At 50.8% G+C, this 141,622-nt stretch overlaps 1 protein-coding gene across 3 annotated transcripts; it reads left to right on the top strand.

Moving 5' to 3' along the window:
• Positions 1-11,340: 11,340 nt before the first annotated feature.
• On the top strand, positions 11,341-119,609 carry RAI14 (retinoic acid induced 14). Of its 3 annotated transcripts, XM_045571294.1 has the most exons (18): positions 11,341-11,470; positions 28,281-28,363; positions 78,131-78,261; positions 90,413-90,501; positions 94,432-94,496; positions 98,549-98,606; positions 99,282-99,352; positions 101,568-101,674; positions 102,546-102,724; positions 102,947-102,975; positions 104,259-104,345; positions 105,674-105,760; positions 108,674-108,731; positions 109,771-109,889; positions 110,817-112,328; positions 113,573-113,722; positions 116,704-116,769; positions 117,787-119,609. In XM_045571294.1, exons 2-18 carry the CDS (start codon positions 28,328-28,330, stop codon positions 117,862-117,864), a joined length of 2,922 nt encoding a protein of 973 aa, XP_045427250.1. In that variant the 5' UTR covers positions 11,341-11,470; positions 28,281-28,327; the 3' UTR covers positions 117,865-119,609. The 3 variants fall into 3 exon arrangements, with proteins under 3 accessions (XP_045427250.1, XP_036265225.1, XP_045427251.1); XM_036409332.2 differs by lacking the exons at positions 11,341-11,470; positions 28,281-28,363 and adding an exon at positions 77,872-77,999 and having other exon boundaries at positions 108,677-108,731; XM_045571295.1 differs by lacking the exons at positions 11,341-11,470; positions 28,281-28,363; positions 104,259-104,345 and adding an exon at positions 77,873-77,999 and having other exon boundaries at positions 108,677-108,731.
• The last annotated feature ends 22,013 nt before the right edge of the window (positions 119,610-141,622 follow it).

The following is a 141,622-nucleotide window of genomic DNA, read 5'->3' on the forward strand; positions in this document are numbered from 1 at the left end:
TGTGAGTGTGTGTGAGTGTGTGTGTGTGAGTGTGTGTATGTGTGTGTGAGTGTGAGTGTGTGTGAGTGTGTGTGTGTGTGTGAGTGTGTGTGTGTGTGAGTGTGTGTGTGTGTGTGAGTGTGTGTGAGTGTGTGTGTGAGTGTGTGTGTGAGTGTGTGTGTGAGTGTGTGTGTGAGTGTGTGTATGTGTGTGTGAGTGTGTGTGTGTGAGTGTGTGTGTGAGTGTGTGTATGTGTGTGTGTGTGAGTGTGTGTGTGTGAGTGTGTGTGTGTGAGTGTGTGTGTGAGTGTGTGAGTGTGTGTGTGTGTGTGTGAGTGTGTGTGTGTGTGTGTGTGAGTGTGTGTGTGTGTGTGAGTGTGTGTGTGAGTGTGTGTGTGAGTGTGTGTATGTATGTATGTGTGCATGTGTGTGTATTGGGAGAAGGGGGTGATGAACACATCCCACATGGAGAGATCACCTTACTCGTGCGTAACCTGGAAATTCCAGACTAGTTGACTAAGATTATGTTTCTGGGAGATGCTGAAACTAGGATTAGGTCAGATATTAAATTTAGGTTTGGGATCATGGGTTTTTAGCGTAAGTGGTGCCACTTGGGGACTGTCATTTTCTGTTTAACAACATCATCTGAGCTCCTCGCTCTTCGCAAAACACCTGCAGAACTGTTCCCTGTGGCACCAGGGGAGCCGCTCTGAGCATTTCTGAGTGTGGCCGCAGTGAGCGCATTACTGATGGGAAGGGAAACGAAGAGGAGACTGTTAGGTGGCCAAAGGAGGAACGCAGGAGGTCAGAATGGTGAGGAATTACCAATACACTTTGCATATTAGCCATATATATATATATATATATATATATATATATATATATATATAAATTCTATTGTTTTAAGTCACTAAGTTGTGTGACTGTTTGTTTTACAGTAACAGATAAAACTAATATCAATTCTCCCTTTTTCCCCATTAGCAAAATCCCAATTTTATTTGGTGTGCAATGTACCCAACTAAAAATCTATACATCCTTCCCTTCCTTTCATCTGGAAGTGACCAGCTGACACATTTTGGGCCAATAAGTTAAGAGATTGGGTGGGGCTTTCAGAACCACCACCCCCCCCCCCCCCCCCCCCGCAAGAGGGCAGGCAGCACAGGCCTATCCACTGACCCATTCTTCCTGCCTGGGGCACAGTGAGGTGCTGTAGCTGAGTAAGCGTCTTCTCCCAATGAGGGAACATTGTAGAGGATCTCAAACACCTCAGACCTGACATCCTTAAGCCACTGATCCAAAGCAAGCCACTTTTCAAAAATCCGAAGGAAACAGCCTCTTTGTTACAGCCATTGTGAACAGCACTGTTATCACTGTCCCAGGCAGCTGACCCCAACTCCCAAGAAGCTTCAATGGCGACATTATTTCCTGGCTCGGGAGGTGCCTGGTGTCGCCGTGCGTAACCCCGGCTGCACATGTGAATAGGCCTCTCTGCGGGCGCGGAGGGATTCACTTGTAGTTAGGTTCCCACGGCACACAGATTCCCGCAGAAAGTATGCCTCTCATTTTCAAGAGCAAAGCACGCCCTGCAGTACGGCTTTGCAAAGCTGCAGAACAGTGCGGAAGAACTGGAAAGCAACGTGGGGTCATTCGCCGGGTCCTTTGGGGGACTCTTGGTTCGTGTGTGTCTCTACCATCTCCCCAAAGAGTTTGGAAGCACCTTGCAGGTTGAGAATGTCTTATTTCCTAGGTCTATCTGTGGAAAGTGCTGTACCTTACATGTTAGTTGGTAAGTGTCCATATAATACTTAGCCAATAGTATCCTAGAAATGTTTATGACGTTTTAAACATATTTTTATAGATTTTTAGAGAGGAAGCAGGAGAGAGAAACATTGATATGAGAGCAAAACATCGATTGGTTGCCTCTTGCCCACCCCTTCCTGGGGATTGAGCCTGCAACCTGGGCATCGAACTAGCTGGGATCAAACTGGCAACCAGTTTCCGTGCACTGGATGATGCCCAACCACCTAAGCCTAGGGCACCTGCGACATTTTTAATGACAGTTGAATTGATTTCACTATATAGCACTGTTTCTCCCCAGATTCTATGAATCTCTTATGCTTCTCCATATTAGTAACAATCACCAGTGTTACATATTTACCTCTTATTTTGTGCCAGGCACTATTATTGTACAAGCTTCATGTGTAGTGATTATTTAATCTCCAAAATAACCCAAGAGTCAGGTACTAATATTTGTCCTGTTTTACAGCTGAAGAAACAGAGGCCAAGAGAGATTACCCGGAATTCCAGTAAGGGGAGAAGTCAAACACACTACCTGACTAAGTCCTGTCTTCTGTCTTTCTTTCATTTTTCCGTTCTTTCTTTCATTTCTCACGGTTAATCCGTGTTCAATAGGAAGCGAAAATAAAGAAAATAAAGGAGAGTTCACCATGAGGGCTGCCCAGTAGCCAACAATTGCTTTGGGTAGAGAAGCCCACTGGTTAGGCCATGCTGGGAGGACTTGGGCCCGGATACTAGCTTTTCTGATCCTCGGCAGAGCTGGCCTTACACATGCTGTTCTACACTTTCTCCAAAATGCCCATCCAGGGACTGGTGTTGCTCAATGGATAGAGCGTCGGCTTGGGGACTGAAGAGTCCCGGGTTCGATTCCGGTCAAGGGCATGTACCTTGGTTGCAGGCAGATCCCCAGAGGGGGGTGTGCAAGAGGCAGCTGATCGATGACTCTCTCTCACCGATGTTTCTAACTCTCTATCTCTCTCCCTTCCTCTCTGAACAAAATCAATAAAATATATTTTTAAAAAATTAAAAAAAAAAAAAAGACACTCAAAATGTCTGTTCAACCTCGATAACTTCCCACGCCTCTGAACGGAGCATGCAAGTGACATTGCCCAGACCTGGAGCAGAAGGCCACGTGGTCAGGGAGCGAGGATCAGCATGAGAAAGAACACACTGGATGTTCTCATCGTTTATATTTCTTAATAGGAGTGTGTTCTGATGGATGCGAATGGAGAGTCCTCTTAAGGCACACAGTTTAAATTAAAATGTTTTCAAAGACTTCCCAGAAGTCCACAGAGCAAATATGAGACCCACTCAGACCTCCATTCCCCTCCCTTGGCCCCTGGCCCCTGGGTCTCTCGGTGGCACATCTCCCAGATCAAATCAGTGCTAACCGAGCCTTCTGGCTCCTCAGAGGGCCTCCCAGTGCCCTCCCTGTCACATAATTCCACAGCCCAGCTCCCCTCTGGTTGGCCCACAGTGACCTCGATACACTGAACCCCAGCACCCGCCCCTCCCTTTTGTCTGTCTGTTCCTGCGAAGCCAATCCATCTTCTTGGCCTTTGTGTTCTAAGGGTTCCAGGAATCACGAGAGGAAGTCGCCCCTCTTCCTGCTCCTGCAGCCTCTGGGGCCTCCTGGTCCACGCAGCTCTGCGGAAGGTCTGTGTCCACAGTGATCGTTCTGGCTCCTCAGACTCTGTCCTCTTCAGCCATGTGACCACACTGTCCATCTCTCGTGCTGGAACTCAGGGAGTCACAACAGTCACTGCCAGGACTGTCCCTGAGAGCGAAGGCCGCAGAGGAACCACAGCTTTACCTCAGAAGAGCCCGTCCTGAGTGTGGGAAACCTGCTCCGGGCGCGTCCTCGGAGAGTGAGGAATGTGTGTGCAGGCAGAGCCAACAGAGGGCCCGTGGAATCCGGTGAAATGTCTGCCCAGCACAGTCACAGGCCCAGGCACCGGCAGGCTGCAGTGCAAAGTGTCTCTTAGAAATGTGTTTGCGCGCAGTCCAAAGACCAGGTCTAAAAAGAGCAAGCAATCCACTTCACATGGCCGCTGTTGACTTTTATTATTATTATTATTATTTTTATTTTATTGATTTTTTTAGAGAGGAAGAGAGAGGGATAGAGAGTTAGAAACATTGATGAGAGAGAAACATCAACCAGCTGCCTCCTGCACACCCCCTACGGGGATGTGCCCGCAACCAAGGTCCATGCCCTTGACCAGAGTCGAACTGGACCTTTCAGTCCACAGGCCAATGCTCTATTCACTGAGCCAAAGTGGTTTCGGCGATGACTTTGTTTTATTTGTTTTTTAAATATATATTTTTTTTCAGAGAGGAAAGGGAGAGAGAGATAGAAACATCAATGATGGGAGAGAATCATGGATCAGCTGCTTCTGTATGTATGCCCCACACAGGGATTGAGCCCACAGCCCAGGCATGTGCCCTGATGGGGAATCAAACTGTGACCTGCTGGCTCATAGGTCAACTCTCAACTACTGAGCCACGCCGGCTGGGCCAGGACCTCCTTTAAGAATGTGAGTTATTCTCTAGCTCACATGTGTCAAACACAAGGCCCGCGGGCCAAATCCGTCCCGCCAGGCCTTGCAATGTGGCCCGCACCGCGCTGTCATCACTGCACTCCGCTGCGTTTCCCTCACAATGACAGTTTATGACTGTTCAGTAAACCATTCGGCCCGCGATTTAGGCTGGATTTTAGATTTTGGCCCCTTCTCTGATTGAGTTGGACACCCCTACTCTAGCTCTTAATCAGGATAATTCAGACCTGATTGACCTGTGTTAACTTAAAAAAAAACAAACAAACCATTGAAACCTGTAAAGAATTTCTGCGAGTTTATTTGAGCCAAACTGTCAACATCTGCCGGGAAGCAGAACCCCAAGGAACTGAGACGATGCTCCCCTGCTGATGACTTTAAAAAGAGTGACAAAAGTGGAAAAGCGATCCTGAATGACAGACGCTAACGGGCTACAAGCCTTTGAAAGACATAGACAAGAAGCCATGACAGATGCAAACTAACACCCGGGCAGCAGGAGCACACGGTTCATCATGCGTGCACTGCTTGGGCAGGGGAAACACCACTGAGAATATGGCCCAGGCAGAGGAAGATCCCAGGCAGGAAGACAAAACACTCAGAGCTCAGGTTTAACGCCTGAACAGAAAACAAGTGCCCAGGCCAGCACAAGCAGCAGCTCGCTTTACAATCGCTCTAGCAGTAGACCATGCTGAAGCAATGACTTTTGCAAGCACCCTACGCTCGTCACCTAACCTCACTTTGCTAAATCAAGCAGAGGCTCCCGGCATGGTAGGGGCAGACAACAAAGCGAGGCCCCACACCATCGAGAAAGAGAGGAGAGAGAGAGAGAACATGTTGAAAAACACCAGGCCATTTTAAGCAGTATACTATGGGATGGGGCCAAGGCAAGTGGTGGTTTAAAAAACAACAACCACCCGTGTTTTTATTTGTTTCAGAGAGGAAGGGAGAGGGGGAGAGAGAGAAATAGAAACGTCAATCATGAGAGAATCACCCTCTCCTGGGGATCAAGCCTGCAAGTCTGGCATGTTCCCTGGCTGAGAATTGAACCAGTGACCTCTTGGTTCATGGGTCAGTGCTCAACCACTGAGCTACACCGGCCGGGCTAATTGGTGATTTTTAAAAGGTGATTTTAATGGGTGGCCAAGACCATGACCCACGGCAGAGGATGACAGCAGAGCTGTGCCTGGCACACTCATGGATTTCCGTGCCAAGTTACAGTTTCTGGGTGAGGAGCTTTGCAGAAACCCCATCTCTTAGCCTTCTGATACAACTACCTCCCTCCAGACGTTCATGAGGCCTCCTGGTACGCTCCTGCCCCGCTGCCATGGGGAATATTTTCTGGAGTTTCTGGCATACAGAGCACAACCACCACCCTAGAGCACAGTGGCCCTTCAGATGATGTGAGAACGTTCCTTTTGCAGTGGAGTGGCCACCACGATGGAGCTGTCCGTGTCTGCAGCCTGTCCTGTGGTAACCACACCTGAGTCCGACTCCTCTCTGACCCAGTCCTCAGCCAGAGGGGGAGGAGCGCAATGCGGGCAACAGGAGAGCGTTTGGAAACAGAGGTGGGCCCGGCCCGTGGCTTAGTGGATTGAGCGTCAGCCTGTGGACTGAAGGGTCCTGGGTTCGGTTGCGGGCTCCATCCCCAGTAGGGGGTGTGCAGGAGGCAGCTGATCAATGATTCTCTCTCATCATTGATATTTCTATCTCTCCCTTTTCCTTCCTCTCTGTAATCAATAAAAATATATCTTGCCGAAACCAGTAGAGCATCATCGTTTTGCGGACTGAAAGGTTCCAGGTTCGATTCCGGATAAGGACATGTGTGTTGGTTGCGGGCACATCCCCGGTGGGGGGTGTGCAGGTGGCCGCTGGTGGATGTTTCTCTCTCATCAACGTTTCTAGCTCTCTATCTTTCTCCCTTCCTCTCGGTAAAAAAATCAATAAAATATAATAACAATAAAAATAAAAATATATCTTAAAAAAAAAAAAAAAAAGAAAGAGCCGAAACTGGTTTGGCTCACTGGTAGAGCGGCGGTCTGCGGACTGAAAGGTCCCAGGTTTGATTCCGGTCAGGGGCATGTACGTGGCTGTGGGCACATCCCCGGTACGGGGTGTGCAAGAGGCAGCTGGTCAATGTTTCTCTCTCATCGATGTTTCTAGCTCTCTATCTTTCTCCCTTCCTCTCGGTAAAGAGGAATAAAATATAATATATATTAAAAATAAAAATAAAAATATATCTTAAAAAAAAGAAAGAAAGAAAGAAAGGAAGAAAGAAAGAAAGAAGAAACAGAGGTGGCCTGAAGAAGCACAGGGTGGTGGGTAAGAAGATCCCTCTGAGCTGGGCACCCCAAGCTTTGGTTCCTGGCCTCACTCTTTCTGGTTCTATGATTTATTTTTTTTTGGGGGGGGCTATTTGAAACTCAGTGTCAGCACCTGTGAAAACAATAAGAGAGATTACACCTACTAAATCCTCAATCCTTATTAGCTCTTAAGGAGGCAGGGTGGCAGTTAGGAGTGAAGGCTGAAGAGCCAGATGGCCCTAGTGTGAATCCCAACACTTCCGTAGCTGTGTGACTTGGGCAAGTTACTTCATCCTCAGTGCCCAGTTCCCTCGTGTGTGAAAAGGGGGTGATAATATAGGGTTGGATAAGGATTCAGGGACCTGGCATTAGGGTGGCCTCACATCGCAGTTTGCTCGGAACAGGTCTAGTTGATGCCTCCGGTCTAGAATCTTGGCTGGTTTAGAATCTGCCTGCCCCGTTGCACTATCAAAAGTGTCAACAGTGCTCCAGGTCGGGTAATTAAATATATGGCCATGGCAGTTCATGTATATATAGACTCCTGGTATGGAGTCGATGCTGAATGTGTGTCAGATGCTAATGTTAGCCCCTAGAACAGTGCTATCCAATAGGAATAGAATGCAAGCCAGATACTACTTTTTAATTTTCTAGTTAACCAGAATTTGAAAAGTATAAAGAATCAGCTGAAATCAGTGTCAATAATATATTTAACAGAGTATGTTCAAAATATTAACATTTACGTATGTAAACACTATAAAAATTAGTGAGAGCCTGGCCGGCCTGGCTCAGTGGTTGAACATCTATTACCTAGGAACTAGGTGGTCTCAGATGGATTCCCGGTCAGGGCACATCTTCAGTGGGGGGTGTGCAGGAGGCAGCCGATCAAGGTCTCTCTCATCGTTGATGTTTCTTTCTCCCTCCCCCTTCCTCTCTGAAATCAATAAAAATATATTTTTTAAAAATTAGTGAGACATTTTCCTTTCCCCCCACCATCCCAAGTCTTGGAAAACTGTGTGTATTTTGCTCTTATTGCACATCTCACGCTGGACTCATGGCATCTCAAGTGCCAGAGGCCCAGTAGACTCGTGACATTTCCGGTGCTGACATGCGGCTGGTGGCTACCCCCCGGGCAGCACCGGCCTGCAGACTTCGCATCCCCCTGTGGGGTGACGGGCCAGTCTTGAGAAACTCTCCTCTGTCATGCCAAGGTGGAGATGCTCAGCATCTCTGCCACACTCCTCCCGCAGGGCGCTGGGGCAGAGCTGTGGGTAGCATTGCTGCCAAGCATCTTAGTCTCCCCTCCTGAGCCCATGTCCAAGGTCACTGAGGACAGGGTAGTAACCCACCCTTAAAAAAAATCTCTGCTGGCTTCCCGGCAAAGGGAAAACCATGGGCCAATCAGAGTTTGCAGACTGCTTTATTACTAAGATCTTATTAAACAATGAAAAGCAGGGCTAAAGTTACTTTGTTAACTTCTCCCAGGTCACAGCTTCCTCCTATTTGAAACATTCCCAAGAAAATACAAAAAAGAAGATACAAGGTTTTTCTATCAATATTTGGGCTTTATCTTTTCTCTGTAGGTTATCTCCCTCCAACCTCCCACTGCGTGTTTGCTCCTCCCTCTGGCCTGGGCCCAACGTGGCCACACTCCTCTCCATCACGCTGCCTCCACGCAGACCGGGAAGAGCAGTCAGAACCTGACCGGACACTCAGTGTAGTGGGGGGTTCCTTTTTGGCTCTGTGTGCTACCTATCTCTACTTCCTCCTCAGGGACAGTTTCCTGTGACCCCCAACGAGTCTTAGCTTTGGTAACCCCGACTTAGCAAGCTCGTCATCTGGCAGATGGATGAGACATGGAGAGAGAAAGAAGGGACGTACTATTTAACTTGGACAACGAAAACATGGCCCCACCAATCAATGAGTTTCATGTACAGATCCCCTAAGTCCTGATGGCCACACCCGTAGGAGTTGAGGGTGTTATTGGATTGCCAGAGCAGCCTGCTGGGCCGCCTGGAGAGCAGCCTGTGAGGGCCCTTTAAGCTATCAGCACGGGCTCAGAACGCGGGAGCTGGAAAAATTCCGAGGCCGTGTAATTCGATGTTCTTGTTTACCGACTAGGAGAGCGGGACCAGGAAACTCAAACACTTGGTGAAGTTCAAGTGGCAAGTCCGTCAAACGTGCTCTGATTGCTCCTAGCACTATGTATCACACCTCGGCTATTACCCTGGATTTCAGGGCAATCCCTCTATGGACAAAAAGTGCACCAACTTCATGCAGGTTCCTTTATCTTTGCTTTCTTCTCTCACACACTTTACCTGGGCCAGATCTCCATCTAAGGGCGGTGCTGGATGCATTCTAAATCCGATTAGCGCTTCTCAAAGACCTGGGCAAAACCAAAACAACAACTATGGGGAGACTGTTCCATCTCATTCTTAGCTACCGGTCCCCTGGCAGGCGGCTGAGCTGGGAGCTGAGGTCTGTGCTCCAGGAGAAGGGGGTCTGGGGAAGGGTCTTGGCACATGGGCCTACCTCCGAGTCCTTTCCTCCTCAGCACTCCCTCAGGCAGAGCTGCTGGTGTTAGGGGGTGGGATTCTGAACTGAGTGGAAGAAATACACAAGCCGCCTCCAGATCCCAGGCTGACAGGACGGGTGGGCTCCAGGCAGGTGGCTGGGGCAGGAGGAGGAGGAGGAGGGAAAGAAGGAGAAGGAAGAAGAGGAGGAGGGGGAGGAGGAGAAGCAGGAGGAGGAGGAGGAGAAGGATGAGGAGGAGGAGGAGGAGGAGGAGGAGGAGGAGGAGAAGGAGGAGGAGAAGGAAGAGGAGAAAGAGGAGGAAGAGGAGGAAGAGGAGGAGGAGGAGGAAGAGGAGGAAGAGGAGGAGGAGGAGGAGGAGGAGGAGGAGGAGAAGAAGGAAGAGGAGAAGGAGGAGCAAGAGGAGGAGGAGGAGGAGGAGGAGGAGAAGGAAGAGGAGGAGGAGGAGGTTATTGGGGGGAGGAGACAGGCCTTCTATGGATAAAAGGCTGATGACCTAGCCTTGTACAATGATTGTTTCATGTTTGATGTTTTAACTCCTTCAACTATAGACCATGCTCCTGGTGATTTTCCAAGGCAGCAGGATACATGCCCTCTTCCACACTTCAAATCCCACCCTCCCAGCTGCCCACTGACAGGCTAAAAGCAGAACCGAAAAGTCACAAGTGGCAGTGCCATTCCCCCAGATCCCCCCGGCACGCCATTAACGCGAACCACAGCGGAAACCGTCCTGTGGAAATCACTGGCATTCAACCAAAACAAGCCTCCGCCAGGTCACACTTCCTTTGGAGGCGGTTTTTATCCGAAAGGGAGGCAGACGGGAGGGGGGGGTCCACATCTTGTTCTGAGCCCATCACTTCTCCCAGGAGCCTCTGGGTACCAGTGAGCAGCCCCTGTGATGGTTGCACAGCTCCTGCTCCCTGTCTCTGAGCCGCTGTTACCGCTGGGACAGGCTGCTTCCTTAGCTGCCAGGGAGGGGGGAGGAGGGGGAAGGAGGGGTACAGATGGAGCAGGACCTGTCCACGCCCAGATCTAGCCAAGACGTGATCAACTGAACCCCGTTAGGGCGAATTCCACCTTTGATCGTTTATTTATTGACTCACAGTGGCTCCCACCCAAAAGGACGCACTCCACCTCTTGAACCCAGAAAGCTTCCCGCCCCGGCCAAGGACTCGCAGCTCAGGCCACAGCTGTCTGATGACTAGAATGAATGGGAAAGCAGACCCCGTTAAAGCGATGGATGCAGGGCTTTGAGATCCGTGGAGATGGAGGGGTCCCCCAGGACGCACAGGCCGGTGGTCTCAGCCTGCTGGGGAAGGGGGAGCCCAGGGGTCCTGGGGAGGGCGCCTTCCCCCAGGCTCCCCAGGCCCTGCTTGGGGGCGCTCCGGGGTCGCCTTTCCAGCTCAGGCGGGGGCTTCTGCGGGGGCAGCCATGGGAGGGGGGCTCCTCTCCAGGGTCCCCTGAGGAGTGTGCACAGCTCCTGCAGCCCGCCCGTCCGGCCCAGAGGCCACAGGCTCCTCCTGGCCTTCCTGTCCACGTGGGGACACCCGAGCCACGCGCGTCTGCTGCGAAGGCGCCGGACTCCCACTTCCCCCCTCTCCCCCCCAGTTCCCCCCTCTCCCCCCGTTCCCCCCTCCCCCCCCACTTTCCCCCTCCCCCCCCCACTTCCCCCCTCTCCCCCCCACTTTCCCCCTCTCCCCCCCACTTCCCCCCTCTCCCCCCCACTTTCCCCCTCTCCCCTCCACTTCCCCCCTCTCCCCCCCACTTCCCCCTCTCCCCCCCACTTCCCCCTCTCCCCCCCACTTCCCCCCTCTCCCCCCCCACTTTCCCCCTCTCCCCCCACTTCCCCCCTCTCCCCCCTACTTTCCCCCTCTCCCCCCCACTTCCCCCCTCTCCCCCCCACTTCCCCCCTCTCCCCCCCACTTTCCCCGGGGCCACGCGCCTCTGGGAGCTGAGCGCTCCCGCGAACTCCTCCGCCGGAGCCGGTCCGGCACCGCCTCCCCACGGACTCGGGGTGCAGAGGTCACCTGACCCGCGGGATTTGGGGCCGCGGGCGGAGGGGCGGGACGGGCGCCGTCTCCCGCTCCCGCCGGGCGGCCACGTGGTGGAGCTGCGGCCCCCGCCTCACCCGGCCCGGCCCGGAGCGGCGCCCTGACCGGCGGGAGCGGGAGGAGGAGGAGGAGGAGGGGGAGGAGGAGGGGCGGGAGGAGGGATCCCGGCGCAGGAAGCCGGGCAGGAAGGAGCCCGGCGGCGCGCTTTCCTGGGGAAGCGGCGGCGGGTGGAGCAGCCGCGGCCGGAGCTGCCGCCTGGATGGGTGAGTGCGGGCGCCGATCGGAGCTCCGGCGGGTCCCCGCGCCGCTTTGTGTCCGGGCGGCGGGCGGAGCGGCCCCGCGGGGTCCCCAGCGTCCCGCCGCCGCAGAGGGGGTGCGGGGACCAGAGAGGAGAGGAGAGGGGTACCGGGGAGGAGCGGGGGGACCGGGGAGAAGCGGGGGGACCGGGGAGGAGCGGGGGGACCGGGGAGGAGCGGGGGGACCGGAGGGGAGAGGGGGGACCGGGGAGGAGCGGGGGGACCGGGGAGGAGCGGGGGGACCGGGGAGAAGCGGGGGGACCGGGGAGGAGCGGGGGGACCCGGGAGGAGCGGGGGGACCGGAGGGGAGAGGGGGGACCGGGGAGGAGCAGGGGGGTCGGGGAGGAGAGGTGGGACCGCGGAGGAGCGGGGTCCGGGGAGGAGAGGAGAGGGGGGACCAGAGGGGAGAGGGGGGACCGGAGGGGAGCAGGGACCGGAGGGGAGAGGGGGGACGGGGAGGAGAGGGGGGACCGGAGGGGAGAGGGGGGACCGGAGGGGAGGGAAGGGACCGGGGAGAAGCGGGGGGACCGGGGAGGAGCTGGGGGACCGGGGAGGAGAGGAGGGACCAGAGGGGAGAGGGGGGGACCGAAGGGAAGGGAAGGGACCGGGGAGAAGTGAAGGGACCGGGGAGAAGCGGGGGGACCGGGGAGAAGCGGGGGGACCGGAGGGGAGAGGGGGGGCCGGAGGGGAGAGGGGGGACCGGAGGGGAGAGGGGGGACCGGGGAGGAGCGGGGGGGGGGACCGGGGAGGAGCGGGGGGGGGGACCGGGGAGGAGCGGGGGGACCGGAGGGGAGAGGGGGGACCGGGGAGGAGAGGGGGGACCGGGGAGGAGAGGGGGGACCGGAGGGGAGCGGGGGGACCGGAGGGGAGCGGGGGGACCGGGGGGGAGAGGGGGGACCGGAGGGGAGAGGGGGGACCGGAGGGGAGAGGGGGAGAGGAGAGGGGGGACCCCGCCAAGTTGGGAGGGGACCCGCCTGGCGCCCCGCGGGCCGGCGGGCGGGGCGCGGAGCGGGCGGCGATGAATGGGCGGCCGGGGGGACACTCGGGGCGCCCTGGCCACTGCCCCTGCCCACCTGCCGGGCGGCCACGGCCGCTGCCCGGTCCCCCGGGGGCTTGGGGAGGAGGCGGAGGGGAGGCTGGATGGCCTGCGAGCGGGTCCGCTATTGTTCCATCCCGCTCCGGAGCCCGCGGCCGGCGCCGGGGTGCAGACGAGGTCCCCCCGCACCCCTCCGCCTGACCCCCCCGCGCCCGGGTCCCCGTCCCCGTCCCCGTCCCCGTCCCCGCGCCCCGGGCCGGGCGGCTCGGCAGCGGGACTTTGAGAGGATGTGGAGCCGGAAAAGGGCGCTCTGCACCCCAGCCTCTGCCAGGGTGGGGGCCCTCCCGGCCCACTCCCCGGCTGCCTGCGCCGGGTTTCGTTCCTGCACTTTGCAGGCTCCGGCCAGCCGGGCTCACACCGCCTGGGCGCTCGGACCTCCTGAGCCCCTTTGTGCGGGGGGGGGGGGTGGGACCCGGGGGGGGGGTGGGACCCCAGAACCCCGAGCGGCAGCCCGGGCGGAGGGAGCCGGTGTAAATGGGGTCCGGACCCCCGGGCCGGGCTGTGGGGCCGGGCTTGGCACCTCCTGGCAGCCAGGTCGGCGCAACTTTCTTCCCCGGACAGAGGGTCGGGGCGGACCGGGCCAGGCCGCTGGGGACCAGGGCTGTGCTGGGCCTGGGCCCGCAGGTGATGGATGGGGGGACCCTCCCGCGTTTTCCCTCCTGGGAGGAGGGTCCCAGAGGCCTGGGATGGGGGACATCGCAGGGCCCCGGGATGGGAACTCCGGGCTGCGGGCCTGGCAGAGCCCGGGAGCAGCTGCGTGGGCTGGAAGGGGTGGGAGAAGGCAGGGTGCGCTGGGAGCTGGGTCTCCAGGGCTCGGTCTGGCCGCGGGCCCCTGCCTATGGTGGGGCTGGGAGTGTTGTTCCCTATGCCTGTAGGCTGGCCATCTTTCTTTTCTTTTCCTTTTTAAATATATTTTATTGATTTTGTTTTTTGTTACAGAGAGGAAGGTAGAGGGAAAGAGAGGTAGAAACATCCATCAGCTGCCTCAAGGCACATGCCCTTGCCCGGAATCAAACCTGGGACCCCTGAGTCTGCAGGCGGACGCTCTGTCCACTGAGCCACACCGGTCAGGGCATGGCCACCGTTTCTTAAGGATGCCTAACCGGTGGCATATTTTGGCTAGTGGGCTTGTAAGGTAGATTCCACGTGAGGAAATCTATCCAGTCCCCAGTCCTTACCATTTGTAACCAGTGCTTGCGTCACATGGACTGGGAGAGGTGTCCCGCGCTGGGCTGGGGTGAGGGTGGGGGGGGTTCTTTGCACTCATTGAGATGCTTCAGTAAGATTGCTTGTGTCATTTACGTTCCTTGGATTTGTTTTGATGGCTTTTTGCGGATAGGCGTGGTGGTCACAACCTGTGAAAAGTCTTATTACTATTATCTGTGAAACTGATAGAAAGAAGGAGTGCCAGGCCCTGGGGGAGGGGGGGGGTGGCACAGTGTCCCTGCGCATCCACAGAGCCCCTGGCCATGCAGCTGACTGCCGCTTCTCAGAGCAGCCTAGAGCAGGCACCCTCACTCCCGCTCACGTTTAAAGGGGAAGAAACGCAGGTTTGGAGGTTCAAGAGACCAGGCCTTGGAATCCAGGGATTGTCCCGCTCTCCTCCTTCCTTTCAGAATAATAACAAAGAAAAGTAGGACAGATTTCCAGTGTTTCCAGTGGCAAAAGAGAATGTACGTAAAGCTTCCATCTCCCGCCACTACCGACGTTGAGGAGTTGCTAATCTTTCCATGTTTGCTTTCCGTCTCCCTCGTAAAAATAAAGTACAGCCTGCTAATGTGCAGTGCACACATGAAGTCTTCAGACATGCCTGGCACTTCTGGATGTTACCTGTTCACAAACTGTCTGCGCGCTTGTGTGTTTCCCTTTTTGTACACATGGTATCATCCTCTCTACAGATGACTTGCATTTTTTCACGTGTCCTTATGTTTCTGAGGGACACGTAGAACTTCCTTCGCTGCCACAGAGAGTTCCAGTGAGTGAATAAGCTGGCCGATGCCCCCCCTCGTCAAAGAACATGAGTGTTTCCACTTTCCCCTGTGGACACCTTTTCTGCTGAGGACTTCTGCCCGGTTTCCACTGTTTTTACTGTGGTAAATGGTGCCACGGTACACATCGGAGGCGTGTTTCCCTAGGCACAGCTGCTCTGATGATGCACACATCCGCCGTGAATAGCTGGGCAGTGGGGTCCAGGGAATGCTACATTTGTTATTTCACTTCCCGCAAGCATTTAGGGTGGTTATATAGGGCCCTCTTGGTTACTTGTTGAATGAAAAAGTAAAATTGATCAACCTTTAGCTCTAAGAAGGTTATATTAGTTGACTGGACTCCTTTGCTGTTTTGTTAATTTTTTTTTTTTTTTTAAATAAGAAAAATACCTCTTAGATCCAGAGTTGGAGCAGGAGATGGGGGGTGCTTGTGGGGAAGCTTTCCTCGGCCAGTCCCTGTGGAGTCACCTCGGGTGACTCACCCCGCCTTCTCTCATTTCTCGGGGAGATTAAGGGGTTTGAGTCCGCACTGACAGAGGCACATTCTTGCTCCAAGAGGGTGTGAAATGTGGCCCCGCTCATGACCTGTGGCCCCTCATTGTAATCCCTTACTTAACCTGGCAGCAGTGGGAGGCATTGAAATGCTTCGGCTTCCTCCTTATTCCTTCTAATCGCCAGGCACATTCTTGCCTCAGAGCCACCGCAGCCGCTGTTCCCTCTGTCTGGAACGCTCCTCTCCTAAATAGCTGCCTGCCTGTGCCCTTGGACCCCTCAGATCCTGACTCATACATCACCTTCCCCTGCCACCCTCTCCCGTCCCCCGCGCCTCTTCTCTGCTTTATTTCCGTCCACGGTCCCTCCTGCCTTCTGACCTGCCATGCGCTGTAATTTGTATAAGCGGGCGGTCTAGACTAGAAGCTCCAACGAAGCAGGGTTTTGTCTCTTGTGCACTGCTCACGGCTCAGTCCCTCGTGTCTAGAACACTGTTGACATAGTAGGTATTGGAATGTTTGTTGAATGAATACAGTGCTTTCTGTTGTGTTTCTCCGCGTAGACTCTCTCTTTTAGCACACCCTGGGCGTGCTGAAGGCCACCATTGAGTGCCCCAAGTGTCCCAGTTACAGGATCCGTCTGGATAAGCAACAGCATCTTCTGAAGAAAGCACTCACTCTACTTACATCCACATGATTTCTCCCTCAAAACACGCGTCTAAAGATGTTTTTCTGCCACCCTTTGCCTGAGCCTGGGTTCCGAGGAAAACCTAAGGAACTGGATGCTCAGCGGGGCACCCACCGCCTTCCCTTTTCCCGGTAACGTAGCTTTCCAGCATCCCACTCAGGGACGGAGCAGGAAGGACCCCGATTCTCCGTGCAGACCGCGTCTGTGCAGACCAGCGCTCGGGGATTCAGGCCCAGAGCGTGCATGTCTGAATTGCTGGGGGAGGAGAGAGTCACAATGGTTGCCCTGACTCCGCATTCACCCCGAGGCTTTCTTTTAGAGCGCGGTGGAGATGGTGACCTTATTCTAAAGACCCAGGAGCAGCCAGGATGGAGGAGGGTGCCCAGAAGCACTCTGAGAACGGCTGCATCCTACAACCTGTCGCTCGCGGTACTGAAAACATTCGCTGTCGGAGTGCGGTGCGTCTCTTCGCTGGGAGCTAAATGGGTTTTCTGGACCTTCCATGGTGAATAACAGGCATTGACAAAACAAGCTAAACATATGACTGGCCTCCTGGGTGCATTTTATTTTTATTTATTTTTAAAAAATATATTTTATTGATTTTGTACAGAGAGGAAGGGAGAGGGATAGAGAGTTGGAAACATCGATGAGAGTCATTGATCAGCTGCCTCTTGCACACCCCCTACCGGGGATGTGCCCACAACCAAGGTACATGCCCCTGACCAGAATCTAACCCGGGATCCTTCAGTCCCCAAGCCGACGCTCTATCCACTGAGCCAAACTGGTTTCGGCTCCTGGGTGCATTTGAAAAGGGCGATAGGGGAAAGGAGTCTCTTGGGGACTCCCGGGTGAGGCAGGAGGCATTGAGCAGGGACATGAAGATCAGGGAAGGATCTGGAACCCGGGCCTTGGCATCTGCTGAGTGAGAACCACATCAGCACATCTGCTTATCACGGCTTGTCAGTGAGCTCAGATTCTGGGCCGAGGCTTCGAGTTGGACAGGAAGGCTCGTGGAGTGGAACATGGCCTATGAAAGGTGGCATACTCCTGACTGGTCACTCTTCAGAGGAGAAAGGGAGCCCTGACTTGCGGCGGGCGGATAGGACCCAGGCATCCCGCTGCCAGGAGAAGCTGCCCATGCCACCCCGGAGATGCGGGAACTTGTGAGCCAGTACGCTCACGGGCAGCAGCGGGTAGCTTTGTCTCTTTCTCTTTCTTTTTTATATGTCTTCATTGGCTTTAAGGAGAGGGGGGTGGGGGGGGGAGATGGGAGAGGGAGGGAGAAACACTGAGGCAAGAGAGAAACATGGATCAGTTGCCTCACCCCGCATCCCCAACTGTGGATCGGTCCTGCAGCCTGGGCGTGTGCCCTGACTGGGAATTGAACCCGCAGTCTTTCGGTAGGTACCCAGGAGGATGCTCAACCAACTGAACCACACCAGCCAGGCCCGTGGTTGCCTGTTTTTTCCCTTTGTCATTGAGGGCAGAGGAAAATACAAGCTGTGGCCCAGCCACAACAGAGCTGGTGCTGGGCTCTGCCCTGAGCCATGTCCGGGTGCTCCCCCTGGGCTGGGGTGAGGAGCCTGCCATTCCCTCTGAGCCAGTCTTCTTCCAGACTCCGTCCACCTTCCCACGCCTGAAAGCTGGTTCAGATACTCTCAGGACCTTCTTGGATCTTAAAAAAAAAAAAAAAAAAAATATATATATATATATATATATATATATATATATATATTATTATTATTATTATTATTGATTTCAGAGAGGAAGGGAGAGACATAGAAACATAAGTGATGAGAGAGAATCATTGATCCGCTGCCTCCTGCATATCTCACACTGGGGATGGAGCCTGCAACCTGGGCGTGTGCCCTGACTGGGAATCGAACCATGACCTCCTGGCTCATAGGTTGACACTAAACCACTGAGCCACACTGGCTGGGCAGAATCTTCTTGGATCTTTGTTAAAAACACACACACACACACACAAACCACTTTAGATATTTTTTTGAGAGGAGGCACCAAATCATTTTTCTCTTTTGAGGGGAAAATGTTTCACATTCCTTTCCTAGAAGTCTTTTTAAAATTGGTAGAAACTATTCAAAATATAGGCATAGAAACTATTTCCCAATATCTGTAAGTCACCCAGGGTTTCCTAGGAGGTTTTCGTTTGTTTGTTTGTTGTTTGTTTATTTTTAAGGGAAAGCTCATTGCTGCTGCTCACAGTGTGTGTGTCCAGCCAGCAATCGTGACCGACTCCTCGTTAGATTTGTTCTGTGCCGTTCAGCTTCGCACCACCTTGGGTGTGCTCAGTGTCCACTTCTGTCGCTTTTCCTCTGGCGTCTGAAAGCCAGACAGGTTTCCTCCCAGTGCCTGCCGGCCCTGCCGACACCAGGCCAGGCTGCGGACGGCTGTCACCGCTGGTGCCTTGTTTGACAACGGCTCGCTTTCTTCCTCTCCTTTGAAACAGCCCCTGATTATTTGAGGTGCATACCCCTTGGAACAAAGCGCGTTGGCTTCTCGTTACATTGCAGGCGGTGCTTCTGTCCACGGTGGCAAAGGAAACAGAAGGAGCAGGCGCCCTGTCCTGCTGATAGCGGCGGCAGCGCGGGTGGCAGCCTGCCGGCGGGCAGTTCTGTGTGTGTGTGGCTTCCAGGCCCCCTGCCCAGGCCTGCCTCCCCGGGGCTGGGTCTTGGGATGCCACTTCGTCATAATCTCGGTACTTTAAAAAAATATGTATTGTTATTGATTTCAGAGAGGAAGGGAGAGGGAGAGAAAGAATGACACGTCAGTGATGAGAGAATCATTTATCAGTTGCCTCCCGCACACCCCCGCTGGGGATCCAGCCCACATGTGCCCTGCCCGGGAATCGCACTGTGACCTCCTGTTTCAGAGGTGGGTGCTGAACCACCGAACCACCCATAATCCCCGTGCTTTTAATCGTCCTGACGAGCTGTGGTACATGTATGTCATTCTGATGGCTCGGACGGAGTCGTCGTATGGGGTATCGGAATACTTGCTGAAGGCACAGAGAAGTTCTGATGAGAGGGAAGTTTTGCCTTTCCGGAGCCTCACCATATCAATCTGTCGCTCACTTGCCAGCTCTGCCGAGTGTACAAACAGCTGCCTCCCTTGTCTGTAGTTATCTTTAAGTTTCCTTATAAGTTGGTGAATAATTTGAAAAAAAATAGAAATATTCAACAAAAGCTCTGTGGAAGAGGAGTATTTGACTTGTGAGTTCTGTGACTTCGTTCGCTGAGCACGTGCTGTCCCTATGAAAACAATGACCGGGAAGTAGGACGCGGCCCTCCCCCGGAATGAGGCGGGCTGTGAGTGCGGGCACCTGCCCCAGAGACATGCCTCTTTCACATTGGCTCATCCACCTGTCCTAGAGGGAGCCGGTGTGTGCCAGCAGCCGGCAGAGCAAGGACTGCCCGTCGTCAATCAGTGCAGCTGGACTGTGTTGAGTGGTAAACATGTTGGTGTACTGGTCAAATCTTTAAAAATTGTTAGTGGTGATGCTTCCTCGGCAGCCCAGGGGTGTGTTTTGGGCTCAGGAGCCAAACCTGAATTTAAGCCTGGCCTCCTCCACTTAGAAACGTGCCACTGGGCCAGATAAACGCCCTCCGCTGCTATTTTCCAATCTGGCCACTGGGGGTAACAACAGGGTCTAATCCAAAGTGGGGTGAGTGTTAAGTGATAGGATACTCATTTAAAACAAAGTAGTAGGAAAAAATGAAAAATTGCAAAATGACATAAAAATTAAGTAAGTGATTGCTGTGGTGACTGTTGCTATATTGCGAATGTTACCATGTTCTATATCCACTTACCTCGCAAGAACTGCTGCTGTATTGGCCAACGTGAGTATACCTGCCATTATAACCTATGGCAATAGCAATCGTGAGGGATGCCCCATAGGCCAGTCCCTGCAACGCATCTGTGCAGTTCACAGCTGTTTTCCCTGTGTTGTCAGTCCTCCATTTGGTTCTGTTATCACGCCATTAGGCAGTGCCCAGACGTGTTTCCTTTAGCAGTGACCAATCCTATTCGCAACTGCATTGGCACGTTCCTCAGTTTCACCAGACAACTCATTTCCGTCATAATCTAGGCATGGAGCAATACAGCCACGTTCAAAATGACGCTGGCGAAAACAAGCAAGCCAACAAAAACAACAAAACAAAACAAAGTGAAATGGTTGTTCTTAGGATAAGTGCGAGGGAGTTACATTTCCTCCTGGATCCTTTGGGAAGGTGTCCATTTGTTGATAGACAAAAAATACACACATGCTTTCTGAACTGTATGTAACAGAGCAGTAGTTGACTTTGCCTATAAGTGTGCCGGTCTTAAGGGAAATAACATTGGAACCCCAGTACCTCCTGAAGCCCAGCACGCCCTCAATAAATGCATATTTGATGAAGTTTCCCTGTGCCTTGACCCAGGTAGGAGGGACTTTGCTCACAGCTTTAAGCATTTCCTCAGAGAAACACAATAACTCCATCACACACTGATTACATAGCGTAATGGACATTTGTGGTTTTGGCTTTCAGATTCGTATCTCTGCTTTTGTACATATAATCTGCATGGACTTTTCTTTCTTTAACAGTGAAACTGGTTTTCGTAGTCAGGGGCTGTGTGTGGGCCACATGTCTGTGTGTCTCGTAGCTACTGTTCAGAGCATATGAGTAATTAAAACGGGGTAGATGTCTTACTTTCCCCTTCGGTGGCCAGTTCTTGAGCAGCGGTGCTATTTTTACTCTGCGAACCCTCTTGGCACCAGCGTCAGGTCTGTGTGTGTGTGCGTGGGGAATGGAGGAGCACAGTAAATCTCTATTACTGTTCGTGAAGCAGCCCGGTCCTTCATGCTGCTGTGCTGTGTGTCTGATCCCTACACAGAGAACGGGGTCCGGGGCATCAGCTCGCAGGGTTTGTCTTCCGTAGGGCCCCGTGGAGCCCAGACCGGGACAGCCCGGGCCTTCCAGTGGGAAAAGATCTGACGGGCTCTCCATGGGCACTGCCAGGGCGACAGCGTGGCAGATGCAGGCTGGCACAGCCCCCTGGGAGCGATGCCTTGCTGTTGGGGCCAGTGTGTGCGGCTCCTCTCCCTGGGGTCTCGTTTGGAATGGATTAGGCGGGTTTGCATATCACATCCTCAGAGCCGTTCCAGGATTCACTGTCCAGAGGATTATCCTTGGGCCTGGAGCCTCCTGGTCCAGCTGAGCCCCAGCCCCTACCCGACCCGCTCTGTGTTCCCTCCTATCCTGAGGGTTTCCCTTTCTCGTCCCTAGCCTTGGCTCCTCCCGCAGCTCTGTGGAGCCAAGGCCCCCGGGCGCAGCGTTGGGACGGTCCACCCCCACTCGCTGTGGGCCCAGCCGTCCCTGGGCTGTTTCCCTCGGGAGAGGTTGACAGTAGCCTTACCCTCTGCATCTGGAGAATTGATTGTGGGCTGGTTGGTGTAGGAGCGGGAAGGGAGCAGCATGGCTTTTCGGAGAGCAAATGGCCCAGAAGGCCCCAGGGGTGGCAACCAGGGCTTCTGCACCGAGAGAGGTGAACCGTGAATGGAGCACGTTGGAGGTGGTGGCGACCCAGGCGTGAGGTCTGGGGCGGAATAGATCAGGAGCAGCGAGGAGTCAAACAGATGAATGAATGGTATGCCCTGCCTGCCCTGCAGACTCAGAGGGCAGATCATCCTGCTCCGTCCATCCCAGGGGGGCCCCATCCATCCCACGTGGGCTCGGTCCATCCCAGGTGGGCCCGGTCCATCCCAGGTGGGCCCCATAATGTGTCCTCCATCCACTCCCTCCTGTTCCCGGGGCATCAGAGTTCAGAGGCTGTTTCAGTGGCTTCTCTCTCACTCGGACAAGTACCTGAGACCCTGGGTGATGGGGGAGAGCTTCCACAGGCCAGGCAGAACCACGGTGATCGTGGCATGTGCAGCATTCCAGAAGGTGGGGAGTCCTAGTGCCCCCAGGAGGCAGCTGTTTGGCAACCCCGTCTGTCATCGTCATGGGGCCTGTCACCTCGCTCCAAGGATGCCACGTCACCTTACACCTGGCTGTGACCTCCTCTTCCCCTTCTGTGTTTTTTTACACAGAGAGGAATTGAGAGGGACAGAGAGTTAGAAACGTCAATGAAAGAGAAACATCGACCAGCTGCCTCTTGCACACCCCCTACTGGGGATGTGCCTGCAACCAAGGTACATGCCCTTGACCGGAATCGAACCCGGGACCTTTCAGTCCGCAGGCCGACGCTCTATCCACTGAGCCAAACCGGTCCCGGCTGTGTTTGGCCTTTTAAAAACAGCCTCCTTGAGGCATGATTTACATCCCAGAAAGTCACCGATTTTCGTATTCAGTTTAATAATGTTTAGGAAATCTACAGAGTTGTGTGATCACCTCCACAATCTAGTGTGTGTGTGTGTGTGTGTGTGTGTGTGTGTGTGTTTAGGGCTAAACATATACATACATATACATACAAATGTTGAAATTTTTATTGTTGTAAGTGTTAGAGATGTTGCCCTTTTTCCCGATTGACCCCTTCTGGACCACCCTCACCCCTGCCCCCAGTCTGGTTTTAATGCAAACACTTGTCTTACCCCCCAAATTCCCTCATGCCCATCTGCAATCTCTCTGCTACCATTCCCAGCCCTGGACTCCCCCTACCCTATTCCTGTCTTTGTACCGTTGTCTGGTCTGGATGTGTCCCCCACACGGAATCTTACAGTCCGTGGTCCTCTGTGTCTGACCTTCACGTGGCACAGTGGTTTGCGCTCCGTGCAGGCGCCTGGCCATGTGGGGCGGTGCTGTTGACATAGACATCAGAGATGTGGGAGCAGAAGGAACCTTTTAGAGCTCACCTTTACAATAGCCTCAGAGCGGTGATCACGTGGCATTCCTCAGGCCTGGGATGACTTTTCTCTCCCAGCGGTAGCTGGTTGTGGGTAAGCCCGGCCTTGTGACATGGGATGGATGTAGGGCAGGAGGTAACCTTAGGGCTCTGCTCTGGGAGCCTGTGAGCAGCGCGTTTGACAGATCAGATAGCGACGCTGCCAGCCCCTGGGCTGATTTCTTCATAGCGATTCCTGGCTCTGACGGCTTCACGGGCCAGACCGGTCCTGGAGGATGGCAGGTCGGATTCTTTAAAGAATCAGTTGGTTGGTCACCATACCATGCACTGAAAGGTCGTATTAGTGTCTCGAGAGAAATGTCACCCCCTGGCTAATGGCAGATCTGAATATGGAGAGGGAGACTGATGCTCTCGGAATTTTGCTACATGGCTATGACGATGCACTATCTGAATGACATTTGCTACATGGTTATGATGATGCAATATCTGAATGACACTTGCTACATGGCTATGATGATGCAATATCTGAATGACATTTGCGGCTTAAAAAGAATGTGGTCATTTCTTTGCCAAAAAAAAAAAAAAAAAAGAAAGAAAGAAAGAAAGAAAGAAAAGAAAAAATGTTGGAATATTTTAGAAAGGATTCACTGCCAAAATGAAGCTACTGCTTTTATCTCCCTGCCCCCCTCCCCCCTTTACTTTTCTATATTACCTGGGAGATCTTTAACACGCCTGCTCTGTAGTTAGTGCGTAAAAAAGATGTCATCTGTGAAAGCTCCCATCCCATCATAATGCCCAGCAGAGTTTACTTGTGTGTTTATTCACCTACACATCCATTTATTCGTGTGTATCTGGTTTGCCTAGTGAGTAGCCTGAGAGGTAACCATTGAGCAGCTCTGCCTTAATGTCCCACTAGCTCTTTAAAATTTATTAAGTGAGTTCTTCACCTCTGGGCAAAAGCTGTGACTTTCCTGATTAGTCTTTAGTACAAAACAAAGTTCTATAGTCAATTTCAGTTGCTAAATACTTTTTAGAAATTGAGATAAAATCTTACCTAATGATAGACAAACATGTAAATCGACTGTATCTCCATTGCATCCACAGTCAATCGGGAGTAAGAATGCAAATAACTCGACAACTATGGTGGATTAATTTGCATATGTAGCCATGGAGCGGTGGGTGGGTGTGGGGAAGAGAAGAGTGGAGGGAGCTACAGGAGCGGTGCTCTGGCTGGGAGCAAGGGCTTGCAGGCTCCCAGGCAGCCAGAAGGGAAGCCAGGGGAGGAAGGCCTATTCCTGCAGGAATCTTCGTGCACCGGGCCTCCAGTTGATATATAATATGCTATTGATATATCATGTATCTAGTTTCAGGTGCACTGCATAATGATTTGATATTTGCATTTATTGCAAAATGACCACCACAATGAGTCTAGGTGACATCCCTCACCTCACATAATTACAGAATGCTTTTCCTGTGGTGAGAGCTTTTAAGGTCTGCCTGCCCGGTATTACGCTAAGTGAAAGAAGCCTGTCAGAGAAAGACAAGTATCACGTGTTCTCACTCATATGTGGAATCTAATGATCAACATAGATCCAGAGACACAGAAGCATGGAACAGACTGTCAAATCTCAGAGGGAAGGCAGGGAGTGGGTGGGCAGGAGGTGGTCAACCAGAGAACTTATGTGCATCTATGCATAACCCCTGGCCACATAGGGTGGTGGAGCCTTGGGGTGGGGGGTGGGGGCGGGCTGGAAGTGGTCAATGGGAGAAAAAGAGGGACATGTAATGCTTCCAACCATATAGATGAAAAAAGAAGATCTCTCTTAGTCACTCTCAGACATGCAGGCAGTATTGCTAACTGCGGCTGCCAAGCTGCACATGGCTTCCCCGTGGCTTGTTTTATAGCTGGGGGTTTGCACCTTCTGACCCCTGGGGTTTCTGCTTGATGGTCCTTGCTCTCTGTAGCTTTCACATTCCATTATTCAAAATGGCCCGCTCCCTTGGCTCAGCTCAGTGTAGGGGGAGGTGATGACTCATGAGGAGCCACCCAGTGAGGTGTGGGGGGGAGGGCTGTTGGGGGAGAGGCAGTGAGGAGGGGGCTGGCTAGAGGGAAAGGAGGAGCAACCTGGTAAGACTTCATAGGCCCTAGGAGTTGGGCTTTTATATACTTGTCTCTAACTCCTCTAGTGCTCTTGTATATGTGGTAAAACCTCATCATCATGTAACATTTACTTAGATCTAGTGTGGCTAACCCACTGCACTTGAACTTGGCAGAGACAGTCTTGCTGAGGTCAAAGGTGAAGTCTAAAGGCGATCCAGGGTCCCAACCCAATCTTTGTCTCCCACGTTAATGCATGAGACATATATCGATCGAACGCCAATGGCCAGCACCCCAGAGGAATGAAAGCCAAGTGAAAATCCCAGCCTGGAGACCCACTATTTCAGAGTTTGCAAACAGGGCGCACGTTTTCACGTTTGCTGAGTGGGGCTCTTGACGTCACTCACACGCAGGGTCTAAAAAGGGGTCGGAGTGTGTGCAGGTCGGGGGCTGATCTTTCTTTGGAGAGAACCATGCAGGGATGCCCACCACCTCTATGCAGCCTCCCGAGAGAAACTTCTAGGACAGCTTAAAAAGACTAGACAGGTGTCTGGCCCTTGCCTGGAAAGTCTGAGATGGTTAAGTCCCCTCTTGATTAAGTGACATTTCCAAGGACTGCTAGTAGCTTGCGAAATTAATGGATGACATGATAGCCGGTACCCCAGTTTTCGTTTTGGGAGTTTGGACTTGGGAATCAGAGCTGTGAGATTCCAGCTGACCTGAGAAAGGCAAGGAAGTCCTTGCTTTACTTGTAGGCCCTGTTGGGGAGGAGATGCTGAGGCAGAGGGAGCCAGCATCTTTTCAGGGGCAAGTTACTTCCCTCTAGTCCTGCTTCCACGTGGTAAAGTCCTTTCTACAAACCAGGGAAACAGCGATCCATTCCTCGCTTTAATTACCCCCAGCTGCCATCCTGGGTTTTGAAGTTACTCTCCTGTAGGTTTCCCTTGACCCCTATCTCCATCAACCTGAAGTTATGCCCATGGACCACCCGGCTGTCTCACACCCAGAGCCGTGATTCCAGGAAGATAACCATTTCACAAAGCATCCCTTCCCCTGGGAATTTTGGGAATTATTTGCTTTGTTTATTTGATTTTCTTCAAATAAAGGGGTTTGCATACTTCTCACTGGCATGCTTTAATAAGAAAGCCCCAAAGACAAGCACACACATACAAAACTAGTATAACACCTATGCGAGCCCACCAGGCCCTCACACGGAAGTCTTCCCCACCAAGACTGAAGGAATGCTTTGGGTGGTCCTGCCGTGGTGGGCTACACAGCTGGTGGGTTATCCAAGCCTTGGCCTCTCCTCTCCCTTTCCTGTTGCATGGATTTGGCCTCTTCCTTTGGTTATTAGCTCTTCGCTAAGGACTTGAAATCCAAGGATGATTTCCATTTTGTAGCTGCAATTGGTGGAGGACCATGATTACTTGCACCTGCATTCATCAGAAGGTGGTTTGTTTGGGCAGGAAAAGGGGCTGTTTATGAATTAGTGTATTCCATTTCCTGTTTATCTACCTCAATCCTCGGTTCTCACACGTCAGTGTGCAAAGGATGGGACCAAATACATTTCTGGGCCCTGCTCCCTCAGATTCAGTTCCCGTGGGACGTGAATTAGGGTTTTGCATTCAGCAAGTTGTGCCCAGGTCCTTCTGATCCAGATTAATTAGGGGCCAACCTCGAGAAACACAATCCCCGAATTTGCACTTTGCTGTTCACATACCAGCCCCACCTGCTTGTGGTCACATACTTGGCAGTTACCAAGGTGCAGTTACAGCGTGTACAGTTTCCAAGGCAACATGCATTTTGTCACTTCTCCCTTCCAGGCTGGGTGGATGGAAAAGGGACGGCAGGGAGGCCGGGTAGCCTGTGACCTCCAGAGGAGTGTCCCTGAAGTGCCTTGTGGTGACTGGGCTCATACCGTCCATCTGCGGACCCTGCTGAGCAGCCGCAGCAGCAAAGAGAGTGAACACATTGGAAGCCATGAGGTGGACTTGAGGAGGGACGAGTACAGCCATCCAGCTGCTTGCATTCCCCGCTCTGTGTCCGCAGAACAGTCTGGTCCCGCATGGTCAGGACGGTGGAGGAACGAGACAACCTTGAGAAGCTTTAGAGAGACAGTGGCCAGCCGTATCGACATTTGCCCACCTTTTCTTTTAAAAATATATCTTGTTGATTTTTTTTTTTTCAGAGAGGAAGAGAGAGGGATAGAGAGAGTTAGAAACATTGATGAGAGAGAATCATCGATCAGCTGCCTCTTGCACACCTCCTACTGGGATGTGCTCACAACCAAGGTACATGCCCTTGGCCAGAATCAAACCTGGGACCTTTTAGTCCGCAGGCCGATGCTCTATCCACTGAGCTGAACCCGTTTTGGCTGGCCACCTTTTCTGAGTTCTCCAGTGGACAGTGCTGGGAGGTTTGCCGGCCTCCCTGTGGACTGGAGGCTTGAAGTGGCATTCGTAGAGCGCTCACGCCCGCAGGGCTGGGGACTGGCACACAGATTTCCTTGCCTTTTTTACCTGAACGCAGAGGTTCCGCACGCTGTGCATTTTCCACGTTTAATAAAGCCCAGGCCATATGTTAGCCAGGGTTCTGCTTCTCGGTTTTAGTTTTAAAGTGAGAGGTGGTGGGAAAAGCGTCCGGCGAGCAGACCGTGGGGCTTGGGTCTGAGTTCCAGCACAAGCGGGCTCGGAGTTTCCTGACTTCTCCGAGGCTCTGCTCTGGAGAACGAGGGTCTTGGACCCCATCCATTGTCCTAACTTTTGGGGTGACAACCCCCTGCAGAGCCTCGAAGGAACACTGTTTTCTTCCCTGAAAAAAGTATGTACGTACTTAAGAAAATGAAATCACTTTCCAGGGCCACAGAGCCTCTGAAATAAGGGGACTTTTCAGGCTGTTTCAGCTCCCAGTGGGAATGGCTGGGCCCCCCGAGGCCCGGGAGAGAGTCTTTCTCGTTGTTTCTGTGGCCTCCTGAGAGGCGAGGTATGTGTTGAGGGAGGTTTTGTTGATCCTGGCATTTTCCACTGACTGCCCTGTGAGGGGGGAACCACTCGGAGGAAAATAAGCAGGGAATGCGTGGCATCCGGGGTATGAACCACTGCGTCCTTATCGGTCTGCGCTGTGGTGGCCCCTCTACAGGCTGTGGACGGTGCAGTGGTTACACGGAGGGTGCGGAGGGATCGGTCCAGCCTAAGATACTGTGTTTCGTACAATGACAGCTGAGCAGTTAGAGTTGTTCTCCTCTTAACGTTTGGGAAGTTGGGTAACATGTCAGGATTTGGGTGCACTTGAAAATGTCGGAAGGTTCCAGGGAGTAGTCTGTCATGGGTGGAAACATGTTCTTTCCCACGTCTTAGCTCTGACTGCCTCCCTAACTCAGCCCCAAGCTCCTGCGCATGGTGCAAAGTTGTAGTCCCCACAAGAGGGAGTATCCCCTCCAGAGGGAGTATCCCCTCAGGAGGGAGTATCTCCTCAGGTGGGAGTATCCCATCAGGAGGGAGTATCCCCTCAGGAGGGAGTGCCCGTGGGTTATTTGGAAACCTCGATCCTTGACCTCTTTCTTTCCCTCTCTCCTAGGTGTTGAGCAGTCTCCCTTAGAGCTTTAGAAGCTGAATGGACTGAACATGAAGAGCTTGAAAGCCAAGTTCAGGAAGAGCGACGTAAGTACATGGGGAGGCACACACGCTCTGGAGGGGCCGGGAGGTCAGAAACAGCCTCCACTCCTGCTGAGGTGCGGGGCCGGGCAGCCACAGCCAGTGTCCCCGGCCCAGCTCCGGTGGCTTTCGGGAATGGCCAGCTCTAGGTTCCTTGCTGTGTGTGTGTACAGCGTTCCAAAAGGACATTTTAATCCCTGGGGGCTGGGCCTAGGAAGGAAAGGAACGGATTGCACATCTTGAGGAAAGAAATCAGTAACAACCTCGGCATTTGTAAAGTCCCCCAAATCCGATTTGTAGAGGAAGCTGGTCTTAGGAGGTGGTTGAAGAATTAGATCTGAGCACGGTTCGCGGTGAGCCTTCTGGACTTCCTGTCAGGGCTTTTATGGTAAAAACAATATCTGGTGCTGCTTTACCTTCACTCCCCCTGAATTCCTGGGCTTCTTACTCATTTGTTATTCATCATAAGCGCCTCTGGATAGGAGGAGGTCGCTGTGATGTCAGCGTTGTGAAACAGCTCCCGGAGGAGAAAATGGAGAGATAGAGCATAGCAGCGGCATATGCACAATGCTGTCTCAACAGAAGGTTGCCTCACAAACCCTGCTGAAACCCCAGCTTTGCGTGAGCTGCATTCCAGATGCTGCCAGCGGAATTGTTGTGTGGGAGGAATTCATGGGAGGGTTTTGCTGGAATTCTACCTACGTTATTTTCGTGATGGGCTTTCGTGGCTATCCTTTCACGTCAGGTAATTAAAGGTGAACCTGGCTTTTTGCCGTGAATGCTGACAGCTCGGCCCAGCCAGACACTTTTTTTGTGATTAGGAGAGGCTGTGACTTTTATGGCTAACACACACACACACACACACACACACACACTCACACACCTCTTGGCTGAAGCTTATCTCCTGAGCTTGCATCATGACAGTAACTTACTGCCCTGATAAGGCCTAAACCGGAGGAGATGCTTGTGGGATGATTGCGGAACCTTATCTTGCTTGAAGGAGGTCAGGCCTAGAAAGGTTTTTCAGGGAGAAGCTGGCCTCCTCCTCCCCTTCTTCCTTGGCTAACCGGCTCTCAGAATGTGAAGCATCTGGGGCAGTCATCCAGCCAGCCTTTGGCCAGGGACAGCCTCGGTCATTGACTTCCTTATCCCCCCCACCCCGCCCCGAAACTCCCGCAGCCCCCGCCTCTGCTGGCCACACAACCCTGGAGCCTGTAGATCGCCTATAGATTATCTGGGCTTCTGCTCCGAAGGAAGAGGCACTTCAATGGAAAATGCTGCCCAGTTGAGCGGAAATGGATTTGAAAAACGTGTGGCCAGGTTAGCACATGTCTTCCCATTCCGGGAGAGTCACACCGGCTGAGGGTGCTTGAGCAAGCTGGATCGATCTGGAGTTCCATGTGCCTGCACAGGGGCAGGGGGGAGTGACACACACACTTTGCGTTGAGACAATTAAGACCTGTGGCCGGAGGGAGGGTGTCGCTGGACTCTAGTTCTTAACTGAGAACGGAACTCTTGCCATGATAACACGAGATCACGGTAATGAGACTGTGAAGCGCTCCCGGGGTTTGGCGGCAGAAGGCTCGAGCACTTGGCAGGGCACGCTGAGGGGAAACGTGAGTGGAGCGAGCTCCGGGGAGGGAGAGAGGAAACTGGTATGATGGGGCCAGAAGGTAGCCAGGGGCTCCCCAAATGCACCCCAGATTGCATCCCAGAGTCACGCTATGATGCAGCCAGAGGCAGGGATGCAAACCAGAGGGAAAGCCCTTCCAGACCCCGGTTTGCCCCTGAGCCACGTGGCCATGGCCACGAAGCATCAGAGTGGCTGTACAGCGGGGGCTCTGCTGGCTCTTAGGGGAACTCATCTAACCTCGCTGTGACCTCTCGTGGTGGGTGTTCTCGTTGGGCTCACTCTGCAGATGAAGCAGCGGAGGCCCGGGGAGGCCCAGGAACGGGTCTGGCTTCTTGGAGTTTTACGTTAGACACATGACCAGTGGCGGCTTTTGTGACCAAGTAGCCAGGTTTCCAGAGCCCAGGTTCCCAGGAAGAACAAATCTGGCTGGAGAATGGATTTTACGAAACAGGATAATCCAGGCCAGGGGTCAGCAAACTGCAGCTCGTGAGCCACCTGTGGCTCTTTGGCCCCTTGAGTGTGGCTCTTCCACAAAATACCACGGCCTGGGTGAGTCTATGTTGAAGAAGTGGCATTAGAAGAAGTTTAAGTTTAAAAAATGTGGCTCTCCAAAGTAATGTCAATCGTTGTATTGACATTTGGCTTTGTGGAAGAATGCGTTTGCCGACCACTGAGCTAGGTGGTCTGGGAAAGCAACTTGGGACCTGGATGTGTGGCCTTGGGCAAGTCTCTTGCCTTTGCTGAATCTCAAGTTCCTCCTCTGAAAAGTAGAGAAAATATTAGCTTTAAAAAGTTGTTTGAGGACAACTTTTAAAGACTAATATTTTCTCTCTCTAAAAAAAGAAGAGGTGGTTGTGAAGGGTGAATGTCCTCATGTATGTAAAACACACACCTTAGGACCTGGCGGTCAGAAGCTGCTTGGCGAATATTTATCCTTTTCTCTTAGTCAGAAACCCGTGATAAAAAGGGGGATCGGGAAAGCATCTAAGGTCTGGGGGTGGGGGTTGGGGTCGAATCATCTGGTACCCGTTGCTGCCCCTGAAGATCCGGGAAGCTGAGAGCTGAGGGTGGGTCAGGGAGGGAGGCTTGCTTTTCCGTGGGCGCCTTTCAGTCTTTCTGTATGTGCACATATGTGTGATCACTGGTTACAGGGAAAGGAAACGTCCAGCAGTTCACGTGCAGTACGTGAGCCCAGTGGTAATCTTCTTTACCCGGAGCGAGTGGTCTCTCCCACAAGTGAACCCGAGCCGTCAGCCGTCAGACTGTCCGCTTGCCTCTGTGCGCGCTGAGCTGGGGCTGGAGAAAGGGCTTCTCGTGTTGCGGGGGGGGGGGGAGGGCAGTAGTAAGAAGGGACGGCAGCTCCTGCTCATGCTTTCAGAAAGAGGCAGGTGACCCTGTGATTGTGTGACCCTGTGATTGTGTGACCCTGTGATTGCGTGACCCTGAGATCGCGTTCCAGCCCGCCTGTGCCTGGGCTCGCAGCCTGGCTGGCTCTGGCGCCCAGAGCAAAGCCCAGGAGGGAGGGAGGACACACGGCCCAGAGGAGCCCATGCCGAGTGTGTGTGTGTGTGTGTGTGTGTGTGTGTGAGTGAGTGAGGAGGGGGGGGTTCCGGTCCCTCGGCTGCTCCAGGCCCGTCGTGCGGAGAAAAGTCACCGCAGGGTGCTTTCTGGAGCAGCTGCCTCGGACCACCTCCCCCCGAGGAGCAGGCTGACGCAGTGTGACAGGGGAATGACCCCGATGCTGTGGACCGTGGGTACAATGTCACGGTCTGGTTGCTTTAACCCCTGAGCATACTGGGGAGCCTGCAGATAACGCCCCGAAGAGCGGTACGAGGCACACACGGGCCCTTCTCCCGGCACGGCCTTTCCCAGGCCCTCTATGACTTCATCTCGGGCAGCCGTGGCCGTGGGTGAGACATGGAGAGGATGCGGGAGGAGTGAGAAGATGAGAAGCATGGCTCTTGCCTTGCCTCGCTCACCAAGGGCGGCGGGAGGGGGAGAAGCACGTGGAGGAGTGACTCAGGCAGCATTCGCACGGTGTGGAGTGCAGGTGTTAAAGGGAGAGGCCAGCTGTTCAGTTGTGGGGCCTCCGTGGTCAGTGCTGCGGGCTTTCAGGGAAGGGACGTGTGCCTGGGCGCGGGAGGGCCGGGGAGCTTTCGGAGGGTGAGTGGGGGGAGGAGAGGAGAGGGGAGGGCCCGGAGCCAGCCATGTAGCTCCGTGGTGATGCCGTAGAATTCGGCCCTTGACGTGGTCATACTTCAGGGGCCCCGGAGCGTGCCCAGGCCTGGCTCCGAGTCTTCTGACAAGAACGCTAGGACTGTTTCACCCTCGTTTTAAGAAGGGGCGCACTTGACTTTGGTGCTTATACAATGAGCACAGAGTCCTAAATCACTGGCATTTATGTCTTTTATGGCCCCAGTTGGAAAGTGAGCGCTTCGCCTCTTTCAGTGTCTGCAGCAGCCTGTCTGTGGCTCCATGGAAAAACGAGCCGTCAGCATGGGCAGCGGGGCCAAGCAGGCCGGCTTTCCCGTCGCTAATAAAACGCCCGGCTCCTGGAATTTCTCTGTACACGCCAGCTTTCGGTGCCGTGAGGGAAACGGGCGGGGGTTGAAGTGGGGGAAACGGGGTGGAAAGATCTTCGTCACAAATCTTGAGACGGGCCTGTCAGACACGACCAAGGCTTTCGGAGTTGACTTTGTGGGCGTGCGCGTTTCATTGGAGAAAGATTCGTTCCCAATTACGTTTTCCGTTGTAATAGGGAAGCACCGGGCATTCCTTAAAAAAAAAATAATAATAATAATAATAAAAATAAAATAAAAGCAGCCAGTTAAAAATGGCTGGCTCCATGAGAGATGGAATTGATGGTGATTTTTTTTTTTTTTTTTTACAGAGAGGAAGGGAGAGGGATAGAGACTTAGAAACATCGAAGAGACAGAAACATCGACCAGCTGCCTCCTGCGCACACCCTATTGGGTATGTGTCCACAACCAAGGTGCATGCCCTGGACCGGAACCGAACCTGGGACCCTTCAGTCTGCAGGCGGATGTTCTATCCATTGAGCCAAACCAGTCAGGGCTGATGGTGTTCTTGTTGCAGCAGCCATTAAGGGGTGCAGCCTTCTGCCGAGACATGCACATGCCCCGTGGACCCCGAGGAACCAGACGCATCCTGCTCGGTCAGGTGCTTGAACTCCCTGCCTGCTGAGTGACCAGCTCTCATGAAGGCCAATAATCGACATCTCTGCCAACGTATTTCTTTTTCCTAGAAGATTTAGTCCTTTCTAATAAGTTCTTTTAAAAAAGATATATTTTATTGATTTTTTACAGAGAGGAAGAGAGAGGGATAGAGAGTTAGAAACATCGATGAAAGAGAATCATTGATCAGCTGCCTCCTACACACTCCCTCCTGGGGATGTGCCTGCAACCAGGGTATATATGCCTTTGACCAGAATCGAACCCGGGACCTTTCAGTCCACAGGCTGACGCTCTATCCACTGAGCCAAACTGGTTTTGGCTCTAATAAGTTCTTACATGTGGCCAAGCCTCCCTCCCTTCCCCTACCTCTCTTCCCACCCCCCACTCCCACGCGCATGCACACACACACACACACACACACACAGACACACACAGACACACACACACACACACTGGAACACGGGAGTGTTGGAAACCCAAGTGTGCCTGTTGACAGCGGGGCCTGGGCCTGGCCTATTGTGATGCTCAGCCCCGTTGTCTGAGGCTGATGTCAGGCTGCATCGGGGGGACCCTCTGGGGAGAGGCAGGAGCCTCAGTCCGGGGAGGCACCGGCAGGTCTGTCACGCCTCATGCTTTCCGGGCCTCGTCAGCCTCCTTCCAGGGGCATGTGTGTGCTGCTGGCCTCGCCTTGCTAACTCTCAGGCCGCCGGGATGTGGACCTGGCTGCTCCGACAACAGGAGCCTGTTGTCTCGCGGCTCTGGCGGCTGGAAGTTGGGGACCGAGGTGTTGGCGGGGTTGGTTCTTGGCACGGCTGTGAGGGCGGACCTGCCCCGGCCTCCCCCAGCTGCTGCTGCTGCTTGGCTTGTAGGGGCGTCAGCCCAATCTCTGCCTTCATCTCCGCACGGTGCCGTCTTCCAGGCTCCCTTTTCCAAAGGGCACCAGCCCGACTGGATGAGGGCCCCCTCTGCCGACCTCCTTTTAGCTCCACTGCCTCCGTAGAGACCCCGTCTCCACATCAGGTCGTGTGCTGAGGATGGAAGGCTTCAAGTTTTGTCTGGGCCAGGGGCGCAATCAGCCCCAGACCCCCTGCCTTCCTCCCAGAGCAGGTTCCCCAAGCCCTGGCTTCCCCCACCGAGCACGCTCACCATGGGCTTCAGCTCCCGGGGGCTGGCCTCAGTGTCCGATGGAGGAGACCAGAACACCACAGAGTTTCAGCGGGTGACCCTGAAGTAGCAGGAGCGAGCACGCACTGCCCGCTGGCCTGCGACCCCAGAAGTGAGAAGGGCTCTCACGGACTAAATGCTTACCCTGTGCCGGGCACTGCACCTGCCTCAGTGTGCCCTCTGTCATGGGACGTTGGCAAACGCGACCCAGGAAAGAGTTCTGTTATCATAGCGGTTCCAGAGGAAGACATTCAAGGCTGAGGGAAGGAAAGTCACTTGGCCAGTCACACACGTGATAAATGGCAAACCGGAACCCGGGGCTTGCCACCAGCCTCCCCTTGTTAACCGAGGCACACTCTTGCTGCCACAGGGCATCCACATTCCTGAATCCAAAAGCTCCAAACGGAATTAAGTCAGTTCTGCCCTCTGGTCCTCAGTGCGGAGAGCCAGGCAATGGTTTCATGTCATGGGGAGTGCTGTCCGAGTGGCCACGCTCACCAGTATCGCTGTCCTTCCCCGGGGCAGGGGCAGGCTGGGGAACCCTGGAAACTAAATGCACTTCAGACTTAAGTAAGAGCCAATGCGACTGCTGCTCTTCCACCAGAGCTACCAAAACCTCTGCTCCTGCATGGAGCTCACTGGGTCCCAGCTTCTTTCTAGCTCCCCTCCACCCTGATTCCAGGAATTCTTGGTCAAACCTGATTCCATCCAGCTGCGGGGGAGGCCCATGTGAAACTCGGCATCTGGCATCTACACGTGGGAAATCTCTGCAGGCAGTGAATCATCTAGGTTATTACCTCTTATCTTTCTCCCCCCTGAATTAATTACCTCCTACTAATCATTTCAAACTGTTGCTGGCCTTGGCATTTTCTGTTTTTGAAAAATCTTGTATGTAACGTCTCCCAGGGAGCTAAGTAGAAATCGCTTCTGAGTTTGTTCTGGGGAGGTTTTCTGCTGGGTTTCGACTCCGAGGTCTTTGCTACAGAAAGGCAGTTCTTTCCGTCGATGTGACTACAGGTGTCAGCATCCGCCCAAGGCCAGCTGTGTCTGTGAAGACGACATTAGTGACTAGCTTTGACTTTCCCGGTGTTTGCATCCCTGCCTCCTTTTAAACAAGGGAAGTCAGCCTACGTTGATCAGCTTGATTGCCCAGTTATTGGTTTTATCGCATTAATGAAGTCATTTTCACTTTTTGGGAAGCACTGCCTGGAGAGATTTTATTTTTCCTTTTCTCCCGAGGGCAGATGATTGGATGGTCTTGGATCCCTTTTTCCTCCTGGGCTGTCCAGCGGGCTCGCTGGTCGGGGAGTATAGAAATTGAAAATGTGGGAAGAGAAGAAAAGAAAAAGGCCGAGGGTCCACATCTCCTTGGCTGGGTGTGTCCGTGGGTGCATTGCCCAGAGCTGAGGCTGTTTCTGTGGCAGTGATTCCAACTTGGCCACATTTGTGTGTGTGTGTGTGGGGGGGGAGTTCATGGGAGTCCGTGTGACCTCATGGAGCCATCCATACTTGGAAGGGGTGTGTCATGACTGAGCAGCTGCACGCTCCTCCTGTGAGGTCCCAGTGGGCATGTTTATGGAGATACAGGATAAGCTATTATAACAAAACACCTGAAGTCAAATAAGGTAGAAGTTGTTTTCTTCTCGAGAAAAAGTTTCAAGCACGTGAGGGCCAGCGGGACAGCATTGCTCCGTAGATTCAGCCAAGACCCAGGTCCCTCTGTGATGTCCTCTACCTCCCTCCAGAGCTGCACCGGGCGTTGCTGTGACCAGTCACCCCACGTGGCCTTGAAGAATTGAAATGTGGCGAGTCCAAAGGGAGATGTTCTGTAAGAATAAAACACATACCAGTTTTCAAAGATTTAACATACCCCTCCAAAGAGTAAGACATCTTAATGATTTTTTTATAATTACACATTGCAGTATTCATATTCTGGACATGTTGGGTTATATAACTATATATGTTAAAGTTAACTTCACCTGTTCCTTTTAATTTTTCTAATTAAAACTTCAAAATAACTTAAGCCTCGCATTAAAATTCTTTTGGACAGTGTTGGTCTGGGGTGTTGTTCATGGAACTGACTAGAACTTGGGCACATGGTCCTACTTAGCTGCAAGGGAGTCAGGGAAACATTTTCTCTCCCTGGCACCCATGAAACCAGGTAACCCTCCAGGGGAAGGAGGGATGGATACTGAAGATGAGCTCAGTGGTAGGGGTTGAATTGCCACCCTCCCCTCAGAAGATATATTGAAGTCCTACCTCCTTGTACTTTTGAAAGTGACCTTATTTAGAAGTAGGGTCTTTACAGAGGAAATCAAATTAAAATGAGGTCATTAAGGGGGACTCTAATCCAGTATGACCGGTGTCCTTAGGAAAGGTGAACATTTGGACACAGGCCAACAGGCTTGGAGGGGAAACTACGTGAGGAGTCAGGGAGAATGTAGCAGGAGGTGCAGGCAGAGATCTGGGTGATGTAGCTGTATGCCGAGGAACTCCCAGGAGGGCCAGCAAACCACCAGCAGCTGGGAAAAGGGCCTGGAGCAGTCCCTTCCACACAGCCCTCAGAAGGAACCAACCCTTGGGCACCTTGATCTTGGACTCCCAGCTTCCAGTGCGGCGAGACAGGCATTTCTGTTGTTTGACCCACCCAGTTGGTGGTGCTTGATTGGGACAGCCTTAGGAAACGAATACGTGTAGCTGCTGGCAGTTTCCACAATGAGTCTCATCCGAGCGTGGGAGGACCGAGAAGTGCCAGATGCTGTTGGCTTCATTAGTTGTATCCCAGAAGGGAATATTGGCCCACTGTCCCGTGGGTGGATGCCCATTGCAGCGTGCTGATGAGGGGGAAGTTAAATGCCTTTTCCGCGTTCGAGATGGAAACCGCTCCTGAGTGTTACCCGCTGGTGACATTAGGTTATCCTGAGCCTTTTCCTTTTCGTCCAGGAATACGTCAGAGGGCCTGGTTGGATAGGATGTGGGTTAACTCCATTCTCAGTCATCATTTTGGGATTGCTCACGCGGATAGGAATTGGGATGATTTAGTCCTACAGCTTCATACCAAGGCTTGGGACTGATACCAGCCTCGGAAGGGAACACGACAGGCTTAGTAATAGGTTACCTTGGGGGAGTGTATTCAGTCAACGCGCAACCTACAACATTGTGAAATATGAAGATTCTTAATTGTATCAACTTTATTGGAAGATCTATGCTAGTTTGACTCTAAAATTGTGGGGCTTAGGATTCTCAGCAAAACATTAGATTTGTTGCAAAAAACAAACATCAAAAAACAAACAAACCTCACCAAAACCCACACCTTAAAATAGTGGCATTGCACTTCCCAGACATAGAGCTTTATTACTGGGACCTACGATGGCACTACTTCTTTCTTTAGCCGCATTGCCTCCCGATTCACGCTGGGTTTGTTGTCAGTTCTTTTCTACCACTGACGCCAGCCAGGCCCTGTCTCTCTCTGCGTGCTTGTGCTGTTGGGTATTTGAACCCAAATGCAGGCACTGTCTTGGCTAAGTTTTATTTTGTTAGTTAAACGTGTTAACTGTAATTTTGTTCGGTAAATATATTGCTCTGGTTTTTGCATCCTTTTAAATTCTGACTCTTACATTGAGTTATTCACAAACCTGGTAGGCATCCCTGATTAATCCCACTCATTGGTGAGTGTATCGAACAGCTTCGCCTTCAGATAGAAATTTTGACACAGACCAACAACTTTACAGTAAAGTTATTACATATGTAGTATGTGTGTGACATTGTCACATATTTTATACATATATATATGCCATCTATTATAATTATTTGTGTCCTTCCAAATGGACAGTGCTTCAATCCTCATTCCTTGGGGTCTGGTTCTAGCTCAGCAGTTACACTGTTCCTCACCTTGTTTTCTCTCTTGTCCCAGTTCTGTCTCTTCTTACCTTTGTGCTGTTGGGCAAGTCCCATAATCGCTCTCATTCTTGGTTTCCTTATCTGTAAGCCAGTGAGACGCCGTGATTAACATGCATGAAGCAGTTAAAGCAACACAAGGCTTGTGCCATCCCAAACCAAGCCCGGAGTCCAGGCCACAAACACCACGGGGGTTTAAAGAGGGCCTCCGAGAAGGGTGTCAGTTGGGGCGGGCATTCTGATGGAGCAGGTTGGGGTTAGCAGAGGAAACCAGTGCTGGTGAGGGAGGTCAGGGGTAGAGGGGAGGGGAGGACGTGCAGTGACAAGGGAGGTGCCCATGAGAAAGTAGCGGGACATGAAGCCAGAGGGAGGGTGCACTCCTCTGCCCCGCATGGAAGGGTGGGGCAGGGGACCTGCGAGGGCGCTCTGGAGAGTGTGCTGTGGGCAGTAGGTGGATTGGGGTTTTGAGAGGGAGCGCAGAGAACAGGGCTAGGACCCGGGTGCTGCTCGGGGAGGGGAAGGATGTGGCGCTTGGCGTGGGCGTGGGATGAGGAGCAGGGAGGAAATCAGATTCCTGCTGATACGCAGAGGCCACGGCCTTCATCTCCTGAGAGAGCGGGCGTGGGCTTCTGATTGTGCTTGCCGCTCCACAAGCAACTCGGTGGGAGGAGACATTAGGAAACGAGAGAGAGAGAGAGAGAGAGAGAGAGAGAGAGAGAGAGAGAGAGAGAGAGAGAGAGAGAAGTGCATGTGAATGCTAAATAAATATTCTCCAAACCTTCCCTTCTTTCTTAAACAGAAAGAGAGAAAGAGAGAGAGGAAGTGAGTATCTGTTTGATTAAGAAAGAAGGGAAGGTTTGGAGAATATTTATTTAGCACTCACATGCACTTCTGTGTGTGCCAGGCATTATTTTAACAAAGCTAACCCATTGGAACGCATTTATTCCTATTAGGGAAGTGCCATTCTTACCCCATTTCACAGATGAGAAGACTGTGACAGAGTAACTGGCTGTTCTGGAGGAGGGGAGCCCCGGACCAAGCTGTCACGGCTCTGAGCGGGGAGGGCGGCTGTCCCCCGCCCCGCCCCTCTCTCCGGTGCTTTGCCGGAAATCTTCGGGGTTCTTTGGCTTAAAGATGCATCACCAGGTCTCTGTCTGCATCTTCCCCTGGCATTCTCCTGTGTGGGCCTCTCTGTCCAGAGTTCCCCTCTTCACAAGGACACTGGTCATATTGCTATTGAGGGATCACACGGGTGAGACTCCCCGCTCACTGGTGGGAGTGGGTTCTTGGGGCGCCACTGCAGTGAGCACTCCGGGCGCTCCCGCAGAAGGACGGGATGCGGGGAAAGGCCTTGCTTCCGTGGAGCTGTGTGCCTCGGGTTGTGAAGTCCCGTTGTCCTGAAACCCATCCTGGAATATGTACAGCTGGGGCTTCCGGGAGCGTCAGGCTGCACGCAGCCCATCATCCACTGTGCGGTCCCACAGGGCCGTGAGCACGTAGGTGAAGGCAGGCATGGGAGCCCCCACCAGTCAGGAGCTAAATGGGAGCAGAGAGAGAGAGAGGGAGAGAGGGAGAGAGAGAGAAAGAGAGAGGGCACTTCTTTGTCCAGGAGTTCAGTATGTCAGATTTTGAGCCCTTGCCATGGCCGGGCCTATTTTGGCCGCTGACTGGCTCCCAGGTGTGAGGACAGGTAAGCATTTCCCCGTGTCACCCGCACCTCCTGGCAGGCGCCCACTGTCCTGTCCTTCCCCCAGCTGTGGGGGTGGATGGAGATGATGCCCACTGAACACCCTCCAGCGCTGTGTGAACACATGCCCATAGCATCTCGTCTCACCTTTGCTCCTTCCTGCTAATAATAATAATAACCAGGCTCTTCACGCTATCAGGCCTTTCTCCAGAATAACTTGATCTTCACTAATTACAGCGCCCCTATCTCTAAATAACGTCACCTTCTGAGAGGCTGGAGGGTACGGCCTGGAATAGAGGAATCACGGGCGGACAGCCGGACTTGTGCTGGGGACTCTGGCTCCTGGAGCCAGGCCTTCACCACAGGGACGGCTGCTGGTGGGCACCGGCGTTTGCAGGTGCATGCTGGGGGAGACACTCCAGGTTCCCGCCCAGCACCCAGAGGCCAGGACCCGGCTTTCCAACCCTCCCACGTTCCCAGGGGCCGCTGAGCGAGGACTTTGACCGCAGCATGCTTCGGCACAGCCCAGGCTCGCAGGGATCCCTGGGAGCCGCTGGTGCCCAGATGGGGGTGAGGGGGTGAGGGAGGGATCTGGAAAGCAAAGCGGTTAGACCTGTTTGGGGAGAGGAGGACCTGGAATGCAAATCGGGACCTGACACTTCAGGAATGTTTGCAGGGCTCTCTGTGTTTGCAATATCAGAAGGGCAGGGCTCAGCCAGGCTGGCTGTGCTTCTGAAGGTTCCGGGCACAGCCGTCCCCTGGGTGGTGGCTTTGGCCCTGGGACAGGCCTGAGGGCGCTGGCTGTGCCCTGGGAATAGCTGGGGGCGGGGCACGGGGTAAGCTCCGCGGTGTGTTCAGCAGGCGGGCGTGTCCCGCGGGTCTGGGAGTCTGCTCCTGTGGGTCCTGCCCTTCCCAGTGTACTTGGAAAGCCGCCCTCCCCCCACCAGGAGCGTGGATCGAGGTGGCAGGTGGCAGTGTGGGTCCTGGGGGGCAGGATGAGATCATCACCCCTGCTCTGTCTGCGGCATCCAGGTGGAATGAATCAATGACTGAGGGCAGCAGGCACTGTGTGGAATGAATGAAGGACTGAGGGCAGCAGGCACTGTGTGGAATGAATGAATGAAAGACTGAGAGCAGCGTGCAGAGCTGACAGGCACCAGGCACTGTGTGGAATGAATGAATGAGGGCACCAGGCACTGTGTGGAATGAATGAAGGACTCAGGGCAGCAGACACTGTGTGGAATAAATGAATGAGCGCACCAGGCACTGTGTGGAATGAATGAATGAATGCATGAAGGACTGAGGGCACCAGGCACTGTGTGGAATGAATGAATGAATGCATGAAGGACTGAGGGCACCAGGCACTGTGTGGAATGATGAATGAAGGACTGAGGGCACCAGGCACTGTGTGGAATGATGAATGAAGGACTGAGGGCACCAGGCACTGTGTGGAATGAATGAATGAATGCATGAAGGACTGAGGGCACCAAGCACTGTGTGGAATGATGAATGAAGGACTGAGGGCACCAGGCACTGTGTGGAATGATGAATGAAGGACTGAGGGCACCAGGCACTGTGTGGAATGATGAATGAAGGACTGAGGGCACCAGGCACTGTGTGGAATGATGAATGAAGGACTGAGGGCAGCAGGCACTGTGTGGAATGAATGAATGAAGGACTGAGGGCACCAGGCACTGTGTGGAATGAATGAATGAAGGACTGAGGGCACCAGGCACTGTGTGGAATGATGAATGAAGGACTGAGGGCACCAGGCACTGTGTGGAATGAATGAATGAAGGACTGAGGGCACCAGGCACTGTGTGGAATGAATGAATGAAGGACTGAGGGCAGCGTGCAGAGCTGACAGTCCTCTCCCTCCGCCCCTGCCCCTGCTCAGTGTTCACTGCTTTCCAGGGAGCCTCCCAGGTGGTCTTCTTGAGGGTGGTCTGACGGATGCCCTCCCGCCACTCGCGTTGTGTCACGGCGCGGGACTGGCACTGTGGGGCCTGGCTGTGGGGCCCCCCGGTGTCTCTGCTCCCATCCAGGCGGGAGATGGCTTTGTGTCAGTAGCTCGTTAGCTTACGTGGTCGGAGAGCCACACTAGCAGGGCCAGTCCTGAACGTGGACCTGGGCCGGCTGCTTAGCTGGCCCGTGTTCCATGGGCACACTGGCCTAAATTTAGAACCAGCTTACCGACTGGCATCTGCATCTCTCCGTGGCCATAAAAGGGCCCGAAGGCTATGGATCAGGAACACAGAGCTGCCCTGTCCCGGAACCCTAGCCGCGCCTGGGCCCTGGTGTGGGGCCGGCTGACTCGGCTCATTAGGAGGCGAGAGGCCATCGCCACCCAGGTTTTCACCGTGTGTGTCAGTCAGCCCCAGATCGTCAGAGATTCTGGGCAACTTGCTCTTACCTGGGGAAGAATTCTCCAGAACGGTCACGTGAGCCTTCAGAACCCACAGGGAAAGAACCTTAGTTCATGACCTTCGTTTGTGGCCTGAGGTCACGACCTTAGCTCAGAATCTTCGCGAATGCTCTCGGCTCAGATAACCTTGCAGCCCGTTGCGAGCCCTGCTCACATATTCCGTTTCTTTACCACAAACCTGTGTTCCACAAACAGTACGACTGGGTTACCACCGCTCTCATTGTTGGCCCACTTAAGGGAAGCTTCATGAAGAAAATAATCGTAAAGATGGGGCTTTTGTATCACCGTGTATGTTATTGGAAAATGAAGAGTAACCCATATTTTGGAGGAGTAGGCAAATGAATGATGTTCCATCCACAGTGAAGACAGTTCTAGAGTCATTAAAAATTCCTCATCGGGGCACATGCCTGGGTTGTGGGCTCAATCCCTAGTAGGGGTGTGCAGGAGGCAGCTGATGAGTGATTCTCTCTCATCATTGATGTTTCTCTCTCTCTCTCTCCCTCCCCTCTCTCTTCCGAATTCCCTCTCCGAAATCAATAAAAATGTATTTTTTAAAATGTTAAGGTTAAAAATTATGCAGCAGTTGGGAAAGTGCATATAATGAATTAAGTGTCGAGTGGTTCAAGTTGCAAAGTTATAATGCATTATAATTGCAAAAAGTGAAAAACAAACGCATATGCCACATATCAATGCTTCTACTTAACGGAGGACTGAGGAAATAGGATGGGCAAAAATGTTTAACCTTCAGGCTCTTCTCTATGGCGACACTTTTAAATACATGAAAACCGGAAACCACTTAAGTACATAGTAAAAATACTGGCTGAGTATATTTTTGGGGTACATATCACAAAGCCATAAAAACAGATATCTATTCAAGAAAGCTGTTTCGTTTAGTAGTATTCAATAATAAGAGCAAGTTCTAAACATATTTGTGATGATTAGAGTTTCTTAATGTCTTTCTCTTCCTAGAAGAGATTCCGGAATATAAACAGGAGCAAGAGGCCTCCCAGGGCTGTGGGCTGAGGGTTATGCAGAAAAAGACGGGAATCCTTCTCTTGCTAACACCACAAGATTTGACCTCACAAATTTTACCAAAAAGATACATGTGAGCACGTGGGAGGCTCTGGAGGGACCCAGACGAGTGGAGGGGCCCCCAGGAGTAAGCCTCAGGGGTGCAGCAGCCTCTGGCACCCGGGCCCGTAGTTTTGTTCCTTCTGATCCCACAGAAGGAGAAGGCGGCAGCCTGCGGCATCCGGCACCTGTCCAGCTCCAGTGACCCAGCGGCCTCCACCGAGGTCACTACATTGCCCCATGGACCGGTTCTTTGGAGAACTTGTAGCAGTTCCCTCCTTCAGGCATTTTCCAGGTGCGATGCCTGGACCCTCAGCATCCTGGGTTCTCCCCCCCCCCCAAATATACTTTATTGAGAGGGATAGAGAGCTAGAAACATTTATGAGAAAGAATCATCCACCAGCTGCCTCCCGCACACCTCCTACTGGGGATGTGCCCGCAACCAAGGTACATGCCCTTGACCGGAACCGAACCTGGGACCCTTCAGTCCGACGCTCTATCCACTGAGCCAAACCGGTTTCAGCCTGGGTTCTTATTAGAAATGCAATTCCTGAGCTCCCCCAGATCCACCTGACCGGAAGTTTGGGAGTGGGGCCCAGCACAGCCCCCTGCTCCAGCGGTTCTGGTGCAGCCACAGTGTGAGGTTTCCTCTGCTCTGTGAGCCTCACTGCACATGGCAATCGCCTGGCAGGCTTTTCTGACCGCTCCTGAGGGAGCCACCCCAGAGAGTGGGTCCTATTGTCTCCGGGCTTAGCAGCTGGGGTGTCAGGAGGCGTGGTTGGCTCGAGGTGGCGTATATATTACTTGCAGCAAGTGGAGGAGACGGGTTCACATTAGAAGCTCTGTCTCTCCCGGTGAGGCGTAGCCAGTGCTGTGTCCATAGCTGGTCAGCTGCTGACTTCTTTATGGCTGACCCTACTTACCAGTTTGGTTCCTGTCCAGCTCACCCTGTTTGCGGCTGGTCTGCAAATGCTGTGCTCCATGCTCCCATGTAGCAAGAAGAGTGGTCCGTAAGGGCGGCCCGGCCCCGGGGACTCATGTCCTGCCTGACGCAGTGACAAAGAACATACGTCGCCGCTTCCAGTGAAGCATGTGCAGATGGCACTTGCAGTCACCGTGGGGAGCCGGGCACGAGCACGCTCATCCGTGTGCTCTTCCCTGCCTTCCTAAGCTCTGCGAGGGACCGGGCAGCATGCTCACCATTGGCTGGGCAGCGTGCTGTGCACAGAAGCCAGAAGCTACCCCCAAGAGTTCAGTCCATGCATTCGCTCAGCTCAGATTCTACGTGCTCCACCTACGTCTCTGAGTCTCTCCTCCCTCCTCAGAGGAAGGGGAATTGCAGGGAAGCCCCTCCCTCCCAGGGTGTTGTGAGGACTGGATAAGGGAGGATGTGAGAAATGCTCAGGGTGCTCCCTTCCCCTTTCCAAACACTTCCTTACGCTACCTCCAGCTGCAGACCTCATCCGTCAGCATTTCTTCCACGTTTCATTCCGTCGGCTGGTTTTTTTTGTAAGTCTTTTAGATAAGGAAGGATGACTTCAGCCCCCTGTGGACTGACTTCAGGTCTGTTCACCGCCTGGTTCATACTCCGGGGAAGTTAGAAACAGAGACGCCTCCTCTGTGAGGTGGGCACGGATGTGTCAGGCTCACGCCATCTCCTGTCGCATCACATCAAGCCAAGCGCCTGTGAAGCACTTGGAACGTGGCTACAGCAACCAGGAGCTGAATTTTTAGGTTTCATTTATTTTAATACATTTAAATGTAGCCCTGGCTGGTGTTTCTCAGTGGTTAGAGCATCAGCCTGTGCCATGAGGTGCCATGGGTGTGAATGCCTGTCAGGGCATGTACCTGGGTTGCATGTTCCACCCCTGGCCATGGTTGGGGCACCTGCAGAAGGCAACCCATCCATGTTCCTCTCTCATACGGATTTTTTTTTTTTCTTCCTCTCTCTTCCTCTCCCCCTTCCTCTTGCCCTTCCACGCTCTCTAAAAATCAGTGGGAAAAAATATCCTTGGGTGAGGCTTAACAAAAAAACAAATTAAAATTTTTAAGTAGAGACTCTATTCAAATATTGGAAAAGTTGAACACAACTTGAATATGTGAATTTCTTTTTTCCAAGTGTAAATTTCATGAAATCTAAATACACGCCTATATTTGCAATAATAATGTAGGGTCGGAATTGAGATGTGATGTACGTACACGGGGTTTTGAACCCTTGGTATGAAACAAGAATGTAAAACATCCTCCTGGTAGTTTTCATGTTGATTCCATCCTGAGATACTAATATTTGGTTGGGTTATATAAAATACCATAAATAATTTCACCTGCTTTTTACTTTTTCAAAAAGTGGCTATCAAAAAAAAAAAAAAAAAAAAAAAAAAAAAAAAAAAAAAAAGAAAAAAAGTTGGCTATCAAAACACATAAACGGGCTTGCGTTGCATTTCTCTTGGGTGGTGCTGTTAGACCCTGTCATGGAAACAAAAAAATGGAAAAAGGAAATCTCACGCCTGTGAGACTGTCAAGTCACCTCCGCCATTCCTACAATTGGGCCTGCGTGTTCGCACGTGGGGGCTGTCAGCCACGGAGGTCCTCCTTTGTGGGACCCTCCTGCAGCCACTTTCCCTGTCCCCTTTGAGCGGCGCAGAGGGCTCAGTTTGATAAGTGACATCTTGCTGCATTTTTCACTTTGCCTGCCCCCTGAACTGAAGGGGAATTTGAGCCGCAGCCGCCGGTTGAGTGGCGCTGACCTCAGTAAGCCCGTGTCTGTAACGCTGCGATCTGGGCTGTGGTATGTGTTGTCCGAGCGTGCCCTCGCCGCACAGGAATGCAGTTGTTTTTCCCTGTCCATACAAGGGAGCTGCCATTCCTGGAACTCGGCTTTATAACCACTTCCTTATTTTTGCAATGCCTCCTATCATTCTTTTCAAAGAGGGCCGTGACCCCCACATAATTCATACTTCTCCTTGAAATGCTAGATCGCTCATTCCGCAGCTGCGGCTCCATCTGACCCCGGGAATGTGTTTATCTTCCCATGTTCACAGTTACTCATTCAGCGAGCACAGTGAAGACTTCTTAGACGGTAAACGTACATGTCATGTCACTTTCCGCCTTCACATGGTTCTTCTTGTACTTGGTGGCCCTCACCCCCACAGTGTCTCAGGCTGAGTAATGGACTCGAGTCTGATGTCTGGACACGGATGTGGACAATTTGAAGATAATACTTAAGCCTGGCCGGTGTGGCTCACGGTTAAGCATCGGCCCAGAGGGAGACAGTTTGATTCTCGGTCAGGGCACATGCCTGGGATCTGGGCTCAATCCCGGTAGAGGGTGTGCAGGAGGCAGCCAATCCATGATTCTCTCATCATCGATGTTCCTGTCTCTCTCTTTCTCTCCCTTCTATGAAATCAATAAAGACATTAAAAAAAAAAAAAAAAAAAAAAGATAAAGCTTGAGCCGTGGGATTCCAGAAGCAGTTTTCACTTCAGGAGGACACTGCCCGGTGTGGGCCCCTGGTGCTGTCATGCTCTGCTGCCCGCTGCAGGTTTTCCCCTGATCTGGCCGCTCCGCTCCTGGTTCTGTTACCGCAGGCACGCATTTCTCTGCCGGGAGGCCAGCCAGGTTACCCGGCCATCGGATGGGCACAGAGGTAGTGCATGGGCCCCTCTGCACACGTGGTTCTTCGACCTTGAACATGGGAGTGAGATTGCATTTCTTGAGAAATAACCTCTCTCCACTCCAGAAAAGCAGTAACTCAATCAAGACCTCCAACTCTCTGCACCCGGCCCCTGTCCATTAGAGCCCATTAAGGAATGATAAGTGTGTAAAACAGGAGGCAGAGAGGCAGAGAGGCTGAGTCAGCGTCATGCCGTTTCTTCGGGCGGTGCCAAGAGCTGGCAGGAGACTGTATCCAGAACCACGGGCTGCGTGCGCTGATCTTAGTCCCGAGACTCCCCCCGTCAGTGCCCCTCCCCGGGCTCCACGTGGGTAAGTAAGATGCTCTGACACTCAGGAAGCTTTAAAGGTGGTATTTCTTGTTCGGGTCTCCTCCCAGCCCGTGCTCCCATCCTGCTCTGGGCCACTGGTGATGGCTTCTGAAGACTCAGAGAGCCGCACATGTGTTTCCCTGCGAAGTCCCCCGGGCGGGTGGGAGAGAATGTGATCGCAATAGAGGTGGAAGCCCCCTCAGGACCCAGTCCGAACGCCTCCTCTCCTGCCTGTTGCCCATGAGGAAGGTGCCGTGTTCTCTGTCCTAATGAAGAATGAATAGGGAGGAAGAGTGTGGTCCTGCGTGGACAGGGATTGGAATGACCTTCCCGTGGAATACGCAGCCGTTCTGCCTGTTTCCCTCAGCACAAAGCGGAGCTGTAGACAGGAAACTCCATGGCTCTGTCCTCTCCGAGAGGAAATCAAAGCTCTGAGACACGGGGAAAGGAGACAGACATTGAGATGGGACGGGAGAGAGCAAGAGGGAGAGGAGGAGGAGGAAGAAAGGGCCCTTTATATCCTGAGCGGCTGCCGAGTTAGGAATTTGTCTTTGTTTCTGAAGTGACTTAAGGAAAAGTTATCTTGTCAAAAATAAAAAATAAATTTAAAAAAATGAGGCAGTGTCAAGGCCAAGCTGCTCTGAGTTTTATCTGCATATAATTGAAGATAAAATTCAATATACTCCTTAGAACCACACTGAAGTAACACAACAGCTATGTAGGGAGAAAGAAATGTTCTTAAGAAGTTGGCAAAGTGCTGACTGCACTCATTTCAGTTGTTAAACAAGTAATTACCTTGCTAATTATAAAAAAGAACAACAAAACACAACACAAACTTTCCTTAAGTTTATTTAGAACATATTTCACTGGCGAGAAGTATCTTTGGATTTAGATACTTGGATGTTTTTGCCGAGTTGCAATGGTGGAACTATCAGTAGTTGTTTTGTTTTTGTTTTTGTTTTTTTGTACCTGCGATAAAATTTCACTTTCTAGTAGAACGATGGAGGCCGGGACTGACTGTAAAAGACGATTATGCCATAGATAAAACTGATACATGAGCGGTGGCCTAGAGCTGTTGGCATTGGGGGGAATTAGACCAATGGAGTCAGGCAGGACCTGGGGGTTCAGCAACCTGGGGACTTGGGTTTTGGCTGCGAAAAAATTCAGAGCCAAGACTCAAACTGTAGAGAAAGTTTACTTAGGAATCATAGAGGGAGAAAGAGTGAGCTGTAGAAGAAATGTGTTCAGAAACATGTTACACAGGCAAAAGAAGGGCCTTTGGGGTTTAGGAGAAAGAATGGGTGAAGGTCATGTCCCTTGAGGGGAGGTGTAGGAGAGGGGGAAGGGAAGGTATGGGAGTGCTCCTGGGAGGGAAAGCAAGCTGGGTCCTCCATTCTAAGGGCTTTTCCATGCAGTGTAGGGATTTTAGGGGAGGTGAGGGAGGGGGGAGGATCTCAATAGAATATTCATCAGCTTTTCAGGTGTGTTCTCTCAGGGGAGGGTGACAGGGCAGGAGGCCCTGATATCAGCCATGGCATGGCTTGTCTAGTTTTGCTGCTTTTCTGGGCCTGGAGCTAAAATCCAGCTGAAGCCTAGATGCTATCTCCAGGGGTTACTGCTTGAGGGAGTGGTTGTACAAGGGCCCATGGTGTCCCATGAGGCCATTCTCTGGCCCCTTGTTCCGCCTCCAAGAGGGTCCGAACTGCATGACTAGCAATGTGCTAGGGGAGGAAAGGTCCCTGGAGCGAGGTCCCACCCCACCCTGCAATTGTCCCTTGTTCGTCACCTGGGGCTTTCCACCCTGGTGACCTTCAGTATCCTGGCCATCGCCCTTGCTCTGCTCCGGTCTGTCTCACTGCCTACCACGGAATGACAACACCACACGAAAAAGAGCTTCCCTTTCATATGCTTACGCATTATTTTATTCATTGTATTCTGAGGGTTTAATTCTTCAGTAGTAAAGAAACAACAGGTTAAATATAAGTCACAATCGTTTTCCCCTGTGGAGAGGTCATGCCAGCTATAAGCAGTTTCTGGTATAATTAAGCCCCCCCACCCGTCCACCTCACCAGGTTTTCTCAGTGTGAGCCTGGCGAAATAGCAAATGAAATCAGAATCCTACATCAGTCCTTGAGTTCATTTATTCATCACCTTTGTCCTTAGACTGTCCTTGGTTCTAGAACTGCTAGGGTGGTAGCACAGTCCCCAGTACATTTGTTTGGAGGAAAGAAATGTTGCGACGGACAGGATACACGAGTGCAAAATAGGTGACTTCTCAGTGTCTCCCAGGACAGTCCACCTTCCCTTCTGTAGCTGTACATGAACTCTCAGGAAAAACCCTCCGCTCACAGGCTAATTCCTTCAGGCAACCTCTGTGCCCCTCAGGTGCTGCGGAGCAAGGAGACTCCAACACATGTCAAACTTCTGTCCTAGTTGGTAGAGCAAGATGGAAAAACGAGAGAACAGTCATTTGAGAGCTTTCTGTATGGATGTGGGCTGGTTTTTATCTGATCATCCTTGTTGATGTGTTGGAACTGGCTGGTTAAAGCACGTGGTTGTTCGATTCATAATTATTTTTACAATTCCTTTATGGTGAAGGTCCCCTTGGTTTCTTCCCATGGGGTAGGCTCTCTGACAGAAGCAGGGTCGGGATGAGAGAGAACGTCGGTGTCTCCTGCTGCTTAAGGATGGACTGACCGCCTCCAAGGCCCCAGGCTCTGAGCTGAGACTGCCAGGCTGGGGGGAAGGTTAGATGTCAGTGTTTCCCAGGCTTGCCTGTGGATAAGAATCGCCTAGGGCGCTTGTTAAAAACAGTTCCCCAGGTCCTCTCCCTGGAGATTCTGGGTCAGAGGGCTGGGCGGAGCCTGGGAATCTGTATTTCAATGAGGATCTCCCTGCTGTGCCTCCACCCCTCACCCCATGCAGGTGATTGTCTTCATGAGTGAGCTTAAGAAACCCTGGACCAAATGACTTCACGCCAGCATTCTGATCTTCTTTGCTGGTACTAGAACTCCTTATTTAGAATTTGGGATGCAGTGTAGTCACAAAGACCACATTTCCCAGCCTCCTCTGAGCTGGCTTCAGGTATCGCAATAGGTACTTACATGTCGTATTTCTACCTTTGCAGCAAAGATGGTATTATCCTCCTTTTACAGAAGAAACTGAGACGTAGAGAAATTAAACCTTTTCCCACGATCACACAGCTAGTAGGTGGCCGAGCTGGGCTTGGGTTCTAGCCATAATCTCTGTGTCCCGTCGGCAAAGCATAATCGTTTATCTGCGAAAGAGGCCCAGGAGCTGTCTCCCGTTGGCCTGACTGCTCCCACCTGCTCCAGGCAGCAAGCATGTCTTGTCAGCCCTGGTCTGCCTGCTTCCACTGTTATCCCGGCACCTGGAGTGATCCTGTTTGTCACTCCCCTGCTCAGGGTCCCCTGGTGGCTCCCCATCCCCGTCAGCAAAAGCCACGTCCTTACCAGGTGGGCTCCACGCCCCTCTCTGACCTCAGAGTCTGGTTTGCTCGCTAGCGGTTCCTGGGCCCCTCAGCCCACCTCAGCCTCGGGGCTTCACTGGCCATTCCCAGCCTGGCATGCTCCTCCCCAGGCACCTGCAGGGCCCCCTCCTTCAGGTCCTCTGCTCTGGTGCCACGCTGCAAGGTCTTCCCTTGTGCAGATGGGTAACTGCCTCTCCCTCTGCAGAAAATCACACACTCCTGTCACTTTCTGGTTCTGTCCTCATTTCCGCTTTTAAAATACTCCTCTTCCTTGACACCCTACCTTTTATTTATATTTTTATGATCTGTTTCTTCCCCCTATGGCAGCAGCCCAGTGAGGTCATAGGCTCTGGCTAGTTCACTGCCGAGTCCCCAGCCTGGCGCCTGAGAGGTGTTCAGTCAATCTTGATTGAATGCATGAGTAAGTGGATGAATGAATCAGTTCCTTCAGTTATAAATTAAAGATGTGTTATCGTCAGTTTTCCCAGAATTCTTACAAGGCCAGACACTGTAAAGGAAATGGGAATTTACCAAAAAGGGATTTCCTGGCAGGGATTTATGTATGCAGTATTTGGGTAGTTGCGGTCCCAAACAACCATATTTCCTGTCCTCCAGGAATCTGAGATCTCTAAAGAACTCTGGCCTTGGAAGATGCTGATAACTCACATCTGGAGTTGTTTGTAGCAATAGACCACTATTCTGTGTTACGGGAAAGGCATTGTTTTAAGGATGAGCGTTAGTGGGTTCACTTGCCCCCTCTTTTGAGATAAGAGAAGATTTGGACCTTTTAATTGAGATGGGGCCGAGGCTCTCTGGCTGGGACCAGCTCCGGGGGGGGCCATCCCCCTGTACCTCCTGGGTCAGCAGTCCTGCCCCCAGTGAGAAAATACCCTGGGGAAAGTCAGGATGGTCAGCATCTTTTGCCACGTGGCTAGCGAAGCTATGAATTGTGGGTGGATTGCTTTAAGTTATCTCTTCCCAAGTCTTTTGTCCTTCCACTTCCTCCTCCTGCTTTCTGGCTCTGTTGTCTGTAAAAGTGTTAAAGAACAAAATGTAACTGATGAAATTTGGAGATCTAATTGTCTCTATTAATAATTAGATCTCCAAATTTAATCAGTTACATTTTGTTCTTTAACATCTTTACAATTCTATTAATTGTTCTATTCAGCAATTCATGAATTGGGCAATATCCTATCTAGCAATTAGTAAGGCTCTCTGAGGCATTGTACAGGATGGAAGGTGTTTATCAGGAGAAGGATGGGGCAAGGGAGCTATAGGAGGAAGAAAAAATATTGTTTTACAAGGACATCTTTTTTTCGGGGGGGGGGGGTAATGGCAAGGTGTTTTATTTGTCTTTCTTTTTATCATGACAATTGTCTCTTCTTTCTGTTGAGTGGAGAGGAAGGATAGAGAGTGCTCACGTGACAGATTGGCTCATTGCTGTTGACCAGAAAATTCCAGACTGGTTGATTAAGGTTATTTTTCTGGCATTGGTTACAACAGCCATTGGGTCAGATAATAAATCTAGATTTAGTATCATGGGCTCTAGCACAAGTGACACCATTTTGGGCCTGTGGTTTCCTCTTTAACGAAAGTACAAGGAGAATGCCCGGGTAGACCAGATGTCTCTCCAGGAGGGGGTTCTCTTCTGCCTTCCCAGAGGCTGAGAGCGTGGGAAGGATCATGGGGAGAATCGGGATCTTCCAGGTCAAAGCTTGTAAAGCTTCCAGGTCAAAGCTTCCTCTTGTAATCAACCATCTACTTTTTGTAATGGATGAAATGCTGCCTCTCTGTAATTGGTGGAAACGTTCTCTAATACTGGTGGCCAACGTGTGAATCCTAAGGTTGTCCGTTGTGTGTGTGTGTGTGTGTGTGTGTGTGTGTGAGAGAGAGAGAGAGAGAGAGAGAGAGAGAGAGAGAGAGAGAGAAATGGATTCTTTTTGTGCACTTAATAAGATGAAAAACATGCATTTTTTCATTTATTAATTAAACAGTAGCTAATTTGTGGTTCATTTTAAAACCACGTTTATTTTAGAGTATCTTTAAATGCCCTAAAGTTGATGTTAATAAGACTCAAGATTCTTAAAAGCACATTTCTTTAATTTTTCTTCTTTCCCCATTTCCCAGAGCTGAATAGCTCACAAGTAGAAGCCATGGCTGTCCAGGCACATAGTTGAAAACCACCCAGGTACAATTTTAATAAATAATGGTTTTATGGATAGGAAGTTTGTAGTTGTTTTGACACGAACCAACTTCATTAGCGATTGTAATCTCCCTCTTCATCTTCCCCTTTGAGAAAGAAACATGCTGTGGATGCAGTGGTTTCAGAAGCCAGGAGCCTGGGGCCTTCCCAGGGTGGCATCCGACCCCCCCCAGCCAGGCCTTTTGCAGGCGGTGAAGCAGGGTGACTGGGTAGGACGGAGCACGGCCTGGCAGAGGGGGTATCCCAGCAGCACCCCTGGTGTGTGCCCCTCTGTCAGGGCCGGGGTGGCCTGTGCATTTGACTCAGCATCCGGATGACTGTGAGAGCACAGGATCCTGGCGGAGTTGTCCGTGCTGTGGAAAGAAGGCTTTCTAAGGCCCAACTCCTCAGGTGGCTGCCATTTCTCAGGGAGGCTGTGACCTTGCTCTTCCTTCCGGGTGGGTAATGAATTGTTCCCAAATCTCTCCGCACCTCCTCCTCCCCCCTCTGAGGTGAATGGAGTGCTGGCTTGGGAGAATATTGAAGGATGAAGGCAGGGCCGGGAGAGGACAGAGGAAGGCTCAGTCCCTGCCTCTGCCACTGTCATGTGTGTGGGAAGTGGAAAGGCGTGTAGTTCACCCCGAGGTAAACTCAGAAGCGGCCCGCGGCTCAGTGGGAAGAACAACTAGTAAATGAATGAATTGCAGCTGAGGGGCCGCTCCCCTCAAAGCCACTATTTAAGAGTGGTCCCTTGGCAAGCGCCATTATTAACCAAACGCAGATGGAATGAATGTTGGTCATCGCAACTCTCCTGTTCCCCTGTGCTGACACAGTTGTCCAGCTTACCACGGAGGAATGCTCATTACATAACAAGGGGGCATGTAGATGGTGGTTCCCAATGTTTTAGGTATGAACATCCTGTTCTCATATGGAAAGTTCATGGACCTTTAACCTTTAGTAGCTGTTTTATTATCAGCTGTTGGTTGAGAAGACACATAATCAATACCAAGATTATAATCCAAACCAAGATCATTAATGAGTGCAATGTATATGAGTTGTAATTATAATGGAATTTACTACACTTAAAAACTCCATGTGTGTGTGTGTGTGGGGGGGGGGGGGTTTACAAACAATGACTAGTGTTCATGGATTCATTGAGTTTTCTCATTCCACACCTTTCAAACCTCCCCACCTCCCAACTTCCCAGTCCAGGGCCAAAGCCCCCAGGCTGGGCTCTATTGGGAGAATTAAAAAAGTATGATTGTGGAGTCAGGCAGATATGGGGATCAAGTTTCATGGTAATGGGTTAGTCTTGATAAACCCATCAGGAGCTGGAAATGCATTTAATACACCTAAGCTATCTGGCATCAGCGCTTAGCTTAGCTTACCTTACATGTGCTCCGAACACTTACACTACCCACAGTTGGGCACAATCACCTCGCTCAGTGAATTCCTGTAGGTGGGGTGTTGGCTGTGTCCCCAGTGGTCGCGTGGCCCCCTGGCAGCCGGCTGCAGCTGGCTGTCGCTGCCCAGCATCACGAGAGCATCATACTACCGATTGCTAGCCCCGGAGAGATCAAACTCAAAGCCCGAAGTTCAGTTTCTACTGAATGTTGATCGCATGAATGCCGTCATAAAGTGGTCAACTGAGTCATCATAAGTTGGGGACCGTGCTCAGTTCATTCCTTCTGCCCTTGGTGTTAACTTGAACTGCAGTATATGTTCTCGTTACTAAATCTAGTGGCATACACGCGTTTATTAAGCTCACAGGTTCTCTGGTCAGGGTCCCAGGGGGACAGCCTGTGTCTGATCCTTGATGTGGGGACCTCAGCTGGGGGACTCCAAGGCCGGGGCTGGGTCACCGGGCAGCTCATCCACCACCTGGCGCTTGAAGCTTGCGCTCCCCTAAGACCTTAGCGGAGGCTTTTGGCCAAAAGGCTTCTGTCCCCACGTGGCCTGGGCTCTCTCCTGTGTGGTAGCTGGGGCCCCAGCATCCTGATAGCCCCATGGGAACGGCACCCTCTGTGGCCTCGTGTGGCAGACCCATGGTGTCCCTTGGGCCACCGTCCCACAGAGAAGCCGTCACGAAGGCCTGGCCAAACTCGAGGGGAGGGAAATGGACGCCGCCCCTCCCTGCAGGGCCAGGCTCTGGAAGAGCATGGGGGACCAGAAGTCTGGATGTGCCATTTTGGAAAATACAGTCTGCCTGAGTCGCTGAGCAGTTTATAAGTGCATAGGCAGAGGAGCTCCCAGAATGTTCTGGTACTGGGGTTACTGCAGTAGCATGCCAGAGCCTGCCAGCCCTTACCAAAAGCCAAGACCTTAACACAAGGGCCCCTGGAGGACAGGACTTTGAACTCTGTCCCAGGACATGGATCGCCTTCCAGCTTTGAACCTGAGCCTGGGTTTTCGTCCGAAAGCCACTGAAGCGGCCGGTTGTCCCCGGCCTGCTGGTAACTGAGCTCCGAGGTGTCAGGCCCCCACGGGGAGCCAAGGAGCGCCCCGTTCCTTCTCCTGCGCCATCACCTTGTTTTCTTTTGTGAAAAGAGCCGTGTTACCTACACCCCACTTTGCCCCATTAATAAAAGTTCATCAATTACATTCCACCCCCCTCGGATTTATTTTTAACTCACTTAGATTGTTCTAGAACAGTTTTCTATCACTTTTTTCGCAGAGCTTTTTAGCAAGTGAGGTATCCTTAAAGTTGAACAAACTGAACTCTTAGGCTAAAGAGAACGTTTGTAGGCAAGTCATGAGCACAGAATTTTAAAAATAGACGCGTAGAACGTGTGCTTTGATTATGTACAAACCAGAAAGTTTGAGGGAGGGGTAGTGAAGTGAAAAGTAATTGTGGTTTATCATTTCTACGGAGTAGAGTTACTCTGTAAAATGTCCAGTTGCTCCCGGACTCTGTGTCACTTTAATGCCTTTGTCTCAGATTGTTTTTTTTCTGCCAAATAAAAATAACAGTCCCTCCATAGGTCTCTCCAGGCTGTTTGGGATACACCAGGGGGAACAGGTGAGAAGGCTCGGAAATGTACGCGTGCTCTGCACGTGTGAGGTTCTGGCATGTTTTATCAGGCAGCGGTGGGACTCTTGGGTGGTGCAATGCCACTGAGAGAGGAGGGGCAGAAACAGCCCTCCTGAGGGCTGTACTTGTATATGCACAACCTCACCTGATCCTTCCAGCGGACCTTTTAATGCAGGAGTGAGTTGAGCACATTCAATCGTGATGAATTCATTAACCTTACATTTCTGTCGATGGAACAAACACTAAGTGTGCTATAGACTGGGGACTGGTAGCTACACGTGCTTCAAAGTTTCGACACTTCTTGCTCGCTGGGTCTGTACTTGTTCGCCTCGGTGTCTCAGTAAAAACCAATGAGACCAGTCCGCTAGTTCTACTCGGAACTTTGCTTATCATCCTCCTTCGCTACCGTGGGAATTCCACTCACAAAAGCCTAGGACTGTGGTTGAGGTAATAGTTGAGCTTGCTTTTCTTCTGCTCCTCCTGCTCCTGCCCATTCAGCTGGCCATCCATTCCACTGAAGCTGCCCTCTCCAGACCACAGGCTCTGGGAGGATGGAGAGGGGGTCTCCCAGGTAACCGGGCTCCTGCAGCACCACTGCCCTCCTGTGAAAAGGCCCTGCGCCTGTTTGAGATGTGTTGGTAACTGTTAAAGAAGAACCCACTAAGCCCCTCCACCACCACCCTCATTGTGATTTAAATGAATTCCCACTTTTCATTCTTGAGTAGAACTAAATTAACACCCTAATTGTTTAGAGAGCTTTCAACCCAGTCACAACCGCCCTTTCTCTAGAAGGGACTGGAATTTTTTCTTTGGGAGCAATTGGGAATGCACTTACGGGCAGTCTGCAAAAGGATTTAAATCACTTCAAAATACACCACTATTACAGAATACACTCTTTTCTTTCAATATCTGTGACTTAGAGGTCATGGAAATAAATTCTGTGGTTTTATACAACCCAAATAGCTTTCTAAGTATGTAAGACCTGAATGTAATGAACAACATAGATTTCTGAGAAAAGCCTATTGAAAAATACAATTGAATATTCATTGTATTTGAAGGAAGGCAGGCATTCTGAGCTGGGAAGCAGTAGAAGGAATCAGGAGGTGCACTGGAATGAGGAAGCTTAGTTCACTGGGGAGTACCAAGACGGAAGGTACACTGCCTCGTCCACGCCACCTCCCATCCGTGGACAAGTTCCAGACAGAGAACATTCTTGTAGCAAAAACGGCCATTGCTCTTGATCACATGTGTCAAACACAAGGCCCGCGGGCCAAATCCATCCCGCCAGGCCTTGCAATGTGGCCCACACCGCGCTGTCATCACTGCACTCCGCTGCGTTTCCATCACAATGACAGTTTATGACTGTTCAGTAAACCATTCGGCCCGCGATTTAGGCTGGATTTTAGATTTTGGCCCCTTCTCTGGTTGAGTTCAACACCCCTACTCTTGATTATTGCCAGCCCACCAGCTCAGTGAAAAACAAAACAAATGCAGACCCCAGGAGATCATTCACCATCAGAAGCTGAACACAGCAGAATATTCTGACCAGTAACCAAACGCTGCAACTTAAAATCAAATACCAGAATTATCTCCTCATACAGTCAACAATGAGATGTGAGTGCTGAGCAGCTAGGGAATTGAAGGTGTTAGGGAATTATTTAAAAAGGTGTAGGTGTTATAATTTTAACACCTTTTAGAGAAAGAGAGAGACACTGAAGTCTTGAGAGATGAGATTATATGGTGTCTGGAACATGGTTCAAAGTTGCCTAGGTTGGGGAGAGAGGGTGAGTGAGTGAGTGAGGGAGGGAGGGCAGATACAGTGAAATGAGAGAGAGGGACGTGAGGGAGTTGACATTTATCAAGGCTGCATGATGGGTGGAGGTGGCCTCATTTTGTTCTTTTCTCTCCTGCTTGATTTTTTAAATAATAAACCATTGGGAATTTTTTATAATGAAAATATTAAACCCAAATGCTTTATGACTTAAAGAGAGAGGCAGCCCCCCATCTGTGCCTTCTGGTGGGAGCCCACCGCACACGCACCTCCAGTGAAGGGTTTATTGCTGCCCTTCATCCCTCCCCCCCTCCTCCGAATTAACCTGAATCTGATGAAGCCTTAGGCTCTTTTAGAATTTGCAGGAAATGGGAGGCAGAGAAACGCGCTGAATGCTTTAGGAGGTGCAGTTAGTACACACTCTGTAGGAAAATTGACTTCATTTCAGTCAACAGGCAAATGAAAAAGGGTGATGGGAAGGCGGGAACCTACAGATGAAGAAACGGGAGAGATGGAGCTGCCTTTTACACTGGGAACACCTTACAGTATGTTCATCCTGATGCCGGCAAACCAGGAAACGTTTATGGTACACTGGGATCCTGGCTAGGTATTGGCTGGATTAAATCTCTGTTTGTTTGTTTTTTGTTTTGTTTTTTAAGATGTGATGTGGTCTTGTGCTCATAAAAAAAAAAAAAAAAAAATTTAAAAAAAGCCAAAACCAGTTTGGCTCAGTGGATAGAGCGTTGGTCTGTGGACTGAGTGGTCACAGGTTTGATTCTGGTCAAGGGCATGTGCATTGGCTGTGGGCACATCCCCAGTAGGGGGTGTGCAGGAGGCAGCTGGTCCATGATTCTCTCTCATCGATGTTTCTAGCGCTCTATCCCTCTCCTTTCCTCTCTGTAAAAAATCAATAAAATATATTAAAAAAAAAAAAAAAAGTCCTTACATTCAGAGACACAGACGGAAGGAAGTCTTTATGGAAGCCCTGCTATGTGGCCTGGGATTTGCTTGGACGGCCGTTGGGAACTGTTTAAAATGGGCTGACAGAGGACAGTGGAATGCCCTGGGACCGCACCGCTGGGCGGCGTTCGCATGAATTCCAAGCAGGCAGGTTGGGACTGACCTGAATGACAAACAGCCTGGCCTTCTGGAAGTGCAGGCGAGGCCGGGGTGGGCTCTGGATATGTTTCAGTATTTCCATAATTCAAAAGCTGCCAGTTTCTGCGCGTTGTTAGACCATTGTAAGCGTTTCCCTCGGGGTAAGGTCTGTGCCCTTGGTTGGCTGTGCCCTCCTGGAAAGCAGCGTCACCTAAGGGGTCCCTAAAACGTGCCCAGGTCCGCTCTGGGCTGCGTTCTTTCCTGAAAACAACCTGACTGCTAACAGCACAGGGAGGGTCCGTTGAGTAAATGTTGAAAAATAATGTATGGAATGTGGGGCTCCCATAAAATAACCGTGTCTTTTGCCCTGTAACATGACTTTTCATATCTCAGTGTGAGAGAAGGCAGGGCTAACAGCAGTGGTGCTGGGAAAGGGAGACCTAGGGCAATTGCCTACTAAGGGACATGAAGCTGCATGGTTAGCCCTGTTTTTGACAGAGTCACACATGAGTGTGGGTGCTCCGCTTGTCCCTCGTTTTATCCTCTTCTGTGGTTATGTTTTGTTTGTTTTTTAAACCTTCAGATCAACAAAAAATGTGTGATGTTGTAAACGGAGATAATATACTCCCATCCATATACTTAAACTGTGTTTTTATCTTCACCTACAATAACAACAAAAAATATTCTCTGTATTTAACCAAGTCATAGCTTAGGGGCTTATTTTATGCGTTAAGTAAATTGTTTTGTAGTTGTGTACCCTACACACACTCTCCTCTGAGACATTTGTTTATTATCGGTATGCTTGTCCGTTCACTCATTTATTTTCGAACGCCCAGAGGAGGCGGCTGGTGCTGCCGGCCCGGGGAGGCTTTGCCTTTTCTGACTTGGACACATGGGGGCCGTTGGCAAAGGCGTCACTCCTGCTGCTTTTCCACTGTCCAGCCCTCAGCTACCTAAGTCTTCCCTTTTTCAGGCTCAAAGAGAGAAAGAAAAAGAAATAGTAAGCGCCATTTTATACACAGTTTGGTGAAAAATTACTCTAGGCAATGACTGGGTAAGCTGTTGCTGCTGCTCTGGTGATCTTGGGGTAAACTGAGTCATCGCAGCTCCGGTGCTGACAGAGGACAGTGGAATGCCCTGGGACCGCACCGCTGGGCGGCGTTCGCATGAATTCCAAGCAGGCAGGTTGGGACTGACCTGAATGACAAACAGCCTGGCCTTCTGGAAGTGCAGGCGAGGCCGGGGTGGGCTGCTGCCCCAGAGGACTGGAGGTGGGGCACAGGGGAGCAGCTGTGCCTGTTTTCCGCCTCCTAAAGCCGAGGCGAGGAGAGATCAGGGGCATGTAGCCCTGGAGATGGCTTAGAGCAGAGCACACGCAGGGCCAGCTCAGGGCCTGCCAGCCTTCCAGGGGCGCCCCCAGCCAGGCCAAGTGGCCTTGGGGCAGGTGGTGGGTTCTCTCTCTCTCTCTCTCTCTCTCTCTCTCTCTCTCTCTCTCTCTCTCCCCCCACCCCCCCCACCCCCGGCTCTGCAAAGAGCCTGAGCTGCAGCCATGGGCCCGGGCCCAGAGGGGTCTTACTCTCTGAGTAAGCCAGACAGGTGGCCATGGCCTTGGTAGTTTGTGCAGACACAGCAGTAGCACTGGGTGTGCAGAATCACCATCGCTAATTGTACCAAGACAGTTCTACGTCCCTCTCCCTTACAAATGCTAGTTTTTCCAAGTAGTTACTCTGTTACACATATAAAGCCATTAATACAAATCTTTTTGATGCGCTGAGGGTTTTCCCCCTTCTATCCAGACACCAGGATAATGAGACTCTCAGGACCCAGGAGGCAGGCTGGGCCTGGCTGCCTCCCTCGGCTGCTCGCCCTCCCTCTATTCTGAGAGTCAGGGTAACTCCTCTGTTTGGAAGCCTCCATGTGGCCTGTGCGTGTGTTTCTAAAACACAAGCTGTTCGTCTCGGTGAAGTTGTGTGAAGTGTGTGTTGCTAACGTTAAAAATAGGTTGTTTCGTGAGACTAGATTTCCAGGATCCTGAGACATTAAGTTGGGAGAATAAGAGACTGAGCCTCTGAGGAATCTGAGGCCCAAAAAGGTTAAGGACGTTCCCCAGAATCACACGGGCGCCTGGGGTTCAGCGTCCACAGCACAGGGCCTTGGGCCGGTCCTGTTCACAGCTCTGTCAGTGCACAGAGGTGCCCAGTCAGCATCTGCTGAATGAATGAATGAATGAATGAATGGGCCAAGCCAGGGGTCTGAGCCGGGGGTCTGAGCCCAGGGCTAGGTCAGCACTGTAATGCCCCACGGAACACGGGCTTCTTACCATATTGGCGATGTCATTTCCGCATTGAACTATCTCAGGTGCTTGAGGTGTCACTTTGAGAGGTTTCTGTGTCTTCAGTCTTTGCCTTCAGCCATGCCACACCGAATCCCCCTTTCCTGACCCTTCTCAGCGTGCAGCTTCCATAAACTTCCTGAGACGAATCCAGCTCGCAGAGTCACCTCCAGCTTGACTTGAACCTTCGCCTTCTCCGTGCAGCTTGACCCTGTCCAGAGCCCCCGAGGTGGGGGGGAGGGGTGGCTTTTCTGCCCTTCACCTCCTTTGCCCCTTCCTTATTTGGGGCCTGGTCCCCTGGATGTTGGTGGCAGAGAGGAACCCTGGGAGGGGGAGGGGGGAGAAGGTGAGCACCTCTGTAGTTAGCTGGTGCTAGTGTTGTCCTCTTCTTGCTGGTCCGGGCTGCTTGGCCAACAGCTGGCTCAGTGCTGTGCTGAGCTCTTCTCCAGGTTTTGAGAATGGTTTGGTTAAAAACAAACAAACAAAAAACTGCAATGGGAAATCCTGGGGCCCTCTGAATTGATGCCAGCCCCTCATCCCAGGAGGATGGGCACCTATTGCACGAGGTGCTGTTTGTAAGGGAGGCACCTGGGCGGAAAGCATGCCTCCTACGTTGGACCTCCCACGCTGTATGTGTCATCTAGAGCGAAGCAGTCACGACTGCGTTCCCGTGTCCAAGTCCCAAGTGCATGTTACACCTTGGTGCTTTACAGATGCATTCACCATTTTCCTCCTTTTGCTGCACAACGGGGACACCAGCCGGTAGCACTGGGTTTTGGCTTCTTTTTGTGGTTCCTCCCCTGGTCGGTGGGACCACGCCTTGGAAAGTTCGAAAGGAGCATTTGGTAAGGGCTGGTCAGTCTCGTGTGTCTGAGGATGTGTTTCTGTTCCCCGCTCATCTCATCGGGTAGAAAGAACTGCTTTGTGATGCCTGGTGCCTCTCAAAACTCTGTTGCTGATGGGCACTGCCTTCTGTTGGTCAGTGTTTCGGAGAAAGCTGAACCAGCCTGAATTGGGGAGCCTTTGAAAATAACCTGTTTTTTAAAAAACACACGGACTCTTTCCTTTATTCTTCAAACTTAAAGTATCTCTGTGAAATTTGTCTCAAGATTCTGGTCTCTTCCCCCAGCTGACCCCCTCATTAATCCTATTACTTAGAGTCATTTAATTTTACAGACAAGCTAGAGGCCCGATGCATGAAAATTTGTGCAAGAGCAGGCCTTCCTTCCCCCGCCTGCCGGCACCGGCTTCCCTCCTCTAGCTCCTGCACGCACCGGGACCTTGACAGCAGGCTGGCTTCCCATCAGCCCGGCTTTGTCAGGAAGGACGTCCAGAATGACTTCCGGAAGACGTCTGGTCTAATTAGCATAATGCCCTTCTGGGCTGGCACAGTCTCCTCCCTTAGGCACTGGCCACCATGCCAGCAGCCGTTGGCCTCCTGTGGTTTCTCCGTGTCCTGTTGCCCTCACTGTCACCTTGCGTCCCTCTGGCGTAGGCACTGTGAGTGGAATTGTGTTGGGATCTCTTCCAGGCGTTTTCCCAGCGGGCCTGAGGACAGCGTGTCTCCATCGGTGGTCCGATTGGCCCGCTGACCTCAAACTATAAGGAACCCCCTGGAGTTTCTGGCTTGTGGGTATCATCTTTCCATAGTTCCGTGGGCAGATACACGTTTTCCTTTCATCCTATATTCTCCTGTGCATTGTAATGGGACAGTGATAAACTTGTTCAGGATACTATCACTTTAGTAACTTCAGCTTCACTTGGGGGAGCCTGCAGCCAGAACCTCAGGATTTGCATATTGTCTCATCTGTGCCGAAGCCAGCCAGGCAGTCTGGCCTTGGCCAGGGGAGTAGGCTGTGAGTGTGGCCCTCAGCCAGTCCTGGAGGAGAGAACCACTGTTCACAGTAACACACGGGCCTTCCCTCAGGAGTGGGAGCAAGAACCGTGTGAACTTACTGAATTCTCACCGAGGGCCAGACTCCGATCTCAGTGTTTTGCAAACGTTTGGTTCATTTCATTCTCACCACAGCTCCACGATAGAAGTTACTTTTGATGTCTCCCATCGTACAGTGGAGGCATGCAGGGGTCAAGTAACTTGCCCAAGGTCACGGTGATGGAGCTGGCTGTGCACCGGGCAGCCTGGCTTTGGTCCATGCTTGAAAGCAATCTGCTGTGCTGCGTTTCAGTAAGCAGCAATGGGGTTGGACAGTTGGTGCATAAAGAGTTTGGATTTGATAGAATAGACAGAAGGGGGCCAGCTGATGCCCAGCAGTGCAGGGGGGTGTCAAGACGTAAATGTCATGATACTGACATTCAAATAGTTGCATTGGAGAAGAGGAGACTGTCTTGGGGGGGATCCTGCCAGCCGGCTCCTTCCTCAGTGGCTTTTGCATTATGTTTAAAGACGCCCAGTGCTTTGCTGGCATCTTCTCCTCAGGCAAACATTCATTCACTCAACAAACCTGTATTCCTCAGTGACCACACGTCAGTCCTTGTGCTGGGTGTCGGGGATGCAAGTGTAAAAGCCAGAGCCCTGCCCTAGAAGTCGCCATCTGTGGGACACCATGACATGAACCCCAAGGGACCTACAGTGGAAATGGTCTCGAAGCGATAGAAGTTCTGTGTAGCATGCCCTAGAAAACGGAGTTTCAGAATTTCACAAGCACCCATGTTTTCTATGACTATGTCATTGTTTTAACATATAATGCATTCATTTTCAGCGTGTGTTCACACTGCAGATTCCTGGCATTTATTTTGGTTAAGGTCAAAATCCATAGCCCGAGATCACACAAGATCCGCAGCCCACGTTCCAGTATTGCTTAACTAGGATTTCCCTCCTTTCGGCGATCTTTGTGGAACTTTACTTGGCACTGGGCACCTAGCTGAGCCATGAATTTCTCAGGCGAGACATTGTGGGGGACCCTCTTGGAGTCTCTAGAGGGGAATGAATGAGGCTTCCCATAGGGGAACCTTGATGAATTTTGAGAAGTTCTCCAGATCTACTGTCCTTGGTTTTGACTGTTCTGTTGCTCTTTAGAAATAAGCAGTTACAGGGTAAGCCTTCCAGGCTTTCCTTGGGGCCCGTGTGACCTGGGGCCTGGGGAGCGACGGTGCTGGTGGGAGGCCTCAGAAGGACCATGGTGGACACCATGGCCCCGCACCTTGTCCTCTGAAGAAACCCGCCTTCTGCCTCCAGACGCCAGGCAGAGTCAGTTCTTGGAACCAGATTTGTCCCCCGTGGGGGGATGTTGGCGTTTATTTTGGATTTGCTGTTACGGGTGCGTGGAAAGGCTACAACAGATATGCCCTTTCTTGAGAACTACAAGAGTTTGGGTATAAATACATCAGTGACGTCTCTTATCTCAAATACATTACAATGTCCAGACTATTTAAAATTAACCTCTGATAACAAAGAGGCGTGCTTTTGTATGTGTAAGTGTTTTGAATGTTTTTCGAGTCTTCCCAACCCAGTTGCAGCACAGATAGAAATTCGAAAGGGTATTGATGAGTTGGAGCACTAGAGGCTTCTCTCCGATCTGGAGCAAGTTTATTTACTGTATGGATGCATAAAATGCCTCTGGATATCTACGAAAGGGCATTCTGAGTAAGATGAAAGTTTTTGCCATCAAGTGCAGACTGTTTTGGAATTCAGATATTTAAAAGTGTTGTTATCTTCTCTTTGACAGATTAGAAAATGAGACATATGGAGCTGAATGACTTCCCAGATCCCTGGGATTTGGTAGATCCAGGGTGTGGACCCAGGAACTCAGGCTCTTAGTCTTCCATGATAGCGCCTCTCTGCCAGCAGACTGGGAATGGGAAAACCAGATACTTAGAATGTCAGTGTAAACCCTTTTTAAAATGGAAGGCAGGGGGCAACTTGCAGCCTTGCTGGCAGAGAGGTGGGACAATCACTTGAGTAGCTGCAAAGCAGAAGAGGGAAGAAATAATAACTTGGATTCCGGAGCCAAGAGCTTGGCTAGAGCTCCAAGCTCCAGTGGGTTGGGGGTGTATGGGCCAGAGGGAGAGCTGGGCAGAGTGCAGTTTAAGGTTTGAAACTGGGTTAATTGTGCGCAGGGGTGGAGGGTTGCTAAAGAGTTGGGGCCTCTTGTTGGCCCCGGACGGCCATGGATGACGGTATAGGTGAGTGAGCCAGAACAGTAGGCAAGAGTATTTCACCAGCAAGGCACTTGGCATGCGAGAGGGAAGGGAGGAAACTGGAAGTAGAAAAGCCAGTTAAGAGACTATCCAAGTGCCTCGGATAAATAATGATTTGTGTCAGAACTTCCTCCCTGGTCTCTGAGTGTCTCTCCCCAGCATGTGTCCCAGGAGGTTGGCGGTGGAGAGGATTAAATAAAGGCATTGGCTATAGGAATGGAAGCCCCGTTCATGCCAGGAGAGCCAGAGAGGCAGCACCAGCTGTCAAATGTGTCCTTAGTCCAAAACAGTCACAGGCCGTTGAGATGCCCTCCTTCAAAGGGGTTGACCCCTACGCAGCTTTCACCTGTTGAACTAACTGGTCCCAGAAGAGAGAGAGAGAGAGAGAGAGAGAGAGTGTGTGTGTGTGTGTGTGAGTGTGAGTTTGAGTTTGGATTTCGGTGCAGGGGGTGGTGGACAGCAGAAAATCTAGAGCCAGCAAATCTCACCTGGAATTTGTAACTTCAAGAACCGTTTTCGTTGCTTGTAAGGTTCTCTAGCAACCCTTTGGTCCCCTGGTAATCATGGAACAGCTGTAAAGGCATGGTGCCTGGGCGTGATCAGGACAGAGGCCACCTCAGTCCTTCCTTCCCGCTGACCATGCAGACACTTCAAATGCCCTTAGCTAAGCATGTGACTTGGGACGTTGTGGGTGAAATAGTTTCGTCTGGGTATTTCCTGTGAAATCTATATGGTGCTACTTGGGTAAAGAGCAAAGCTCGGGGGCTGTGGCTGCTTATGCTGAAATGCATGCCAGACATACTTTCGGTGTGTGGGCCTGGGCTATAGCCGGACCTGCCTCCAAGTGTCCTGTCTGTGTGCAAGGAAAGCCTCCTCAGACCTCAGATATTCGTTGTTACCATGTCCCTCCCCGTAAACAATGACCCTTTCTTTGAATGCTTATAAGAACTTACTCTTCAAGAGCTTACAGTTCAAGGAGGCCTTACTGGGAGCATGCTTGTACATGATCATGCTTTACATGCCTATGTATACCTACAGATTTCATACATGATTTCCTGTGGGTGCAGTTCCTGCATTTAAAAGGGACTTGGAGCTCAGAGTTTCCAATCTCAGTAGAGGCAGTAGAGTGAGGGGTGGCCCTCGGTCCCACATGGCCCATCACACTGTGCTGTGCTGTGCTCTGCCTGGTCTTCCTCAGGTGTGGGGCCTTTGTGACCGCAGGACGGTGCAGTGGAAAGGATACCTCAGGTCTGGGGTTTGAATCCCGACTCTCTGTCTGGCCTTGTAACTTTGAACAAGGTCCTTATATTTTCTGGACCTCAGTTTCCTCATCGCTAACATGAGAATAATAATAATATCTTCCTCATAGGGTGATGCATTCATTACCTAGGGCCGGTGTAACAAATGATCACAAGTTGGGTTAAAGCAGATGTGAGAAATGTATTCTCTCAAAGAGCTGGAGGCTTGAAATCCAAAATCAAGGTGTCGCAGGGCCATATCCCTCCAAAGCTCTAAGGAAGAGTCCTCACCTCGTCTAGCTTCTGGTGGTTGCCTGCAATGCTTGTCCTTTGGTTAATGGCAGCATAACTCCCGTCTCTGCCTCCACCGTCATGTGCTCTTCATCCCTGTTTCTCCTCCGTGTCTTCACATCTCTCCTCTCCTAATTAATGACACTACTCATTAGACTTGGGCCCACCCTAATCCAGAGTGACCTCATCTTAACTTGATTACATGTGCAAAGACCCTATTTCAAAATAAGGTCACATTCTGACATTTAGGCAGGGCACGAGTTTTGTGGGGACATTATCTAGATTAGTGTAGGTGGTTACAGTGACGTAAATGAAATCAGTTAGTTGCGACACTCATGAGAGACAGCACAGTAGGAATGCAGTAAGTCACAGGAGCCACGTCTTCAGAAGGCTTGACCCATTTGCTCTATGATCCCATCACTTCTTCCTCAGTGGACATCACTGCTCTTTGGTTGTGCTGGGCCTGTAGGTTGCTTCCTGATATTCCTCCTGGATTTTGACTCCCAGCTGCCATTTTCCTATCTACCATCATCCTGGGAACTCAAAACATTCATATAGATGACCCATCCAGCAACCTTCCTCTGATCTGTAGGTCTATGCTTTCTTCCTTATCCCTGCCCATCCCTAATCCCTCAGCCACTCAAATACCTGCTCACTGGCACCTCCCATTTTCTTGACCTTGGAATCTCTGCTTTACCTGCCTCCAGTTGTCAATCAAGTGAACCCCCCTTTGCTGGTATCCTACCCAGTGCTTCCAGTGAAAAAATTACACGGCACTTCCAAATGGATTTTTTATGGAGTTATAATTCCTCCTCTCAGCTGGCCTTTCTGGGCTGCTTGAAAACACCTTCACTCATTTCTAGCAGGTTTCCTTCCTCTTTCACCCCAGGAGCTATTAGAAACAGTAGCTCTTCAACACGTTTTCTAAGCTTCTTAGCCCACCACTGGCTCTCTGTGCTTTGCCTCCTGCTTCCTCCGTAAAACACAAACTGACTTCCTCTCCTGCCCTTGCTCACCCTCCTCTTCCTCTTTGCTGTCTCAGAGGCAGAACGAGACTCTACTTCACCAAGGCCAGCCTTCCACCCGGGCTGCATTCTCAGTTCAGACCCTCACCCCCTGTCACTCTCTTTCTTTCTGTTGACCCCTTTGCTTGCCTCAATCTGTAAACCCACTTAAACCTTGCTCATCTTAAAAATGTCTTGATTTTCCTTTAAATCGCTTTAGCTTTCTCCAGCTGGGTTTGGAGTAACTTTACACATGTTTCCTAACCTTCCCAGATCTCAGTTTCTCATCTGTAACATGACTAATACTTTTAGTGATTTTTAAAAAAATAGTAATAGTAGTCAAGACCAGTTTGGCTCAATGAGTTGAGTAGAGCATTGGCCTGCGGATTGAGGGGTCCCAGGTTCGATTCTGCTCAAGGGCATGTACCTTGGTTGCGGGCACATCCCCGGTAGGGGGTGTGCAGGAGGCAGCTGGTCAGTGTTTCTAACTCTCTATCCCTCTCCCTTCCTCTCTGTAAAAATATCAATAAAATATATTAAAAAAATAAAATAGTAATAATATCCTCCCCTGACTTTGACAGGACTTAGTTCACAGCGCTGGCTGACCACTGACGGAGAATAATGTAAACAGGTATTGTGTGTGCTTCTGTCTTCAGAAGTCTGTGAACTCCTTACGGGCCAAGATTATTTCCTGTCCATCTTTTTATCCTTGGGGTATTGCACCATCCCTGTAAGTACAGAGACTAAGCAAATGAGGGCTTGGATTCCACTGGGTGGAACCATTATTCTCCCTGGACAGTAAAGTTGGCTTAATCTATGCTTCTTCATGGGTCGTGGTTTTGAAACAGTGAGTAATGCTTTCATATTGATCAGCATCATCAGAGGAAGGAATTTGGTGGGATGATGGAGATGTTAAGTCCATTTGTAGATGGGGACAAAGACATCAGCAGAGAAGGGGTTAATCAGGAGTGACTCCCAAGGGACAAGAAATAAAAATCCAGCTATTGAACGAACAGCTCTGAATCGAGCCCTTACCATCTGGCGGGCAGTGGGCCAGGGGCCGGGAGCTCAGTGCTGAACGAGACAGATGCTGGCCATTGGCCATGCCCTGAAACCCCCAGTCCAGGGGGAGGTCGGCAGACCTTTAAAGCTACTTTAGGACAGCTATCTGAGTGACACTGTGTCATGGGCGGTGGAAGAGCAGCATGGGAGGGCCTCAGAAGGGGAGCTGACTGGTCCTGGGGGCCCGGGAGGGCTGGAGGCTCAGGGAGCAATGACCAGGCAGCTTGAAGGGGGAGGGGCAGGACCAGCCTGCTTCTGGAAGGAGGTGTTTATAATTCCGGATTATTTCCGTGGCACAGCATTCAGCATCATGGGAAAGGGCTTCAGTGTGACTAATGTAGCCCGTTGAAGGGAGGGCGATGGGCTTCACGGAGCAGAGACGCTGCAGCCTGCCTGAGTGAGTAACCGGAAATAAAAGTGTAGGGAGAAGGCCTTGGCCTGTGACTCAGCTGGTTGGAGCATGGTCCCGTGAACTAGCAGGTTGAGGGTTTGATTCCAGGTCAGCGCACATACCTGGTCTTTGGGTTTGATCTCTGGTCACTGCACTTACGGGAGGCAACTGATCAATCTCTCTCTCTCTTTCTCAAAATTAATAAAAAACATATTCTTAAATGAGGATATAAAACAATTGTATGGAAAGGAGAAGCTCATTTTAGATGAACTTATCATGCATTGGTTTAATATAGTGAGCAGTACACGGCAAGCTCTTTCTGAAACTGCTTGTCTTGTTAAAACTGGGGGAATGGTCAAATGTTCGTCAAGAAATACTGGTAAGTTTTTGCATTTCCCAGACACACTAAGGAGAGTCTTGTAAGGCTGGACTTAGATCAACTCACTACCTACTAAATACATCTTGCATTTTTCCGTTGTTGTATCTCGTCTTCTCTCCTAAGTATTCTCATTGCAAGGTCTCGCTCATTATGCAAATTAGAAAACCTTCCCATCCTGCCTCGCGGGTAGTTGTCTCTCTCTTTCGTTGTGCTGACTCACCGTTTGGCCTAGTTGGCCACTCCTCATGGTTCTGGTTTGTGTTGTTGGCCTGTTTCTCGGGCTGCTGTATTTTAGCTCCACAGCAAGACAGAAAACTCAGTAAAGACGATGCCAGCCATATAGAAAGCATTTGGTAAATATTTGTGGAGTGAATGAGTAAACAATGGGAAGTAACATGCATAGCGTTCTCTGTTCTGCTCTGTGCCTCGCAGATACAAATCTTAAACGCCCTGGCTTACAGTTCACAGGGCAGCACAGCCGCGGGGCCTGGAGCTTGCCTGCTTCTTCTCTCCTGTCTGAAGTATGAGGCGTGTGCTTCTTATTTTCCCCCGGATGGTCTGCCTCTGAACGCTCCTCAGTGCAAACACGGTCTGCTTTAACTCGCGTCTCAGCCTCCCTGCTTATGTTGGCGAAACGATCTGCTCTCCATAAACCGGAGGGGGCCGTGCAGCCTTCCCACAGATTATCTCCCAGAAGGCCCTGCTGCTCTGTGATGCTGGGGCTGTGAGCATCTTTCCCAAAGAAAGCCAGAGAAACTCGCTCCCGGGATGGCTCTTGCCCCTGGATTATTTTCCTTGGACTGATTTATCCCCAAACTCACAGCTGCCCACTAACCAGATGTCTGTGGCCACTGAGTTTCCACTGGGTTTTCGGTTCCCAGTGATTGAACCAAAATAAAAGAAGGTGATGCCATGTCTGGCCGAGGGCAGACGTTGCCAGCTGCCAAAGCGCCGGCGCTCACCACATGCTCGGCGTGGTGCCTGCTACCTTCCAAGGGGCAGGCAGCGCCCTCCCCAGGCCAGGGTGCGGGGGAAGCCCTGTAGCCAGCGGTGTCATTTGGAACGATGTGATAAATGGGAGGCGTACCGGCCTGCCACTGAGCATCTCATTTGTGATGTATGAGCAGGAAGGCCTGGAGCCCACATGGAAGGTGAGGGCTGCCTTCCCCACATGCTGCCCCTCATAGCTGACACGTTACACATGTCTCCAGAGCATAACATATGGCTTCCCAGACTGGCCGAGGTGCCAGGGTGCCCTGTGGAAATACCATCTGTGTAGACAGCCTCCTGGGAAAGGAGCCGTGTCCAATAAGGTAGTTCATTCCATGTCTGTGAGTGTTTTCTTCTGAGCCTTCCAAACTGTGATTGTTTTTTTAAAGGAGCATAGTATCGATAGAAAAGTTGCACCTTAAAATTTAAGGTGTTATTTACCTCTGAAGGGGTAATGGACAACCAGTCATACCTTGTAAATATTAAAGATTTATAGAGCTTAATTGTGAAGGAAGGGTGCTGATCTTCTAATTAAATCATCATCATCATCATCATCATCCGCATTTTTTGAGTGCCGGGCACGTCAGGTGCATTGCATTTAATTCCCAGGATAACTTGAGAGAAAGTAGGCCCCCGTTTTACAGATAAGGATGAGGAGACCAGAGCTGGGATACCCTGCTTGAGACTAACCAGGAGGTGGTGGAGCCAGAATTTCAGCTCAGAAGCACTTCACTGCAGCTTATTTCTTCGCCTAGACCCGTGGTCGGCAAACTGCTGCTCTCGAGCCATATCAGGCTCTTTGGCCCCTTAAGTGTGGCTCTTCCACAAAATACCACAGCCTGGGCGAGTCTATTTGAAAGAAGTGGCATTAGAAGAAGCTTAAGTTTAAAAAATTTGGCTCTCAAAAAAAATTTCAATCACTGTACTGTTAATATTTGGCTCTGCTGACTAATGAGTTTGCCGACCACTGGACCCTAACTTGGGTTTGAGCGGGTGGGCTGGGGGCAGAAGGTTTGAGTCGTAGAATACTCTGAAATTGTATGCAGGCTTTTGTGTGTACGTGCATTGTTCTGAGGGAAGATCATCACTTTCTCACCTTCTCCAGGGGCTTGAGGCCGCTAAGAACCAGATTTTGGCACCACTTACCTTCATTTTACAGATGAGGAGACAGCCAATGAGAATGCAAATTATGGAAAGGCACTGGGTTTTGATTTGACCAGAAAGTGACCCACAGATTTCTTTCTAAACTGTGTGTGTGTGTGTGGTATGTGTGTGTGTGTGAGTAGTACATCACATGTAGAGAAAAGTGCACAAAAGGAACGTTGCGTCTAACAAGTGAACATCTGGGGAGCCACTAACCAGGTCATGAAATCGGACACAGGACCCTGGAGTATTCCCAAGTGGCCCTCCCTGACCAGATGCACCCCCTCCCCCCGTCCCTCTCCTGCCTATTAGGGTGACGTCCTTGCTTTCCTTTATAGTTTGACCATCTGTGCACATATCCCTAGACAATAGGGACCCGTTGTCTTGCTTTCATCTTTAGATACATGCAGTCGTACTGTGTTCCGTTGTGTCTTTATTTTTTCAGCAACATTGTGTTCCATGTCCATCCATGTTGCATGTGGATGCAATGTGTTCATTTTCATTGCTGAGTGGTATTCTGTTGCTTCATCATATTGTAATTATCTCCTTGTATTGGATATTTGATTATTTATAAATTTTGACCATTATGAGCAGTGCTTTAAAAATTCTTATAAATAGGGTTGCATGTGTGTGTGTGTGTGTGTGTGTGTGTATATATATATATATATATATATATATATATATATATATATATATGTTTTCTAAGGGAAACACAATATTTATTGAGCTTTTGTGGGAGACAGAATACCTAGCTCTTTAAGAAAAAGCCAAGACACTGTCATATAGTCCTTAATAATGCTTCATGCAGGAAGAACCTTCCAAGGAATTCTGTGGTTAGCCTCTGCACAGGTTCCAGTGGTCCCCAAACTTGTAATAAGAATCAGAGCCAGAGCAAGAGAATGAACCTAAAGGAGTCCAGGACTCCTTTCGGGGCCGGATTCTCCAGGACGGGGCCTGGGGGTCTGCATACTCCAAAAGCGCCCAGGCCAGCCTAGTGTCTGGGAGACACCGCTCCGCCCTGATGAATGGACCAGGCTTAGTCATGAAGAGATTCGGAAAAAATGTGCCCGTGATCAGGATCTTGGAAAATTGGCCTTAGCAGAGTTAAGGGAGTAGAAAAATGAAGGGAGTATGATTTATTTAGCCTATTTAAAAATCGGACATGTTGAAGGCCTAGGGCAGGAGGTGGGGGCAGCCTAGATGGGGGTCACCGGAGGTCAGAGGCGGTGGTGAGAAAGGGGGTATATAGGAAATCCTTTCCACAATAGAGATTTTAAAATACCGGAAACATGATGAGATAGTTGTTTGCAAGAAAAGGAGAGTTTTCTGGATGAAAAGAAAGCATTTTCGAATCCAGGGGAGATGTAGGTTAACCAAAGGAAGAAACTCCTGCTTAGATCAGCAGCAGATCCATCTGCGAGACGTGAAGGCGGCTGCCCTGCCTTCAGGGAGCTCAAGACAAGGAAACAGCAAGCACGCATGGAGCTCGGGAAGCAGCCAGGACGATATTTCATCCAGTCTAGACTGTGGGCTCCAGCTCGCCGAGTCGGCGCCTCCGGACCAGATGGAGAGCAGAGAGGCAGGGCACAGGGAAGGCTGAGCAGTCTGCGAGCGGAGGGAGGCTTCAGGAGAGAGCCTTTCTTAGGCGGACGGGGTGACAGCATCCAAAAGCAGAGACACCAGTGTTTTTTGTTGTGATTTCCCCAGTTAAAAAAAAAATAATAAAAAAAAAATATATATATATATATATTTATTTATTATATATAATATCATATATAATATAATTTATATCCATTATATATATAATATCATTATATATTATATTATATATTATCATTATTTATTATATATATAAAATATCACCATGCAGTACACGCAGAGACATTTAACCTTGTTAAAATATGAGGTATCTGATGTTTCTGTTTTTCTCCATTTTTTTTAAGTGTTGGGTTAACCCACCAATAGGTTGAAAACTTCTAAGGGGACTAGGAGCCCAGAGTGGAAGCAGAGCTGAACCTGCTCTGGGGAGTGGGGAGAGGGGGTATTGTTGGTGGGATGATGGCCTCCAGAGGTATAAGTGAATTACTTTGGGATGTTATGGCAAAACATCAGATGATCCACTTCTCACACAAAACACTTCTTACCAGAGTTGCCTTTGGACAGTAAATTGGCCAAGAAAGCTTTTTTTTAAAAAAAAATTCCTTTTGATGCTTGATTTCAGTTTAGTACCACTCAGCAGGGGGATGCAGGTGGGGGAGAGAAATTTGCTTCTGGATTCTCAAGAGCAGTAACACCTGTTTTGTCTCATCTTGTGATTAGCTGTGGGATTTTGCTGTAGCATGTAGCACTGAATCCAGTAGTTTCCTAGAAGAAAATAGAGGGAATGTGTCCGTGGGCAGGTCTAGGAGAGAAAAGGGACGGCATCTTGAATGCCATGCTTCTGGAAGGCGCACGGTATGGTCAGTTGTGTATAGCAAGACTAATTACAAATATCAATAGAATGGACCTGGCCCAGGGCTAGAGAACTCTGTGACATGAGTGTCTGCTCCCTGCTGTTACCAGAATAAAGGGGTTCTGCTCACCTGCCCCCATCAAAGCCCCCTCAAATGTGAACAGAGAGTTTTATTAGTTGAGGAAATAGCACCAAGCCCGGAGTCCCAGGCAAGCTGCTGCTCAAAGACCCGGCCCCCTGGTGATGGCTTCCCTGGGGTGGGCTATATGGGGGAAAGTCATTCATCATGGCGGCTAAAGGAGTGGGGCCATGCGCTCTGCTGATTGGTTGGAGCCAGGTAGAGAGTAGCTGACCGTTGTGTCTGGTCCTGATGTCAGCCATGGCGTGGTTCTGTCTGGCCTCAGGAGGAGATGATCCATAGGGTCCTTCTACTCTCATTGGCCTGAGGCTGAAACACAGCTGAAGTCTAGATGTTATCTTTCACTGGACTGAAACTCTGGTTCTGTGACCAGCAGGCTTGAGGCTTTGTTCTTAAGACAGGTTGATACTGACCAGAATCTGATGTTCAAGGGGCTTGATGACTGAAGAAGGGAGTGGACAGGCAGGAAGGAGACAGGGTCGTGTTAAAGAGATGGAGTGACTGCCCGGGTACACTGCTACTTGGCATTTCACCTGGAAGACTCAGGTTCAGAACCTGGATTCCTGGTTGGAGGTCTAATTGGGACCTTTCATGGCTATTACTTTGAAAGCACTTGTGAGACCGTTAAGAGTAAAACTTGCCTCTTTTCCCAACTGATGATCTTTCTCCCCCCCAACCCCCCCGGATCTCCAGGTCTGCCCTTGTCTTCCCAGTTTGTTCTGATCTGTTCTCTTGGCTCAGACTCAAAGGCCAACATGCACAGCATCATCCTTCCCCTTCTTGCTGCTTCTGCTGAGCCCATCTGTAGCACATACAGGTTGACTGGTGTTGGCAGTTATTAATTAAATCTTTGCCTTGCCTCATGTGTCTAAGAGAAAAAGGAGGCCAGATAAAAGAGAAGCATTTTTGATCTCTTAAGGGATTTGCCATTGACCTTGTCCTCCAAAGAGTAAGGGAAGGGGGGGATCTTTCCTGCTTGGTGCTATAGACATTGAACTCCCTACACGCCCACATGTAACTAATTTTAAGAAATCCCTGCAATCCCATTTTCCTCTGCCCGAGTTGAGTGCACAGCGCTGAAAAGGAAAACCCTTTCATGTGGCCGTTCTTTGAATAAGTATTTTCAGTCCTGTCCCCTGAGATTTCATAGCTTTTGATCTTCCCAGTCCCGTTTTAATTTGGTTCGGGGAGGATTTAAAGACAGCATGAATAACGGAGCATGGGATCCTGTGCGTAGGAATCATGAGTCCTACATGTACTTCAGTAAACTCTGGTTTGTTTTGGCTTGTAAAAAACAACGCCCTCTGCGGGAAAAAGGCTGCGGGCTGTTTCTTGGTGTTGGCTACGTCTTGGTTTTCAGCAAAGCTTCCCGAGGGACTAACAAAGGCTTGTGCCTGGAGTGGTCTCTGGATTGTGTGCCCCTCCCCTTCCAGAGAAGGCCCGATTCGTAATTGGAGATAAAACCTCATGTCTTCTTTGCGAGCAGCTTGACTGTTGTCAGAGAGTGTGGGTGACATTGGCCCGGACACCTTCCTACGTGGTTAGAAACGTTTAGAAAGCCGTCGCGTAGAGCTGCCCCGAAGCCTGGAATTCATGTTAGAAATCCAGGTCCTCAGCTGCATGAGCTACATGGGCGTGCTTCAGGAGGCGGCTGCAGTCTTGTATTCGGGGCCGGCTGCTTGTTTGTTGCGGGGAGGGGGCTGTCCTATGCATTGAAGGATGTTTAGCAGCACCCCGGCCTCGAGATGCCAGGAGCGCCCCCTATTCATGACAATCAGGAATGTCTGTGTAGATTGCCAAAAATCACCCCGGGCTGAGAAGCACTGCAGAGGGGTGTGATTTGGAGCAGTGCAGATATAGAATATTTCTATTAATGCAGACAGGACTGTTCTAGAAAAATCCCTAGCAAAGTTTGGTTTGTGGCATTTTATAGATTACGTTTTTTGAGCTCTAAGGGGATTAGTGTGTCATTGAGTGCAATGCCATGGGAAACTGAGGCACAGAGAGGTTTTTCTGAGTAACTTTAGGTTCATAGCATATAACTGTCCGTGTAGAGTTGTGGACTTAAAGTTCATGCAAACTTGGGGACAAACTTCTCATTTTCATTCAAGCTTATCATTCTCTCTGTGTTCTTTGGGGAGGGGTGGGGGAGGATTATGAGGGATTAGGGGAAGAGTCCTGAAGATGGGAGGGTCCAGCCCTGAGACTCTCAGAGAAGTAAATTCCTGACTTGAACCCTGGGTACACCTGTGTTTCTCCTCCATGGCCTGTGCTCCCTCTGAGGCCCCGCCTCCAGGCTGGGGACAGCTGGTAGACCCACCCCTGCTCAGTGAGAGGGCGGAGCCCCATTGGGTTTCCCAGTTCCATCCTGGCAGAGAGGCTGGGGACACTCTGGAGCCACAGAAGACTGTGCTCCTGAGAAATTCCCTTTTGTTAGTTTTTTAATCTCCAGTATCTCTTCCATCCCCTTCCCCGAAGGTGATCCATGGCATAGCCTTCAGTATGGAGTTTCTGGTGGTTCTTTGGAGGCCACAAGGCGCCCTGGAGACCTGTGGATAGAGTTTGGGGAGTGCGGAGGAGGCTCTCTCGGGAGGCGGGGTGGGGGGGGCAGGTGGCTTTAGCGACAGGGGTGAGAAAGCAGGCTTTGCAGGGGGGCGCCTGGAGGTGACCAGGACCTGCAGAGTGACCCATGGGCTTGGAGGTGACCCAGGATCTTTCCTCCCCTATTGATCCCATGGGCCTCACCTCTCGTGATGACTTCTTAGGTCGCCGGTTTTATCCTCTCTCTCCCCTGCTCCAGACCTTTAGGGGCTCGCTGCTTGCTGCCTTCACTTTTGAAACTTCTTGGTCTTGTACTCAAGGCCCATCTTCTTGTACGTGGAGACCCTCTCTTCCTTTTGTAAGAGTGACAGCTAACTTCCTGTGCACAGTGCTCTGCCGGGGCTGGGGTTCGGCCAGGGGGCTTTGCTCCCATTCTTTGCTGTGAAATAGCTCGCTCAGGAAGCTGCTTTGTTTTCTGTGATACTGTGTTGAGTCCGTAGCCTGGACAACTGCTTAAAATCAGTACACGGCTCAAAACCCAGGGCCCGGGAAGCAGGCCGGAGAGAGTGGCAAAAAAGGCAGACAGAAAGTTACATGTATTATAACCCCTCCGATGGCCTTGAGCCGTTGGGGTTTGGGTCTGTAACTCCGTGGGCCCAGGGAGCTGTGGGCCAGGTCAAAGGCCCTTGCCCTGAGAGGCCGCTGTCAGGCTGAGCTGGGAACAAGCTAATGTGTAAGCTGGCCTGGCGGGCTCTGTACGTTGCCTCATCGCCCCAGCTCCAGCTCAGACAAGTAACCTCATTGCAGAGCTGGTGACCGGCGGCTATTTCATGGAACTGCTGATGTTTCCTTTTGGGAAGCCGGCTTTCTTGAGTGCCGCCATGGTGAAGGGGAAGGTATTTTTAAGGCGCCTATGGGGTGGAGGGGTGGAGAGGGGGGGAAAGGGTTTAATGTGAGCCACAGCAGAAAAGGTTGGGAGCAGGAGGCCGCTGTCGCTGACGCTGTGTCTGTCCCCTTTGCTCTGCAGACCAACGAGTGGAACAAGAACGATGACCGGCTGCTGCAGGCCGTGGAGAACGGAGATGTGGAGAAGGTGGCCTCGCTGCTGGGCAAGAAGGGGGCCAGCGCCACCAAACAGGACAGCGAGGGCAAGACCGCGTAAGCGATGGGGCGTGGTTTCTGACCGTGCGGCTCTCGGCTCTCCCAGTGTTCCCTGGTACCCCGAGGTTCGCAGGGGACCTCCACGAGGCCCGGGGGGGCTTTGAGAAATTGCTGTCCCCGGGCCCCAGGTCAGTGTGTGGAAGAGGGCATGTCAGTCCAGTTCCTTTCCTCCAGGCTCCAAGTGACACCTGGCATAGCTGTATATGCTCCCGGGTTTAGGCAGAGATTTCACCAGGGAAGCAAGAGCGCCAGGATGGCAGCCAGCTGACGGATGGGAAATGACTTCCATCCTGGCCTAGATGCAGCCTGAAAGAGAAAGAGTATTTCATAACCGTGAAACTTTACTACTTCTATTATTTTTTAAACCCCTTTCTAACATAGGCCCGTAATGACATGAGTGGTAGGAATCTTGCTCGCCATAATTAAAGCTATTCGGTTGTGTGTGTGTGTGTGTGTGTGTTTCCGTCCTTCCTCTGGTCGTGCAGTAGAGAAATCATTGACTTCGGAGCCACATGGACTTCTAATCTGGATTCTATCACTTACTAGTCTGCGGTCCCGGGATCTCAGTTTGCTCGCTGTAAAATGGAGATGGTGTATTCACCTCCACAGTATTTGAGTCTAAAACAAGATGCCAATGTTGGGTGGGCACCCGCAGAGCAGGCTCTGAGACAAGAATCCGAGTACAGGTCGTTTCTCTCGCCAGCCACCCAGGAAGGGCTCAGCGAGGAGGTGAAGTGGCCTGCTGTTGGCAGCTTACTGCTAGGGCCAACTGGAATGCGTTGTCACTGAGAACTTCTGGGAATCTGTTTAGACTTAGAGCAGGGGTTGGCCAACTGCTGTCTATCTTTGTAAATAAAGTTTTATTGGAGCGCAGCCAAGCCCATTATCGATCATTGCCCGGGGCTGCTTCTACACTGGGAAGGCAGATGTGAGTGGTCAGACAAAGACTGTGTGGCCCATAAAGCTGAACATGCTAACTGTCTGGCTTCTTACAGAAAGAGTTTGCTCACCCCAGCTTTGAAGTGTGCCTCAGAGTTACCCCACCCAGGGGGTAAGGAAACTGGGGTATCTATTCCCACTCTCTCGTCCGTCCAAGGCTGAGTGCTGCTCTGAGGGACCATAGGTTTATGGCCAGAACAAATCCAAGAAGATAATTGGTGGGACACCTAGAGAGATCGGTACTGTAGGCAAGGAGCTAGCACAGTGCCCAGCCACAGTAGGCTCTTGATAAAGCCCGTTCCCTTTGCTTTTTAGCCTAGAGGAGAGGGTCTCAATCCTGCCACCATTAGAATCGCCTGGGGTGCTTTAAGAAATATCGATGCCATGCCCACCCCAGATGCCCTGTATCACTTGGTCTTGGAGAGGCCCAGGAATCAATACTTTATGGTGTCCATGTAGAGAGAACCAGCGTCTAGAAACTACACTGACTCTAGATGGAAGGATCAGTAGGAGAATAAAAGGCACTTTTTCCTCAGATCGGGCATCACATTTTAGCAAGTGTTGCCAACGAAGCCCTCTTCCTGACACCCACTCTATCCCATAGCACAGACGCCGGCCCCGGTGTGTGGGAGCCAGATAGCTCCAGGGGCAGAGCTCTGTCCAGGGGCCAGGCTGGCTGTTTCGGGAAGAGCAGGGAGAAGCGTTCTCTCTCCATCACTGTCTGGTCCTCTACGAGCTGGGCTGGTCCTCAGCCAGAGCCCCAGGGTGAGCGCCCTCCCCCGGCGTTGGGTTGGCTTTGCCTTCGCAGAGGCACAGGGCGCTAACCCGGTGAACTCTGACCTGACAGCCAGGGCGCCGGGTACTGGGAGGCCTTGGTTGTTGGCTGGTGTGTTGAGCCTTCCCAGCCTTTTGTGGCTGTCAGTGCTTAGCCCTCTGGCTTCTAGATTAAAGTTCTCTTGGTAGAAGGGATTGTCACTGTACACGGCTGTCATTACACCAGCTAGCCCACCGCTGGGCTTGTTGCAGATACCCAGAGAGTATTTGTTGAATGAGTCCATTAACCTTTTCCCACAATGCCCCACGTGAAGTCAGAGCTGTTGGATGGACAAGGCGGAGGCCACCGTCCTGAGATTTTGGGTGCTAGACATGGTGCTTTTGGACCCCTTCCTGCAGCATTGCACAGCTTTCTTGGCTCCTCCTCCCCCATCCAGCTTTGCAAGCGTCTGCACCAAACCACCTTTCACCGTTCTGCCAGGGAGAGGGGAGATAGCGGTTTGTGATAGTTTAGTCTGAGACAGTACCCACTGAAATGAAAATAGAACATTTACATTAGCAGCTTAGCCACGGTTGTGACCAGCTGGATAAATGTATACCTTTTGTTAATAAGGATGTGCAGAGAGCACAGTCAGAGTGTTGTTTTCTACTCTCTCTCTTTTCTTTTTATTGTGGTAAAATACACATAACATAAACGTATCAATTTCCGTAGCATTACATACATGTTGTATAACTGTTTTCATTGTCTTTTCCCAGACATTTTTCATCATCCCAAGTGAAACCTTGCACCCATTCGGCAGTGACACTTTCCAACCTCTTTCCCCCTCCCCGTGGCAACCGCCGGTCTGCTTTCTCTCTGTGAATGTGCCTGTTCTGGGTATGTCATAGAAGTGGGACCATACAACGTGGGGCCCTTGTCTCTAGCTTCTTTCACTTAGCACCGTGGCTTCAAGGCCCATCTTTGTCCCATGAGTCACTGCTTCATCTGAGTCTCTTACAGAGCAGTTAGTTACACAAACATCACCCCTCCGTTTTGCAGACGGTAACACGAAGGCCCACCTGATACAGCCTTTGCTGCATTCACTTCGGCGCCAGTGCTAGCATGCCCATCTTTGCACGCGCAAGCCTGCCATTTTCCCCTAGAACTGTGAAAAAGAGAGAAAGGAGGTTTTCTTGTTTTGTTTTTGTTTTTTGTTTCCAGTGCACGGTTTTCCAGAGCTCATCTGTTACCATGTAATCTTTCTGCTTGGAATATTCCTTTTGACGCTGACAGTTCCTGACTGATAACTACAGGGATTTAAGTGTGAAAGGCACCACGGGGTTAAATCTGTCTGGCTTCATATTTTCTTTCAAACCAAATGGTCTTCGTGTGCAGAATGAGAGGGGCTGTCGCTGGAAACCCTCTCTCCTGTCCTCCAGCATCATGCCATGATGTTAGCCAGGCCAGGGGTGCACGACAGCAGCGAGTCAGGGCCGTATGGTCCCCAGGGTGCAGCCTTCCCCTCGCACACCTGCACGTCTGCACTGGACTCGGTGAGGCCTGTGCATCTGCCTGCCTGCGCGTCGCCTCCCTCGCTTGATCTCCCTCCCGCTGTGGAGACTGTTCTGTTCCTGTGCCTGTTCTGTCCACATGTGCTGGTGTGGTAGCACGTGAACTGCTGACCTGCTAGCAGTGGTCCTGCATGTGTGACAGGCCAGCCCAGCGTGTCCCTCCACTGGAGAGCTTGGCCCCGTGGCCCTGTGCAGCCCGCACGGCCCCATCTCATTGGGACGTGCGTGCAGTGTTTTATATTTGTCTCCAGAGGACGAGGCCAGGGCACGCACTGGGAAGTGAGGTCCGTGCTGGGACTTGGCCTCGTTCTCTGCCGGCTCGTTCGGGTTCGCCCTGTGATAGATCCACCTGCGTGTCAGCGTGAGGCGGAGGCCTATTTTCGGAGCCTTTGTGAGAGCCCGCTTTGCTCTTTTCCTCAGCAGCGCACAGTTCCTCTGCTGCCTGACAGCCTGGAGCCCTGATGTTGGCTTTCAAGGGTCCTTCACCCCCGCCCGGCCCCTCCTGAGCTCATGTTCCTCGCACTTGCCTTTGCCGCAGGGGATGGGGGGCTGTCTGCGCCCTGCCCTCCCGCAGGGGAGACGTCCAGGCGGTGGCCCAGCTTCTCTGTCCGGTCAGAGCGCCTCCCTCTCCCATGTGCTCAGTCCTGTGTGGGTTTTCTTCTCTTTAAACCACTGCAATCCTGGTTTAGAGTTTGATGTATGAACAGGAGCAACAGCACAAAAGACTCAAAGCTTAGGACAGACCTTGGCTGTCTGGGAGACATGCATCCCGCACAGCGGGGAGCGGGGCTCGCTGAGGGGCAGGCTCTCGGGGTGTCGGGGTGTCGGCAGCTGTGCTGGTCTTGTCCACTCTGCTAAGCACAGAAGAGGCCTTTGGTCTGAATTTGTGGGAGTGACTTTTCAGGGTGGTTCTCTGGATAAAACACTCTCCTCTTTGCCGGGAGAAGTCTCCTGGGCCAGTTCATTAGGGATGAAGTGGCTTGGGGTCCGAGAGGAAAGGAGCTGTCCTGGTGAGTGCCACAGCCGTCACTCAGCTCCCCCAGCTTCCAGTGCATTTTTTTTTTTTTTTTTAGTTTAAAAAAATATATATTTTATTGATTTTTTTACAGAGAGGAAGGGAGATAGATAGAGAGCTAGGAACATCTATGAGAAAGAAACATCCATCAGCTGACTCCTGCACACCCCTTACTGGGGATGTGCCTGCATCCAAGGTACATGCCTTGACCAGAATCGAACCTGGGACCCTTGAGTCCGCAGGCCGACGCTCTATCCACTGAGCCACACCGGTTAGGGCTCCGGTGCAGTTTAAATAGGAGCATGCCAGCCTTTCCTACCTAAACACCCCGTGACCCCCAAAGTCCTGGGAACGAGGCGGCCGGGGCAGCCTGTCGGCAGACATTCTCCAGACGCCTTCCCAACCCAAGGTCAGCGGCCTGATGGGCGGTTTGGTCCTTCTTCGGCCTTGGCCGTCTCTCCCTGCAGCACAGCCTTTAGGGGCGGACGAGACCCCTGGCCTGGAAAGTGCCTCCCTCTACAACTGGCCGGAGAGCGGCTACAAACGAGTAAAAGCAGCCGACCGGCTGGAACTAATGCAGGAAAAGAGGAGGAGAAGGCGGTGTCTCGGGTCCGAAGGGAGTAGGGTGGAGGCGGGCAGCCAGCTGAGCTGCAGGCCGTTCATGGAGCCGGGCCTGGCTTCCCCGCCCGCCTGTCCCGGCCCCGGCCCGGGCCCCGGCCCCAGTGGAGGTGAGGAAGTGGGAGGCGCCCGGGCCCTAGACCGTGGGCCTCGTGGGCTCGGAGCGGTCTAATTGTTTCAAGCTGGTCTCCGCTGCATGTGGAGCGCATTCAGTGAGCGCTGTGTGTGTTTGCTTAGGAACAACCAGACTAAATAAAACGGCCGCTGGGGCTGGAGCATCGGAGGAAATACCACTCAGGCGTGGACGTGTAGACGGAGAGGTAGATGCCGTCTGCACACACGGCCCGCGTCTCGGAAACCTGATCTCTGTGGCTGTGAAAGCAAGAGCCTGTGCAAGCGTTCCTCAGTGGCTCGGAGGGGCTTCCCTGTGAAACGGGGGGGGGGGGGGGGGGGGGGGGGGTCCCAGAGTTCTGTGAGTCAGGTGACCAGGGGTTCTTCTGGCAGAGGGCTAGATGGAAATCAAGTCAGTTTGGCCGCCAAGTGAATTCACCTAAAACTGCTAGACTTTGTGTGTCATGGCAGCCTTTTCCCCCTGCAGAATCCTCTTCCGGCAGGGTCGCTGTCTTCCCCAAGACCCGTTGCCATGGGACCGAGGGGGACGGGGAAGGACAGAGTTGCTGCCCTAGCGAAGCCCCTCTGGTCTGGGTCACCGAGGTTTCGAAGGCGGGGAGCCTCTGCTGCTGCCAGCCAGCGGCCCGCATGCTGGTGTGTTAATCCCGCCGCTGGGAGGGACCCCTGCCTCTGCAGGGTTCCAAACCCGACTGCGAGCGCAGCCCAAGGAGGCGGAAGTGGGTTCTTGTCTAGAAGATGCACAGCATCTAACCGAGGAGACAAGACGGACGGCAGTCCTGCTCACCGGGAAATACTCAGCTGCAGGGGGTGCGAGGTGGGGAGAGACACACAGAGACAGGGATGCACTGCGGTGGCTTCGGCGTGCTTCCTGCCCTGGGTGTTACCCCCCTTGAAGGGTGCAGGCAGCCTGGCGGGTGCAGGGAAAAGAAGCCAGTGTTGGTGCTGGCTGCAGCACCAGGCCACTGTGACCTAAAGGAAAAACAGCCACCCGGTGACCGCTGCTTCCTTCTCTCCTTGGCGGGCTTATCCTTGCAGTTCAAGGTCAGGGCCCCCTGGACGCAAGACCAGTGGTTCCCAACTTGACTCCCATTAGAATCACCCAACGGCTCTGAAAAATGCTGGGTGTCCCCCTCAGAGGCAGTGAGGGGTGCAGTCTGGGTCTGGGGATTTTCAAAGCACCCCGGTTAGTGAATGGTCAGCCCAAGCGGAGAACCACTGTGCTGGACACTCCATGGTGAGACCTAGTCCACGGCTTCCCAGCAGGTCCCCCCGCTGAGCGCTGACAGGTGGGCAGGGGAGGCAGGAGCCCGTGTGTGAGTGTGTGTGTGTGTGTGTGTGTGTGTGTGAGCTGTGCACAAAATAAAATTAAAGGGAAAGCTAAATTTGGGCTTAAAGTGTATGATGTAAAGTAACAAAATTCATAAGCTTTTTTAAAGGGAAACAGGGTATGTTAAAGCTGAACAGATCTTATTGCAAAGCTGTGGGTCAGAGGGAAGACTTGTAACCACAGAAGTGGTGCAAATTGATGCGAATTGAATGGGAAATCGAGGAAATATTGGTGGGTCACCGGGCTTTTCCTTCTGAAACTGATTTCAAAGCCGGATTCAGTGTGTTGAGGCGGAAGGCCTTCAGCCACGCAGCTGGGTCATGTTCAGAGCGAAGCAGACTGCCGCTCCCCTCCCTCCCTCCTGGCACCCCCGCCGCTGGACCCACTCGCGGGCGGAGGTCAGCGGGGCCTGGGAACTGTGGCGGCGGCTGTGATGGAAGGCAGAGCCGGCGGATGGGCGTGGGTCCCACCCCCAGGCAGTGACCGCCCCGCCGTCTAACCCCCGGGAGAGGGCACCTGGAGCAGGCGGTTCTCACGCTGACAGCATCCAGGCCATTCCAGGGTCGAGGCGCGTGCATCACTCAGCACACGCCTGTCCGTTAGAGACATCCTGCTCCTCCCCGGGCCCTGGGATGGCTTCCCGATGCCACTGCCACCACCCACCCCTCCCGCCGAGCCCTGCGCGCCACTCAAGGCCCAGCTTGCCGCCTCTTTCACGAAACCCTTTCTGCTCCTCCTCAGCCCGCTGGGATTGAGGGGCCTGTTACCTGTGTCCTCTCCCATCCCTGTCACAGACCGGCAAGGGTAGAGCTCATTCTTTTTTTTTAATTTCTTGGAAATTCTGAGGTTGCCTGTCTTTTTTTTTTTTAATTTTTTTTTAAATTTCTTTACTGATTCAGGTATCACATATTTGTCCTCATGCAGCTGCTAAGAAAGGAGTGGTGATGAGTCGTGTTACACTGGTGCCGCTGTGGGGCTGGGGGCTTCCTCCGTGTGACCATTCAGTCAGCACCCTGGTCATTCCTCCCCCTCTTAAAGGCTAAAGGCTGTCAGTCCCCTGGGCGCTCTCATCGGCTGCTCTCCGCCACCCTGCAGTCGTTCCCGGAGAAGGGAGGGTGGGTGAACAGAGTTCGGGACTCAGTACACATCCCCTGCTCTGGCTCTCGGTGCTGAGTCTGGGGGTTTGCCGTGACCACACGAGACAAGCCACCTCCATCGGCCCTGACGGGCTGTTTCCAGGCGGCACTGAGACCTGGCCTTCCAGAGGAGCTGAGTTCGGCTGCACTGGCATGGGGCCAGTTAGTTCTGAGGATGTCGTCTTCCATCCGCGCCTCCTCCCTGCTGTCCCCAGGAGGTCTCTGTCCCCAGAAGGGGGCCCTGCTGATTCTGCGAGCCCGTTACCTCAGACAGTAAGCTATTTGTGCAGCCGCCTTGGATTCCAGCCATCGAGAACAAGGAGCAGGGAAGGCAGCCGATGCCTCATTTCTCAGCCTTCCTGCCACAGGTTCCTTGCAGAAGCAGCGACCGAGTCTCCGTTGCACCTGCTTTTGACATCGCTGACCGCTCAGCAGCCACAGCGCTGCCCCCCAGGCTTCCTCTCTGGCTGATGGGGTGGGTCCCTGTGGGCGGAGGAGAACTCAGTTTTCCCAGGCTTCGTCCTTGTCTTGCCCTCAGATTACAATCTGAAATGGGAGTCCAGGTCCTTCAGGATTGAGGGGGTGCCCGCTGAAATACTGGGTGTGGACTGAGCCTCTTCGCAGCTCATGACCTCAGTAGAATGGACAGAGTGCAGCACTGACTTTGAAAACGTGGCAGAGGCCTAGCTGACCACGTGGACAGATGAGTAAACTGAGGCCAGACGTGCAGGGGGACGGCAGCACATGCACCCCCTGTTTATCTTCCATCCTCCACTGAGAGCTGAACCCACAAGGCAGGGACCTCGTTTTCTCCACACGTTTCTCTGCTCAGAGCAGTGCCTGGCACATCAGTGCCGCAGTCTCGGAGGCGTCACAGGAGGGATGGGATATATTGTATTTAGCTGTAGCGGTGCTTACAAAACACACAACCTTAGAAACAGGAAAGCTGCCCCACACGTGGGTTAGTTTCAATACCCTAGAGCAGTGGTCGGCAAACTCATTGGTCCACAGAGCCAAATAGCAACAGCACAACGATTGACATTTCTTTGGAGAGCCACAGTTTTTAAACGTAAACCTCTTTTAATGCCACTTCTTCAAAATAGACCTGCCCAGGCCGTGGTATGTTGTGGAAGAGCCACACTCAAGGGGCCAAAGAGCCGCAGGTGGCTCGAAAGTCGCAGTTTGCCTACCACTGCACTAGAGTTAATGTGGTCAAAGAACAGTGTCTTCGTTTTGGGATGTAGGCATTCACCCACCTACTGCTTTGCCTCGCATCTCCCCCCAGTCTGCACACCCTGCCTGCAGGGTGTCCTCTCACCAGCTCTCCAGGACACAGGCCAGCGGGGGCCACCGGCCGTGCTCTGTGCCAGCTGTCACTGACCAACCGTCTGTCACTGATTAACCGTGGGTTTCACCCTCAGCGCCCAGCGTTCCACCTGAGTGTCCCATTAAAGCTTGGCTCCACTTCCCGCCCACCTTCAGAGGCCGAATGCTAAAGACTCGCCGCTGCCAGCCCGGCTTTGGGGATTATCGCTTCCACCCGCGGTGCCAGAAAGCCAGCCGCTCAAGTGCGGGCTTGAGGCAAGGCTGGAGCCTAGGTGTGGAGGCTGTTTTGTTGTCTGCAACTGTCCGCAGCTTTGTCCGGAGTTCCCATTCCGTGGCGGAGCACCTAGCTTTTTGTTGTTATGGTTAATCCTCACCTGAGGATATTTTTTCTCATTGATTTTTTAGAGAGAGTGGAAGAGAGAGGGAAAGGCGGAGAGAAACATAGATATGAGAGAGACACATCAATTGGTTGCCTCCTGCACATGCTCCAACCAGGGCCTGGGCCAGGGAGGAGCCTGCAACCAAGATACATGCCCTTGACCAGAGTTGAACCCAGGACCCTTCTTTCCTCAGTCCGACGCTCTGTCCGCTGAGCCAGACTGGCTAGGGTGAGCATTTAGCTTTTATTCTCTCTCCTTCCTTCCTTCCTTCCTTCCTTCCTTCCTTCCTTCCTTCCTTCCTCCTCCTCCTCCTCCTCCTTCCTCCTCCTTCCTCCCTCCCTCCCTCCCTTTCATCTTCCTTCCTCCCTCCCTCCTTCCCTCCTTCCTTTTCTCTCTCTTTCCTTCCTCCCTCCTTCATTTCCTAAGCAGTGGTGGTTCTGATCCAGCGTCTGCTAGCCTGTCTTCTGGACATTGAAACTAAGTCCAACATGTTCAGACTCTGTCTTGCTTGTTTTTCCATGGAATATGCCCACAGAATTGTACATTTTAACGAGTCTCCCAGTTTGAGGCATAGTGCCATGTACAATGGTGTGGACACCTGTGTTGGTTCTTCCTTCAAGACCACGTTCACAGCTTAACGTCTGAATTTTAGCATTTCTTCATTGCTCCGCGGGACATTCTAAACTGGTGCTGGCTGCCTTTTAAGTCCGATGTTTTTCTTATCCTTGGAGAGATGTATTCTTGAACCTTTGAAATTGGCTCCTCTTTTGGCCTAAGACTGCTAGTATGCCAGAAAGCTTTTTTGAAGTCACTTGTCAGATTCCGTGTAATTAAAGCGATCTGGCATTTTCTCCCATCAAAGCATTTTAGCCAAAATACCCACATGTCTTAAATAATCAACTCTTTTCCGTGTGGAGTTGAGACTTTTTTTTTTTTTTTAAGCTTCACTTTGCCTTTATAAGTATTTACAATCACACAATAGCCCCAGGAACCTAACCATCTCCCCTGCAGGTGGTCGCGCACAGACTACGGGATACGGATGTCCTTCCAGGTCCTAGCGGGAAACAGGTGGCACCCCCACATGGGCTGGGTGCCTCATGTGATGAAAGGCGCCCCTTCCACATCTGTGGTGGGCTTAAGCCAGCCCGCGGGGATGGCAGCCCTGAAAGGTGATGGTGAGAACCACTTCCTGTCTGCAGGTGCAAGGAGAGAGAGCAGCTTCCAAAAGCCAAGGGAGAGCCCTCGCACAGAACGCGGGCTTCACCGAGGAGGCAGCACTGCCAGGGTGTGGCCTGGGGGGGCGAGGGGTGATACCCTGCACCTGCCTCTCATCCTCTTGTCTCTCGTGTCTTCCATTGGTTGGACCCAACTGGAAGCTGAAGGACAAGGCAGCCCACTGGGTGCCGTGCAGGAGAGGCCTGCCTCCTGGGCTGCAGACCCGGGACCAGGGCAGGAGGACAGGCAGAGCACAGCACGGGCGTGGATCCCCCAAGAGCAAGTGAAATGGCGTGTTTCTGGACTGTGCTCCCATTTCCCGGAAATGCGTCCTCGGGGAGAAGGCCTGATGACACGGAGGGGAATTCCTCGTCTGTCTGGGAAGATGCGTCAGGAACGTCTGGCTAAAATGGCCAGCTCTTCCTTTGCAGGCGCATCCTCCTCTCAGGCTCCTGGGTTTTAGAAAGCAGAGCCCAGCTGTTGTGTGCGGCAGGAGCACAGCAAACACTGGGAATCAGGGTCTTATTGAAACACGCCTTGGGGTGATGATACCGTTCACCGAATCCCGTCCGTGGAAACGGTGTTGGTAGCTGAGAGCATGATGCTGGTCATGCAGGGCAAAGGACCAGCACGCTCACCTGCTCTCACGGGAGCGGCAGTTTTTAGGGATGGCTGTTGGCATTCTGTTTATCTGTAAGAGCATCAACTGCTGACGTTTTAGGTGAAATATGTGGGGAATTTAGGCATTTGCAAAAGAACGTCATCATTTTATTTTCTCAGCAGGACACAGTATTCTGCAGAATAGTTGGGGAGTTCCCAGAATAGAGGAAAAAGTCACTTCCTGATCCAAATTCTACCAAGAGAAGAGAGATGAAACAAAATCCCCCCCTCCCCCCCTTATACACGCACACCTCAAGGGTTTTGGCCTCCTCGGCCTCTGGGCCTGGATGCCCCATGGAATTGGGCTTTCCTGCTGCCTCCAGGAATGCCCTTTGTTCCTGGGACTGGTGGGGATGACTGTGTGGCATGTGGATGTTATCTCTTCTCTGAATGGCAAGTCTGCACACGCGGGACATGGTTTGTACTCCCAGATGTTCCTGAATTCTGGAGCTTCATTGTGGGCTTTATTTCGTGCTGTTTGCGCCTGCATGTAGACACCTGCCATCTATGGAGACAGTATAGGACTCCCCCCACGGGCTGGCATGTGAACGAAAGGAGGTAATATGATGGCACACATGACAGAACTTGTGTACAGCGATTGTCATTCAGCTGCAACACAGCAATGGACCTGACATGGATGTTGTCTTAACCACTATTGGGTTGGATACCCTTCTCTTTATGGAGAAATTATTTCCTAAAAATAATGGCTCTCGTGAAAGCACTAGGCAACAGAAAATGTTGATAAAGTACTTCTTATTTACGAATGGAATCTAGTATCGCTTTGTGAAGAGACAAATATGTAGTCGAATCTCCCTTTTGCCCAAGCCTGGTCTTAGGACTGGAAGGCCTAAGACTAGCTCCTGCTCCATTGCTTAATAAAAAATGCCCATGAGCAAATTCTCAGACCAGCAGGAGCCTCCGTTTCCTCATCCTTAACATGAGGTTGATTGCCATCTACTCACTGATTATGGAGCTCAAGTGCAGGGAAGTACGTGTACACGAAGAGGCAAAAAATGTTGTCGGGATGAACTCTAAAGAGTGGAGATCTGAAGGTGATTGTTTACCTCTTTTCCAGCTTTCATCTCGCTGCCACAAAAGGACACGTGGAATGTCTCAGGGTCATGATTACGCACGGCGTGGACGTGACAGCCCAAGATCCTGCCGGTATGTGGTCTTTATCTCTTAAGTCAACCGGCTGGCACACGCGTAGGCGCCCCAGAGGTGGCTCCCCGTGGAGACGAATCGCGTAGTCCACCCCTGGGCCTGGACTCTGAGGCGCTTTCCTCCTTTGTGCTGTCACAGGCGTCTTCATCTCAGACGTGGCCGGTCAAGGGCACCCTGCGTGCCTCTCACCCCCCACTTAAAAATGTCTTTATTTCGAGGAGCCAGGGGAAGAGGTGATAAAGGGAATGCCTTGTTTGGGAGCTCCTCTTGCCTACTGAGATGTGCTCCGGGGGCAGAGGCTGTGGTCCTCCTCTGGACCAGCTGCCCCCGCCCCCTCGCCCCCTGCCCCCGCCTCTCCTCGCTGTGCTCAGTGCATCCACATCAGCTGGGGACGTGGAAGGAAGGTAGAGAGCGAGGGGGAGAGCAGGAAGGGCGGGAGAGGAAGGAATGAACAGCACGCACACCCTCTGAGGTTCAGATACCGTTGCCTGGAGGTTGCCAGACAACTGGTGCTATTTTTCAAGTTCCCCAGGCGATTCTGATGTGGAGCCGGCGTGGGCAAACACTGAGCCCACGCAGAGGGAGAGACAGGGTGGTGGTGCCCCTCTTTCATGAACGTTGTCCCACTGAAAAGAGCCGCTGAGGTCTCCGGCATGGGTTCTGCCCGCTGGCAGCACCCGAGGATCAGAGCGACTCGCAATGCTCCGTTTCTCTGTTGTTCTAAGTTCTGAGGCTTTCGTTCGTTCCCACTGGAATATGAAATGAGCCTGACTCTGTAGTCTTTTTGTTAGTCCATAATGGATCTCCCTCTCCCCTCTCCTTCCCATAGCACTGGCCTCCTCAGGATAGTTATAGGGGGAGGGAGGGGCCTCCGGTCAGCTGATAGAATTGTTGCTCAAAAACTGATTGGAAAACTTGAGTTTTAGAATTGTTTCCAAAAGTCCATGGCACTTTTTATTTTATTTATTTATTTATTTATTTTTAAATATATATTTTATTGATGTTTTACAGAGAGGAAGGGAGAGAGATAGAGAGCTAGAAATGTCTATGAGAGAGAAACATCGACCAGCTGCCTCCTGCACACCCCCTATCGGGAGTGTGCTCGCAACCTACGTACATGCCCCTGACTGGAATCGAACCTGGGACCCTTCAGTCCGCAGACCGATGCTCTACCACTGAGCCAAACCAGCTTCGGCCCGTGGCACTTTTTAAGCCAATGGAAAGATCCCCGGGGATCAGGAATCTCTGTTCTTTCAGAGTAAGTCTGTTTCTTTAGGACTGGCCGAGAGCCGCTGGAAGTCGCGTCAGGCGAGTGAGGAGTCCCTGGGAAAACCATTATCAGTGGAAAACGGGGGGATTGCAGGAACAGGACAGTTTCCCTGAGCCGTGCCACAGAATGCTCCCCCGGTGTCTGGAGAATTGGCGGCCCTGGCAGAAAAATGAATGGTTTCCTTAGGTGACTGCCCGGAGGGAATGCTGACTTATGACTTGAGTCCTCTTTAATCCCCGGCCCGGTGTCTCTGGTCTTAAAGTTCATTGCGATCACTGGTGACGTTTTACGTCTGGAGCTAGAGTGCCCTGGTGGGCAGGACATCCTCTGACATAAACAGGCTTCCTCCCAGGAAACCATGGCCTGAAAGACTCCGCTTAAAGGGCATAAATCAGAGCTGGAACACAGCTTGGCTTCCCTGCACTTGGTGCCAAGAAATGGAGTTTAGACAGGAGTCCAGTCATTTGCATCAGAGCCAAGAACCCTCCCCTCCCCGTCTTTTCCCATGCGGAGAAGGAGGTGTGCTGATGTGTGCTCATTGTGGAAAGTCTGAGAGAGACAGAACGCCATAGAGCAGAGGACCAGGGCTTCTGCTACCAAGGAGAAACACCATCCACGGTGTTGCTATATTTCCTTCAGACTTTTCCTGGCACAGTTTTACACAGCTGAGATCACATTTGATGATAATCTCTACATCCTGCCCTCCGCCCGCCTTAACAAATATTTTACCAGTAGTATTTCCTCTAATAAAAACTCTTACAAAGCGTAGGTACGTTGTTGGTTTGTTCGTTTGGGTAGAGTTTGTATTTACCACCAGGGCCCTCGCTCAGTTTTTTAAGAGCCTGGGGAAGCGTTGGGCAGTGCGACCTGCACCCCCCTGTCCACCGCGGAGCAGCCCTGGAGGGGCACACCGGTCCTGGCAACCTCTCTAGGCCGGTCCCTGGGATCTGCCAGTCCATGTCTTTCTTTTTTCCTTTTTTTTTTTTTTCTTTTTAAATATATTTTATTGATTTATTTACAGAAGGGAAGGGAGAGAGATAGAGAGCTAGAAACATCGATGAGAGAAAAACATCAATCAGCTGCCTCCAGACAACCCCCACTGGGGATGTGCCTGCAACCAAGGCACATGCCCTTGACTGGAATCGAACCTGGGACCCTTGAGTCTGCAGGCTGACACTCTATCCACTGAGCCAAACCGGCTAGGGCTGCCAGTCCATGTCTTGCATTTCCATGGAAATGGGTGGAATCCACAGCACTCTGGCCTCAGGATGCCGGCCAGGCGTTCCAGGCAAGCAGAGAGGGAGCAGGGTCACCGGGCTGGGAGGAATCAGGGTTCAAGTGGGAGGTCAGGAGGTTTCTCATCGGGTGACAGTGGTTCCAGGGCATCAGAGGGGGCGAGAGAGCAATTGGGTGGCTGTCCCAGAGGCAGAGAGCCCAGGCAGCAGAGAGCAGCCCCTGAATGCCAATGCAGGGGGGATTACTGGGCTGGCAGATCCTCAGCCTCTTCCATAGAAATGCCGTAGGCCAGTGGTCGGCAAGCCATGGCTCGCAAGCCACATGTGGCTCTTTGGCCCCTTGAGTTTTTAACAAAGGCCAGCGTAGGAGGACCCTAATCTACACTAATAAAAGTGACCATCCCTCCACTACGCCCAACAGCCAATCAGAAGTGAGAATGCAAATTAACCCAAAAAAGATGGCAGTTAATTTGTATAAGCAGGCGAGGAGCAAAGACTGAAGACAGCATAGAAGGAGCGAGGCAGCAGAGAAGGGAGGGAGCAGTGGATATGGGAGCTTTGTTCCTTCTCTGCTGCTTTGCTCCAGCCGCAAGAAGCCCCATTCTTGCAGGAATACCCTCGAGGAAACCCTATTCTTGCAGGAATCTTTCTGCAACAGGCCTCTAGTTAAGTTACTAACAATGTACCTACCTATATAGTTTAAGTTTAAAAAATGTGACTCTCAAAAGAAATTTCAATCATTGTCCTGTTGATATTTGGCTCTGTGGACGAATGAGTTTGCCAACCACTGGCCATAGGCCCATTGGGCCGTGGCTGGAGGTGGGTGCAGGGTTAGGGTTTCCCATTTCCTGGGTGCATCCACCCAAATCTCACACGGGGCTGTGCTCCTGAAGGACTGGAGAGAGACCTGCTGTGATGGTGCGGATTTTATCACGCCTCTTCTCCTCCTATTCGGGGACCTGGACTCTGAGAACTCCAATCACTTCCCTTCAGGGCTGGAGGAGAAGTGGAGGGAAAGAAGGAGAGGTCAGGGCTGGGGGCGGAAGTGCAGGCATGGGGTGCTCTCTGCTGGCTGCTGGCAGCCTTTATCGGGTGTCCTCGCCCGTGGCGTCCCCAGCTGGCGTGGCTGTGGACACGGGCCTTGGGCGTGGGTGCTGGCTGTCGAGAGCAGAGCTGGCAGAGCTGAGGCGCCTCAGAGCACAGGCTGGGAGCTGCGTGTCACCGGGGGCAGGATGCTCTGTGCTGTCCCTCCGCTGCACCCTGAACTTGAGAGATAAAAGCTGAGCTGACTCTTAAGCACACCTGCCCTGTCTTTGTTGGAGAAGAGTTTATTTCCTCACAGTTGTCTTCATTGCAGAGATAAGAGATGGAACGTGTGTGGCCTTTTCTTCCCCCCATTTTTTTTTTTTCTTTCAATCTGTTTAGGACACAGCGCTCTGCACCTCGCAGCCAAGCACAGCCACCATGAGTGCCTCCGGAAGCTCCTGCAGGTAAGACAGGCGGCGGCTTCCCGTCACACCGGATACGTCCATGGTGTGACTGTGGCCTCATCAGTGAAGGAACAGGGGCTCTTTCTTTCCCTCTCCCTCCCTCTAGCTCTCTCTCTCCCCTCCTTCCCCTCCTGTTCCTTCCCCTCTCCCCTTCCCTTCTCTCTGTCTCTCTCCCCTCCTTCCCCTCCTGTTCCTTCCCCTCTCCCCTTCCCTTCTCTCTGTCTCTCTCCCCTCCTTCCCCTCCTGTTCCTTCCCCTCTCCCCTTCCCTTCTCTGTCTCTCTCCCTTTCTTTCTCCTTCTAACTCCACCCCAGACCCTGGGCTTCCTCAGAAGTTTCGCTCTGACAGCACCGGGAGGAGGAGATGGTTTCCATGGCAATGGCACTGGTGGGGGATTTGGAGTGTCCTCCTGAAACCCAGCTTTTCCTTCCCTTTCGTCGGCTCCCGGGTTCCTCTCTGCAGAGCCCGTTAACACCTCTCTCCTGCTGGTGGGGCCTCCCCGCATAGGCCTCTGCTCCCCCAGACTAAAGGCCTCTGCTCTCCCAGGCCCCTCTGCGGCCCTCAGGACCGGGCGGTTCCCGCCAAGCAGAACCCCACCGTCCCTTCCCTGTACGGACTCCATGAGCTGTGAGTGCTTAGGTCTCAGGGTCTTCGTTTTACCCTTCGCACGATTTTAAGCTGACTGCCTGGTTCCACCACCTGGCCAGGAAGCTTACAATGATCGCTTAGGGCCGTGGTCGGCAAACTGTGGTTTGCGAGCCACATGTTCTTCCACAAAATACCACGGCCTGGGCGAGTCTATGTTGAAGAAGTGGTGTTAGAAGAAGTTTTTAAAAAATGTGGCTCTCAAAGGAAATTTCAGTCATTGTGCTGTTGGTGTTTGCCGCTATGGACCAATGAGTTTGCCAGCCACTGGCTTAGGGTGACGACCTCCGGAGAGCTTTGAAGGTGACTGTTTAATGCGATCCCAATGGCCCCTTCCCCAAACAGCCAGCTGCCCGTGGCAAGGCCAGCTGGTGCTTCCAGGAGCAGCACTGCCCCGCGTACTGTCCGTCCGGCTGCTGTCCGGCCGGCTCGCCCTGGGAGAGCTGGGGGCCCGCATCTTGCTGTCACTGGGCCTTGCCATTCTGGGGCAGAAACCGGGTCCCAGCCCATAGCTTGCCCTGCTCTGCTGGTCACGCAGCTTCTGGTCTTGCTTGACCTGGTGCCAGCCGCCACCAGCGCCAGGAATGCTCAGTCTTCCCGGGCTGACGCAGAGTTCAAGGAAAACTGAACGGGACCTGGCTTGCTCATTGTGTTTACGATGAGGCTTCTCCCGGGAAATGGGAGAACTGGTCCGCCCGCCTTCTCCAGAGAAGGGGGAAGCATTGACCTGCCTCCACGCCCTTGGCCTTATCTGGGTTTTTAAAACCTCCACTCCCACCCTGGCTTGGCGATCCAGACTTCGCATCTGGCTCTGATTTAAGGAAGAGTGAGCCTGACAGGCCACGGCTCCTCCCCGGCCAGCAGCAGCTATCCGAGCCCCTGATGTAATCGTCTATCTGGTTATGCAAATGGACTGGCTTTTCTGTGGAAGCTTTGAAGCCTTCAAACAGCTCCCTATGCCCTCTAAAATCAGGCCACCGCCTGGTGAGTGGTAACTTGACCTTCTTTTGTCCCGCCCCTGAAGGGCAGGCCGGCATCTCCCTCTAAAGGTGCCTGTTCCTGCCTTCCAGAGCTTACAGTTTCCTGCAAACGCTGTTTGCAGACAGTGGGTATAACCTGAGGCTTTGATGTCCTCCTAATGAGGTGCTTCCCTGGGGGCCTAGGCCTCTCCGGTCATCTTCACCTCCCCTCCTGGCAACCCATACCCTCTGTGATATGACCCTTGCTATGCCCTGCTGCTCCTCACCCCTGCACCCTCTGTCCCTTCTCTCTGTGGGCTCTCACTGTCTGTCTGCCGGAGACACCTGCCCTCTCCAGTGGCCGCATCCCCAGAGCAGCGAGTGCAAACAGAGCCTGTGAAACCCTTCACATTCCAAAAGGGTGGGCGCTCTCCCTCCCCTGGTAGGCCATTCCCCTCACTCTTCCTTCTAACCAGTGTTCCCTGAGCACCATGCCCCAGGCATTGCGCATACCGTATTTTCCGGCGTATAAGATGACCCCCTAATTTTACAGTTAAAACATAGGTTTAGGCCTATATTCGCAGTATAAGACTAGCCCGCACTTCCGAGGCAACACCAGTTCTTTTTTTAATAGACCGCCTCTCTGACTCTGGCCAATCTGAGCAGGCTTTTTTTCCGTTTCAAAAGTCGTCTTATACGCCAGAAAATACGGTACTATCTACTCATGGACCCCTATCCTGATGGGAATTACAGTCCGGTAAACAGGTACACGAGTACACATGACAAATTGCACAGCACTAAAAGGAGATGACCAGGTACTTGAGAGGGGTGAGGGGTGGTGTCAGGGAAGGCTTCCTGGAGGAGATGACAACCTGAGAACTCGGCAGTGTCAACAGCCGAGGGGAAAGCATTCCAAGCAGACACCACGGCGAGTACCAGTGGCTTAGGGAGAGAAAGGCACTGGTCAGGAAGGAAGGGAAGTCACCGAGTGGGCGCGGGCCCGGCATGTCGGGATGTGCATGTGGGCTGTGGTTACTCCATGCAGCGTGCCATGTGGAGAGCTTTTAAGGAAAGAGTGATGGTCACAGATTGGAAAAGTCACTCTAGTTGTAAAGTTGGTTAAAGGGGGAAAACTCAGAACGGAGACCTGCCGGGAGAGAGGCTGTGGGCCTGCCTAGGGGAGAAGGTGCTGGGCCACGCCAGGTTGTCATGGAGAAGCAGAGACATTGTCGTGGAGAAGCAGGGACATTGTCATGGAGAAGCAGAGACAGAGGAGCAGGGGCAGGTTTTGGGAGCAGGATTGACAGGGCGCGGTGGAAGGCAGACGTGGAGGAGAAACTGGAGATGACGCCGAGATTTCTGGCTCTCTGACTGAAATCGTGCTACACTCTTAACACACCAGGAAGTGTCGGAGGATCAGGCACGGTAGAGGGAGGAAGGAACCAGAAGATTGGGCTCCTCCAGGCTTGAGTGCCTGTGACTCATCAGGACCCAAATGGGAACTAGGCAGGGTGGGTCAGCAAGCCTCTCACTCAGAGATGCCCTCCCTGGGGTACACAGGCTCCAGCTCAGCCTGTCTGGGCTCCAGGCCTGGCTCTGCCGCTCACTGTGACCCCCACAGCTCTGTCCCTCCGTTCCTCATCCGAGAAGGGGGCTGAATGCTAGAATCCGACGAGGGTTGTCAGGGGCCTTACAACAGTTCTTCCTTCAATGCCTGGCACGTAACCGCGAATACGTGTACACCGTTTGTGTTGTCATTGTTCAGTCACGCGCTTGGGAGTCATTGGGTTCTGGATGTGGATGAGATTGCGGAGGGAGAGAGCTTAGGGAGCGAGCACTGGGGGAGGAGGAGTGGCCAGAGCAGGGGGAGGAAGACCAGGATTGGATGGGCCAGGCAGGGCCCTAGGAGAGAGGGAGTGCTGGAAGTGGGAGTGGATTGCAGGTGAGAGGCTGGTCAGAGGACAAAAGTGTTCATTGTCATAGGAAACGCAAGGATGGTTGGTGGCTTTGACTAGGACGTTTCTGTGGAGTCTTGGGGGAAAACACCGGGCGGCGGGTCCAGGAGTGAATGGCAGGTGAGGCAGTGTGGATTGTGTGGGCAGCGCTTAAGAAGAAGTGGATTTTGTTGGGGGGACGGAGCAGTAGGGCAGGAAACGGGTGGGGGAGGGGTGACAGCATCAAGATGAGACATTCTAGCGCATGTTTGTGAGCTGGTGGAGTGACCCAGGAGGAATGCGGTGGTGGGGAAGGGATGCGGGGGATGACTGTGTCGGGAATACATGGAGATGAGTCCCCCTCCCCATAAGGAGCTACAGGACCCTGGAGCTTGGCAGTTGGGACCCATTCGAGGTTAGACTCTTCCCAGAAGTCCCATCATGCTTTGCAGGAACAAGATGAGCTGCGTAGAACTGAGCTCTGTGACATGGGTTTGCTTCTTTTTGTCTTGCAGTCTAAATGCCCCGCCGAGAACGTCGACAGCTCTGGGAAGACAGCCTTACATTACGCAGGTGACTCCCATGCCCTGTCCATCCTCGGCCGTAGGACACACAAACTCTTCCTTTTCCTGACACCAGCCACTGCACTGACCGTGTCAGAGTGTTCCTGGGGCTGCTTTCTGCCATTGCTCCGAGACAGCCCCACTTTATTCAGTTCACAGAACTCACCCATTGCCACCAAACAACCAAAAAGAATGGTTTCAATTATGTTTTCATTAACTTAAGATGTTGTGTGTGGTGGTTTTTTTTAAACTAAGGGGTATTTATAAACATTCGTAGATTTCAAGTAATGTGTGATACAGATTTTTTAATTTGGTATTCATTAGTAACATCAATCCATTTATCAACATTTTGTTTCATTAACTGTCTTACAACTTCAAGTGGCAAAATGTTGACCCTGAACTCTGGGATGATGAGATTCGCAGGCTGCTTTTAGGGCTGGTTATGGAAAAGCCAGATCCAATGTTTGCCTCCAGGCAGCTGGCCGACACTGGCTTTAGGGCCGGCTGACACTGAAATTGAACGGAAATGGAAAACATCTCTTATTGTGCCTTCCTGGCGCCATTTCTGTTCCACGAGGCCGGAGTGAATGGAGGCACGCCAGGTGGACCCCAGCCTCTTCCTGGGGGTGGGGGGGCCCAGGCTGGGAGAGCGGCTTGGTGATCGGCCTGTGTTTGCTCCCCTCAGCGGCGCAGGGCTGCCTTCAGGCTGTGCAGGTTCTGTGCGAGCACAAGAGCCCCGTGAACCTCAAGGATCTGGTAAGCGCCAGGCAGCCTCGCGGGGGGGGGGGGGGGGGGGGGAGGCCATGGTTTCTGGGGTCCTGTGGGTGCTTCTGAGGCCACTGGCACTTGAGAGAATTGTTTGGCGAATTCTATTGCTTTTAAACCTAACTCTTCTGCATAATGGATGTAAGCATTATCCCCCATTGGCCCCTAAGTCATACATAAAACAGTATTTAAAATTTATTTTAGAGCCGAAGCCGGTTTGGCTCAGTGGTGGAGCGTCGGTCTGCGGACTGAAGGGTCCCAGGTTCGATTCCGGTCAAGGGCATGTACATTGGTTGCTGGCATATCCCCAGTAGGGGGTGTGCAAGAGGCAGCTGGTCGATGTTTCTCTCTCATCGACGTTTCTGACTCTCTATCTCTCTCTCTTCCTCTCTGTAAAAAATCAATAAAATATATTTTTTAAAAAAATTTATTTTAGAGAGAAAAGGATGGAGAGAGAGAGAGAGAGAACACGATGATCAGCTGCCTCCCGCATGCACCCCTACTGGGGATCGAACCCGCAACCTGAGTGTGTGCCCTAACTGGGAGTTGAACCCTTGACCTTTGCTCCAACCAACGGGGCCACACTGGCCAGGGCTAAATCAAACATCTGGTGCACTTCCCATGTATGCATGTTTGTACTTCAGGTTATATATGTGGTCTCCCATCACCTTAATTATTAATAAGACACAGTGTCTTGATTTTAAAATAAGTCTAAGGAGGAGTTTTATGCTTTTCTTTCGGTGCCCATGCATCACTGGGCACTGTGGTCAGGGTGTCCCAGCTGTGAGACCACCTCTGCCGACTCTAACCCTCCCCGGCTGTTGGGAGAACCAGCTGACACGTCCGTTGCGCCTGCTGACGGGCTCCGTTTCCTGCGGCTGCGTGGGAACGGATAGATACACACTTACACCTCATGGAGATACTGTGACGTGAGCATGTGGACTCTGTACATGCTTCACACTCCCTAAATTTCAGAACTCCCTGAATACCAGAAAGGATTATAACTGCTCAGAGATAATTTTTTAGAACTGTGTCTGCAATTCTACTTTAAAAGGAAACTTAATCCTTAAGCAGCAATCATAGTATAAGAAATCCCCATGTTAAACTAACTGGCACTGTTGTAACTTACCTTTCTCCTTTGCCTACTTGAAAACATCTACCTTGAACAGGACGGTGGACCACATTTGTAGGGGTTGTTCAAGAGGCAGAATGAACACTTCTCTTGTGATCGGTGTCATTTGACTAGGGCCCCTTCACTCTTTAGGATTGTGGAAATAGTTGCCTATATATTCTTCTGGTATTTTTCCATTTGCGTTATACTGTCATGCTTAAATTCTTGATGTATATGAGTTGGGGATCTAACTTTCCTTTTAGGAATTGCCAATTGTCATATGGTAGCATATTGAGCCAATCGTTCCTTCCATCCTCCTCTTTCTCTAGTCCTGAGTCAGTGATGGACAGACTCTTACCTCACGTTATGCTTTGGTACCTGGGGAGGTTATGGAGGAGGATGCCTTCCAAGGAAATAGTAGTGGCATGGGGCCCAGGTAGTTCACATGGAGAGGCTGCTGATGGGTGGCAGGACCTCCAGCTGCCTTGTGAAGCAAGTCCTTCATTGCTCCAGAACCATCTCTGAGCAAATCTGGAGCCTCGACATACTCTGTGTTCCTGTCTCTCTCTCTCTCTCTCTCTCTCTCTCTCTCTCTCTCTCTCTCTCTCTCTCTCTCTCTCTCTCTGAGTGGTGGCCCAGGGAACAAGCAACCCAGGAGGCAGAGGCTCCGAGGAAAGCTGAGTGAAATCCTGTGAGAAGAGTTGTGCTAAGATGTAGGGGCCCCGCTGGAGCACAGCTTATCACAGGGGTCATCCATAAGACCAACAGGACAATTCAGGACTAAATCTAGAAAGAAAAGGACCTTTGCAATTCTGGCATTGGTGTCAGCGATGAAAGTCTTAATCTGGTCAGGCCAGCGTGGCTCAGTGGTAGATCGTCGACCCATGAACCAAGAGGTCACGGTTCGATTCCTGGGCAGAGCACTTGGCTGGGTTGTGGGCTCCATCCCCAGAGTGGTGAGTGCAGGAAGCCACCGATCAATGATTCTCTCTCATCATTGATGTTTCTCTCTCTCCCTCCCTCTCCCTTCCTCTCTGAAGTCAATAAAAATATATTTTAAAGAAACAGAAATCTTCCTCTGAATTTGTCTCCTAGGATGGGAACATACCTTTGCTCCTCGCAGTGCAAACTGGCCACAGTGAGGTCTGTCGCTTTCTTCTGGATCATGGAGCGGATGTCAACTCCAGGGACAAGAATGGAAGGTACCACAGAACGAGAAACCACGTGATTTCGGGGATACGCACACTTTGAGAGTCTTGCAAAATATCAGAGCAGTATTGTGGACCATTTGTTAGGAAATGGCTTTTAACTTTGCTTTTTTATTTTCTGCCTTGATAATCAAGAATCTGTTTTGATTGAAAAAACATTTTTTCCCCCAAATCTCTGGGAATATCATTGAATGTGTGATGAGATTATTAAGCAATAAAGTGAATAAGCCATTTTAATGCCTTTTCATGCAAAATTAAACGTACTGGTTTCTTTTTAACAATGTATAGGTAATTTGAAATGCATGAGGTGGGGAAAAAAATGAGATTTGTGCAGATCCTATTTAAATTTCATCCTATTTAGAAGATTTTGTTTAGAAGATTATGCTTATATTATTTGGCTTAATATGGCATAATGATTTGAATGAATCTGAGGTTTTAATAAACAACTACCTCATTTTATCTTGATAGCATTCCATTTTGAATTCCCTAGAAGATGAAGTAGGACAGTTTTTTTTTTTTTTGTTTTTTTTTTTTTTTAAATATATTTTATTGATTTTGTACAGAGAGGAAGGGAGAGAGAGAGAGAGTTAGAAACATCGATGAGAGAGAGTCATCGATCAGCTGCCTCTTGCACACCCCCCACTGGGGATATGCCCGCAACCAAGGTACATGCCCTTGACCGGAATCGAACCCGGGACCCTTCAGTCCCCAAGCCGACGCTCTATCCATTGAGCCAAACCGGTCCCGGCGTAGTAGGACAGTTTTGATAGCACCTAATCTTCTTTTCCTTCTCCGTAAGACACGTGAAATGATTTCCCAGCAATCAGTTCTAACCGGACTCACTTGGTGTTTGCCTTTTCTTTAGGACTGCTCTGATGGTGGCCTGCGAGGCGGGCAGCTCCACTGTCGTGGAGGCCTTAATTAAAAAGGGTGCAGACCCAACCCTTGTGGATTCTCTCGGACACAATGCCTTACATTATTCCAAACTCTCAGAAAATGCAGGAATTCAAAGCCTTCTGTTATCAAAAATCTCTCAGGATGCTGGTATGTGGGAGAAAATAGCCTGTGTTGTTTTAAGTGTGTCCACTCCATTTTCCCCAAAGGGTACAGGAATGTGTGCAATCTGATACCTTTTGTTATTCTTTTAAACATATTCCTGAAGAAAAATGAAGTGTTAAGTATTGTGTGTATCCCCCACACCCTCAAAGTGGATATGAGTTGTTATGATTCTTATAGTTCTTTTTCCCCCCACTTTTTCCTCTGTAGATTTAAAGACACCAGCAAAACCAAAGCAGGTATTTATCTTGGGGAGAGGGAAGTTTTTTTCTTTTTCTTCTTTGCTTGTGAGAATTTGAAAAATGTTCCGATTAAACCACTCTGTGGTCCTCGAAAAGTCATAAAGACTCTGTTGAAAATATATAAGGAATGATATGTCCTTAGCATAAATGATTCATCGTTGTAAGGTGATAAATATTTTCTAAATGGTTTACCCTATCTCCAAAGCTTGCCCCTTTAAGCCTGCTGCTTATATATGTATCTTTTTCTGAAATGTACTAATATTTCCTATTGTTTTGAAAATGTTTGATGTGATTTAAGTTCAGGATGGATAACAATATTTTAAATATATAGGATATCGTATGGATTATAGATCCACATCCCTGGCAAAGTTAGACAGTTAATGAAAATCAGAGGTTTAGCTTTTCCCTTTTATTGGGGCTGCTTCGAAATGTCATTCTTGTCACACCGAAATTGAGATATTTGCCCTGATATTTTGGAGTTTTTTCTAAAAGCATAGCCACTATTGTTTCCTTTATTTTTAAAAAAAATATATTTTATTAATTTTTTACAGAGAGAAAGGGAGAGGGATAGAGCGTTAGAAACATCGATGAGAGAGAAACATCCATCAGCTGCCTTAACACCCCCTACTGGGTATGTGCTCGCTTCCAAGGTACATGCCCCTGACCGGAATCCAACCTGGGACCCTTGAGTCCGCAGGCCAATGCTCTGTCCACTGAGCCACACCGGTTAGGGCTGTTTCCTTTATCATTAATGAGATGTATCTTGGGCTGTTTATTTACACATCGGAGTTTTTGGAAAAATTATAAACACAAAACCCAGTACTGAATGTGTTACGCAGCAGCTGTGGTGCTTATTTATCCAGAGCCGTTAGAGAGGTCTCCCTGGCCCCTGGGTTTGCGTTCTCAGAGGAGAGGCATGGAAGTCATGCGGAGTGGGAGATACTGCTGCTCTGCGTGAAGATGAGAGCTAGACTGGGGCTGTGTCCTGGGTTCTAAGCAGTGGTCCAGGACTCCTTGCCCTCCACTCCCCCAGGGTCCCACCCCAACACCCGCTGGTTTTGTCCTGTGTTTTTTATTCTCTTGCTGGTAAAGCATGGGCTGCCGAGAGAGAGCTGTGAGCATGCATGTGGGCAGATGTTTATGTGGGCAGATTTCTGGCCTTGGCACCATGAGAAATGCATGAACCGCGCAGGTGTTTCTCTTTGTGGATGAAGCTACGTACTCAGACTTTACTAACCTCACTAACCCGCCTCCGTTCTCTGGCCTGTGACAACTTTCAGCATGACCAAGTGTCTAAAATAAGCTCAGAAAGAAGTGGAACTCCAAAAAAACGCAAAGCTCCACCACCTCCTATCAGTCCTGCCCAGGTAAAGCCCCCACAGCCGCCGGGATCACGCACAGCAGGGCGCCGCCTTGTCCTTCTGTGTGTCCCCCGAAAAGAATGTTCTAGAGTTGAGCCTTTAAGGGCACATGGGAGGTTTTGCTTTACAAATTGTGGTCTGGAGGATTGTGATGATTAGAGTGGAAATAAGGCTGATTCTTATTTCTAAACGGAAGAGTTGAGCCGTATCTTTTTTCTTTCAATATGTTATATTGGGTTTTTTTTACAGAGAGGAAGGGAGAGGAATAGAGAGTCAGAAACATCGATGAGAAAGAAACATTGATCAGCTGCCTCCTGCACACTCCCCGATGGGGATGTGCCTGCAACCAAGGTACATGCCCTTGACCGGAATCGAACCTGGGACCCTTCAGTACACAGACCGACGCTCTGTCTACTGAGCCAAACCGGTTAGGGCTGAATCTATTTTTTTTTTTTTAATATATTTTTATTGATTTCAGAGAGGAAGGGAGTAATGGAGGGAGAGATAGAAACATCAGTGATGAGAGAAACATTGATCGGCTGCCTCTTGCACACCCCCTACTGGGGATCAAGTCCGCAACCCGAGCATGTGCCCTGACCGAATCAATCTGGAACCTCTGGCTGGTCAACGCTCAACCACTGAGCCACACTGGCCAGGTGAACAGTATCTTTTTATTAAGCCTCAAGGAAATTTCTCAACGTCTTTATGACCGAGACCTTTTCCTTAAGTTGACAAGTTCGGTTCCTGTGGGCCCTCCAGCCCTAGTGTGAAGGGCAGGAGAACGGGTAGCTGGGGAAACAGTTAGTGAAAAATGAGTATTAGTTGGTTTCTGAAAACACTGTTAAAATATATTTGCCTTTCTAGTTACATTTAAGGCTGACTTACAAGCAGCTCTCATGCCTGGTCATAGTGACTGCTGCTTAGAGGAGGAAGCGCAGGTGTCTTTGAAATGGCAATAAAAACAGGCTTGTTATTAAAAGAATCCTAGGCCATGAAAAGAATAATCCTTATTGAGAGCAATATCTCATCTGATAAGTCATTTTCACCATGTGAGCATATTCATTAATAATATTCTCCACCTGCAATATAAGTTTTATCGATTATTGAAGTTAATTCTAGTAAATATAGGAGCAGAGCCATTTAGTTGTGTCCTGCAAACTTTCAGGAAGTATTTGAGGTTTCTGAGTCGCCCTGAGGATGTGTTACCCCCACAATAATCGGGCCTGAGGAGGATCACGGTTTGGTTGGTTTGCTTTGCTGAGATGCGTTGACGCTGGCGGAGAAAGGACTCTGACGCAGCCTCGTCACCAGTGGTTCTCATTTCCTCTTTCCAGCTGAGTGACGTGTCCTCCCCGAGGTCAATAACTTCAACACCAATTTCCGGAAAGGAATCAGCATTTTTCGCTGAACCACCCTTCCAGGTATTTCCTTCCTGTGTTCAACTTGGCTCCTGAATTGTAGGAAACCTAGTAGGTTTGGTTTAAGTTATGCAACACTGGGCAAAACAGAATGTATTTCTCAGTGATTGATTCACAGACTTCTCATCCCGAAGCACACTTGATTATTTCCCTGGCGTGGGCGCCATACCAAAAGAATAGGATGAATAAATTGCATTTATTAGCTAATAATTAATTTGTTCATTTGATAAAAAGGGACAGAGGGGAAGCTTATCTAACCGCCAGTCTTCTTACTAAACTGAGTTGATACAGTGCCAATGAGATGAATATACTCTCTGATGTCTTACTGAGAAGTAACTGTATATTTTAAATTGAACCTTTTCATGATTGTAACAGTAATATGTACTTACTTTAGAAAAACTATAAAAATCCATTAGGTTTTATTCCACCTGGTGTTGTAGACTTGTGGTTGGAAATTATTTTAGGAATGGGAGGGCATTTAATATCTATTTACCTAATAATCACTAGGAAATTACACGTGGGGAGAAAGTAAAGTTTCTGAATGTTAAAGTGAAATTTCACTGGTTTAATTGTATATTTATTTCCCCCATCTAAGAGTTACAAAAATAAATTTTCTTTTAACTTGGAAGCACTTGGATCTGAAAAATATTCTATCAACCCATCATTCCCCTCACCTTAACTAGGTTTTACTAATAAACTCTTAAGATGAATATAAATATGCAAGGCAAGGAAGTTACACTCTTACAGTTAATACCCTAATATGCTTATGGCTTCAAAGAGGCTATAATAGCACACCTTGTTATTTTCTGAAATAGAGTGTATAAAGACCATGAAAAAAACAAGAAGATGAAAAGTGACCCCAATTAGAATGGCTAAAATTTAAAGAGATTAAAAATACTAACTGTTGGTGACGAAGAAGGAGAATTAGAGCTCTAATGCTCTTGGTGGAAATGTCCAATGGTACAGCTATTTGGAAAAACGTTGGCACAGTTGTTGTTTTTTTGTTTGTTTGTTTATTTGTTTTAAGTTCAGCATATGATTTAGCCATCCACTCATGGATGTTTACCGATGAGAAATTAAAAATGTATGCCTCAAAAAAATCTTCGCACAAATATTTATAGCAGCTTTGAGTATCCCTAAACTAGAAGCAATCCAAATGCCCTTCAAGAAGTGAATGGATTGAGAAAAGGCAATTTATCCACGTAACGGACTATGACATGACCATAAAAAGGAATGGAGTGCTGGCCAAGCAGTATTCTAGATGAATCTGGAAGTCATCATGCTGGATGAAAGAGGCCAAACACAAAGAAATTCATACCCTGTGACATTTGGTTTATAAGAAACCTAGAAAAATGCAGAAAGGGGAGTGGTGGATGCCTGGGAATGGGATGGGCAGGTACTGGACGTGGCAAGAGGAAGTGTTTGTTTGTTTGTTTGTTTGTTTGTTTTTAAGAGGAAGCTTTTATAAGTGATGGAGTATTCTATATCTTGATGGTAGTGGTGACTCCATGGGTGTATATCTGTTAGAACTCCTCATATTACTGGGCGCACTGTATTGTAGGTTAAGTAGTTGGAAAATAAAACAGGCGTACATTTTTTAAAGTGAAAAGACAGCTTTCGGTAACATCAGCACTTGCCTAGAGTAAGCCACTGCATTTTTAGCATTTTGGCTTTTACGGAAGTTCCTTTGCTGAAAAATTCTCCCTTCTCGTGGCTGTGGCTCGTGTCCCTGAAACATGGTCTTTTCTGGCCAGTCAGCACACTTTGTTTTGAAATGACACTCTGACTTTGAAGTTACAGGAACGTTTGCCATGTATGAACAGATATTCAGGTACTTAGGTTTAAAAGAAACCTTCGGGGGATTGTCGGTCCAAGATCATACATAGAATTTTTATTTTGTGATAAAATTACCTTTATCTTCTCTGACAGGTATCTACTAACATTTCTCTTAGAAATATTAATAATAACATATTAATAGCAGTTAATGTATAAAATGATAAAGCTAAAAAGTACTTCTCGTGTATTTTATTTACTTATTTACTTATTTTTATTAAATTATTATCTGTGTACATATTTTAACATTACCCCCCCTCCCATATATACCCTCCCTCCCCAGAGTTTTGTGTCCATTGGTTGTACTTATATGCATGTATACAAGTCCTTCAGTTGATCTTTTATCTCCCCCAGATCTCCCTACCCTACCTGCTGTAATTTGACAGTCTACTTGTTGCTTTACTGTCTCTATATCTATCTTTTGGTTCATCAGTTTATAATGTTCTTTATTTTCCATAAATGAGTGAGGTCATGTGGTGTTTCTCTACTTCTCGTGTATTTTAATCAGTATTTCCCAGATAGGTAAAACTTTTACTTGACTTCATTATGAAAGTGCCAATCTAAGTTTTAGGATCTTGAGAGTTATTATCATCTTAGAAGATATTTGTACTATACTTACTAAATGAAATTCCTGGAAAATGTTTTGAGAAATTCTGGAACTTCTAATGTTTTAGCAATTACACTTAAGATAATGATCGCTTCTATTCACTTATATTTTAAAATAGCTTCTTTTTTTTTTTCTGCTGGGCCGGTGTTGCTTAGTGGTTGAATGTAGACCTATGAACCAGAAAGTCACAATTCAATCCCAGTCAGGGCACATGCCCGGGTTGTGAGTTCAATCCCCATTAGGGGGTGTACAGAAAGCAGATTAATGATTCTCTCTCATCACTGACTTTCTCTCCCTCTTCCTTTCCTTCTCCCTTTCTCTCTGAAATCAATAAAAATTTTATTTAAATATATACTAGAATACCTTCTTTTCTTGAGATGTTTCTAGTAAGATAACACCAGGGAGGAAATGTTGCTTGATTCCGCTGCGGGATGTTACAATCAGGAATATTCTTGTAAGTCACCTTTGTGTCCCAGCAGGCCGAGATCAGCTCCATACGGGAGAACAAGGACAGACTGAGTGACAGCACTACAGGTAAGCTGGAAGCGTCTGCTTCTGTCCTTTTGACTCGCCTCTGTTCCATGCGAGCAGAGGCCAAGCGGGGCTCTCTGAGTGGGATGTTCCAGGGCAGAGGTATGGATGCAGAGTGAAAGAAGCAGCCCCCTGTGGAGAATATAGAGGGTCTGAGGGAAACCTTGAATCTGAGACTTGGGGGATATCACAGGAAGACATCATGAGTCATAAACCTGAAGCAGGAGATTGGGCCAGATCGTAGAGGTCCTCGTGTAGATAAAGGGATTTGGAGATGTAGAGGGGGAGCAATGAAAGCCCTTTGACCCGAAGGAATGGCCCGATCAAGGCCTATTTTAGGGAGATTAGTGGGGTGCAGACTATGTTTTTACTAGGGTGAGGGGAGACGGAGAGATTTTTTGGCAGCCGTTTGCAGTTTCACGGTAGCTGATAAAGTTTGAAGCTGTGTCATCATGGTGGGGTTAAGAAGTGAGCCAGCTTCCAGAGGTTATTTCTAAAAGGATTCGCGGAAATGATATTCCTTAAGCCACATGTGTCAAACACAAGGCCCGCGGGCCAAATCCGTCCCGCCAGGCCTTGCAATGTGGCCCGCACAGCGCTGTCATCACTGCACTCCGCTGCGTTTCCATCACAATGACAGTTTATGACTGTTCAGTAAACCATTCGGCCCGCGATTTAGGCTGGATTTTAGATTTTGGCCCCTTCTCTGATTGAGTTCGACACCCCTACCTTAAGCCCTGGAGGGACCAAAAGCAGCCACGTTCTGCTGAATCCGGTGAACGGGAAAATGTCTGATCCAATTCGTCCATCTGCGGGCGAGGTTCTGTGCATCCAGGCGCCTGGGATTGTGGTGGCAATGCCCCAGGAAGGAAGCCCCAGGACCGAGAACTGCTGTTCCCTTTCCCAGCCGCTGGGGGCTCTCATCCTCACTCAGGACCAGGAAGAAGAACTGGATTGGGCGGAAAGGGGGTTTGTTAGAGGTCAGAGAAATAACTGTTTAATTTTTAAACATTAGTTTGCATTGCCTTGCTCTTTCCCCCAGGTGCCGATAGCTTACTGGATATCAGTTCGGAAGCTGACCAACCAGATATTCTTGCCCTATTACAAGCCAAAGTTGCATCTCTAACTTTACACAATAAGGAATTACAAGACAAGTTGCAGGTGGGTAGACCGATCGCAGACTGTTCTGTTGGGTTAAGGTACTGGGTTTTTCAGGGTTAGTCAGATGATATTTCATCTTAAACATCCACGTTCGTTTCTTCTTTTTTAATATGGTTAGCCTTAAGCATTTCAAAGTTCCGGGTTATTTCTTTTTTGAAAGAATTTATGCATTAGCCCTATTTCTGTAAGTTTCTAACTTGGTAAATTATACATAATTATATACATACTATGATATATAACAACTTATGTATGTGTGTGTGTGTGTGTGTGTGTGTAAAGGTATGTGATTAGCCCTTCATTTAGTAAAGTTGATCATTTAGCAGATTTAAGAAGTAACTTAAGATTTAAGCCCACTCATTGCTCATTTCAGCATAAATAATATGAGAGATAAAGGGAAATTTTGAGTCCGAGGCTTTGCAGCCACTGCTTTTGTTTTATTTTATATTATTTTATTTTATTTTATTTTATTTTTAATATAGTTTATTGATTCTTTACAGAGAGGAAGAGATAGGGATAGAGAGTTAGAAACATCAATGAGAGAAACATCGATTAGCTGCCTCTTGCACAACCCCCACTGGGGATGTGCCCACAACCAAGGCACATGCCCTTGACCGGAATCGAACCTGGAACCTTTCAGTCTGCAGGCCGACGCTCCATCCACTGAGCCAAACCGGTTTCGGCAACAAATGCACTGCTTTTAAAGGGCGTTAAAAATCTGTTCGAATCGAGCACAGGGGAGGCTTAGTGTGGGTAATCTGACTCCCGGGTCTCGGTGATAGTTCCTCACGAGGCCAGAATACACCTACAACACGGTCCCTCTGCTCGCCCACATAGAGGTTCCAGGGCTGTTCTCACCTCCCAAGTGCTTGCTCACCTAACGGTTCTGTGGGTGCCATTTCATTGCTCGTGCTTTCTTTTTTTTTTTAGGCCAAAACCTCCAAAGAGGCAGAAGCAGACCTGAGCTGTGACTCTTTCCATTCCACGCACACTGACCTGGCCCCGTCTCTCGGGAAACCTCGGGAACCCTCGCCCCCCAACTCCCCGAGGCAGCCCCCCGCCGAGGGCGATGCCAGAGGCCAGCAGCTCCCGGAGGCGCTGCGGGACCTGCAGCGGCGGCTGGAGCGCTCCGAGGCCGAGAGGCGGCAGCTGCAGGCCGAGCTGCAGGCCCGGGGGCCGGAGCCCGGGCGCCTGAACACCCCCGAGGTGTCCGAGAACGGCTCGGACCTCAGCCAGAAGCTGAAGGAGACGCAGAGCAAGTACGAGGAGGCCATGAAGGAGGTGCTGAGCGTGCAGAAGCAGATGAAGCTGGGCCTCGTGACGCCTGAGGGCGTGGATTCGTACTCGCACGGCGGCGGGGGCCTGAGGGTCACCGAGGAGGAGGTGCGGGCGCTGAAGCAGGACCTGCAGGCCGCCCTGGAAGAAAGCGAGAGGAACAGGGAGAAAGTGAGAGCGCTGGAGGAGAAGCTGGCGGAGAGGGAGCAGGGGCTGGGGAGCCGGCCGTCTGAGGAGGAATATGAGGACATGAAGAGCTCCTATGGCTCCGTCATCGAGACTCTGAATAAGGAGAAAGCCCTTCTGCTCGAGAGATACCAGGAGGCCCAGGAAGAGATCTCGCAGCTGAGAGATGCTCTGCAAGGTCCGACGGCCCAGGAGCCGGGCGAGGACCCCGGGGACATGAAGGAAGCCATGCACAGAATGATCGACGAGCTCAACAAGCAGGTGAGCGAGCTGTCGCAGCTGTACAAGGAGGCGCAGGCCGAGCTGGAGGACTACCGCAAGAGGAAGTCCTTGGAGGACGTGTCTGCTGTCGAGTCTGTCCCCCGCGCCGAGCACGAGCAGCTGGTGCAGGCGGCCCGGCTGGCCAGGGCGCAGGCGGAGGAGGCGCTGGCCGAGGCCAAGGCCCAGCACGCCAGGGCGCTGGGCGAGCTGGCCCAGCTCAGGCAGCTGGCCGACGCCCAGAAGGAGAACTCGGTGTCCATCTCGGAGCACCTGCAGGTGGTCACCACGTTGCGCTCGGCCGCCAAGGAGCTGGAAGGCAGGCTCGGCGGCCTCCAGGAGCTCCTGGCCAGCCGGGAGGCGGAGGTGGCCAAGCTGGAGAAGCAGCTGGTGGAGGAGAAGGCGGCGCTGGCCGAGGCCATGGTGCCCAGGCCCGCCTACGAGAAGCTCCAGGCGTCCCTGGAGGGCGAGGTGAGCGCCCTGGCCTCCAAGTGGAAGGATGCCGTGAAGGAGAAGGAGAAGGCCCAGGCGGAGGCTGCCCAGCTCAGGGGCGAGGCCATGCAGCTGAAGAGGGAGAAGGAGACGCTTCAGAGCCTCCTGAGAGCCAGAGAGCAGGAGGCCGGGGAGCTCCTGCCGAGGCTGCAGCGGGCGCAGGAGGAGCTGGCGGAGCTGCGGCGGCACTCGGAGAGCACGTCCCGGCTGGAGGAGGACAAGGACAGGAAGGTGGGTGAGGCCCTGGCCATTGAGCTTCCAGCTGGGGAGCCCTGGGGCCTTCTGGGGTCCACGTGTCTGCCATGTGTTCACACCCACTGGTGGCCAGTGCTCCGAGGCCCGGCCTACGCATCCCTCCGTCCCTAGAGCCACAGGAGGATAGTAGGTTAGGCGTTTATTTAAAGGAGCGGTGCTTCCCTTCTGTAGAGTTCTCACATACGGGATGCGTCCTTTTTCTTGAGAATGACTTTGCAGAAGCTCTGCCAAGGGTCAGGGCTCAGAAGTCACCCCACAGGCCGGAAAGCGCTGGTGACGGATCTTGGACTTGAACGCTTGGAATCCGGACAGATTCCTCTGTCGTAGGGAACCCAAATCCTTCCAGACCTAATCCCACATCCCTAAGCACCACGGGAATAAAAACTGCCTTTCCTGGCCCTCATTGTCACAGGTGTACGGGGGCGGGAGGACGGAGAAGGGGTGTGGGGTGCGGGCGATGAGAGATGGGCTGAGGAAGGAGCGTGGGGGAAGCAGGATGGCTCTGTGCTGAATCTGCGCTGCCTGCCAGTCCCCTGGGTCACATGCTCTGAGTGGCCTGGACTAGGCACTAGTGATCATTTATTCCTTGATGATGATGGATGCTTCCATGGAGCCTTCAAAGCCAAGGGGGCAGGGAGGGGGAAGAGGGAGAGGGATGTGTTTACTTTAAAACAATATGTCCAGAGATATCAGGGTTTCTATAACATATTCCTAATTGCCCATGCCAACAAATAATGTCTAAAATCCTGTTTCTGTTAAGAAAAAACAAGAGAGGGAAATCAATGTTACTATAGTGTTTGTTATCTTTATGCATCAAAACACAATATTTAATTGGGGGCCCTTATCCTATATAATAAAAGGCGAATATGCAAGTTGTCCCCTCTACCAGGAGTTTGACTGGGAGTTTGACTAAAGGTTGGGGCCGGCCGGCCAACCTCTCACATCCCCTCGCTGGGCCTGGCTGGCTGGACCCCACCTGTGCACAAATTCATGCACCGAGCCTCTAGTTTGAAGATAATGGCCTTAGAAGGCTTCGTGGGTTTGTCTGATTTTGTTGTGTCTCATTTTGGGGGTTTTCTTTGAAAGGTATAAAAGGAATTGTTCCAAAGTCTCAAGTCCTGGAGGCTCTCAGAGGCTGTGTTCAAGGCTTAGGAATACCTGGGATTTTGCTTCTGCGGGCACATGCTTGCCTGCTGGTAACCGCTTTCCTTTCTCACTAGATCCACGAGATGTCAAAGGAAGTCACCAAGCTGAAGGAGGCCCTGAACAGCCTCTCGCAGCTGTCCTACTCGGCCAGCTCCTCCAAGCGGCAGAGCCAGCAGCTGGACGGGCTGCAGCAGCAGGTCAAGCAGCTCCAGACCCAGCTGGCTGTGAGTGGGCTCATGCCGCCTGGTGGGTGGGGTGGAGGGCGAGGAGGACTGCATGCCTACTCCGCTGGGAGGGCAGGTGGGCGTGGCCGGGGTCCCAGCCTAAAGGGGTGAACTTCAGGGAGCAACTCACTGGTGCCCTCTTTGGTGAGGGCGAAGGAATTGGTCAAGTCTCCACTTACTATCTGCTGTTGGGGGTGTGGGGAGGGAGGTGGGACTCTGAGGAGGAGGCATCATCAGCGGGACAGTGGAGTAGGCGTGAACTTCCAGCCACCAGCTTTTTGCCCCTTCCCCTTGTTTCTCCATCTCGGACAGTGGCGAGCACTTTTTCTTGCTGGGGGCCAGGATCCCTGGTAGTTGCCTTATCTCTGGGTCTGTAGCTGTTTCTTGGCCCCGCCCCTTCCTCACCCGGACAGCCCTCTCCTATCTGGATTAGTTTCCTATGACTATTTCCTATGACAGGGCAGCACGCACTTGATTTAAGACAACACACGCTAATGTTCCTAAGGTTCTGGAGCTCATCAGTCTTACTGGACTACAGCCAGGATGTCAGCAGGGGGCTCTAGGGGAGATCCATGTCCTCGCCCTTCCTAGCTTTTAGAGGCCACGTGAATTCCTTGGCGTGTAGCCCGTGCCGCCATCTTCAAAGGGCAGCACTTCCAACCCCTGGTTCTGTCCTCCCATCTTCTCTTCCCACCTTTGACTTTGCTCTCTCTCTTAAGGACTCTTGGGATTGCATGTAAGGTGCACCCCAATCATCAGGGTACTCTTTCTCTCCGTCCCACCATCTTTAGTCACATCGTGAGGTCCCGTTACCATGCAGGGAACAGGCCCTGTGATTAGGATGTGGACATCTTCAGAGGCTCATTATTTAGTTACTACAATATCAGTTAAGGTTTCAGTTGACACAGGTATGTATTTTCCGAGTGAAACTGAGGGTTAGTCTGTTCTGGACCATCTCTAGCTTCCAGTTACAACTAGGATCTGGCTTTTAGGATTTCTCTGGGACAGAGCTGGTACTGGCACGTTCAGGTGTCTGCCATCCAGACTCTGGCTGGCCACCGGGGCCCACACCAGCTGTGCCATGCTCCCAGCGCTAGCCGTGGAGAGCAGTCAGGGAGGAGCAGATGCCTCCCGCTGTGTTCTGCAGGTTGTTTTTCTGAGAGAGAGGTGATCACAGACGTGTAGAGAAAGTGCTAATGGTTGCTACAGTCATTCTTAGAATTTCTCAAATTGTGTGTAAGGAGCTCCTCTGGGTCAATATTGTCCAAGGAGCTGATGGCATAAGAATGAGTAAGACACAGCCCCTGCCCTCACAGTTGATGTGTAATATGGCTTGCCATGTTCCTGATGCGGTAAGCATGCATCGATAAAGAGACGCCCACCATGCTGAGGGCAGAAGAGATGGGTGCTTACCCGGCCTGGGTGAGTCTCAGAAGGCCTCCGGCAGAAGGTGGTGCTCGTGCTGAGGACTGAGATGTGGCATGTAGCGAGAACACTTCCCGGGGCGTGGCAGCCAGGTCCGCGCTGCCTGCTGAAAGGACTGAGCCGGGAGGGGTCCGATGGCGCTGACGCATCCCAGTGGCGGGTGGGGGAGCCTGAGGCAGGTTTGCTAGAAGGACAGGAGATGGCGGTCAGAGGGTGGGATGCTCTCGGTTGAGTTTCAGAGGCAGAGACAGAGACAGGGCCATGGCCATGAGAGAGAGGGACTGGAAGGAGGAGGAGCCGGTCCCTGAGGCTGAAGTGGAGGAGCTGGGAGGCCAGGTGTTGGGTGGCTCCTCCGTGCGGGGGATGCTGCCGACAGAAGCCGGGATGGGCAGGAAGGCAGGGACCAGGGAGCGTTATGAATGCCTGCGTGGAGGTGACGGGAGGTGGGAGGAAGCAGCGGAGAGAAACCAAGCACACCTGCTGACGGCGTGGACGGCACAGGGCTGAGGTTTAAGGCTCTCCTGGAGTGGGAAGGACACAAGGCAACAATGACAGGAAGGCGATGTCAAGGAGTATTGGGAGGTTTCTGCGGAGTTTTGACCTCTATATGGCAGTGTCCATTTTCATGGTGAAGCAGGCGGAAGGCCTCTTTTTAGAAGAGCTGAGAGCTGAGGGAGGCTCCTGAAGTGGGCGCCCAGAGGAATCGGAGCGATCGCTCCACAAGGAGACGTAGAGGCCTCAGCAGCTGTGCGGAGGGACACAGAGGGCGATGCCACACTCCTCCTCCGTGCCCGCTGCTCAGGCACTGTGCTTCCCGGGAGCACGTGGTACCACCAACAGCGTGGCTGGTGGTAACTCCCTTTGGGAGAATGTAATTTTTAAAATATATATTATATTGATTTTTCAGAGAGAGGAAGGGAGAGGGACAGAGAGTCAGAAACATCGATGAGAGAGAATCATGGACCAGCTGCCTCCTGCACACTCCCCACTGGGGATGTGCCCACAACCAAGGTACATGCCCTTGACCGGAATCGAACCTGGGACCTTTCAGTCTGCAGGCTGCTGCTCTATCCACTGAGCATGAAAGAATGTATTTTTATAAATTAAAATAGTACTTGGTCATTGTAGAAAAGTTTGAAAATGTAGAAAACTCTGAAAAAGTTCCAAGAAATAAATTGTTAATAATTCAACCACTCAGAGATGATTACTTTCTGCATTTAATATATTTCCTTGCACTATTTACCTTGTGTGAATGTATCTGTATATTTGCATAAAGTATGTATATGTGTGTGTGTGTGTGTTTTTGTGTATGTATATATGCAACAAATTTGGGATTATAATAACCACTTCTTATATAAATTTTCATGCAAAAGTTGACATGCAAAGACATAAAATGGGTTTCTTCCCCCTGAGAATAAGGACAAGTGTTCAGAAACACACAGGCCTGTGAGCTCACAACAGTTTAAAAGCTTTCTCTGTGAGCACTGGACAGAGGGAGTCGCTGGGGAGCATCTGGCCGCAGCCCCCTGTAACACAGTGAAATGCTCTCTCCCTAGGAGTGCAAGAAGCAGCACCAGGAGGTCATATCGGTTTACAGGATGCATCTTCTGTATGCGGTGCAGGTATGGCCACACCGTGGAGTGTCTGGGTCTCTTAAAGGAATACTGCAGTTCACGTTGCCCCAAGTCTAAGGTGACCAGATTGTCCAGGTATTGGCGGGACAGTCCTGATTTCTAACAATTTTTCCCACATCCCGCGGCATTTTTAAAAAAGTCCTGATTTTTGGAAAGAATCTTTCCAATGTTTCCAATCTTTCCAAAAATCGGGACTTTTTTAAAACACTGTGGGATGTGGGGGGAAAAATTGTTAGAAATCAGGACTGTCCCGCCGACACCTGGACGATCTGGTCACCTTACCCAAGTCCCGTCTTCAGACCAGCAGAACGAATGAAAGTTCGAGGAGAATCCCGTACCTCGGGAAGCTTCCCAATGCTTTTCGCTCAGCTTTGGATTTTGTGCTGGGAACCCTGTCCTAACTACCGAAAGCAACCTGGGCGTTTCTACAGAAATAAGGAGGCCGCAGCTGCTGCCCCCTCCCCCGCCGCCAGCTGCCGCCTCAGGATCAGGAGCCTGGGCTTGATGCTGGAGGTCGATATTGTCCCTGTTGGTGGTTTGGCTGGCTGGACCCAGACTTGCTACGGAGACCCCAGAAACCCTTTGCTGGGCTCCGTTAGTCTCCACCTTTTCATCCTCCAGGGCAGGCGTCCTCAAACTTTTTAAAGTGGGGGCCAGATCACGGTCCCTCAGAGAGCTGGAGGGCCGGACTATATGAACTACTAATTCCTACTGTAACACCTCGGCTGCGCTCACTGCCCAAAAAACCTGGCGGGCCGGATCAGACTCCTCTGCGGGCCGCATGTGGCCCGCAGGCCGTAGTTTGAAGACCCCTGCTCCAGGGGTTCGAGAGCAGGTCCCTCCCAGACTCAGTTCCCCAGAGAAGTGGGGAAATGGCTGGGATAGCATTTCTTGGGACGACCAGCGGCCAAGGGGCTTCCTCCCAGTCAGCCGCCTCATTCCCTCCCTCGGTGAGAGAGGACTTCACCGAGGTCCCCACTGACTGCCTTCTGTCTGACCTTCCAGGGCCAGATGGATGAAGATGTCCAGAAAGTTCTGAAGCAGATCCTCACCATGTGCAAGACCCAGGCCCAGAAGAAGTAGAGCGGGTCCTCGGCCGGACGCTGCCCCCCCCCCCCCCCGCTGTCCGTCTCGGGTTGGATCGGAGATGTTGGCCGTCACTGCCGTTGTTCTCGCCCGCGGTGGGCACCAGGGGGCTGGCCCGGGAGAAAACTGCCCCCCAGAACCGCAGAGAGACCGGACAGCAGCAGAGGCGAGAGGCACCGTCATCGCCGCCAATGCCCCAGCCGGGGGCCGGCCGTGCCGGGCGGCTGGCCCTGGTGCTGGGCCCGGGCACCGTCACCCCTGAGCGATACGTGGTCCCCTCCACGCAGGAACCGCGGCCGGGGTTCCTCCACGCTGGCTGCCGTCCAGCACAGGGCAGCTCCCTTTGGCCTCTGGGTTTCAGTCCGCAAACATGGTTTGACTTCTGACCAGATGAGTGCAGGGCTGGTTAGGCGGTGCCCGCCCGGGACCCTTGACGTCCGTTCTGTGGATCTGAAAGTGCCGATTCCCTCTCCCCCCCACCCCCCCGTCTGCCTTAGGCGGCTTGTCCCCGCCCAGTCGGAGCCGGATGAGCACGGTTAACTAAGACACGAAGCTCAGAAACAGAAGCAGAAGCTGCCTGTAGCCGGCGTTCGGTGAACGGGCGCTGCACGGCCGCTCTGCTCACCTGCCTTCGGCCGCCTCCCGGAGCTCAGGAAGCCCGGCGTCCGTGTTCGACGGGGACCGCAAGCCGCGTGTTTACAGCCAAAGGAAGGCCTCAGCGTTCCTAACCTCAATTTTCTAAAAGTGTTGTTTTTTGTTTTTTTTTTCTCTTCTCTACAATATTTTTATGGGCTCTTAAAGATGTTTTCCTATTGAAACCCCTTGCATAAGGGAAATTCACATAGACTGTCTGAACAAGGTATTTTGTAGGTAACCAGGCGTAAGACTTTTTAGAAATAGGACTTTTTCCGCAGCGTTCTCAGCGATGGCGAAAGGTAGTTTTGTATGCCTAACCCGGTGTGAGCTGCCAGGCCCCTCAGAACTGGGGCGTCTGTCTCTTAAGAGAGTGAACCCTCCTGTGCCCAGCGAATACCTTAGAATGCCCGCTCCGTGCCCAGAGGCTCTCTGGAAGGACTGTCAGTCACAGCCCGGGTTCCAGCTTTGAGACAGGAACCTCGATGTGGTAACCATCGGGATGCAAAGCTAAGGCCTGTGGGGGGGAATAGGTCTGTTCCCTTTCTTTACTTTCAGGGTTTGTTTGTTTTTTAAATTTCTAACTTTCTTGCAACTTCCCTGCCAGCATGGCTCTTCCTGCGGGATGTAAACAACACAGAACTCTGCCGAGTGTGTGATGAACCACGCGGGCCTGCTCCGACAGCGCCCGACGCTGGGCCTCTGGGCCGGGGCCTAGGGAGCGGGCCGCACGGGGTGCCAGCCGGTGACAGCAGAGCACAGACGGCTTCCAGCTCTGTGTCGCTCTTCTGCGTTGTTTGTAGTCCAGCAGCTTGGAGAATGCTGCAGAGCAGTGTGAAAGGGCTTTCCACCACAGCACTTAGGGAAACACAGAACACACACACACACACACACACACACACACACACACACACCCCGCACAGAAGGCTGCAGAGCAGGAGACCTGAGGGACTGGGATGCTTGACAAGCACAGCCTTCCGTGGGGTCAGGATGCATATTTATTGCAGGCTCTCTGGCTAACTGTTGGAACGCCGAACGCCATAGGTTAGCACGCTGCCTTTGTGATGTAACGAGGGTTTGACGGAAATAAACTTTGGTTCCTTTTTGCATCGCTGCTGGTGCTTTTTGTGGCTCCTCCCAACCCGAGCTCCCGTCTCCATGGGCAACAGCTCTTTCCGCGGGATCTGAGGCATTCTGGGCCTGAGGGTCCGCCGAGGCTGGCATTTCACTTTCCCCTGTGAATGAGGAAGCGCGCCTGGCACCCTCTCCTGGGCCTTCGTCTCCCACTTGGGAAGTCCTGGGGACTGTTCTCTGCCAGCACACACACCTCGTGCTTTTAAACCAGGTCGGGGAACCTTTTTCTGCCAAGGGCCATTTGGAATATTTTTATAACACCATTCTAGGGCCATATGGGAATGATCAACTTAAACATTAGCCTGTTGGCCGAAACCTGTTTGGCTCAGTGGATAGAGCGTCAGCCTGCGGACTGAAAGGTCCCAGGTTCCATTCCGGTCAAGGGCATGTACCTTGGTTGCGGGCACATCCCCAGTAGGGGGCATGCAGGAGGCAGCTGGTCGATGTTTCTCATCGATGTTTCTAGCTCTCTATCACTCTCCCTTCCTCTCTGTAAAAAATCAATAAAATATATTTTTAAAAATTAGCCTGCTGTATTTGGTCAAACATTTAACTAACTCACCCCGAAGGCCTTGGCAGGGCCAGACCAAACGATTTCACGGGCCTTCTACAGCCCATAGGCCGAACGTCCCCACCCCTGCTGACCTGTTGCATAATATGCCATAGTATGATTGTGCTGTGTTTTATTTAACTAGTTCCTCATCGATGGGCATTTAATCTGCTTCCGGTGCTTGACAGCCCTGACAGCAACACGATGACTGTCCTACCTGTACAGACCTACACGTACGCGTGAGGCTTTTCACCCTCCCTCCCACCACGCGGTACAGGAGCACAGGGGAACAGGAAGGGGACAGTGTATGGGAAAGAGTGGCCTTGTTCTTCACAGTGGTGAAAAGCCGTCAACTTATTTCCCGTACATAAACCTAAGACGGTCTCCAAAGCTTTCAATAATGAGCCCCATCCGTCTTAAGATACACACATGAGGTCATGTGTGTAAACCTAAGACGGTCTCCAAAGCTTTCAATAATGAGCCCCATCCGTCTTAAGATACACACATGAGGTCCTGGGTGGAGAAAACGCTCCCCAACATGTTGAAGCACAGCCTCTCTCCATGGGACACGGCGGGGCGTGCCGGGTGCTGACCGCAGCAGGAACATCACCCAGCAGAGGTGGGGTGACGCTTTTAAGCTAAGTTCGCAGGCAGGACAGAGTGAGCTGGAAAAGCAGCAGACCCAGGCATGCAGGGAGCGGAGAGAACTCCCCCGCTCAGCAGAGAACTGTCGACATTGTGGGAGTGCGTGGCATGTTTGGGACGGGGGGAGACGGTTGTCATACGTGAGCCGTGAGGGCTGGTGGAGGGAGTGATCTGTGTGGGTTCTAGCCGGTGGGAAGGCTAACAAACCCCCAGTAGATGGAGGTGAGGGAAAGGGAAGAGCCATTTCTGCACATTCATTACAGACCAGGCCCCACACGGGGGGAAACAGGACATTCACGATCAGATGTGCCTGGTTACAAATGGAGCCTGTATCGGGGAGAGAGAGGAGCAGGTCGGCCCAATGATGTAACATTTTAACAGTGTGGGGGAGAGAGGCAGGGGGTTCCCTATGGGTCACCTCCAGGCATTTTAAACCTGGGCCATTTCGTTCAGGTTAACCACTCTGGAAGGCAGAACAACACCCCACCCCCTGCCCCCCGCCCCCCGCCCCATCCCCACTGCCTCCAAAGAAACCCATGTCCTCATTCCCAGAACCAGTGAACATCTGATGCCGTGGGGCAAAGGTGAGTTACGTTTGCAAATATACTGAAGGTCCGCAATCAGCTGACCTTAGAAGGAGATGGTCCTGAGGTGATCAGAGGGGCCTTTACAGGGGGAGGAGTCTGTGCTAAAGAGGCTGCATTGCCAGCTCTGAGGGGACTGGCTGAGGCCAGGAACCAGGAAGGCAGGGGTCTCTAGAAGCTGGAAGAGGCAAGAAAACAAAATTCTGCCCCAAGGCCCCTGGAAAGAGCCCATCTTGTCTCAGCCCAGCGATGGCCTCTGTAGGCTTCTGACCTCCGGACGGCTGTGATGAGATGTGTGGTCAGTCACCACGTTGGACTGAACCCAGGTAGGACCTCCATACAACCTTCTAAGGCACATGTGTCAAACACAAGGCCCGCGGGCCAAATCCGTCCCGCCAGGCCTTGCAATGTGGCCCGCACCGCGCTGTCATCACTGCACTCCACTGCGTTTCCATCACAATGACAGTTTATGACTGTTCAGTAAACCATTCGGCCCACGATTTAGGCTGGATTTTAGATTTTGGCCCCTTCTCTGATTGAGTTCGACACCCCTATTCTAAGGTTTGGCGGGTGGGGGCAGAACTCTGGTCTGCCGCTGCCCACAACAAGCCTGGGGAGTGAGTCCCCTTGCTTCTTAAACCCACCACTTCCCACCTGAGTGATCTGCCTTCTTCTTTGGTCTCTCCCTGCCCCCCAAGTATGGGGACCTGCCTGTTTCCGATTCCACCCAGGGAGCTCCCGAGGAGGCTGAGAGGCCAGAAAATGTGTCTTAGGAAATTACACAAGAGAGAGTTTATTTGGATTTCTTTGTTCTTAAGTTTCACCGTTCCTGGGGCTGGAATAGTTTGGAAACACTCACATTCGCCTTGGGGCTGGAAGAGTCTAGAAGTACCCTCTACACATGCTTCCTCTACGCCTTTTGCAATGGCAATGCCTGCCTCTCCCACCTCAGGATCCACGAGGGAAGGGGAGTGAGCACCCTCTAAACCAGTGTTTCCCAGAGTGTGGTACGCTTACCCCAGGGCTACGGGAAGAGTTTGGTGGGGGCACGCGTTGCACCGGAGTTTGGTGGGGGATATGCACTGCACCGTGCTTAGCTGCGCCTAATTCTACGTTCTCATGAGTACGAGGGGTGCTCAGCATTACGAGAATTATAGAAGGGGGACACATGTCAAAAGTTTAGGAAGCACTGCAGTCTAAACCACTGTCCGGCCAGATTGCTAGCAGCCTTCCAGAGGGAGCGCACAAGCCTAAAGCCCATTTACTCTACGGTTTACATTTGGGGACAGGGTGACGATGGCAAGGAGAAGGTGTCACCAAGACTGGGGCCTCTCGCTCTCTACAGGCCTCTTACTTGGATTTCCAGCGTTACAGATGAGGGCCACGTGCTTCTGGTCAGAGCTAATGAGGGAGGTGGGAGCAGAGCACGGCTGTCCGAGGGGAACTCGGAACCTGCCCTGGTCCGGCCCTCCCTGCCCAATGCTCCGCACCAGCAGGGGTTCAGGTCAGAGCTGCACTAACCACTCAGAAACAGCCTCCCGGCCATTTCCCAGAATGACAGGACACTGACTCTTTCCTTGTGATGAAGGTCAACATCAGGGGTTAGGGACATGAGTGTTAGGGGATAGGAGGCCATTCTTCCCCTTTTGTTGCCATACACTAGAGGCCCGATGCACAAAAATCCGTGCAAGAGTAGGCCTTCCTTCCCCCGCCTGCCAGCACAGGCTTCCCTCCAGCACCCGGGACCCGGGCTTCCCTCGGGCTGCCCACAGGCATCCAGGACCCGAGCTGGCTTCCCTCTGGCGCTGCTTGGTCAGGAAGGATGTCCGGAAAGACCTCCAGAAGGACATCCGGTCTCATTAGCATATTACCCTTTTATTATTATACATGTTAGATGTTGTGCACAGTCACAAACATCTGCAGTTTTACTCTCCCAGAATCCTGAGCCTGGGGAGGGTTTCAGACACAAAAGGCACAAATGCTCTCACTGGATAGGCAAGAAAATCGGGATCCATGGGCTGGGACTTGCTCCAGGCCACACGGAGTGAGAACCAAAGCCATGACATCTTGGAGAAAGTTCATGTTCTCATGACTGTTCCATGCTGAGACTCCTCGCTGGAAATGGAGAACAAAGGGTGTGGGATCCTTAGGAAATTTGGGCTCAGGAACCTGAGGGGACAGATTTAAACCTTGAAGGCTTAAGCGGATAGGTCTTCCCAGTTTTACCCCAGATACATTTAAGCAGCTCTTCCGGCCTAACTCAGAAAGGCCAGATATCTTGGCAGTCTTGGATCAATAGCAATTAAACCTCAACCTTAAAGCTGGGAAGAACAAACACCAAATGTAAACACCACCTTTCAAGTTCCTAGTAAATATTTTCCTTCTCTCTCTACGAGCCTGTTTGTTTGTTTGTTTGTTTGTTGAAAATGGGAGGGGCATAGCAACTCCAACAAGCCATGCATAGGCCCTAATTCTTTGTAGGGTTCATGATGGCAACACCTTTAAACATGAGGCTGCCAGAGCCCGTGCTGGCCACAGTTGCCTCTGCAGGTGTGTTATTGTCACTATTGTGTGTAGTTAGGGCCACTGAAAGGTGTAGCATAAGAATACGTGGGCCCCAGCTGATGGGAACGTCATCCTAAAGGTGGCGCCTTAGATTCCTGTCAAGGCCCAGGAGGCAACCTATCGATGTTTCTCTCTCTCTCAAATCAAAAACATACCCTGGGATAAGGATTTTTTGAAAGAATATGTGGCTGCACAATGTGGGGCTGTGTGACGTTTGCCAGATGTGACTCCTCTCGACAACGTGCTCTGAACTGCTACCCATCGGCGAGGCATGGTCCTTCCTGAGCTGCTGGAGCCCTACCCTCCGCTCTCCTAACCGGAGGCTCCAGTCCTGCCGGAGAGGCAGCACGGGGGTGCTGCACCTCAGCAGTGACATCCCAGCCTTTCCTCGCTCCAAGGCCTGAATGCCTGGGAGCACCTGAGGGGCACAGGCGGTGCGGGGTGTCTGAATACTTCCAACCGGTAAGTCCTGCAGCCACGCTCCTGGCACCCTTCAGTGGATTTACCTCCTTTCCCTGCATCTTCACCTCCGTTTGGGAGTGACCCTGAGGTCGGAGCGTCCCAGGAAAGCTGATCTCAGGGTCGGGGTGGGGGGTAGGATTGGAGGGGGGGGGGTTGGGGGGGATAATGAGGGGAGGCTGCGGTCAGCCAGAGCAGCCTGGACCCCATGAGGTTGGAAGTGCCCCATGTCGCCTTGGCTGCAGGCGCCAACGCTTCCAGCCGCATCCTCAGTGTCCTGTTCCCATGGAAACCCCATCACCGGAGCGGGATCCCAACGGCCTAGGGCAGCCCACCTGGCAGAGCATCTTCCTTCTGCAAAGGACCCGTGGGCGCCCCAACAAGGCCCGCCCAGCTCTGGCCGCGGACGTCTCCCAGGGGAGCCCAGTGCTGGGGAGCCCAGCAGCGGGGGAGCCGGGAAGGCAGGCCTTGGGGCAGCTTCTGCCCTCCGCCCGGCCCCGGCCCCGGCCCCACGCCGGCCTCGGAGGCCCAGCCCGCTTTCCCTGCCTGAACCTCTGTGGCCAGGGCACGGCCCGCAAACAAGAAACCTGGGCGCCCTGGCCGGTGTGGCTCCGTGGATGGAGCGTCAGCCTGCGGACTGGAAGGTTCTCCAGACCTGAGTGTGAGTAGTCTGTCTGTGGGTGTGGTGTGGGTTACCTCTGTAGTTGGGCAGTTTCAGCTTCATGCTGATAGCATCCAACACAGGGAACAAAGGACTGACTTCTCAGCCTTTCTTCCAACGCCGGCTTCCCACGTGAGTCTCGGTAGGAAGAAGGTGTGAGCTGGCCCCACTGGGATCCCTGCCCTCAGCACTGGTTCTAATTGGGACCTCCGCCTCCACCTGCAGGACCACAGAACAGTGATGTCACACACTCTCCACCCGGAACACTGGGACCGCCCACCGGAGGCAGACCTGGTCACCTGGTTTCCCAGGATGCCTCTGGATGGGTGAGAACAGGACTCTGGATGGCTGGTAAGATCACTTTTCAAATCTGGTATAAAAGATTACACTTGACATTTATTCTCCCCCCACCCTCCACCCCACCGCCTTTTTTTTTTAGCCGTTAACATTCATGACTTATCTAATCAGTGGAAAAGGAAGTTAAAAAATGTTTTAAACTATGCAGTGGCTAAACTTTTAAAAGCTTTATGAATACAAAGATGATTCCTTTGAGGGACTTAATTATTTTAAAATATATATATTTTATTGATCTTCCACAGAGAGGAAGGGAGAGGGATAGAGAGCTAGAAACGTCAATGAGAGAGAAACATTGACCAGCTGCCTCCTGCACACTCTCCCCACCTCCCCCAGGAATGCACCCACAACCAATGTACATGCCCTTGACCGGAATTGAACCTGGGACCTTTCAGTCAGCAGATCAACACTCTATCCACTGAGCCAAACCGGTTTCGGCTGGGGGACTTAATTATAATTAATGAAAAACTCTGTTATTGCTCTTAAGTTCTCAGAATTCTATGTCTTCTGCATCACTTAATTGATTTTTCTGTTAATTTTAAGATATGGTTATCTCTTTTATTGTATAAAATGAACTCTTTTGACTTTTTTTTTTTTTTAAATCTCACTCAACTTGTATGGGCCCCAGATGGGGATCGAACCCACAACCTGAGTACCATGTGCCCTGACTGGGAATCAAACCTGCAACCAGGATGACACTCCAACCAACTGAGCCACATTGCCAGGGCTCTTCTGACTTTCATGTGTACCATTTCAATTACCATTCATAGTTAGGCTTCCGATTGAAGTCAGAGATCCACGTTGTGTGTGGGTGCGTGTGTTTGTCAGAGAGAGAAATGCAGGGGGAGAGAAGGAAGGTTTTCAGCCCACTCAGCTCTTTCCCAACACCTGTGTTTCTAACACAGTTAAGGAGGCCATCTCTCTGCACTTGACCCAGTGTGAGTTTTCTTCCCTCTCCTTGATGGGACAACGTTCTCTTTACGTAGTTGGCCACTACTTGTGGAAGCTTTTAAGAAATAGGAAAGAGAACACGTGAAGTCTAGCTTCAAAATGTCAGTTCCCTTCACCTTATGTCATTGTATCTCTTTTCTTTCCTGGTTTCGATCAGCATTTTATCACAGGAAGGATCTTCGAGATCGTCCAGTTCATCCTCAAGTCGGGGAGCTAATCAAACAGTAACAGCCAGTGTTAAAAGAGCTGGTGCCATGCTAAGTGGTTTACGAGAATTATCTGATTAATCCCATAACCTCACCAGGTAGGTATTCATACTGAGCTCATTTATAGAGAAGGCCATTAAGCCGTAACTTGGGTAGGGATCATAAGCTTAGTAAACAGTGGAGCGGTGGCTCTGATGGAGGCGGCTGGCTCACCTAATCTGCTTAATCTGAACCCCCACATTGCTGTCCCAGTGCTGGGCACTGAGGGTGACGTGAGCTTACAACCTATCTCTTTATTCCGTCACATTCATTTTAGAAATCAGATCCCTCCTCTCCAGTTTGGGGAGAGCCGTGTCCTCCAATGTTTCCTTGGTTGATGTATGCAAAGGTCAAATCTGATTCCTTGTCTCTCTCTCTGGGCACACAAGTCAGCAGAACAAGATCCCAGCACACCAGCAAACACAAGCTGTGTCCCGCTGCTGGGTCCACAGAGGCTGTAGATGCAAAAGCCAAGGCCAAGACTGGACACTGCATGGCTCTCCAGTAGCTCAGCCGATTAAGGGGGAAAAAATGGTGAAACAACAAACTCACTATGTTTTGGTTTCCACTAAAAAGTATGTCCACCATTAGAGAAGCTCCACCTTAATTGTTGACTGAAAGACGTGAAGGTGTGTGGGGCGCGGCTACAGTGTTTGGACAGAGTCAAGCCTTGGACTAACGAGGGGGGACAGTCCTCTCGTGGCCACACGCAAGTCCCAGTCTGGAGGGCAGAGCCCTCGTAGCACAACAATAGCCAACAGCTGTGGTTGTGAGCTTGAACCTGTGGTTCGAACGCATGGCCCCAGGTGCCTGAGTGATGTAGGCTGCAAGTAAACAAAGCTGGATCAAGTGCATGTAGTTGAGTAGGATTGAAACCCATGAGAATGTTATAAACATTTTGACCACGCCCTTACTTTCCCTCATCGCATCTGCTGTGAAATAAAGACACGGCTTATAGTCCGCGGCGCTGTCTCTTCATCCGGGAGCAGCGTCCCACCCAGACCCAGCTTTCATTCTCTTGTCTGTCTTTTCTCAATCCTTCACCGCCCCCTCTCAGGGTCACTGAACCTGGCTAAGCTGGCACGGCACATAAGGCGCTCAAGGGCTGAGTATGCCATGGCCATGCCTGCTTGGCACAAAGGTGCTCTCCTTTTTTTTTTTTTTTTTTTAATCCTCACCTGAGGGTTTCCATTGATCTTTAGAGAGTGGAAGGGAGGCAGGAGAAAGAGAGAAAAATGTCAATGTGAGAGAGACACAGTGATTGGTCGTGTTCCGCATGTGCCCTGACCCAGGTTGGGGATCAAACCTGCAACCCATGCACATGCCCTTGACCGGGAATCGGGAATCAAACCTGTGACCTTTCTGTGCTCAGGCTGATGCGCTAACGACTGAGCACACCGGCCAGGACATCCCTTCTTAAAAAAAAAAAAAAAAAAGGCCTAAAATGGACTAAAACAACTAAAGCCTTGAAAAATTGCAAACCTTCAAGAGGGATGAAGTGCTTGCTGAGCTCCACTTAGTTTTGTTGTCATTAATCCTGCAACTGCTTTGAAAGGGACAGGACTTATGAGGCGGCTCCCCGTGGAGGCGGGATGTGCGCGTCTGGGTGTGTTCACGCCTCGCTGCACATGTGCGTGTTTTACAGCCATCAGTCCCGCTCGCCTCATTTCCCAAGGCTTTTCCAGCACCGGGGTCTCAGGGTCAAGCCAAAAGGCTGATTCCTCTCAATAAACAGTCTTCCCGGCAAGTATTTAGTGAGAGACTGAAGTACAGGAAATGCCGTGGAGAGCACTTAGGGAAACAGAGTACAAGGCCCTGAAGGCACAGTCTCTGCCTTCAGAGAACTTACAAGCTCCTGCGGAAAGTGCACTAGCCGAAACCGGTTTGGCTCAGTGGATAGAGCGTCAGCCTGCAGACTGAAAGGTCCCAGGTTCGATTCCGGTCAAGGGCATGTACATTGATTGTGGGCACATCCCCAGTAGGAGGTGTATAGGAAGCAACTGATAAATGATTCTCTCTCATCGATGTTTCTAACTCTCTATCCCTCTTCTTCCTCTCTGTAAAAAATCAATCAAATATATTTTTAAAAAAAAAAGAAAGAAAAAAAAAAAAGGTGTACTACACATGGGACAGCTACGATGGGAGGCACCCACTCTTTTCATTCCTTTGTGTCAGGTGCCGTTTCACCTCTTTTCATGACTTCATTAAATCAGCCCTTGCAACAACCATACACCGTAGAACACATGTGTCAAACACAAGGCCCTCGGGCCAAATCCGTCCCGCCAGGCCTTGCAATGTGGCCCGCACCGCGCTGTCATCACTGCACTCCGCTGCGTTTCCATCACAATGACAGTTTATGACTGTTCAGTAAACCATTTGGCCCGCGATTTAGGCTGGATTTTAGATTTTGGCCCCTTCTCTGATTGAGTTCGACACCCCTACCGTAGAAGGTATTGTCATTACCATCTTATAGGCCAGTGGTCGGCAAACTCATTAGTCCGCAGAGCCAACTATCAACAGCACAACGATTGACATTTCTTTGGGGAGCCACATGTTTTAAACTTAAATTTCTTCTAACGCCACTTCTTCAAAATAGACTCGCCCAGGCCGTGGTGTTTTGTGGAAGAGCCACATTCAAGGGGCCAAAGAGCCGCATGTGGCTCTCAAGCCGCGGTTTGCCGACCGCTGTAATATAGGTGAAGAAGGCACAGCTGGATGGAGGGACTTGTCCAGGACACACGGGTGGCAGTCAGTGCCTCAGCCTGTCTGCCCCTGGGAGGTCTGGCTCTCCACCCTGTGCTGTCAGTCACCAGGCCATGCTGGGGATGAGGGTCAGAGGCGACAGCAGGAATCTGAGGAGACTGCGTGGCGTGGGCAGGTCCTGCCTGGCCTGAGTCAGAGGAAGAGGCGTCGGTGGCGGAATCACATCCCAAACTAAAGCCGGGTGACCGCTTGGTGGAAGCCTCAGGACCTCTTTCCCAGCTCATCAGTGCTCCCTGCAGGTCTGACCCTCAGGTTGCAGGGGGGTGTCGCTGCCCCCTGGTGTTCACCTCAGGAACTGCTGCCCTGTTGGTGCCAGAGGAGGGGTGTCCTTGGCCTGGCAGGGCTAGGAAAATGGCTTGATCTTGGAGCAGACAGTGGAGCTGGGAGGCCATTAGGGAGCCAGATCTCCAGTCTGTGAGCATCTTGCCTGCAGAGAGAAAGAAGTCTCATACAGGTACACGGAGGCACTGGTACTTTTACATAAAGGAGGGCGTTTTCTGGAAATTAATACATGATTTCTCGGGCCACTCGAAGCTCATGTTCATGGACCACCCTGAGCCTCTGTGAGCCCCTGTGTCCCAGCCCCTCTCCTCTCTACACATCCCTCTGTCTGTTTGTTTGTTTGTTTTGTTTTTTTGGCTTGATGCTCAACTTGCAGAATCTGATATGTGGCCTTCCTCTGCCGTGCTCTGAGCCGGGGGCTGTTGAACATGTGGGAAATAGAAGGATGTTTGGGAATTAAGGGGATTTTCTCTCCTGCTGTTTACCTCTTGCCAAAAACCTGCTTTGCTTGGACCTTGTACATTACCCCGAAAGCCCTCTCAGCAGAACTAGCTCCTCCCTGACCCTCTGAGGATCCGACGTGGAAAACATGAGCAACGGCTGTCCTGCAGGCGAAGCATCGAGCCAAGATCTAGGGGCTTAATCACAGGGAACAACAGTAGCCCGTAATTATTGGAATTAAGAGTCCAAGCCAGTGGTCGGCAAACTCATTAGTCAACAGAGCGGCAAACCACGGCTCGTGAGCTGCAGTTTGCCGACCGCTGACCTAGTGTCATGTCCCGTTTCCGTTCACTCTTCCCAGGCTCAGCACCCTCCCCAGCCTGGCTTCACCAGACTCCCCGGGAAGCTGGAGGCCCTGAGCCTCTTCCAAGGAGCTCGCCCTTCTGGTCGGTGATCACCAATGGGAACCGGAGGACAGAGGGAAGTGCCGTTTTCCTCCCCGGGCCCTTCTGTCTGCGTATCAACGGCTGCCCCTGGGCATGGGGCGTCCATGGGCCTGGCATTTTCCCGGACTGTTCCACTGGTGGGGGAACTATGTCCACCTGCAGAAAGCAGAGAGAAGCAGGACGCAGCTGGGAGAATGACATAAGGGGGCTTTTGTTGGTTGCACAGCTCAGAGAAGGACTAACAGTCGCTCTGGGCGGTGAAGAGCGGGGCTTAGAGAAGTTTAGGCTTTTATGAACAAGGCCTGGGACTGCATGGTTGTTGTTCTGGGCTCCGTGTTTGGTTGGAAACTATTCAGAGAAAACAAACAAAACAGCAGACTGAAATGGTAATAAAAGAAGTTTGTATTTACCAACTGCTGTACTCGGCCTGAGCTTTGTGTGCGGGACCCTATTTAACCCTCAGGACCACCGCGGAGTCGCTGGTGCGGCTGATCCTGCGTCAGAGAGGAGGCAGGAACCGGGGCCCGGGCTGAACACACGGGTGGGTGGGCGTTAGTGTTGGGTCCACGATCGGACCTCACGGACGCTTGGTCCCTGTCTCTCGCCTTTATTCTAAAATAATGTGGTTATTTTATTTTATTTTTTTTAATGAATTGCCACCTACTTTTGTCATTATATGTGACACCCTAAAACACATGTGTCAAACACAAGGCCCGCGGGCCAAATCCGTCCCGCCAGGCCTTGCAATGTGGCTCGCACCGCGCTGTCATCACTGCACTCCGCTGCGTTTCCATCACAATGACATTTTATGACTGTTCAGTAAACCATTCGGCCCGCGATTTAGGCTGGATTTTAGATTTTGGCCCCTTCTCTGATTGAGTTCGACACCCCTACCCTAAAACGATGAGAAAGGAGGCCTGGCCCACGTGGCTCAGTTGGTTGGAGCATCGTCCCATTCACTGAAAGGTCTCAGGTTTGATTCCTGGACAGGGCACCTATCATCTCCCTCTCTCTCTCCCTTTCTCTCTCCCTATCCCTCTCTAAAGAGTCCCCAGGTGAGGACTGAAAAAAAAGATGAGGCAGGAACACTTAACTAAGACAATGTTTTGGCGGCCCGTGAAAGCTAGGCCCAGCATGTGCATTTTAAAAATATATGTATATATATTTTATTGATTTTTTACAGAGAGGAAGGGAGAGGGATAGAGTGTTAGAAACCTCGATGAGAGAGAAACATCAATCAGCTGCCTCCTGCACACCTCCTACTGGGGATGTGCCCGCACCCAAGGTACATATCCTTGACCGGAATCAAACCTGGGACCCTTCAGTCCGCATGCCGATGCTCTATCCACTGAGCCACACCGGTTTAGTCCAGCATGTGCATTCTTAAGGAAGTTCTGTTCCTATGGAAACAAAGTTCCTGGGAGTCATTCACGCCAGAACAAGACGTAACTGTTCTGCATTGGAGTTGGGGATCCTCTAAGAACCAGAATGTTTAGATGTGACTGTGGGCCCATCAGATTACCAGAAGAAAAAAGGATAGTGAAAGGTTTAGTGCTCTCTAGATTTTTCAAATATCTTCACATCCTAAAACATGATCTGTTTCCAAAACCGTAAGCACTTGGCATCTGTAGGACAGATGACTGCATGGTCAGTAAGTGAAACACACGCATCATGCCTGCTTTCTCTAAACAGCCGTGAATCTGGAACTCCAATGGGAAGTGGCTGGGAGGTGATTAAATGTCCAGAGTTAACAAACTACCGACCTGAGTCCACGGCCATAAATGAAAGCCTAGTGAGTGTCTACCACTGCCATTCAGGGCGTTGTCTATGCTTTCCGCGCCCAGTGTGAAAGATGACCTTGTTTCCCTTTCAGAATAAATTCTAGTGTACGCGTCATTCATTCATTCATTCATTCATTCATTCCACAGTATTTATTTATTGAGTACCACATTTGTGCATACTCTGTTCCTAAGTGTTTGAACGTTAACCAAGTATCATTGCATCCTGGGCACTGTTCTAAGAGCTTTCCACAATTTACTCTATTTAGTCCTCACCAGGAGCCTCGGAGGAAGTATGTATAGTATTTTCATTGTAACAGAATGAAAGGAGAGAAGAGCCAGGACTGGGTCATCTGAATCCGTAGTTCACCTTCTGTACCATGGAGTCGTATTTAACAGTGACCAGCTATCTGGGGAGGGTGAATCCCATGTCCCATTCTGAAGGTGTGACAATCTCATGTCACATTGTGCAGGCCAGACAACTTGGCTGATGTCTCCCTACCTGCTCTTGATGACAGGCATTATCATTCTCTACCTTCTGCTCTGTGGTCAAGGGAATAAGGGGTCTAAAGAATTACCAGACAACATGTTGGTATTCTTTTTTTAAATACATTTCAGAAAGGAAGGGAGAGGGAGAGAGAGATAGAAACATCACTGATGAAAGAGAATCTTTGACTGGCTGCCTTCTGCATGCCTCCCACTGGAAACTGAGCCCGCAACCTGGGCATGTGCCCTTGACTGGACCCAGGACCCTTGAGTCCGCAGATCAATGCTCTATCCACTGAGCCAAACCAGCTAGGGCGGTATTCTTTTGATTGTTAATTCTCATCTTCAAAAAATGATAAACCTTTCAACTTAAAAATAAATGTAATGATTGCAGAATGCCTTCCATAAGATAATTTTATGCACACAAATGTTTAATTCAACTTGGGACTATAAAGATGGGGGCAAGGGGAGAAGGGGAAGCAATATTGATTGTGTATCTACTGCACATTAGGCGATTTTACAAATAATTTTAATCTAACCTGCACAACAACCTTCACAGCAATTTAGGTATCTGACCCTGGTTTGGAAGGAAATGCAGGCTCCTGAAGTTTGACCATAAAGCTAATCACTGTGGAAACCAACTTTGAACTTCCCATATTCTCATTATGTGGTGCTATCTCTAGAAAGGTAGGCCTTAATGAAATAGAAGCTTATTCTCCTTTAAAATATTATATTCCCCATTTTTGGGGATGAACACTTAAAAACTGGGCAGATATGAAAGAGAAAATAAAAATCAATTGTAATACCTCCACCCATAAATAAATTATGTGAACATTATATACATATATGTGTGCATGTGTAGAAAATGTTCACACCAGTTACGTAAATATGCATGTCAGTATCACATTTTGAGTACAGTTTTATGACTTTTTAAAACTGAGAGCATTTTGAATGCACCCCCTTATTAGTTAGTCCAAAAAGAACACATGGTGTTCAATGTCTGAAGTTCTTTCCTGGATGACACACCATGATTTATTCAGCCTCCTCCTCTGGGGAGGATAGTTACAATGTTTTCTCTATCCTCTCTCACTTTAAACGAGGGAGGAATAAACTAAATCAAACAAAACAAAGCAAAAACTTTCTTAGGCCTGAACGAGAGGGAGCCAGAGGCAATAAAATTTTATTTTGATTTTAGGAAATTTATGTTTATGGGTAAGTGATCCCATCTTGTGAGTTGCTGGAAGCCATTTTCCCCATTTGCTTTTTATAAAATTAGACGTAGGCGGACATATTAATGGGTTTGATGAATGGTGGGCAGTGGAGTCCAGTGGGCAGAATACAGGTTAATTGGAGTTTGTTTACAGCAAGGCTGGGTTTTGAGCCAACCACAGAGGTGACTGGCCTAGGAAGGCCAAATGGTTTAGTTCTTAGAATCCGTTTTGTGTCTGCAAAGCAAATGGCCTCTCTCTGACTTTCTCTCTTCATTCCTTTTCTTTAAAAAAAAAAAAAAATGCTTTTATTGCATTGAGAAAGGGAAGGAGAAACACCAATGAATCAATGACTGGCTGCCTCCTGCATGCCCCCCTATTGAGGACTGAGCCCACCATCTGGACATGTGCCCTGACCAGGAATCAGGCCAGTGGCCTCTAGGTGCATGGGACAGAGATCAACCAACTGAGCCAGCGGCCAGGGCTCCTCGTTCCTTTTCGAGGAGAATGTCCTTGGCCACCTACAGGTGGAACCGAGCTCTGGCATATTTGAAAGAGCAACTAGCAAGGTTATTGCTGCCAGGGGTGACAGGACATGGCATCTGCTGCTCCGTCCACAGAAATGGCTCCGATGGATAATATATATTATTTCAGTGAGAAAGGGACAGGGAGAAAAAGAGAAACATCAGTAATAAGAGAGAATCATTGAATGGCTGCTTCCTGCATCCCCCTGCTGGGGGTGGAACCAGCAACCCGGCATGCACCTTGACCAGAATCGAACCCGGGATCCTTCAGTCCACAGCCCAATGCTCTATCCATTGAGCAAAACCGGCTAGGGCCAGTTAATTTTTTTTTACAAAAGTGCAAAAGAAGCTTAAGGTGAAAAAAAAATGATATTGGAACATTGGTATCTACCAGGTGTACTGGTTGATAATGCGTATTTTTTCAATAGATGGAGTTACACATATGTTGATATATATGCGATTTAATATGAAAGCTATTAGGTGCCTCGTTAGCGCAGTAGGTAGCGCGTCAGTCTCATAATATGAAAGCTATTTTGTTGTATTAATAGCAAGCTTCAAAACTTCAGATGCCAAATTTGCTGAAGGTTTTAACATCATAGATAATTTTACTCTTAAAAATGTTGAATTTTGTGCCAAAAAAAGAGCACTTGCAGCAAGTTTTAATTCATTACTTTATTTTGAAGAAAAGTGCTGCTGAATACTTATGGTGAACATGTTCCATCTCAAGATACTTGTGAACGCCAGTTTAAATGCTTTAAAAGTGATGATTTCTATGTGAAAGACAAAGAACGTCCAGGTCAACTGAAAAATTTTGAAGACCAACAATTATAAGCATTATTGGAAGAAGATGCATGTCAAACTCAAAAAAAAAAAAAAAAACTTGCAGAAAGATTAAACGTTGCTCAGCAAACAATTTCCAACTATTATATTTACAAGCAATGGGAAAGATTTTAAAGGAAGGAAAATGGGTGCCACATCAACTGAATGAAAAACAAATGGAAAACTGAAAAGTCATTAGTAAAATGCTGCTTCAATGGCACTAAAGAAAGTCTTTTTGCATTGAATTGTGACTGATGATGAAAAGTGGATTTATTTTGAGAATCCCAGATGCACAAAATCATGGGTTGATCCAGGTCAACCATCCACATCAACTACAAGGCCAAATTGCTTTGGAAAGAAGACAATGCTCTGCATTTGGTGGGATCAGGAAGGTGTGGTGTAATTTGAACTTCTAAAACCAGGTGAAACTGTTAATACTGATGGCTACCAATAACAAATAATCAATTTGAACCACGCTTTGATTGTGAAACAACCAGAATGTGCCAGAAGACACGACAAAGTAATTTTGCTTTCTGATGACGCACCATCACACACTTCAGAACCAGTTAAAGACACGTTAAAAGATCTTGCCTGGGAAGTATTAACCCATCCACCATATTCACCAGACTTTGCTCCTTCAGAATACCACTTGTTCCGATCGATGGCACACGCACTTTCTGAGCAACACTTCAAAACGTGCAAAGAAGTGGAAAATTGGGTCTCCGAATGGTTTGTCTCAAAACAAGAAAAGTTCCATTGGGACAGTATCCACAAGTTACCTGAAAGATGGGGGGAAATGTGTAGCTAGCGATGGGCATTACTTTGAATGTGCTTCACTTTTGATGTTTCTCTTGAAATTATCATGTTTTATTTGATTACAAAATCCACATTATTAACCGGTACACCTGGTAATTAGGACCAAAATGTGTGAGGTTAGGATCCAAGTGGGTGAGGTTAGTTGGACTCAGTTGGGTGAGGTTAGTTGGGACCCAGGTGGGTGAGGTTAGTTGGGACATAGAGGGTGTGAGTTTAGTTCAAACTCATGTGTGTGAGGTTAGTTCAGACCAAAGTGGGTGAGGTTAGTTAGGATCCAGGCGGTTGAGGTTAGTTAGGACCAGATGGGTGAGGTTAGTTAGGACCAAGGCAGGTGAGGTTAATTATATAGTTAGGACCTATGTGGGTGAGGTTAGTTGGGACCCAAGTGGATGAGGTTAGTTAGGACTTAGATGGGTGAAGTTATGCTTCTTAAAAATTAAAATATATATATATTTCTTTTAGAAATAGAGATTTAAATTTTGTCAAATAAAACCTTACGTTTTCTTTAGAAGCAATGTAGAGAGCTACCAAAGGTTTTGTTTTATGTAAAGGGATATAGCACATGTTTGCATTGAAGGTCCAAGAATATTTTTGGAGCCCGGCTGGGTAGCTTCGTTGGTTAGAGCAGTGTTTTTCAACCTTTTTTGGGCAAAGGCACACTTGTTTCATGAAAAAAATCACGAGGCACACCACCATTAGAAAATGTTAAAAAATTTAACTCTGTGCCTATATTAACTATATATAAAGTAATTCTCTTGAATAGGAATCAAATAAACACAAAGAAAGTATTTTATAATTACTTTATTATGAAATATTAAGTAAACAAAATAGTGAAAAATTATAAAATTCTTGTCTTGTCTGTACCTACGGCACACCAGGCAACATCTTGCGGCACACTAGTGTGCCGCGGAACAGCAGTTGAAAAACGCTGGGTTAGAGCATTGTCCAGATACACCAAGGCTGTGGGTTCGATCCCTAGTCAGAGCACATACAAGAATCAACTAATGAATGCATAAATAAGTGGAACAACAAATCGATATTTCTCTCTCTCTTTCTCCTTCCTTCCCTCTGTTCCTCACTCTCTATAAAATCAATAAATAACAAAATTTAGGGAAAGCAGACTTTTATAGTTCGCTAAAGAATGTGGGCCTCACTTCAGTGCCTAACAAAGTCTTTATGACCAATGACTATCTCACTAGCAAACTATGTTATCTGATCATAGAAACATGACTTCAACACGTCCGCATGTGAGCTTTTCTTTATGATTCCTGGAGGCAGACAAACCTGGGATCAAACTCCAGCCCCAACACTTGTAGCTCCCTGTCATCCTGGTTTCCTCATCCGTAGCATGGGGCTGAGAACAGTGCCGCCTCTCAGTGTTGCTGTGAGAGTGACATGATGTATGTAGTCAGCACAGTGCCTGGCCCTACAGTGGTCATGTAACTCACAGCAGATACCAGCTATTTATTACCTTCGAGTGACACCACTGGTGTATGACACGAAAGGAGATAGAGGCTAAGAAACTAAAAGCTACCACCATGCTGATGTGAAACATCTCAAAAATGAGCCTCTGGAAACATACATGGCGTCATAGGCCAGACCACCTGGCACAGTTACTGGAATCCAAAGAAGATAATGCATGCGCTGTGGAAAGGAGTGCCCTCCCAGGGACCTGCAGGTCCTAGGCAAGGGGATGCTGCCATCTTGTGGTGGGAGAGGCCCGGTGCTCCTCTCCAGTTGCTGTCCCTGCCCGGGGCCACGCTGACCTTCGCCTCTGATTAGATGAGAGCCCTGGGTCATTGATTTCATTAGTGCCCATTCTCCAAAATCTGAATCATCTGACCTTTTGGTTTGCCGAGAACTGAGTTAAGGTGGCAGGCAGTGTTCTGTAGGGCAGTGGAGAACGAATCAGGGTCTTAGTGGGTTTTACATATGAAAAATCCTCAAGTGGTTCATAAAACGTGGTCTCATATTTCTGTGGAACACACTGTTCCCCACACAGGGCCTCTGGATCCGCTCTGTGCCGCCTGAGCTCTGCCCGGGAGGTGACTGAGGAACACTTAATGGAAACCGCATTTCTGGACCAGATTGCCTCAGCTCCATCCAGCCCTCTGTGTCAGAAGCCCATAGCCTGGGAATCCTTCTGGCTGGAGACGGGGAGGGCGGGTCCTCTTTCCAGCTCCTAGAAGGCCCCTGGGCTGTGAATCTCTGTGCTCGGGGGAAGAAACCACCTGAAAACCAGGAACTGCCTAACAGGCCCCAGATTCAATGTTTGTTTGCAGCTGTGATTCAAAGTACTCTGGGCAGCTCAGATACCCTGGGCTCGCTATCAAATCAAGGAGAGAGCTCCCTGCTCTTCAGGGAGAAAACTAGAGACGCTGGTGCCATTGCAGAAGGCCTCTGAGAAGAGCTGGTCTTAGAGGTGTGGTCTCAGGGTGAAAGCCACCTCAGACTGAACTTGGGGCGGAGGACAGAGCATGGAAGGGGCTGCGAGGCAGCGGTGTGGTGCTGGGAGGAGGAGGAGGCCAGGGCCAAACAGAGTGCACTGACGTCGGCTCTCCTCCAGGCCTTCTCCCGCAGCGAGGAGGAACGTTGGTCCCAGGCAGCCACCAGGAAAGCCAGCCTGGCCGGTAACGGGAATTCTGGGCCACAATGTGCATTTGTCAATGCTGAGAGCAGCGGCCGGTCCAAAGCAGAGCTAAGGAAAAGGAGGGCTACAGATAACATAACCAAGAGCTGTTGGAAACCAGGAACCGGGCCTGTGATTTGAGGGAAAGCCATCTTTTCTTAGCCACACGCTGTCTTCGGGTTGGTTTCTTTTCGCTGGGACTCCATTTCCCTTTTTCTAACTCTAATTCCATTCCTTTCGGTTCTCTCTCTCTTAGACATTCTGCAATAACTAAGTAGTTCTTTGGTGACTATGTGAATGCACTATTTGGGAAGTATTTTTAGTCAAAACCTGTTGAGGTTAGCACCACAGCTTTGTTTAATCTTAGACACCTGCCCTGATCTGATTTACTAAAGCCATCGATGTTAGTCATCCGGGGCTTTCGGAGTCTTAGACGTGAAGAAGCGAGGGAGGGAGGGATTGGCTTGTGCAGCGTCAGCCTGGTGATTACAAAGCGACTTCCTGGACCGCACAGATGATTCCTCTTCCCATCCCTCTGCCCCGAGCCCACAAAACTGGGTTACATGGGCTGTTTGAGGGAAGAAATGCTGGTGGAGATTGTTTAAACACACACACTCTTAGCCCCTTAACAAGTATGTGTACATCTAGAAGAAGAAAAAAATGGCAATCTCGAATCGTGGCCTTTACATTTTTTGTGTGTGTTCAGGGACAAAGGAGACATCAGATTCCTTTGAGGTGGCACTAGAAAAACTTTTATATTTCCCGTTCCAGCCTTTCTCTGGGCCACCTGAGCTGAGCTTGGCGTCCGTGTCTTTGGGGATCCAAGTGTCAATTTCTTTCACTCAGCGTTCATCCAACCACATTTGGTACTTGATTTAAGAAATTCATTCTAGACGTTTATTCAGCCTGTAAAGCCTAATAGGCAGCACCCAAGGCACAGCACTGAGAGGTGTTCTGCTGTGGCAGAAGCACAATGTGCTAATTAACGAAATGTTCCGCCCCTATCTACTTCTCAGAATGCTCTAGGCCTGGCACCGGGGACCAAGGTGTGGGCTGCAGCCTGGCTGAAGGGCACTTTTCCAGTGGCCTTCCGGCAGAGCCCAGTACGCCGTGCCAGTTTTAGTCCTGCCTGGAGATGGGGCGGCTCTTCTTAAGCAGGACAGTCTGAGTGGTTTCCGTTTTCACAGACCCAGCTGAAAATGAAGTTTCAACAATAACTTGATTAAACCCCTAACTGATTTGGCTCAGTGGATAGAGCACTGGCCTGCAGACTGAAAGGTCCCAGGTTCTATTCCGATCAAGGGCATGTACCTTGGTTGTGGGCACATTCCCAGTAGGAGGTGTACAGGAGGCAGCTGACTGATGTTTCTCTCATCGATGTTTCTAACTCTCTCTCTCTCCCTTCCTATCTGTAAAAAATAAATAAAATATATTTTTTAAAATAACTGTGATTAAAAACAAAGAACCAGAGAAAGTGGCTATTCAGATTCCATTTTGGGTGACACTAAAAATTTTATTATTTGTCAGATCCCAGAGTCTTAAGATCTCCAAACTGAGAAGCCTATATCAATAAAATAGCATAAAATATAACATTTAAAATGCGATTTTATGGTATAACCATGTTGATGCATTTGAACTTTGGTTTTACTTTGTTTTTCTTTACTGTCTGCTAGTTGCCAACTCTTCATTTTCTGAGATTTTGATGTTAAAATGCTTTGTGAAATGGTGGTGATAATGTATTCAGTTTTAATGTCCTCAGATCTTGACAAGGTGGCACCTATGTAGGTCCCAAAAGTTTTAAAATTCACTATTTTGCAAAGTCTCTCACTTTTTTAAAAAAAAATATATTTTTTTATTGACTTCAGAGAGGAAGAGAGAGATAGAAACATCAATGATGAGAGGGAATCATTGATTGGCTGCCTCCTGCATGCACCCTTCTGGGGACTGAGCAGGCAACCAGGAATGTGCCCTTGACCGGAATTGAACCTGGAACCCTTCAGTCCGCAGGCCAATGCTCTATCCACTGAGCCAAACTGGCTAAGGCATAAAGTCCCCCACTTTTAAGAAACCGCATCAGAACGCTCAGTATAATACAGCCTGATTATCTCTAACTGCCCTCCCCTGCAGGGCTGGTCCCACCCCCCCTCCCAACTGTCCTCCCCTGCAGACCATCTTATGTCCACATGGGGCAGCCATCTTGTGTGTTGGAGTGATGGTGAATTTGTATATTACCTCTTTATTATATAGGATTCTTCATAGGTTCAACTTTAAAAAAACATTAAAATAAAAAACAACTGTGGTTTTCAATGTTAAGGGAAGCTGTAGTCCTTGACATGTTGACTGATGAAATAGTTTCATGATTATATTTATTTATTGATTGATTTCAGAGAGGAAGGGAGGGAGAGATAGAAACACCAAGGAGGACTGTCATTGATTAGCTGCCTCCTGCACACCCGCAACCCAGGCACGTGAATTATGTTTTAATTTGTTCTGCTCTTGGTGTTGATCTAAACAAAAAATATTTGGACGGTTAGATGTATTCACTTCCTTCTTGAACACATTCTATACTTTACAGAACTCCCAACTTCTTTTGTGCCTACCAGCCAGGCATCCTGAGGTTGCCTGGGAGACATGTTAACTGGCAGGTACTCACCTGGGAGATGTGCTAGCTCGACACACAGGCTGGGACTGTGTCTGGGAACAATGCTTACAGCTGTCCAGGGGGGGCCTTTCTCTGAAGGGCTTGGCTCCAATTCTCTCCAAACCAATCTCCTGGATGCTG

This window comes from Pipistrellus kuhlii, unplaced genomic scaffold, assembly GCF_014108245.1.
Source record: "Pipistrellus kuhlii isolate mPipKuh1 unplaced genomic scaffold, mPipKuh1.p scaffold_m20_p_4, whole genome shotgun sequence".
NCBI classification, from domain to species: domain Eukaryota; kingdom Metazoa; phylum Chordata; class Mammalia; order Chiroptera; family Vespertilionidae; genus Pipistrellus; species Pipistrellus kuhlii.

What these genes read in the sequence shown, in the direction of transcription:
- RAI14 (XM_036409332.2), top strand. Translation starts at nt 77,934, where the DNA reads ATGGAACTGCTGATGTTTCCTTTTGGGAAGCCGGCTTTCTTGAGTGCC. An exon ending in ACTGAGTGACAGCACTACAG is followed by an intron (nt 108,732 to 109,770) that starts GTAAGCTGGAAG and finishes TCTTTCCCCCAG; the next exon opens with GTGCCGATAGCTTACTGGAT. An exon ending in AATTACAAGACAAGTTGCAG is followed by an intron (nt 109,890 to 110,816) that starts GTGGGTAGACCG and finishes TTTTTTTTTTAG; the next exon opens with GCCAAAACCTCCAAAGAGGC.